This window comes from Thamnophis sirtalis, unplaced genomic scaffold (assembly GCF_051295495.1).
Source record: "Thamnophis sirtalis isolate CommonGarterSnake01/CBP01778 unplaced genomic scaffold, rThaSir2_p1.2 scaffold_4, whole genome shotgun sequence".
NCBI classification, from domain to species: Eukaryota; Metazoa; Chordata; class Lepidosauria; order Squamata; family Natricidae; genus Thamnophis; species Thamnophis sirtalis.
In genome coordinates, this window is record NW_028261384.1 from 94,876,492 (window position 1) to 95,009,053 (window position 132,562).

The 132,562-nt window shown below is 37.7% G+C and overlaps 3 protein-coding genes across 5 annotated transcripts in view; 2 read left to right on the plus strand and 1 right to left on the minus strand.

Annotated features, from left to right (window-relative positions):
- Positions 1-7,503, plus strand: part of PSMD3 (proteasome 26S subunit, non-ATPase 3) — a 10,300-nt gene extending 2,797 nt beyond the window's left edge. Inside the window, exons 4-12 of the mRNA XM_087713474.1 lie at positions 521-657; positions 759-949; positions 2,992-3,095; positions 3,194-3,308; positions 4,652-4,771; positions 5,049-5,152; positions 5,503-5,658; positions 6,156-6,206; positions 6,831-7,503. Of these exons, the coding sequence (XP_087569600.1) occupies positions 521-657; positions 759-949; positions 2,992-3,095; positions 3,194-3,308; positions 4,652-4,771; positions 5,049-5,152; positions 5,503-5,658; positions 6,156-6,206; positions 6,831-6,908 (1,056 nt within the window). The 3' untranslated portion in view covers positions 6,909-7,503. The remainder of the gene's footprint in view (positions 1-520; positions 658-758; positions 950-2,991; positions 3,096-3,193; positions 3,309-4,651; positions 4,772-5,048; positions 5,153-5,502; positions 5,659-6,155; positions 6,207-6,830) is intronic.
- An 18,305-nt stretch (positions 7,504-25,808) lies between these two features.
- Positions 25,809-34,986, plus strand: CSF3 (colony stimulating factor 3). Its single transcript, XM_014073750.2, has 5 exons — positions 25,809-25,824; positions 26,827-26,987; positions 29,997-30,104; positions 32,032-32,178; positions 33,507-34,986. The coding sequence occupies exons 1-5, from the start codon at positions 25,809-25,811 to the stop codon at positions 33,663-33,665; spliced, it is 591 nt and encodes a 196-aa protein (XP_013929225.2). The 3' UTR covers positions 33,666-34,986.
- Positions 34,987-59,410: 24,424 nt separating this feature from the next.
- Positions 59,411-120,983, minus strand: MED24 (mediator complex subunit 24). 3 transcript variants are annotated; one of them, XM_014074197.2, is made up of 26 exons: positions 120,907-120,983; positions 118,766-118,907; positions 107,088-107,170; positions 105,769-105,807; positions 103,164-103,237; positions 99,978-100,201; positions 99,199-99,310; positions 98,942-99,092; positions 97,648-97,761; positions 94,004-94,051; positions 93,137-93,219; positions 87,616-87,702; positions 86,832-86,943; positions 85,379-85,521; positions 80,299-80,336; positions 78,931-79,013; positions 77,337-77,515; positions 77,067-77,166; positions 73,904-74,079; positions 73,068-73,332; positions 72,133-72,314; positions 71,204-71,297; positions 65,903-66,002; positions 64,139-64,219; positions 62,311-62,459; positions 59,411-60,466 (listed from the first exon to the last, which is right to left on the minus strand). In XM_014074197.2, exons 2-26 carry the CDS (start codon positions 118,896-118,898, stop codon positions 60,350-60,352), a joined length of 2,967 nt encoding a protein of 988 aa, XP_013929672.2. In that variant the 5' UTR covers positions 118,899-118,907; positions 120,907-120,983; the 3' UTR covers positions 59,411-60,349. The 3 variants fall into 3 exon arrangements, with proteins under 3 accessions (XP_013929672.2, XP_013929664.2, XP_013929656.2); XM_014074189.2 differs by having other exon boundaries at positions 64,139-64,216; positions 65,888-66,002; XM_014074181.2 differs by having other exon boundaries at positions 65,888-66,002.
- Positions 120,984-132,562: the final 11,579 nt, after the last annotated feature.

The following is a 132,562-nucleotide window of genomic DNA, read 5'->3' on the forward strand; positions in this document are numbered from 1 at the left end:
TTAGAGGATGGAAGAAAGAGCAGGGAATTAAAACAGGAAAATTAGGAGTTATCTAATACTTTCCACACATACCCGGCTAGCGGTATATATAGGAGATAGTAAATGTATTAGCAAGAAACAAATGTATCCATTACAAGGATATTGCATCTTTTGAAGATTTGAACCCATAAAATTGGATCAGATTGTAATCAAATAACTAGTAATAATTTTGCAGAATTGTCTTTGATACTGGTCCTATCCCCTCTTCTTATTTGTTGGGTTTTACCACACTTCTTCATTCAACATGCAAACTGTTTTCCCCCAAAGCTAATGTGAATGAATTTTGCTTGCATATGTGCATAGGATTCTCATGTCCGAATGAATATATTATTATTTATTTATTTATTTTTACTAAAATGACTTATGAAAGATTTTAAAAATAATCTTTTGCATATCTGATAGAGCTGATCCATACTTAATGATATTATATAAAACTTCCTTTGGAACCTTACATGCTTTTTACATTATTTTCTTTCTTCAGGCCCAGAAAGTTTCAGATGATTTGATGCAGAAAATAAGTCCTCAAAATCGCCGTGCCCTTGATCTAGTGGTGGCCAAGTGTTATTATTACCATGCTCGTATCTATGAGTTCTTGAATAAGTTGGATGTGGTCAGGAGGTAAAATTGGAAGCATTTGGGTGTTACCATCATCTCCTCACCACCACTCCTTTGCACTTTCTTGGTGACATAACCTCTCTTCATTTCTTTTTCTTTTAAAGTTTCCTTCATGCTCGTTTAAGGACAGCAACACTCCGGCATGATGCAGATGGGCAGGCTACTCTGCTAAATTTGCTGCTCAGGAACTACCTTCATTATGACCTTTATGATCAGGCAGAAAAGCTGGTCTCCAAATCAGTATTCCCTGAGCAGGCAAACAATAATGAATGGGCCAGGTATCTCTACTATACTGGTAAGAGGAAACAGCTGGTCCTTTTTGATATAAAATATCATACTCTGTGCTTGATTATAGTTATTAAGGTTGTGCTTATAATTATTAAGGGTGTGCTTTTGACCATAAAAGCAAAACAGAACGAGTTAACATGTATTAATTTATCGTTAGTAAAAGCAAAATAAATTATGTAAACTAAGATTTTCTATACTCTTCTCCTTGAAGAATAGAATATCCTCCTTAATCGTCTATATATGCTCGCTCTTTTTTTTTTAAAGGTAAAAATTAGAAACATTTAAAAAGCTATCATTCTTATGATGTTTAATAGATTATAAGTGCCATACTTTTCTGCTACTGTCAGATGTCCACATTACTTTTGGATTTATTTCAAGCAATATTGGGCTTAAGAGTACGATAACTGGGAAGGGAACAATTATTTTGGAGTGTTTACTTTCCAATTTCTTTTAAGTTTTGTGAAGCCTATATTTATATTTGCTCAGTAGTTTCTCGACTACTTACTATAATGGTGTCATAAATTTATTTTAGTTAAACACATTCAATTATAAGAAACACATTTCCAAGGAGGTAATTTACCTTGAATGTAATAATAAAAATAAGCAACAAAGAAAAACTAAAAATTCTAATGTAAATATTTATGCTATGTAGAACTACACAGAGGTGCTTGTCTGTTCACGTAAAATACAGCTCATTTATTGGATTGAACATGAGTATTAAACAAAAACATGTCAGGTTAAGGTGGTCTTGAGCCCTGGATTATGTGATGCCATTAAAGCCTTTTTTAATGAAACATTCTAAAAACATTCAGAACACAGTGGCTAGAAAACTGGTGGCATGATTCCTTGCCATTTTGTAATGTAAAATACAGATAAATTATAGTATACATCCTAAAATAAAATTACAACCTACCTACCGTGGTCTCAAATCACTAAAACATTAAAAATAACTACAGGTAATCTTCAAGTTACGAATGTAATGGAACCTGCCAATTGCATTCGTAACCCAAGGATTCTTTGGAGTGAATCATATAAAATGAACATGAAAATTCCCTGCTTTTGCCCATTCAGTCAGTAATTGAATGCGTAGGTCATTAAGTGCACATGAGATATCTCAGGGTGGGGAAGGCCATCAGGGGCCTACTGATGGAACAGATCATCTACTTAAGATCACCCTTGACCTCTACCGACCCACTGAGATAATTCATGCTCTTCACAATTGCTTCCTCCCACCCATCCTACCACACTAGATCTCCACAGACACTGGGCCTGTGGAGACTCAACTTGCAAAGATCTAATGTACTGTCTCCTCTCCAGCCTCTCTGCCATGGTTTCATTGCCTGCTCCAAAGCAGAATGGTGAGAGCAGAGGGAGAGTGGGACGAGCATGCTCTGCTTGGCTTCTCTGATTCACCGAGGCTGTCCACCATTGCAGAAGTGGCAGGCAACCTCAGTGAATCTCCCCCAAAGACTTTCAGTCTTGGCATGGAAAAGTATTTGCATACTGACAAAAAGCTTTGGGGCAGCAAAATCGTATTGCTTCAAACCTCCTGTCCGCTTGCAAATACTTTTCGTGCAAAGATTGGAAGCTTCTGGGCACCATGATCTCACACGACTTCAGGCACCCATTCTCTGCAAAAGCAGATGATCACAGCCCCCAATGGCTTCTAGTCTCAATGCAGAAAAGTGTTTGCAAGCCAATGGGACGCTTTGAGACTGTGATTTCACCGTGATCTTGTGGGAAAATTCAGAGGTATAGCTATTGTCATGTATAATAACCACAGTGGCTTCATTTGCCTGACGCTATACTGGGATTAGATAATAGCAGGATTTACTGTGTTAAAATGTTCCCTAGACTATTACAGAAAAGCCCACATTTGATTGAATATTTTTCCTTGAGGAAATATTCTTGATTTCTATTTCTAGTTTAGTAAGACAATACAAATTCACACCACAAAGGGAAGCAGGGGGAAATCTAACATCTCAGAGTAGCTTTATTGTGAACATTTGCCCTAATCTTTCTTAGCACTAGTTTTTTTTTCCTTTCCAGGCCGTATCAAAGCCATCCAATTGGAATACTCTGAAGCTCGGAGAACTATGACAAATGCGCTGCGGAAAGCACCCCAGCATACAGCTGTTGGCTTCAAACAAACAGTGAGGGCTTATTCCTCCAGAAGTGCTGTGGCCTGGGGATGCATGCATTCTGTGGCTACTAACTGAACAACTGCTGTATTATTGTATCCCTGATTTAGGTTCATAAGTTGCTGATTGTGGTGGAATTGCTACTAGGGGAGATTCCAGACAGACTGCAGTTTCGGCAGCCATCTCTGAAAAGATCTCTCATGCCCTACTTCCTTTTGACACAGGGTAAATATTATTGAGGGTCATACCTAACAATTCTTTGAAAAGATGTGGCTCTTGACTTTTAGTTAAGTACTTTTTAAAAAATTGGAGTGTAAGCAGAAAAATATAAAACTCTTGAGTCCCTCGTGGAGGAATGCTCAGCAAGTGCAGGTAAACTTGCTCAGATGCTTGGGGAACCACGGAAATTCATGCTAGTCCTCATGTAGTCACAATTGTTTTAAGTAGTACATTTGCCTAGACTAATGTATTGATAGTGCCGATTTCTGGAGTTTAAGATTACTTGTTTTTCATTGTTGCTGGCAATGGGAAGCCAGCAGACTGCAGTAGCATCCAAAACAGAGAAAGTGTTGTTCCTGCTGCTGTAAACGATTCTACACACGTTATATGGAAAAATGATGAAGTATATGAGGGGCTGATTGCATATATACTTTGCTTTACTCTGATAGTGACTAAAAGTTGCCCAGGTATGTCAAAGAAACTGCAATTTTTAAAATAATGTCATGATTATGTCTGCTACAATGAAAAATATCTGATGATTAAGTTTCTCATAGTTATAACTATTCATTACATTGCTTACATGAAATAAAAGGTCAAGTATTAAAGCGCAGACTTTAATAAAGGAACCTCAAGAACAAGTGTACATAGATTGCAGGTGCCTAAATCCTTCACATAGTGTTGTTTGTTTGTTGTTTATTAGTTTTGTATGCCGCCCACACCCGAAGGACTTTGGGCGGCTCACAATAAACAGGGAAAGGGAAATAAATAAGACAATACAAAGAATTTAAAAATGCACAACATTCACAATTGAGGCGGGGCTGGATATTTCAACAGCGCCCAGCCTGTCGGAACAGCCAGGACTTGGTAGCTTTACGGAAGACCGGGAGGGTAGTAAGAGTCCGGATCTCCACGGGGAGCTCATTCCAGAGGGCCGATGCAGCAACAGAGAAGGCTCTCCCCCGGGAGGTTGCCAGCCGACATTGGCTGGCCGATGGAACCCGGAGAAGGCCAAGCCTGTGAGATCGAATCGGTCTTTGGGAGGTAATTGGCAGGAGGCGGTCTCTCAGGTACCCAGGTCCGATGCCATGCAGGGCTTTATAAGTAACGACTAGCACCCTGAAGCGTGTCCGGAGACAATGGGTAGCCAGTGCAGGTCGCGGAGGATAGGTGTAACGTGTACCCAGATGTAACCTGGGTGCACCCACAATCGCTTGCGCGGCTGCATTCTGGACTAGCTGAAGTTTCAAACACTTTTCAAGGGCAGCGCCATGTAGAGCGTGTTACAGTAATCCAGTCTTGAGTCTTCATACAGCTCTTCAACTTAACCCACTTTTGTATCCTTTTGACAGCTGTTCGAACAGGAAATCTAGCCAAGTTCAACCAGGTTCTCGATCAGTTTAGTGATAAGTTCCAAACAGATGGAACATACACCCTCATCATCCGGCTAAGACACAATGTGATTAAAACAGGTAAGAGACCCTTAATTCCTTGTCGTTTTCCTTCTGGTGGTAACATAGACTTTAAAATTCTATCTAGGAGAACCATCTCCTAGTGACAAGTTCTCATTTTTCTCTTTCTGAAGAGAAAAAGTTTGAACTAATTCCTGCTTTTATGAATGCCCCCTACAAATAGAAAGAAAAATCACAATTACTTGTCTTTGCTCTTCTTTTTTGACCTTTGTGCTGAGAGATAGAGATAGAAATATATATACAGAGACATTGGTTTTCTTTTACCCTTTCAATGCAGGTGTTCGCATGATCAGCCTTTCGTATTCACGCATCTCCTTAGCTGATATAGCTCAGAAGTTGCAATTAGATAGCCCAGAGGATGCTGAATTCATTGTTGCCAAGGTAAGGGACTGTACAATTTACAATCTTCCAGACATCCTAAGCAATTGGGTTGCACTTGAAATCCATTAGGTACCAATCTTTGTGATAAGAGAAATTGACTTTGGCTATTTGGAAAATTCCAAAACATAGTGTTCAAAATGCTGATTGCTTTAGTTTTTAATGCCTGGCATCACATGTTTTTGGCATTAATATCATAGAATTGAATAATATTCTTTCCTTTCCATTAGCAGATCACATAAATCTTATTTTCCCACACAAGCTGTGAAAAGCTTTCTCTGATACTTCTTTGCCTTGCTCTTCTAAGTTGCCATTGGAGGGCCACCTAACTATTGTTGTGCCTTGATTCCCAGGCTATTCGGGATGGTGTGATTGAAGCTAGCATCAACCATGAGAAAGGATATGTTCAGTCAAAGGAGATGACTGATATTTATTCCACCCGGGAGCCTCAACTTGCCTTCCACCAACGTATTTCCTTCTGCCTGGACATTCACAATATGTCTGTCAAGGTAAGGCAAGGATGGTCAATGTTTAAGGACCCACTTCAGCCTCCTAGTCGTCCAATGATGACGTCATTTAAAGGAGAAGCATACATTTTTCTCACACACTTTGTGGGTGGGCTTTTGGAGCATCAGGGATGGTGGTCTCTCAGAAGCTGACTGCCCCCACACCACAAAGATATTTAAAAAACCACAAAGTTTAAGATCTCTAAAGGTCTATGTAATATTAAGGCATTATTTTCAGATGTGGAGAGGCAGGGAACTCTCCAATTCTGGGAAGACATTATGGCAGACAATTCAGTTCCTGTCACTAAAGACAAAATAAGAAGATATATGTAGGATTTGGTTTCAAGTGGAGGGCTAGAACATTTCCCCTTTCAATTGTTCTTTTATGCCTTTGCCTCTGCTATTGAAGACGAATATGTGGAATCTTTCTGTGAGTTTTCTTTTTGAAATTTACCTTTAACTTATCAGTGTTTGCTCTTTTCATTTTCTCTCATTTCTAGGCTATGAGATTCCCCCCCAAATCTTATAACAAGGATTTGGAGTCTGCAGAGGTAGGTTTCCTGTTAATCACACAGAAAGCTCCTTAGTCAGGGTATTGTTTTGCATAAGATTAGGACTGGCAGTCTTATTGAGCTAGGTCCTATTGGGCATTAGATTACCGAATATTAAATTGCTGAAATTGTGTGAGATTTAAATACAGAATGGTTTGTTGTAATATCTTAAAACTTGAATTGTGAGATTTCAAACATTTTTTAAATTAATGTTTAATTTTGATACCATCTAGAGCAATGTTTCTCATCCTTGATCATTTTAAGATGTGTGGACCAATTTCTAGAATTTCCCAGCCTGCATGGCAGGCTGGCAATTTTTGGGAGTTGAAGACTCAGTTGGCAAAAATTGAGAAACAGTTATCTAGAAGAGAGATGGGGAGAGAGATGGAGTATGTGTGTGTATCAACCAATTCAGATCAAATATCTCAGAAATATTTAAATGCAGTTCTCTTGCAGTTTTCTCTCTCTGCAGTATGACAGCCATATGAGCAAATTTACAAGGGGTGAAATAATACCATCTTTTAAACCTTGTTAAAAGCTTATAGATATAATTTGCACTGAAATTCAGTTTTGATGTGTAGCAAATAAATGACACTAAATTGTACCGTGACCTTTATTTTCCAGGAGCGCCGGGAGCGTGAGCAGCAGGATCTAGAATTTGCCAAGGAAATGGCAGAGGATGATGATGATGGTTTTCCTTGATGCTCTGTAGGGATGGCATATTTGTTTGCAACCTTTTTTGTTTATTTTGTTTTTAAATGCAAAAATTTATTGTCTGAAAACCAGAACTTGCCTTCTTTCCATATTCTGCATGTTGGGGGCGGTACAATATATATATATATATCCTCTAGCTGCTGCAGGAAGAAGACCCAGGACCCCAGATTAAAGGGTTTGTCCTTGCTTCTGAACTAAAGATCACTGTGGTTTTCAGTCATAAATGTTTCCTATAATGGGCCAGGCTAATCCAATATTGTCTTTACTGGAGTTTTACTCCAACTGGCAAAGTAATTTCAGTGACAGATCTTTGTTAAATTTTGTTTAGGACTTTTAAATAAAAGTTTGAGGAAAATAAAATGCTTCTTAAATGGAACTCATGTTTACTCAGATCTAACTGGAGCACTGGCAATATAGGAATTCAAACTATTTTTTTTCCCTGATTGATATTGGAATGCCTAAAAATATCATCCTATTTGATAAGAAAAAATAAGTGTTACACGCAGAGGAATACAGTCTGAGCACCAATTAATGAAAGAAAACATGGTTTTTAAAATAAAAATAAATATAGAAATTAGATAATTTTTCTTGCATTTCTCTAGTTTTTGTTACCTTGAGTAATTGTTTCAATAGCAGTAGCACTTAGACTTATATAACGCTTCATAGTTCTTTACAGCTGTCTCTGAGCAGTTTACAGAGTCAGCATATTGCCCCCAACAATCTGGTTCCTCATTTTATCAACCTCGGAAGGATGGAAAGCTGAGGCAACCTTGAGCTGTTCAGAATCGAACTGGAGTGAGCAGTGAGTTACCCTGCAGTACTGCATTCTAACCACTGGACTACCATGGCTTGTAAAATTATTACAATATATTTTACTCAATGACAAATTAACCTCTTGCAGGAGGACTCTGACTGGCAGATTGCCCACTTAGTGAAATACATCATAAGCATGTGGCAGATAATAATCAAGAAATATATTAATATAATTATGGCAAGAAATCAAAAGATAGCTTGAAAGGTGGAGACATTTATAGCAGTCTTGGTAGGATCATCTGCAATTATCAAAATTCATTTGTTCATTCAAAATACATTACTCCAAATAAATGACTATTTTAAATGGTACCAATTCCAATATCAAAGAAAATATTACGATAGCAAAAAATTATCAATCCATTTATCTGGAGTGGAAAAAGACCATTTTTTTTTTAAATGCGAGGTTCAAAACACAGATCTTGATCTTCCAAATTTAAATTTTTATCATAGAGACAGTTACCTCATGATGAGTGTAGGGCAAGATTTAACAGGTGGAAGGTTATTAAAGAGATCCAGAATTAAGGAAAATACAATTACATGTGCAGATAGAGTTTATTCAAACTATGAATAGATTAAATTCTTCATTAAAAATGACAGCATTTGAAATGCTTATACAAAATCAATGGCATCGTTAGAGCATATATAAATTCCTATTCCAATATGACAATAAATAAAAAATTGATAAACTACACAACAGTGGGGGAAACTACATGAAACCTTTAAAATTCACTCCAATTTACAATCAAAGAAAATTTATATATAATATTTTATGAATGATATACAACTTAATTTTCAAGATAGATAAATCATTAAATAGGAAATAGTGTAAATGCTGTGAAGGAACATTTTACTATGTGGTAGATATGGTAGTCCTCAATGACCCATTGCTTAGCAACTTCTCAGAGCTATCTACAATTCAGTTCCAGAGTCCAATGGCTGCACACATGCCCCCCCCCCCACAATGATCACATTTTGGGCATTTAGCATCACATGCACAAAAGCCCTTTTGCAGTGTGTATACATATACACACACATACCTATAGAGAGTACTATCCAGATAATTTTAGAAATTAAACTTGAAATCATATTTTAGCTAGGTATAGTTCCAGCATATATGTATAAGAAATATAATTTACTGAGATACATGCTCACAGCTACAAAAATAAACATTGCCCAACACTGGTATCAGCGTGAACAAGATCCGATTAGAATCTTAATTTGAAAAATATGCAACAATTGTAAAACTAATAGTATTTATCCACAACAGAAGTTTTGTTTAAAACCAAAAATTCAAGCAAAAATGGTTTCTATCTAATCAATGCATCACACAGCAAGGCAAATAGAAATATTTACAATACGGGTTCTAAATATTGCAAATTTGCAAAAGTATAAACAAAGATAGAAAACGCATAACTGCTTTTTCAAGCAGTTCATTTTTTTCCTATCTTAATATGAATAATATATAACAATACAATGAAGACCTTAGTATTAAGTATGAAACTCAAAATTGTAAACATTATAAAATAATTGAATGTGTTTTGCTGTTGCCAATCAATGCCATCGTTAGCTCTATTTGTTCAATTCAAGTAACTACAGATGGGGCCAAAGTATTGGCACCCTGCACTTTTCCCAAAAGAATTGCAATTTGCTATAAAACAAATTGAAACAAATTGGAATCTATCATTGACTATTTCATAATCCATAGAGTAGACTTCTGTTGTATGACTCTTGTAAGTAACAAAACAAATTAAAATGGCATGAACAAAATAATTGGCAACTACAATCAACCACTTTCTGTAGCTCTGAAAAAGACTTCTAGACTCCTCAACTGGCAATTTGTCCTATTCTTGTTGGGCAAAGGTGTTTTAGGTTTGATGGATTCTCCCAACAGCAAGTTTTAGTTCTTTCCATAGTTGTATTATTAGGTACTCTTAGACCACTTCAGAGCAGTTGAATTTTCTGCCATTCTTGGATCCTCTTGGATGTATGTTTTGATTCATTATCCTGGTGAAGGACCTGTGACCTGCAATTGAAACAGAGCTTTCTAACACTGGGCATTATGTTTTACTCCCAGAATACCTTGATAATCTTATAATTTCATTATGCCCTGAACATATTCAAGGCACTGCTGCCAGAGACAGCAAAGCAACTTCATAAAATTATGGAATTGCTCCTGGTTTCACAATAGGGATGGTAAAAACACTTGTTCTGTGAATATAGAACTGCTGTGGCTCACTAAAAACCTCTTAATTTTATTTCATCTGTCCAAAGCACATTCGCCCAGAAGGACTGGTTTGTCATTGGTTTTAGCAAACTCCTGGGTTTTTTGTATGTCTTCCTGGATCCTTTCAGCGGGATAACAATATATGGTGTAAATTGATATTGTTGCATCTTGATCTTGAAGTTCAGCCCAAGTTTTGTTCTTTCTTTCTCCACCTTCAACTCTCCTTTTGTTCAATTTGGAAACAATTTTCCTTTTGAGACCACATTTAGAGAAGTTAACTACAATCCCATGGCTCTTAAACTTCTTGTTTGTTAGCAGTTATAGTCACAGGGACATGAAACTCTTTGGAGATGTAGTCTTTATCTTTAATATGCTTGATCATTAGCATTTTCCTTTTGTCTTGAGGCAACTTTTTGTTCATGTTCATGATGACACAGTGACAAATTGCTGAGTAGTTTTTCTCATTCAGCTATGCTGAGAGATTGATTATGAGATTGAAATGATACTAAATGATATTAAGTAAATAGTCCACTTGACATATCACATTTAATATCTTTTAACTTCTAAAGATATCAATAATTATCCATCCCAGTTTTATTTTTTAAAACTTATTATTTTTATGACTATGTCATCATACATTAAAATCTAAGTGTCAATAGATTATGGAATACTGAATTAGGTTTAGGTTAGGTTTATTAGATTTATATGCCGCCCTTCTCCCAAGGACTCAGGGCGGCGTACAACATTAAAAGAAACACAATACAAAAGTTTTTTAAAAATTAAATAGAATATCCCAAACCCAATTAAAATTGACAATGACATTTTTTTTAAAAAAGAAAATCAAAATTAACAGTGATCAATAATTTGTTTTGTTTTTGTTCAGGCCAGGCTGGCTTGCTGGAAAAGCCAACTTTTTAGGGCGCGTCGGAAGGACCAGAGGTCAGGGATTATACAAAGCTCCAGGGGCAGCTCATTTCAGAGGGAAGGCGCTCCCACAGAGAAGGGTCTCCTCCTGGCCGACATTGTCTGGCCGACGGCACCCTGAAGAGGCCAACTCTGTGGGATAGCACTGGACGATGGGAGGCTACCAGTGGCAGTAGGTGGTCTCGCAGGTACTAAGCCATGGAGCGCTTTAAAGGTCATAATTAGTACCTTGAATCGCACCCGGAAGACAACCGGCAACCAGTACAGGCCACCTAAAAGGGGTGTAACATGGAAGCACCTAGGTGCCCCCATGATAACCCACGCAGCCACAGTTGAAGCTTCCGGGTGCTCTTCAAGGGCAGCCCCATGTAGAGAGCGTTACAGTAGTCCAGGCAAGAAAGGACGAGAGCATGAGTGACTGTGCACAGAGTATCCCGATCCAGGAAGGGGCGCAACTGACGTACCAGGTGAACCTAGTAAAAGGCCCCCCTGGTCACGTCAGGTGTTCTTCTAACCCCCTATCATCAAAGATGGAACAAGATGCACAAATTGGGATGACAGAAACCACAGGTTGAGGGATTGAGCTTGAGCCTATTCCTCCCCATCCAGATCCGCACAGCCTCCAGGCATCGGGACATCACGTCAAGGGCATCGTTTGGGTGGTTTGGTGTAGAGATGAAAAGTTGGGTATCATCAGTATATTGATGATACCATACCCCAAAACCACAGATGATCTCACCCAGTGGTTTCATATATATGTTGAACAGGAGGGGTGAAAGAACTGACCCCCTGGGGCACCCCACAAGTGATGTGCCTCGGGGTCGATCCATCCCCTCCAGTCAACACAAACTGTAACCGATCCGACAGGTAGGAGGAGAACCACCATAAAACGGTGCCCCCACTCCCAACCCCTCGAGTCGTCGCAATAGGATACCATGGTCGATGGTATCGAAAGCCGCTGAGAGGTCAAATAGGACCAGGACAGAGGAGCAGCCCCTGTCCCGGGCCTGCCAGAGATCATCGACCAATGCCGTCTCTGTGCTGTATCCGGGCCTGAAACCCAACTGAAACGGATCCAGGTAGGCAGCTTCATCCAGGTACTGGGGAAGCTGATGTGCTACCACACTCTCGACAACCTTCACTACAAAACGAAGGTTGGAGACTGGATGATAGTTGGCTAAAGAAGCTGGGTCCAGGGAAGGCTTCTTAAGGAGGGGCCTCACCACCGCCTCCTTCAAGGCGGTGGGAAAGAACCCCTCAATGAAGCGTTGGTAATCGCCTGGAGCCAGCCTCATGTCACCTCCCGGGAAGCCAAGTCTAACCAAGAGGGACACGGGTCCAGCACACAAGTGGCAGCACTGAGTCTCCCCATAATCCTGTCCATGCCCTTGGGGGTCACAGGATCAAACTCATCCCAAATGGTCTCCACAAGATTCATCCCCGTCGACTCGCTCGAATCTACCCAGTCAGAGTCCAAGCCTGTCCGGATCTGAGCGATTTTATCCTGCAGATGCTGAACAAATTCTTCAGCCCTACCCTGCAAGGGGTCTTTCCCAGCTCCTTGGTTAAGTAAGGAGCGGGTCACCCTAAACAGGGCGGCTGGGCAGTTATCTGCGAACGCGATAAGAGCAGAAAAATGTTGCCGTTTTGCCGCTTTTATCACCACTAAGTAGGATTTAATATGAATTCTTACTAGTGTTCGATCAGATTCGGACCGGCTGGCCCTCCAACCACTCTCTAGGTGTCTTTTCCGGCGTTTCATCTCCCGGAGCTCCTCGGTAAACCAGGGAGCTACCCGGGATTGACACCGGATCAGAGGCTGCAAAGGCACAACACGATCCAAAGCCCCAGCGGCCGCCCTATCCCAGGCTTCCACTAGGGCTTCAGTCGAGTTGTGAGCAAGGGATTCAGGAAAAGTCCCAAGCTCCATCAGGAACCTTTCAGGGTCCATCAGGCGCCTGGGGCGGAACCATCTAGTTTGTTCCGCCTCCCTGCGGTGAGGGAAGTCAAGCCTGATGAGGAAATGATCCGACCATGACAAGGATTGGATAGAAATATCCCCTAAATCTAGATCATTCATCCACTGCCCAGAGACAAAAATCAGGTGGAGCGTGTATCTCTCATTATGGGTGGTGTCTTGAATTAACTGAGTTAGATCCATAGCCGTCATGGTAGCCATGAACTCCCGAGCTGACTCAGATGTCTCGCCAATGAAAGGCAGATTAAAATCCCCCAGGATCATAAGCCTGGGGAAATCAACCGCTAATCCAGCTAACATATGCAGCAGCTCTGGCAGGGCCGATGAAACATAGCAGGGAGACAGTACTAGCATCTGTGCGATGCTCCAGCTGCTCCTGGAGGATCGCGCAGGCGCTGTATGCGTCCTGTGCATGCGTGGAAGCGCAGAACTCGTCAAAACTGGGTAAGGAGCGTGGGCGGGCGCGTGGCCTCTTCGCCGTTCCTGGAAGTTACTTACTTCCGTGTTCGCTGACCAACCGGTTCGTAGGGACCGCCGCGAACCGGTTGAAACCCACCCCTGGTGGGCAGGGACTTGATTTTGGTAGGTGTAGAAAGAGAGTGCAGGGGAAATGTTGCCAGTAATTGAGGAAAATGTTGCAGGCAGATATCCAGAAGAGTCTAGAGATGTACTCTGTGCTGGTCCTCCTGAATAATGCTCAAGGAAACACCAACTTAGTATTATAGAGGCATTGTAAAGAATAGAGCGCCAATGACCTTAAGGCTAAGGCTTGAAAAATGGGTCTCCAATACACATACAGAAACATACATAAACTTGGGAACTTTTATCTGCATTTAACCTGGCAAACTAAAGTCATTGTCTAAATGGCTATGAGAGTCAATCTTGATTCCTTCTTTTTGTCGTCAACATTTTTATTGAATTATAAAGTATTATAAAATACAAAGTAAATAGAAAAGCCGGGGGTGGGTGGGAAAGACAAGTGAAGAAAGATAAGAAAGAAAAAGAATTGACTTCCACCACACACTGTTACAATAAAATAAGGCATTAACACCAAATCACAGCTTTTTGCTTTTTCATAATAAGTCATTTCTATAAAAATCTTATCAGTTTAATTGGTAAAACCCAAAGCCAGAGTTTCATTCTTTTCCACATCAAGCACGAAGTTCAGAAGCAGTCTCCATGTGGAAACAAAAGTAGCTATGTTCTTTTCTTTAATCAAAGTGGTCAGTTTTGCCATTTCAGCCAGCTCCATCAACTTCTGCAACCATTTGTCCATAATAGGAATCGAAGTTTCCTTCCATTTTTGTGCATACAATACTGTAGTCTTGCTGCTGTCAACATATTATATTCCGAATTTTCCAATTTTTTTTCTCTAGTTCTTTTTCCATTAAGCCCAAAAGGAAAAAGTTCTGGTTTCATTTTTTATCCCCATTTTCAAAATTTTCTGTATTAAAATATGCTTCATCACATGTTCACCATAGATGATAAAAGCACACTCTGCTTTTACACTTCCAACATTCATTTGATATACCTTTATACATCTTAGATAACTTATCTGGGTTTAAATACTAATGATACATCATAAAAAAATTATTTTAGATTATAATTTAATGTGAATTTTAAACCCTTTGTCCACATATTTTCCCATTGTTCAAGCATCACATTATATCCAAAGTTCTTTGCCCATTGAATCATACAATTTTTTACATGTTCATTTTCCAAATTCAATTTCAATAACATTTTATAGATCTTAGCAATAACACATTTATCATTGCCACATGATGAAATTTCCAATTCATTTTTAACAAAATCAAATCCATAACATTTTTTATCCAATATAAATCTTTCTTTCAATTGTTGATAGGTAAACCAATGGCAAACATAACCTTCTGATTCAAGTTCTTCCCTCGGCTTTAATATTGGGTCACCAGTTGAAAGTTAAAATTTCACCACATTTTCTTGACTCCTTCTATGAAGATGCGATAGCCCAGATTAACCCAATAGCTGAGCTTCCAATCACTCCCAGGCTTGGATAGAAGTACTTCTTCTTTAGCATGCCGTGCTGAACCGTGACAGCTCCTGGGTGGGGAGAGGGGCAAGCAGGGACAGTGACAGGGCAACTTGCTCCAGACAGTCATTGCCACAAGGCTCTTCCCATTGGAAGCATCTAGCCCAGAATGACTTCCGCTTAAGCTGTCATTCGCAGTGGGGGAGTGCTGGACAGTGGGTTCCACCACAAAACCGCGGATGACAAAATCGCGCTAGATGAAAGCGCATACGTGACGTCATCACAGTGCGACGAAAACATCGCGCTGTGATCGATAAATGTAAAAATAAAACGAAAACCTTACCCTAACCCCCCCAAACCTAACCCTAAACCTAACCCTTAACCTAACCCTAAATCTAACCCTAAACCTAACCCTTAATCTAACGCTAAACCTAACGCTAACCCTTAACCTAACGCTAAACGTAACCCTAACGCTCTAAACCTAACCCTAACGCTCTAAACCTAACCCTAACCCTTAACCTAACCCTAAACCTAAACCTAAATCTAACCCTTACCTTTATGTGAATCGGCTTGCTTTAATTTTATTTTTATTTAAATTTTTAATTTTTTCGTCGCGCTGTGATGACGTCAAATGCGCGCTTTCGTCGAGCGTGCTTTTGTGGACCGCGGTTTTGACGGGTCACGGGACAGTGAGGCAAAGAAGTGTATGCAAGAACTTTCACCTCCTTTTTGGAGCTTTGGAAACCAGAGCGAAAGGGCCCAGGTCTGGTTTAGTCACACAGACACCAGTGCAACCACAGCTGACAACTTCAGTGTAGCCAATTCCAATTGTCCCGGTTTCTGCCTAGGCAGGTTTTCCCCAGTCTCCCAAGTGGCATGGCTTTTCTTAGTGACCAGGGTCATGTGCTAATGATTTTAATAAAACTATGAAAGGAGGAAGAGGTGGATGGTTGCCCTAATATTAAGCAAGGAATGTGTCTAGGGGAGAGTTATCTCTCGAGTTGTGCCAGGTTGAATTACCCTACAGCAAGTTGTCCCAAGGTAAGTTGGCTGCATCAAGCTGTCTTAGACACCATTTGGAATTCTTCATCTGGTCACCATATTGCAAAAAAGATGCTGAGATGCTAGAAATAATGCAGAGAGGAGCAACAAAGACAAGGGGTCTGGAGGCTAAACTGTACAATGAACAGTTGTGGGAACTAGGCACATTTAATGAAGACAAGGACTATAGGTGACATAGCAATCCTCCAGTATCTGAGAGACTGTCACAGAGAAGAGAGGATCAACTATTCTGCAAAGCACTTGAGTGTAGGGCAAGATTTAACAGGTGGAAGGTTATTAAAGAGATCCAGAATTAAGGAAAAATTTCCTGATGGGAAAAACAACCAGTGGTCTGGCTTGCCTCCATATGTTGTGGGTGCTTCACCCCTTTTTGAGACAAGTTTGGCAACCATTTGTCTGGAATGGATAACATTGGCTCGGGCAGGGGTTGGACTAGAAGACCTCCAAAGTCCCTTCCAACCCTGTTATTCTATGCTCTATGTTAGAATTCCTTAGGAAAAAGTGAAGATAACAATACTTTTGGCCAAACCTGTATGTTTATCATTTTAGAAATATTTAACATTGTTAATAAACATTTTTTCTTTTTAATCTTTAGAAGTTTAACTAATGTGAATCATCATGACATTAACAATTTCTAGTTTACATATCTTACACAGATACTCCTCAACTATTTGCCTTCCGTTGTTTTTAATTCTACAAAAAAGAACTATCTTCTTATTTCATTATCATTTTTATTGTGGAAAATTTAATACAGGTTTTTCAAAAAGCATTTGGAAAGTCACACATAAAATATACTTAATATTCTTCATCATGCATAGATATCTGTTAAGCTTTTCTAAACATGCGCAAATTACAGTTTAAAAACAAAGCTTAACTATGCTGGCAATTCCTAAGCAGTAGTAGATGAAGATAGCAGATAAGGTAACTAGATGGTATCTAAAATGTTCTTGGAATGTTCTTAGAAATGCTAATGGATTATTACCAGACACAGGACATCAAGCATTGTATTTATCTTCTACACAGTTACTAGGGGTTAAGAGCAACTCAGTTAACTAACCATCATGTTGGTTTCTGTTTTGTAAAAGTAGTTTGCATTTATATATTTAGTACATTTATATGGCTCCCCAACACAAAGGACATGTCTCTCGCTGCATATAAAACCATTAAAATACAAACAAAAACTAGACATACCATTCAGGGGTAGGTTGCTACTGGAATTACTTCTGGTTCGGTGCACGTGCAATTTTGCGCATGCACATATGCAATTGCACAGAACAGGTCTGTGCATGCACAGAACATTAATAAATGAAAATATATATATACTGCACCGATGGGGGAACTAGTTCAGAGGCATGCAGGCCTGGGTTGCTGCCAGTTCCAGCAACCCAGGCCAGCAAATCACTACTGGTTCGACTGAACTGGTCCGAATCAATAGGAACCCACCTCTGATACTTTTGAAGCAAACTAAAATTATTAAAGAGCAATCAGGACTAAAATAAAACTCACTAACAGAGAACTCCACTCATCCTGGTCCACCCACCCAGGGGAATAGCCAGGACTTAACTGCCTTTCTAAAGGCCTTACAAGGTCAAGCCAACCATACATTGAAAAGGTTAGGCGCATGTTTCTTGGGTCTCATGATAATGCTTCGGGAAAAAAGACCTGGAGTATGACTTCTCTGTTGGAGCGTATATAATGGGATGGTACTCTTGGGTGGATAGGACCGTGACCCGTCAAAACTGCGGAGGACAAAATCGCGATCGATGAAAGCGCGCATGTGACGTCATCACAGCGCGAAGAAAAAAATTAAAAATTGAAATAAAATTAAAATTAAAGCAAGCCGATTCACATAAAGGTAAGGGTTAGGTTTAGGTTTAGGTTTAGGTTTAGGTTTAGGGTTAGGGTTAGGTTAAGGGTTAGGGTTAGGGTTAGAGCGTTAGCGTCACGTTTAGCGTTAGGTTAAGGATTAGCGTTAGGTTTAGCGTTACGTTAACGGTTAGGTTTAGGGTTAGATTTAGAGTTAGGTTAAGGGTTAGGTTTAGGGTTAGGTTTAGGGTTAGGTTTGGGGGGGTTAGGGTAAGGTTTTAGCTTTATTTTTACATTTTTCTATCACAGCGCAATGTTTTCGTCGCGCTGTGATGACGTCAAATGCGCGCTTTCGTCGAGCGCGATTTTGTACTCCGCAGTTTTGTGGTGGAACCGGATAGGACCCCTGTCCTATCGTAGATTATAACCAGCATCTTGAATTGTATTTGAATATCTACAGGAAGTCAGCGCAGATCCAGAATATAGGTGTCACATGGGCATAACGATGAACTTCCATAACTACCTGCTCTACTGCATTCTGAAATAACTGATGATTTTCAAGCCCTGTTGAATAGTGTCTTGCAATAATCCCATTGGGAAGTGGCTAAGGAGTAGTAATCATGATTAAGGCTGCCCAATTCAAAAATAGGCACACATGGTTCACAGGACGAAGTCGTGTAAAGTTTCCCTTCATAATTACAGGAACTACGAATCCAGGAAGATCCACATACTGTGTGCTGAATCTTGAGTGGCAGAGTGCAATTCTGATGAAATTTCTCCAGTTCCAGGACTCAAGAGGTGCAAAACTCACAGCGGGTCTTGATAGAATTTTGCTGAAGCCTTAGTTGTATGCTTACCTGGGGTTAATATCATATATTATTTAGATACATAAACCAATAATGCTGGAGAAGCGGAAATAGCCACTAATGACATCACAACTATTTTGTGACGTTGGAAGTTACCCTAATTTGTTAAGTAAAGATCTAGAAGTATAATTCTCCAAAATAGAATTCTCTGAACTAAGATCATATCTGAATTTTATAGATATTTTCTATTAGGTACTGGCTTCAACCAGTAGAGACCCTGCTTAAAGTTCAGTTAGCATTCCCCATTTGTTCTGAATTAGGAATTATGTTTAAATGGCATTTAATTAACATAACAAACCAGGATCACATATTGGTTTATTAATGTTAAAACCTTAATTAAAAATTAATGGAAACTATTTAGTTGTGAATGAAAGTATGTATGTGGCCAATTTGTATAGATTGTATTTTGGCTATACATACTTATTGGGTAAAAGGCTATTGCTTGACAACATAATGGCAATCCCCATCCTCCTAAAGTTTATCCAACATTCCCAAGTTTTGCTAATTCTGTACATTAGAAGGTTCCCTGTGACTTCACACACTTCCTTTCCCCTACATCCTGGCCAGGAAGGGAATTTGAGATTGTCCTCGATTTCCCAATCTGGACTGATTAGTTCAGGGAGTCAGTCATCTAAAAGGCTTTTTCTGATGACACTCTTCTGTGTAATAAATAGTGTTGCTGATACTAGACGTTTTATAACTGCCCTCAAGGTGGCGCTTCATTTTAGAAAATATTTAAATAGGGAGGAAGAGGTTGGTTTCTCTCATGCAATGTTGCACAATATGAAAAACATTATTCAACATGTAACTTAGGCATAGTAAAGTAATCAGCCAACTCTACATTTTCTATACCTTTGGGGAGGTGGGCACTGTTTTTATTTCAGGGGTTGCAAATTTTACAATCCGAGTTATTTCATTCTCTGCTCCCTGCTGAAATTGAGGCATTTCTGCCAAAAATATAAACACAACCATGAGATAAGTCTTCCTGTGTAAGAGTGTAAAGCAAATTCATATCAATGGAATTTATTCAATAAAAGCATTGCCTGGAAGAAGAAGAAACCCTATTTCCAAGGCATCTGACATCATCTGTTAAAGTGCAATATTAAACATTCTTTTAAACATAATCACCTATAAATGCTAATTATTTCTTCAAGAGCTTGCCTTGCCTTGTAGCAAATAATGGGATCATTATAGTTAAATAAAGGTGAAAGCATAAACTGATACCTGAACAGCAAGAGTTTTAAAAGGTGTGATGCCAGCTGTGGAATGAGTACGACATTTGAATTCTGCTTCAGGCAGCCAAATATTTTTGAAACTGCATTTTGTTTTAATGTGGAAGAGGAAGGAAAGGGTGAGAGCATTCTCCTTAAAAGCCACCCCATTCTGGCATCTTTCACATTATTGCAAAGTTGAAAATAGACCTCCAACCACATTGATCAGGGGTCCCTCTATCCACTAATTATCCTCTGCATAATTCCTCTGCTACTGTGCTATCTGCCATTCAAGCTTGCCATGGTAAAGAGAGAGAAAATTCTTCAAATACCAAGTGTAGGAAGCGAAACCAGTCCTTTCTGCTGTCAATGGGGAAAGTAATAATCCATGGTTACATAGCAGATCTCTCCAAAGAGAAATGGCACAAGGAGAGAATTGGTACTTTTATATTTTTCTTGTCACAAGCCGGTGGCAGTTGACAGCAAAGGAGCAACAGTGGGTAGGAATCCTCCCAAAAGATCTTGCTGAGGGATCTCTCAGCTCTCTAAACCTAGAGAGGACCTAAAGCCAGAATCTTTGGTTTTCTTCTAAGGAAATAGTTTTGAATGGGATAGTTACCTTTCCCCCCTGAACTTTCTGCTTGAAGGAAAATTCCATTCTAGGAAAGGAAACCTGATTCATTTAACTACTAACACTGCCAATTCTTTAAAAGTACAGTATTGCTTTAAGATGACTAACTCTAACCTACACAAACATTTTCTAAATGGGGCTGGGGGGGAGAAACCCAGATGTCAAATACTTTCACCTCTACAAATTTCATCATCTTGGCAATTCCTTCAAACTTAATTTCAAAATTTTGTTTAAAACACAAGGCTGCAAAACTGTCTCCCATGGGGGTCACAATATCATTGGATTCTCCTCCTTGAGGTTAAAAGAATATCCAGTTGGATTCCAAGTGCCATCTTTGAGACAATTATTGATAGAAGCTATCTCCCTCCCTAGTTCACTACATCTCCCAAAAATGTAAATCACACTGAAATAAGTAGGATGGAAATACTTATTTTTACAAACAAACCCAAGACACAAGTGTCAGTAGGCCAATTGGCTATGCTAATGCTTTAATTATCATTGGCATTTCTGTGCCCAAAAATGCTTGAAACAATTTTGGATAAGAACATATTGACTGCATTCACTTACCTCATTAAGCAGTAATTTTGGCTTAATAAACACACTGCACAATAAAACTGTATACAATACAGTATAGTACAATGCAATAAATAACAAAGAAACCAGATGATTTGGATTTGAATATAATAACCTGATCTGGTTCACACAACATATTAAGACAATAACTGTTTCTCAAGCCAGTTTATTCTAGTTGTTAAGGCACCAGGCTAGAAAGTGGGAGTTCAAGTCCTGCCTTAGCCATGAAAGTCAGCTGAATGACCTTGTGCCAGTCATTCTCTTTCAGCCTAACCCACCTCACAGGGCTGTTGCTTTTGGAGAAAATAGGAGAAGGAGGTATGTTCGATAAAGAGGAGGAAAGTGTATTTGATATGTTCACTGAGTTATTTATAAAAATAATGAAGGTGAGATATAAATAAATAAAAATCACGTAACCCTATTTTAACTAGGCTAGCGAGCTACAGGTAGTTCTCAACTTACAGCAATTTATTTAGCCGCTGAACAGTGCTGAAAACAGTGCTACAACAGTGCTGAAAAACATGACCAACAACTGGTCCTCACACTTCCAAATGTTGCAGCATCCCCAGAGACATGTGATCAAAATTTGAGTGCTTGACAATCAGCATGTATATATCCCAGTTATAGCATTCTATGGTTATATGATGACCATTTGCAATCTTTCCAGCAGGCAAAGTCAGTAGGGAAAGACAGATTCGTTGAACTATTTTGTGATTCACTTAACAACTTTAATGATTTCCTTAACAACTGCGGCAAAAAGGTCATTTTAAAAAAGCGACTCGCTTAACAAGCACCTTGCTTAGCAATACAAATTCTGTTCCCTATTATAGTCATAAGTTGCTGACTATCTGTATATGTCTCCAATCACTGAGAATAGAAAAGAAACAGTGTTAGGTTTGTTTTTTTAATTAAAGGGGTTCGTTATTTGTTAAATCATAAATATTCAAATATGTTTCAATATGTAGGCTGACATACAGTCAAGATCTAGCCTAAATCTTCCCATACATATTGGACACTATATACAATATAAAGTGGTATAGTAGGAGCACACCTTAGCCAAATATACAGAAAAAAATAAAGAATTGCTGTCCTGCAAACTGTGTTTAGCTTTAATCCACCATACATTTTTTAAGAAGAATCTTCATCAATTGGAATTAGTCCATGTTGCCTGCTAAATTGATCTGGTGCTGACTGGGGATATTATCCTGTTTTATTACATTTTAATCTATTCTAGAAAAAAAAATTCTCTGGGAAGATTATAAAGGTATATGGCGATCTATTACAAGAATACTACAGGAGAGAGAGAGAAACCCATTAATCTCTGTCCAGCTTAACTGATACTTTTACAGGTCCATCCAGTCAAGAAGGCACATTGGATGGATCAAAACCATTTTGAGACATTCTGGAGATGAAGTCTTCACATTTTAAGAATTGCCAAGATTGAGAAACATGGGTATAATTGTATTGTATTGTATTTGGTTTATTTGTATGCTGCCCTTCTCCAGGAGGGATTCAGGGCGGCGAACAACTCAGGGGGGAAAGGGAACATAAGCCACAATACACATAATTAAAATACACGAAAATCAAACAGCCATACCAGTCGAGAGGGGAGGGAAACTCATCAACCCCAGGCCTGCCGGCACAGCCAGGTTTTGATGGCTTTCTGGAAGGCCTGGAGAGAGGTGAGGGTCCGGATCTCCACGGAGAGTTCATTCCAAAGGGCCGGAGCTGCTACAGAGAAGGCCCTCCCCCGGGTAGTAGCCAGATGGCATTGGCTGGTGGACGGAACCCGGAGGAGGCCGACCCTGTGAGATCTAACGGGTCTTTGGGTATAAGCAACATTAAAGATTCAGTCTCTAAACAGAATGTCTGAATATGACCATCATGATAGCAGAAGAAACCAAGATCAATTTAAAGATTTTGTAAGATTAAAAATTAAACAGGAAGCTAATACATTAGAAAGCAAATGAGCACTGTTTATAAGAATGTCTCTTTGCCCAAATAGGCATTCTCGGGAAAGAAAACAATAACTGATAGCAATCCCAGAAAAACATTGGAGAACTTTTATAAAAGACTGAGCTGGAAAAAAACATTTAAAACTAAGGTTTATGACATTCATATTCACGACCATTGCATGCATGGTCATGACATCAGAATTCAGATGCTTGGCAACTGACTCATATTTATGATGGTTGCAGTGTCCTGGGGTCATGTGATCACATTTTGTGACCTTCTGACAAGTAAAGTCAATGGGGAAGCTAGGTTCACCCAATAATCATGTTACAAACTTTACAATTGCAGTGATTCATTTGACAACTGGCAAGAAAAATAATAAAATAGGGCAAAATTCACTTAACTTCGCAACAGGAATTTTGGGCTCAACTGTGATTTGAGGACTACCTGTGCTTTCAATCCAACTCTTTATCAGATGGTAAACTAAGTTTGGAAAAGTAATAAAGATTATGTGTGAATCTGCAGAGAATCATGGAGTTGAAAAGAATATTGGAGGTCTAGTCCAAACCTTTGTTCAATGCAGAATTCACCAGAGCATCTCTGACACATAAATATTTGGTCTCTGAACATCTTCAAAGGAGAAAACCTCACTTCAGGTAGCAGCCTGCTCTACTGCCTCACAATTTGTATATTCAGGAAGTTCTTCCTGCTTTCCAGTCTGAATATACTTCCTTGTAGCTTTAATTCACTATTTCTTATTCTGTTCTCTGAAGCAATAGAGAATTAATCCAATTCTTTTTCTGTTGGTAGTTATTGATTTATGATCATAATGGAGCCTACCAGTAATGGTTTTTTATTACCTTCACTACTGGTTCAGAACTGGGAGTGTGTATGCATGGGCGCTTTTCTCATGTGCGGAGCTTCTGTACATGCGCAGAGCATCCGTGATGACGTCTGGGTGGGTGGATGGAACCTCCCGCCATTACTGGTTCACCTGAACTGGGGCAAACTGGCAGAATACCACCTCTGGAGTCTACCCGTTACAGTCGTAAATCATAATGGTTATGCAGCAGGTCATACTGTATCCAATACAATTTTACAACCTTTACAAAAGTTGTCAATCAGTGCTATGGGCTCTAAGTGAACTCATTTACTATGTGGCATTTTTGCTAAAAATGTAAAGTAAACATTTGGTTTTTGGCAAAAATGATGTAACTTGCATTCAGATGCCTGTAGGATGCTGTAGACCATGGGTGTCAAACTCACCATATTACATTGTCATCATGTGACGTATCACAGCATTTTTCCCCCTTTGCGGAGCTGGGTGGGGTATGGCCTGCATGTGATTCATCCAGCCTAAAGGCCACCAGTTTGATACCCCTGCTATAGATGGTCACAAATTTGGGCTGTTTGCCAAGCATCTGAAATATGGTCATGTGATCATGGGGGAGGACAGCTGTCAGAACTTTGGAATAGCTTGTAAGTATCTTTGGGGGATCCATTGTGACTGATAGCTGAGCAACTAACTGTAAATTAAGGACTACCTATATATGCCAACTCTTCAGATATTTGTAAACTACTCTCTGACCTCCCCACAAATCATCTCTTTTGTGGATCAAACACATCCAGTTTCTTAAGCTATTCCTGATGGGATTTAAACACCTGACTCGTCACAAATCTAATAGCCTTTCTTTGAACTGGCTGAATTTGTCCATCTTTTTTTTAAAAAAAAAGTGATACCCAGAACATAACATTGTATTCCAAATCAAGTCTGATTAGGGCCCAGTAGAATGAAACAATTAATTCTCATGATATGGACTCAATGCTACACCATGGTAACATTTACCATTTTAAGTAACTGTAACAATCCTAGATGCTCTTATCAACCCTGGGGTTGATCAGACACCAGATCTGTTTCAGATGTATCAAGTTTCCCCATCTTAATCATGCCTTTTATTTGTACTAGGCAGATTCAGAATCTCATTTCTTCCTGTTAAATTTCATTTTAAGTCACTGCTTGAGCCTGACTAGATCTAGATTTTGCCATACATTGGGTAGGGCTATTAAGATTAATGAGTTTTTTGTTTGCCAAGCCCTATTCCCATAAGAGTGCTGTAATTCTGGAACCAATCCATGGCTCTAGAATAAATAAATAAGGGAAGGTGTAAAGGAATATATGAGGAAAGATGGGTCCAAGATCTGAGAAATAAAATGGCTCTGGAAGGTTGGGGAAATACACGATCTTGTAGTTATAACCTCTCTTTAAATTAAATCAAGAGAGAAAACTTTTTTAAAAAATAGAGTAGCATTTTGTTACTGTGTTTATTTTCCATAAAATAATACTTTACCTTCAAAAATGAAGTTTATACTCCTTGTTGGTTTTTTTTAAAAAAGAACAAAATCTTCAATAATTCCAATACAGTTTTAAAAGATCACAGATGTTGTTCCAATGTTGGAGCCAGCTGTGATTTCTTTAAAGCTTTAATGAAACAATCCCAGAATTACCTGGGAAACAATTTCACTCGTGGGAAATAGGCTCCTGTTGTAGACCCTCATCTCCCACCCTGTGACCCTGATCAAGGACATTCGGTGGATTTTGAATTTACCGTAATTAGCGCATAAACAAAAAAAAACCGTAAGAGTCATAGCCTAACACCACTCCTCTCAATTAGCCTCCAGTGCCCTCCCTCTTTTTCACCGTCCGGAGGAAGTTCCTGAATATTCTCTCTATAAATACCCCCAATGGAGAACAGTTTGATTCACAGCAATCCAGGCACCAGCTCGCCAGTGACCTCCCGCATCACAAGTGCGTCGTTTTCAAAGAAAAGGGCGGAGAAGGATGAGTTCGGCACGGAGTAAGTAGCATTCGGGGCAGGTCCTTCCTCGTCGCGGCCGGGCGGGGCTGGAGACGAGAGGGTAAGTTTCCTCGTGGTGGCACCTTGCTCAGGCGAAGGTAGCCTTTTTGGCGTCTCTCGGGGCGAGGGCTCTCCGGAGCGCTTTTCCGCCGCCTTTGGGACTATTGCCCACCTTTGCGGTTGAGGAAAGGAAGAAGGACGAGTCCCGGCTTATCTTCCCGACCGCTCGCTATTCCTTAGCACCGCCTTCAGGAATGTTTAACAAGTTTTGAAGTGGCCAGATTGCAGGTCCGGGTTTGATTGTAGGAGAATAAAACTCTTAACCGGTTAAATTGTTTTATTTCCAGAGGTCAGGACTGGCCTTTGTGCGTTTAAGAAGGAAGGAAATTATGGTATTTGCCTCGAAGTTCTCCCAAAAGTTCAGAGAAGACGCGGCTTCGTTTTCCAGCCTACTGACATTTTCACCTTTTTCAAACGAGCTGGGCAACCGGGTTTCGAAAAACCCGCCGTAGCTCTTGCGGGGACTCGCGTCAAGCGAAGCCAAAGATTGCCACGTGATAGAGACGCCCCCGACTTGGAAAGGTTGGGGAGATGAAAGCGGCAGGCTCGTATTTTAGGCTGAGTTCCACTGAATTTGCTGCACGTGCTAGAAGAATGATAGACTAATTCTGACGGAATCCGTCTTCCACCCTCTTGCGCTCATAGTTTCGTCTTGGCTCGAGCTATGAGGAGTTGAGCGGCGTCCCTTCAGATTGGAGCTGTGAAGCTCCAGCTCCACTTTTCCTTGTTTTAACAGAAAAGCGGCAGAGATGAGGCAGTAAGTGAAGACTGTGGGCTGGAGCTGATAAATGATAATTGATCATATTATAGCTATCTAATGGTTTCAATCTTTTATATATTAGTTATCAGCTAGATATTTTAGTGCAGTTCATAGAAGTGGTCCAGTTTGTTTTTTAAACGACCAGTCTCTCCTGACCATTGTATATTCTTTTATTTTCCCAGGTGGTCTTCTTCTTGTCAGTATTGCACTTTCTTGGTTAATGTGCTTAGCTGCACCTCATGCAGAATTTTCTGGAGATCCTGGTTTACATCAGTTTGTTTCGAAAAATAAGGAGTTTGCCATCCGGATAAAGGCTGATCTCCTTGCATTGAATAGGCTTGTGGTAAGTATATGCTGGGTAAAGAGATCTACAAAGAGATACATATAGTTTGTCAAACAAGTTTCTCAAAGTTATTTTAAAGAAGTTGGGGCTATGTTATCAGCATTTATGAATTGGCTTTTGAATCAATATGTATTAAATTGCTGTATACCAAGTTTCTTTCCAACAAAAAGTAAAGAATCTGTAGTGGGAGAGGGAAACAAGTAATCTATAGATTCCTTAGGATATGTTGATGAAAATATTTGCCAGCCATATTGGGTAAATTCTCTACTGCAATGATGCAAATAAAGTAGATATAAATCTTGGTAGTTTTAGTTTTTTCTTCCAGTATTGTTTTAACGATATTTTTAACCTGGAGATTTGCATTTGGGACTAGATTTCCAAGCCAGTATGATTATTTACTATGAAAGCCTAGACATTTATGAATTTGAGGTGTAATGTAGCTAGATGAAGTCCTATTTTTAAATTAATCTAAAATTTATAAACTCCCTATTATATTGAAATGATACAGCAGAATCTCAGACTAATGGAAAATGTTGAATAGTGGAAGGGGAACAAAGCTGCCAGATTAAATGTATTGAAGTAATAAACTTGAAGTCTTTTGATTTTCTTCCACTGAAATGTTACTTCATAGAATCCCAAAGCTAAAAAGACCCTTTAAATCACTACTTAAACCAATGCATAATTTTAAATAACAAGGAAGGATTTGGAGAAGAATCTGAGTAATATAAAAAAACTTATATGTGATAAGGTAGCACAAATGTGGCTTTAAACCATTACTAATTTTGATGGTGTGCTTTCAGTCTACACTTAGATGTACTAGTGTACTGCTTTACTACTGATATCTTCTGTAGAAGTTCTTCTTGCATTCTTGAACAAAGGAATTAAAATATTAATCAGTAGACCAGTTAGGATACCTGGTTATAACTATGACCATGCTACAGTAGAGAGTTTGCAGATGACATCTCTGTTAGTAGAAGATTCTTCATGTTATAAAACCACATGGGCCTCCAATGCAATTGTTGAATTTACCAACCCCATCCAAACTCTTGTGTGAGTGAAAAACTAGTAATCTTGCACGTGTCGAATTTCAACTTTTAGCAGCTGTAATGAAGAAAACCAGCAATTAAAGCCAGCAAACTACTGCAGATCATAGAGTTTAAATTTAGGAGTATGGAAAACTTGGCATGAAGAGTGTTACTTAGAAATACCTTGATGCCCATTGTGCCAATATACCTGCTCCTACCATAGTGACGTAATTGAGAAACATGATAGATTAAAGTAATTAGAGCATTATACATACATAAAACCAAATTCATAGTTGGCTGAAATTTTCCCATAAACTACCTGGAACATCATTCAGATATGGGTTCCTTTGCTAGTACTTCCCATAAATTACAGCTCAGTCTTCCAAAAAGCCTTAATCTTATGCATTTCCTAGCATAAAATTATCTACTAAAATTACACAAATGTTTCTGTCTGGTGCTTCCAGAATACATGTAAGATTGTGCCAATTCAGAGTGTCAAAACTCAAAGGAGAAAATTCTTTGCAAACAAGCCAGCAAAGTTTGGCATTCTTGATGCATTCTTCTTTGGGTGTTGGGAGGGAATATTTTGATTGAATCTGTCAAACAAATAAATATATTATAATTAAGATTTATTAAATACAAAGGGAGAAAATCCAACGGAGTGGAATTACCTGCTTGATGCTCCTTTGCAATTCTTTCAAATAGTTTTTTTCATTTGGATTGTGTGGATAGTGATTCATATAAGAGTAGCTTATGGTGAACGACTCTAAATTCAGAGGTAAAATTTAGTATTTATTTTAAGAATAATATCCTCATTGTAAATTGTGCCAAGTTATACTCAGTTTTAATGGGTTGAATCGAGGTTTCACTGTACTTAAGGTGAGTCTCAATGAATCCAATAGGATTTTTTGATAATTTCTCCACTGACTTCTGGTGTCTTCATAAAATCACTCAGATGTTATTGAAGTGATATTAAAGTTCTCATTACTGTTGTTTTGGTCCAGCAATGGCTGGATAACTCCAAAGGTGCTGTAAGCTATTAATGAAGAAATTACCTTAGTCACAGCTAACTTTAAGTTTGATTGGTTTTCACTATTTAGCTCTGTGGCTGATATGCATTCAACTTCCTATTTTTAGTAGAGCATAATTTGTTAATTATGAAGATGATGAATAGATTTGTTAATTATGAGGAAGATGAAAAGAACAGTCAAAATCTCTTAATTGCTGGAAGTCATATCCAACTGTACTCATTAGCTGCTGAGATTTCCATAGACATTACTCATGTACTTTAAAGCATTCTGCTTAAAGATTTAGAAACTTGGTGGGAAATTTCAAATAGTGAGTCTCAAGATAAGTATTTGCTGTGTCAGAATGCAGCAATATTCAGCCCTTTTCCATACTGCTATTTGCATATCAGCCACACAGAGCTAAATAGTGAAAACTAATCAAACTTAAAGTTAGATGTGACTAAGGTAATTTCTTCATTAATAACTTACAGCACCTTTTGAGTTATCCAGCCATTGATGGACCAAAACAACAGTAGTGAGAACTTTAATATCGCTTCAATAACACGTGAGCAATTTTAAGAAGACACCAGAAGATAGTGAAGAAATTATCAAAAAATCCTACTGGATTCATTGAAGCTCCCCTTAAGTATAGTACAGTGAATTCAACCCTTAAAATTGAGTGCAATTTGGCACAATTTACAATGAGGACAGGATTTAGGATTATTAAAATATTTATATTCATATAAGTACGTTAATATGCATTTTAATAAGTTCATGTCAGTATTAAACGTTATTCAGATTCTCTGAGCTTTGTTGGGTTTTGAAGTATAGTAAAAATAGGATTGTGGGAAGGGGAAGGATTTTGTAAAATAGTGCTTTTAGGGAGCAAAGATATAAAAGCACTCACATATGTTTGCTCTTTTTTTGGAATTCCAGAAATGTCTCTTCAGACAATATTTTCTTTTTTTCCCTTCCAGCGTAAAGCATTCAGCTTTGGCAGCAACAGAGAACTAATAACGATAGAGAAGCTTTTGGGCATTCAACAAGTTAATATCTCTCATTGCCAGCAGGATCCCTGTGACATGGTAAGTAACAACATCCATCTCATTGTAACTTAAAAGCATTTTCCCTCTCAATGGAAGAAGTACTAGGGTAGCAGCACATAATTTTGTAAGAAATCATGGCAATATTTGGGATTTTTAAGAACATTTGTGAGTGTACTCACAAAGAGCCTATGTGCTGTTTGTAAAATGGCTGCCTAGACTCAGCAAATTTAAGATATATGGATTTCAGCTCCTAGAATTCCCCAGCCTACATGACTGGCTAAGTGTCCTTCCTTATAAGTAAGCTGATAAGAATGTTTTTTAGTTACCTTTCTAATTTTTGGGGAGCCTTTTTTTACCCAGACTGGCTCTTTCTAGCTGCTGATAGTTTTGTCTGAGAAGACAGAGCATTTGATTCCAGCCACTAACTATTTTTAATTTCCTAAAAATGGTTTTGGAAACTATTTGGTTTTCAGAGGTGTACTTGTAAGCAAACTACTTTGCTTTATTATATTGCCATCTCTTTTTCCCCCCCTCTTTTGGCTGAAGGAAAATAAATGTCTTTAAAATTAGAATGAGGTAAGACAGGACCTGTGCTGGTGCACATTAACAATTTACATATGTACGAAGATACTCTCTGGGGCTATATTATCCATAATCATATATTATAAAGGAAACAAAGCAGAAATAAAGCAATATTGATTTTTAAGCCAGTAATGGGACTCACTCCTGCAAATGTCCACCTACCTTGTCTGTGCATAAACTCTCTTACTGATTCTATCTCATGTTTTTAATACATTCCCCATAACAATAATATGCACCCTTTGCTGTAGTTCCATGTAATATCAGTAATCATGTAAATCATTAGCTTGATTTCACTGGAGCTGAAATAATTGCATTGTCATTGGCCCATCTTTTTTCTAATCTTAATCTTAACCTTTTTAATGGGGCTTCCACTGACAATACACATGCATTAAGTGTAATATTTGACAACTTTATTATAAAGTGTGTAAGTACACAACTCCTTGATGGGTGCCTGCTTTAAATTTGGCCATTAGTTCTACTGGTGTCAAATTCATTTTGGCAATAATGGTTATTCCTTAAAAGGTGAACACTCAAACCCTAAACAGTAATGAAATAAGATACTTATTCTAATATTAATTTGCTTCTGCCATGCCCATGTCCTGGTTCTAAAAATGTGCTCTGGGCACATTTATTTTTATTTTTTTAAAGCAGACCTGTTTCAGAGTGTTCATATTTTACATATCTACCCAATATAATAATTTTGGGCTAGCCAACATCTCCAGAGAAGAATATTACAAAATAGGTTAATATCACTGATAACAGCATTAAGAGAAAATTCCCCTGTCTGTTTTCCCAATAAACATTTCTTAAGAGCTATAAATTCAAGTGTAGTGCATAGATCATCTACATCTATTTTATTGTTTAATTAAAATGTATGTTTATTCAAATCACATTTTTCTGGCTACCACTTTTTATAACTTTGTCAATTTTTCCACTATTAATCTATTAATTCCTAGTATATACTGGCTGGTCATTGCTTAAAATGGTAGAGAAATGGAGTCACTCTTTATGCTTTAGTTTATCCTTTATTGCTTAATTTAAAAACAGTAGAAATTGTCCATATTTATCCATATTAAGCCAATTCTAACATTTCATCCTGAAGAATGTCACTGTTTCCTTACCTTGTAATTAATATAGCTTTTAATTGTGGCACAGCAGAATCGGGTTTGTTTTCTGATTATGTATACATTTTATTGTGGAAATAACTTTTTCCATAATTTCAATAACCTTGTCTACTTTCTGGAGAACAGAGCTTGACTTGCCTCTCAATGCAGAAGTTGTACAATACCATTGAAATCAAAGAAATATTTTATTGAAATTTGTGTAAGAAAGGAATGCATAATAATTTTTGGTAATAATTTCCTATAACATTTATATCATGTAGGAAAGCTGCTTCAATCAGATACAGGCAGGCCTCCAAACCTACTCCGGCTATCTGTCATATATTCACCAAATCTTAACAACTTACGCTGACCAAGTACTTAATATTCAACTGGATATTTCCAACTTGTCCCGCAACATTCAACAACAGGTGAGGAGTTGCATAAATATTATTTAAGTCGGGAAAGGATCGAAGCCAGGTAGTGAGGGGAAACCACCCAGTTCTAAGGGGAATATAAGAAATGTTTAGTATATGTATGAATGTATGAATCTGCTATGATTTAGCAGGTCACCTACCTAGATATTAGCAATGTTCTCTTGGGGAATGTTGATGAACTATGAAGGTAAGTTTCTAAAAACTGCAGATATGGAGAGTACTTTAGATTCCATTTCCAAAGGATACATGGGCATGAATATAGCATCTGTTGCAACACTCGAGGGCTGTATCCTTTTCTGGGATCACACAATAGGTGTGAAAGGGGAAAGCCATTGGGATTTTCCTGCTATTGAACACAGGGGTTATTTTCATATTCCAGAGCACTTTTTTTAGTATCAAATCCAAAGTACTCTATGGCTTTAGTATTTGCAAGATGCATACTACTCAGTCCTCTTAGAGAAGCCATGTCCTTTATATGGATCTAAGAAGCAGACTGCTTCAGCACTCAAATACACCCCAAAGTGCTGTGCTTGCAGGAAGATTCTTTTAATTATTCCCCCACTTCATCTTTGGGAATAACCTCTGTTGCTATTACTTATTGTACAGTTGTATATTCTGAAGCTTTGCCTTTGTCATTTTGGAAGCATAAATTTCAAAGTAGTAAATACTTAGGCTTTTGCTCTTCACACTTTGAATAATCCCAGGGCCTGGTTTTTGCACACTTTTGTACTGTACTGAACTTTATTTTATATGATATGAGCATTTTTCCTGTTCATGCATTAATCCTAACACTTTTGTACTGTACTGAACTTTATTTTATATGATATGAGCATTTTTCCTGTTCATGCAATAATCCTAACATAGACAAACTGCTGCACTCTTTGAACTGAGGCAATCCTTCAAGCTTGCCTTATAAAATTGTTGCTGCAACTATGGTGGGACAGAGAATAGGATGCATGGGGAAGTGAATATATCTGAGTGCATTATCTTGCTTACACTCGCTCAGATATGTACTTATGAGCAAATCCCTTGACCCACTGCTCCTTGTGGAACAAAAAGTTTTCTCTCTGCTTTTCAGAAGGCTGGGACCATGTTTTTCCCTGCTGGGTTACATCCCATTGTCCCTTGCCATGACAAACACACAGTTTATTTATTAAAATAAGGTCATTGAAGAGCACTTGGGGATTTGAAAGTGACAGCATTGGCTGCAATAGGATTGATCCAAGAGTAACATGCAAGGCTGATTTAGATACTGTTGGACTTAATATGCAAATGTGAATTATTAATCTGAGATTCCTCAATTTCTTTAATCTTTGTTTTAGATGGAAGAAAGTAGTCTGACCAGTGTTGTCTATCCACCAGCAGAAAACGAGCCTAAATTTGTGGAAGTTCAAAGAGAAATTGGAAGCTACCTGGTTCTCTGCAAACTCCAGATATTTATGGATATGATTTTCCGGGCCCTGAGGCACTGTAGTACATAAAGGGAATCTATGGAGAATTCTCACTAAAGACTTGGAAGCTGAAATAGTTCTGTGGGGGAAAAAGGAAGTCCTAAGACTTGCTTTTGCCTGACAGGACTGCTTTGACGGGTATAATTCCAGCTTCTCTATCTTTGTTTTTAATTTATTTTAAATTTTTATACATCATTTTAATACACTGAAAGTAGGAGACAATAAAGTAATCCAGATAAATTTAGCTCTAAGAGAAATAAAAATATTAGCTGAGTTTGTACAACATGTTAGATTAGATTAAAGCGGAGCTGGGTTGCTAAAGATTCAGCATGTTGTGAAAAGCAAGCCATTGTCTTACATCGTGAACATTCCATTCTCTTAAGCCATTGTTTCTCAACCTCAGCAATTCTGGCTTTGAGGAAAATTGAAGTCTTAAGAATTTCTAAAGTTGAGAAACACTGGGTTAAGTTGTAATTTGTTTTAAAACAGACTGTAAATTTTTATAGATTAGCATTCACTTCAAATGATTATTGGTACGGTATTGAAAGAAGAGCATCTCACATGTATATAGTACGTGGAAATGGGGAAATTTGCCTTCAGATCTTTTACCATTTGAAAGGTTACTGCAGTTAAAACATCAGTTGTTTAAGACTGATAATAATTAACTTGTAAGAAAAAATGATTTTTTTTCAAATATCAAATATTTTGCAATGAAATGTATTCTTATGATGGCAAGTTCCCAGTTCACCCAGGCTCTTCTTTCCCTGTGGAAATATCACTGTAATCGGTTTTTAATAGTTTGTTATTATTTTAATTTATTAGCATATTTAATATTTATAGTGTCGGAATTGTTGAAACTTGAATTTGGACTTCAGTACTAGATATTTATTTATTATTTATACCAATGCTGTCAGATTAATGTAAAACAGTTGTTTAGATTTCAGCCATTCTTGAGTGCACAGTTCACAGGGCTATAGCCACGTGTGGCATATATGTTGAGGTACATACAACATTAAACTACTGTTTAATATTTAAACATAAGAGTACTAGCTGGTGGTAGCTAGCTGAAACTACAGGATGAAACATAAGAGAAGTTTGCAATTCCTGTCTTTACTAGTATTTGGGGCCTACGGTATAGTCTGTGGCCTTGCCATTTTTTTACCGAGGCTAAATAGACTGCAGGCAGACATGGTTTCTTTTTTAGAAGAGGTTCAGTTCATAACTTCCATCATCATCTATCATTAGCCACACTATTGTGCAGAAAATAATTGTGGTGTAAAAAGGTGAACAACTCCCAGACTGCTTAACCTTGCTTTATGTACAGTAATCCTGGTGCAAAATAAATTCCTGATTTAAGCAAACTAATAAACAGCACTCCCTCTGCCATTGTGTCAGATTATTTACCAGACAGTTTCTGATATCACCAAGCCACCTATGTTATGTCAACAGGTATCATCACCACCCTTTTAAGAGTCTAGTGATAGAAACAGACAGACTCATTCTAACAAGGTCAAGTGGTTAAGTTGATAGCATTTCAAGCTTTAAAAATTCATAAGTATAAAGTGTGTGTTCATTTGCTATAGAATTCTATGTAGAGGTATTATTTAATAATTATCTATGGATCTTATTTATGTTACAGTTGAATTAAGTTATTGTTTAAATGATTTGAACACAAAGGTAAAAAAGCCATTAGAGTTGCACTCAGTTCCTATCTACTTGAATACTATGTTTCTTTGTTTAAATGCAGTCCTTTGCCAAAATCGATTCTGATTTCTATGGAATCCCATTGGGTTCAAAATAGCTATTCATTTTGGGAGAACGTTATAGTAAATTTATGTGTGTGTTTACACATTTACGTTTACACATAATTCTTGTCATTCAATTTCTCCAGCTGCTAGTGTCTACTGTAACTGAATGAATTTGAAATGATATTGCTTGAGTATTGTACAGTGTCAGTATCTTGAATCTTGTTCAAAGGAGCAATTTTATCAACACCTTTGACAACTTTTATTTTCTAAATGCTGTTTTATATTTATATTTAATTGTGGTATAGCCATCACATTCCATTTGAGGTAAAATGTCAGTATTTCTATCTGTCAGTTCTTTGAAGAGATGAGAAATAAATTGTAAATGGTTAATCTAAGCTGTAACCACTTGTATGATCATGACACTAAGTATAATGTTACATTTTTATCTGTTTTAAATAAATTTTATATCATAGCAAACTCTAGTGCATTATTATTATTTTTCTAAGCTTTTTTTAAAAAATGAAATTGAATGAGGACCATATAAAGCTACAGTTGTAATTTTCAAAAATATGATTAATGTAATGGCTCCTGACACCTTGCCCCCTTCTGGATGAGATCTGTTCCCACTCTCCTGATCTTCTATAAGGCCCAGAAGATTTACTCTGCCAGGAGAAATTGGTTCACGCTGGAAGTGGTTGATGGATCAATAGCACCTTCCCCATGCTTCCTCCACCTCTCTTTTTACCATAATTTTAATAATTTATAGTTTTACTGATACTAGATGTATATAAAACCCAAGAGGCAGAATAAGGCCAGGATAGCCTAGTGTTTTTACTGATGTCAGTTTCTAATGAATAAATAATGCAATTGCACCTGGGCTTGGAGTAGTACAAAACCCAAGCATGGAGGTACTCTCAGTGCAAGTTAAATTCTTCAAAATACAAATACATGCCCATGCTCCATTCTAATTTAAATAAAGTTTTACTGCAATACAATGAAAACAAACCTCAAATCACTATTGAAAACCATGTAATAAGTGTCTATCATTTGCAAACCAAGTAGATTGTGAGATTATAATTTATCATATATGAATGATATATTGGAGCTCAAGAGCTCTCATGGAAGCTGCTAAAGACCAGATGATAGTAAACAAAATATGATCCTTCCAACACCCCCCACATCCTGTCACTAATTTTTTCATTGCCCCCATCATCCTGCCAGAACAGATAAAGCTTCCTCAAGGAAAAAACAGTCCAGTTGCCTTTTGAAAAAGCACCTTTGAGACAACTTTGACCTGCATAATTGAGAATTTCCATAAGCTTGCTACCCCAACACTTTCTCCAGTCACATAATTTAAAAAGTACAGTTAAGCAATATCTTGGATTCAATTTTGCTAAGGACTAGGGGAGGGGCTACGGGAGACACGATAGCAGTGTTCCAATATCTCAGGGGATGCCACAAAGAAGAGGGAGTCAAACTATTCTCCAAGGCACCTGGGGGCAGGACAAGAAACAATGGGTGGAAACTTATCAAGAAGAGAAGCAACTTAGAACTAAGGAAGTTAGAACAATCAATCAGTGGAACAGCTTGCCTCCAGAAGTTGTGAATGCTCCCACACTGGAAGTTTTTAAGAAGACGCTGGATAGCCATTTGTCTGAAGTGGTGTATGGTTTCCTGCCTAAGCAGGGGGTTGGACTAGAAGAACTCCAAGGTCCCTTCCAACTCTGTTATTCTATTGTATTCTAAATGTAAAAGATCTGTCTACCAATCGTAAAGAGAGAGAGAGAGAGAGAGAGAGAGAGAGAGAGAGAGAGAGAGAGAGAGAGAGAGAGAGAGAGAGAGAGAGAGAGAGAGAGAGACTATATTTTGTGTGTGTTTGTGTTTGTGTTTGTGTGTGCGTGTGATATTCTTACATGATTAATCATGTGACCAGAGTTATTTTGGAGCTAAGCCAGAGGTGAAAAGGTTGGGGAGAAGGAATCCAGTGGGCACTGTATTCACTGTATCCTGTCAGGACTGTCGTGAGAAAACATGACCCAATTTGTCCATTTGAGTTTACTAGGGTTAACTCTCTATGGCAGAGTTTCCTAGTTTCCATGTGCTCCTGAGCCTAGTGCAAGTCAAAGTTATGATACTATTGATTCTTTTCTTATTTTTTTATGGGGGAAGGGCTTGAGAAAGTTATTATGTACTATTTTATAAACCAGAAAAATCAAACCAGATACAGTATATCAGGATTATCAAAGTAATTCTAAAACTGGCTAGATTATTTTAGATGTGAAATTTAGTAGAAAATGGCATAGCAGAAAGAGGAAATTAAAGATTAAATGCTGATTGAAAACTTTGTCAACAGCAGATAAAAGTTTGGAATAAAAAACAAACAAAAAATCATATTAACAGTTTTTTGTCTTTTCTCTTGATGTGTAGGGCATGAATGGAAATGGTGGGTATGGGATCTGCTTCAAAATCTTCCACACATTTAACTATCAAAATACAAAGAGCAAGAGTGTTCTTAAAGACACGCACATGGCAATTTGAAGGTGCTCAGGATTTAACTGGATCCAAAAAATGAGGTGCCATATGTATTACCCACCCCTCTCTTAACCAACCAACTCCACTCTCAAGAATTAGGCTTCCCCTGACCCACTAAGAACTGGCAGACAATCAAAAGCATTTCTACTTACCGTATATACTCGAGTATAGGCCGACCCGAATATAAGCCGAGGCACCTAATTTTACCACAAAAAACTGGAAAAGTTATTGACTCGAGTATAAGCCTAGGGTGGGAAATGCAGCAGCTACCGATAAATTTCAAAAATAAAAATAGATACCAATAATGCCATTGCCCATTGAATAACATATACAGCCTGCCTGTGCCCATTAAATATACAGTAGCCATTGTAAAAATTTGCTCTGCATAACAAATTATTATCACACAATACCGGTGTATTCAATGAAATACTTCACTCACCTCATGATGCTGATGTCCCGCTGTGATGATGATGTCCCGCCTCCTATGACACACGGCACAGTGATTCCTATCATTGGATCACTGTACCAGAGGAGGTGGGACATCGCTATGTGGCTGCTTGCCATAACAAGGAGGAGGTGGGACATCGTTGCAGAGCGGCAGGAGGGGGAGGAAGGGGAATCGTAAGATAGCCCTGCATTACATTAGAACGTGAGGAGGGGGGATGGTGCAGTGCACGCTGCACGGCAAACTGACACAGAGGGAGGGGAAACTCAGGAGCGCTGGGCCATTCATGAGCGTCACCCAGCGGCATGGCCCCGCCCCTTTTTCTCCTCCATTTCGGGCAAATTTTTCATTGACTCGAGTATAAGCCAAGGCGGCTTTTTTCAGCTCAAAAAGTGGGCTGAAAAACTAGGCTTATACTTGAGTATATACAGTATATTAAAACATAGGCTGAAATCAGTGGTGGGTTTCAATTTTGTTTACTACCGGTTCGCTCGTGCACACATACACTTTCGTGCGCACAGTGCTTCTGCACATGCACAGAAGTGTCCAGGTGGGTGAGCAGAGCCTCCTGCCACCACCACTATGGCCCAGGATCTGGGCCAAACCAAGAGCAACCCACCACTGGCTGAAATTAACAAAGCACGTATCCCATTAAGAAACCGACAAACTCCCACTAACTTAAACATAACTAAAATAAGTCTTTGCAAATCATGGAAATCTTTTAGCCACACAAAGGCAATACCCAATGTCATCAAAAACCCAACATTCCAATACAAAAAAGATGAAGGATTAATATACCCTGAAGCAGGGGTTAAATTCAGCAGGTTCTGACAGGTTCTGGAGAACTGGGATTGATTTTTTTTATTAAGTTTGTATGCCGCCCTATTCCCGAGAGACTCAGGGCGGCTAACAATAAAAAGGGAGGGGATACAAAAAAATAAAATAAAATAACAACAATTTAAAATTCTACAACAGCCGTAACCTCAAATGGGGCTGGATAGTTCAACAGCCCCAGGCCTGCCAGAACAGCCAGGTCTTAACTGTTTTGCGGAAGGCCGGAAGGGTAGTAAGGGTCCAGATCTCCACGGGGAGATCGTTCCAGAGGGCCGGAGCAGCCACAGAGAAGGCCCTCCCCTGAGGAGTCGCCAGCCGACATTGGCCAGCAGATGGAATTCGGAGGAGGCCTAGTCTATGGGATCTAATAGGTCTTTGGGAGGTGATTGGCAGGAGGCGGTCTCTCAAGTACCCAGGTCCAATACCATGTAGGGCTTTAAGAGGAAATTTTGAGTAGTTCGGAGCCCCAGAGTGGGGTGGGAATGGATATTTTACAGTATCCTTCCCCTGCCATGCCCACCAAGCCACGCCCACAGAATCGGAAGTAAAAAAATTTGAATTTCATCACTGCCCTGCAGGATGAAAAAATGCATTTCTTCCCAGCAGCAACACCTCTGTAACCAAGTTCATAAACAAAGAACAAGTTTTTGTATAAATATTGCTGACTCTGCCATTCAATCTGTGACCACCTACAAGAGCAGTGCTCTTTGTTATGCTGCTGGATGAAAAGCATCCTCCATCTCAAGCATGTTGCCCAGTGTGTTTCTTCACAATTGGCTTGGAAACAGATCAAATAATTTTCCTCCAACAGTATAAAAAGGTAAAGGTTCCCCTTGCACATATATGCTAGTTATTCCTGACTCTAGGGAACGGTGTTCATCTCTGTTTCAAAGCCGAAGAGCCAGCCCTATCCGAAAATGTCTCCATGATCATGTGGCCGGCATGACTGAAGGTGCACAGAATGCTGTTACCTTCCACTAGAAGTGGTTCCTATTTTTTCTACTTGCATTTTTTACATGCTTTCAAACTGCTAGATTGGCAGAAGCTGGGATAAGTAACAGGAGCTCATTCTGTTACGTGGCACTAACGATTCAAAATGCTGAACTGCCGATCTTCTGATTGACAATCTCAGTGTCCTAGCCACCGAGACACCATGTCCCTTCTTCCAACTATAAACAAGTCTAATGAATCAAAGGAAGGAATAGAGAAAAAAAATTGGCATAATCTCTGCTGCCTTTCACTTTTTATGATTCTTAATAATTTAAATAGTCCTTTCATAAACAAAATATAATCTTCATACCAATTCATGCTCAATAAACATTCAGTTAAGAGCAACCAAAGGTTACAGTTAGGGTTTATACTAGGTTTATTTTTTAAAAGGCCTACCTCAAGTCCTGGATTTGGGCCAGCCTTAGAAAGACATTCTTTATCAAATTTGACATAACATAACCGCATTAGGCAACATGAATCATATAACCATGAGGAAGAAATCCTGAACAAATTCTGCCCCATACCCTTTATTCAGCTCCTTGTCATGCTGATAAGACTGTTTTCCCGAAAATAAAATCTATCCCAAAAATAAGACCTGGCATGTTTTCCATGTGCACCTAAGTCCTACCAGCCAAAATAAGCTCTACTTAAGAGCCTCTGCAGCCATCCAGCCAGCCACCCATTCTGTCTGGTTGCTCCCAGTGCTGCAGCCACAAGATGAAGTGGGTGCCTCACATGCTCCACATTGGCTTACCCCCGCAGCCAGGCCATCCATGCCCTGGAACCTGCCTTGGATGGCAGCATCAGGACTCATGTGCAGCAGGTGCCCACATGGCTGCGGGCCACTTCTGTTTGCTCATGGCAGGGCAGGAGGCCATGAAGTATGACAATGCCACTGATGCAAGGTGGGGGAGAAGAGATGCCCAATGTGCTACATACCGGCTTACCTCAGGGCCCCCGCAGCCAGACCATCCAAGCCCTGACATCTTCCTCATGGCAGCAGCACCAGCATCCATGTGCAACCGATGCCTTAATAAAATCATAAAACTCAAGCCAAGCATCAAAAGAAATCCAGTTGCTTATTAGGAGCTTCATATCAGCACAGACCAAGTGAGGCCAACTCTGACCTCACTTAATTTGTGCCTTGGCTCTGACCCTCTCTCCCTCTCTCCCCAAGGTGTGTCATCAGCCACATTCCCCAATAAAGCAATTTCACGGGTTGTAGAAGTCACTGCCTCTGGCCACTGTTGGTCTCTGTGGATATGACCTTGATGTTGCTGGCTGGAACGTGCTTTGTTTTGACTGAAATGCAAGTTCCTTGATGCAGTTGCGAGGCTCGATTCTCTATCCCTCTGCCTATGGCAACTCGAGAGCAGGTCAGGAATGCTTCACGAGTTGACAGTCACTACATGACCAGATCCAATTTTACAATTTTTTCAGCAGTTGTTAAGTGATTTTTTTTTTACTCATTGGCCGTTTTTCTCTGGAAACCCAAAATTAAATATCAGGAACCAGGGGGGGGGGGAATTAAATTGTGGTCACATGACATGAGATGCTGCAAACTGCCTTAAATCTAAACACTCAAACACTCAAAATGTGATCATGTGACTATGGGACCATAGGCAAATCATAACTTCAAAATTAAATCCCAATAAGCTTTCACGGGAGTCTGTTATAACTTTGATGATTGCTAAGCAACTGGTCATAAGTCAAAGATTACCTGTATAACAACAACAACCTATTTTAGAGAAGTGGGAAGGTAAAGAATGTGTCTACTACTTTCAGATGCGGACATATTCACATGCCCCTATGAAGAAAGAGGTTAGAATAATTCCCCCCTCCCCTTAGGGAATCTATGAAGACAGTAAGTTATGCTAAAGCAGGACTTTTTGTAGTCTTCCACAACAGTCTTTTTTAGCATAATTGCTGAAGATCGGTCAGTTGCTCACTATTCTGAGATTGTAAATACATAAAAATGACTAAGAGTAAAAACTGGTATTAATTTATGCCAAAATGAAGTGGAAAGTCAAACTGACATAATTAACATATTGTTAAAGTATCCTTGGAATCAAGAAATAGGCTGAATTATCCAAACCAGCTGCACAAAATTAGGACTTTGTTGGGGCTTGTTGATTCGTATCTATGGGTCCAGGTTCCCAGGTATCTTGCCATGACGTAGGAAGAAAACTTTATTCACAAACTTTCCCAAATTGCTACATTTCTTTGGGAAAACTTAATGTTTATTTTCTGGTAAACTTTGCAAGACCAAAAATGTAAGCCAAAAAGCTGTATTACATTTCTTTGGGGGAGTTTCATGTTTGTTTTGTTTCAGATTTACCAGAACAAAGATATAAACAAAAGGAGAGGTTTCTTTCATCAAAAAGCTGCTCTTGTGACAAGATTAGCCTACAGAAAGAGAAGGGGTAAAATGCAAAAATCGGATTGGAACAGATATCCTTTTCTAACCTGTTTTCTTTAAAAATGCAACAGTTTGTGTAATACTGGAAAAAAATGCAAGGCAAATTGCTTCATATTTCAGTGTTAAGTAACTGGAAACTGTGCTCACCACTTAATAACATATCCATCAAATATGTGTGTGTGTGTGTGTGTGTATGCGTGTGTGTATACATATACATATACATACACACACACACACACACACACACACACATATATATATGTATGTTGTATTTGTGCTGATGTATATATACATATACATATACATATACAATATACATATACATTTGTATATGTATATGTATATGTATATGTATATGTCTATGTCTATGTCTATGTCTATGTATATGTATATGTATGTGTATGTGTATGTGTATGTGTATATGTATGTATATGTATATATGTATATGTATATGTATATGTGTGTATGTACGTATACATATGCATGTATATGTATGTATATATGTATATGTGTGTATGTACATATACATATGTATATTTATATGTGTGTATGTATGTATGTTGTATTTGTGCTGATAAATAAATAAAGGGAGACTAGTATAGATCTATTTCAAGCTATTTAGCTCTCATCAGCTAGCCATACCCTTACTGGGATTGAACCTGTGCTATATTACATCTTAGGCAGACGTCTTAGCCATTAAGCCACAGGTCCTCCTCCTTATCAGCTGAAGCCAGGGAGGAAGGTATATATTTAGTGTCACAACCCATAGTAAGCCCCAATTATGGGAGGAAGCTAACAGCTTCCATTATCTGTCAATCGGCTCGTCACAAGAGTCCATCACGACAGAAACCCAATATTTTTACTGTTGCCTTTGTTATATTTGTATATAACAAAGGCAATATAACAAATATATTTGTATATTGTATATGTATATGTATATGTATGTGTATGTGTGTGTGTGTGTGTGTGTGTGTGTGTGTATGTATATATATATATATATATATATATATATATATATATATATATATATATATATATATATATATATATATATATATATATATATATATATATATATATATATATATATATATATATATATATATATATATATATATATATATATATATATATATATATATATATATATAATATAAGTGAATATCTATATATGTAAAGTCACAACCCCTGGCATGCCCAAATATATACACACATAGAAATAAGGTCTTTGTGCCCTGGTGGTGAACCTGTGGCATGTGTGCCAGAGGTGACACGCAGAACCTTCTCTGTAGGCACATGCTCTGTCATGCCAGCCCAGCTCCATTGCGTTTCTCTGTCGTATTTCTCACCATCATTTGCAGGGAAACAAAAGTTTGAGAGACTAAAAAAAAAATGTGAAACAGCATTTCAACTTAGGTGCAGTACATTTGCTGTGGCTGCCCCCATGGCCTGCCCCTACTCTTACAGCACCTTGTGCAGCACACTGAAATTTAGTGTGGAGGCCCAATGAATTTTGCCCGGCTGGGCAAAATGAAGCAACTGACATCCAGTCAGTTGCTTTTCCTGCAGAGCTGCCTGTGTTGGGATGCCCCGTCTCCCAGCTGGTCTTCGCCATGCTGCTTCTCAGTTTGTTGGCCAGAGGTCAGATTCCCACCACCCAGCAGCAGTTCAGGAGTTCCTCCCCCCCCCCCAGGAAGGAGGGAGAAAGAGGTAAAGAGAGAGAGGAAGAGAGAGAGGGAGGGAAAGAGAGGGAGAGGCAGAGAGAGTTGGGGAAAGAGAGAGAAAGAGGGAGGGAGGAAAATAGGGGGAAAGAGAGAGGGAGGGAAAGAGAGAGAGAGAGAGAAAGGAAAGGAGGGGGGAAAAGAGAAAGAGGGAGGGAAAGAGAGAGGGAGGGAAAGAGAGAGAGAAACAGAGAGAGACAGAGGAAGGGAAAGAGAGAGAGAAAGAGAGGGGGAAGAGAGAGGAGGAGGAAAAGAGAAATGATATTACAAAAGTTTTTCTTTATTTATTGTTGCTAAACATAGTATTTCAAAAAAGCAGAAAAAAATAAAGGGGCATAAAAGTGCATTTATCATGTTTTTCTTAGAACAATTAGCAGAACTCTGTCTTGTTTATCATTATTTTAGGTAGTAAAACCTCATTAATCAGGTTAAATTGCCATGTAGGCATTTTGCGATAAATAAGTGGGTTTGGGGCACTCGGTCTTTCACCATCACTGTTCTAGGGGGTTGTGCAGTGTAATGAGCTTTGTGTGTTTTGGTATTTCAATGATGGTGGATAAATCCTATTATGTCCTAAAGGCAGTGGTGGGATTCAGCCAGTCCGCACCACTTCGGGAGAACCGGTTGTTAACTTTCTGAGCAGTTTGTTGAACTGGTTATTGGAAGAAATCATTAGGGCAGAGAACTGGTTGTTAAATTATTTGAATGCCACCACTGCCTAAAGGTCATGTCCTGTCCTTCTTAAACCCATCAGCTGAATTGAAGGTGTTTTGTTAATGAATAGATTGGCTCAGCCTTTCTTAATGAGCACAAAATATCCATCTCTAAAGATTTGAGGCTGATAAGAAAGACAGAGGTGGCTTTCTGCCTTTAAGAACATGTTTTCTCTATTTTTTCCCCTATTTGCCTCTTTTAATATTAATATTAAGAATAGAGAATATTTTAATCTGGGGAGGGGGGCTTCCTACACTATTTTAAAAACTATGTATGCCCAGAAAGCAGTTGTTTTGTATTTTGCAACTCCCTAAAGGACAGCTTTCCCAGTTTATCTCTTGAAGTAATAACTGTGGAAAAGAATATGTAAGTAAAAGAACGAATACTAGAAGTAGTGCCTAGATCAGTGTTTTCAACCTTGGCAATTTAAAGATCTAGAGACTTAAATTCCCTGAATTCCCCAGTCAGCAGAAGTCCAAACAACTTAAAATTGCCAAGATTGTAAAACACAAGCCTAGATGAAAGACAGCAGCAATTGGACCTCCCTTGGAAATGTTAAGAGCATATGGCAGGTGCCAGGGTGGGATCCAACTAATTTAACAACCGGTTCATCCTAAAGATTGGGTGGGCATGGCTGGATGGGGGGGGGATGTCATGTGATTGAATGGAGGTGGCCATCTCAATGTCACTCATGGCAAGGCGGGACATTGCAGGCAGGCCAAAGTGGAGATGGCAGGAGCCTTAGACTTACCTTTGTGCAGCAACAGTGACTCTCCAACACCTCATCTCTTGCTGGGTTTCATTGCCTGACAGTCAGAATTTTAAAAAAAGTTTTTGCAGCAGGAAACGGCGGGTGGCTACTTCCGGCCTTTGTTGGTGCAGCTGGTCACACAACCCCAGCCCGAGACACTGGCCTGCAGCCATTGCCTCTTTTTCTATGCGAGAAGCCTGCAGCCCTTGGTCTTTTTCAGCACAGCCATTTAGTAATATGCAAATGATGTTCTTTAGCATCTCTGTGGCATGGGCTGGGCCCAGCAGTGTTGGTGGAAATATATACAGCTCTATACAGTACTATGTTTGTTTCATAGTACTGTATACCAGGTTCCTCTCTGATTATTATATATACCGGACAACTCATAATCTCTTGTCATTTCCTTACCAGATTCCTCAATGCCTTCAACTATGCCTTCTAATGTACTTGAAAAGTTCTTAAAAATTCAGGGAGATATTCAGAGTTGTACCTGCTTTGAAAAAAGTTTGTGCTGAACTGTATAGTGTGCCAAACATCAGCACAGAATGATTTTAAGACTTTGCATTGTGTCATAAATGGTTTTATGATAATTTTTATGAGATAAAATGTTCTATGCAAATTGCCAAATTTTAATTCCATATAAATTGTGGGGCCCCGACTTTGGACACCTTTTGTAATTTAGCACATTTGAAGCACCTTATTGTCCTAAAATACACCATTTTGCTCAGTTAAAGGGTACAAGAAAAGAGAATTTTAGTAATATACATATGTGTGTGCATGTGCATCAGAGGTAGTATTCAGCCAGTTCTCTCCAGTCCGGGTGAACCGGTAGCAGCAACTGCGGGAGGCTCCGCCCACTCCCCTGACATAATGCATGAGCATTGTGCATGCGCAGAAGGTAGTGTGCATGTACAGATACAGCAGGTCAAAACGAAACGCACATGCGCTCACATTTGCAAACTGGTAGGAAAGGTAAGTGAATCCCATCATTGATGTGCATATACACATACGGTATATACAGATGTCTGCACACACACACACACACACACACACACACACACACACACCTCTTAGGTCAAGAAGACATATCTCTTCTGCCTCCTATCCCCCTTCTAAAAAAAGACGTTTGTGAGACTGAAGTGGGTTATAAGTGACTGGCTTAAACTAACTTGCCCAGTGAGCTTAAATCACCTTGCTTCCCACCCTCTTCTTTTTCAATAAGAATTCGCAGTGATGTCTTCACTTTTTGTGACGTGAGCTTGTCTGTCCACAAATAACCTTCTTGGGTTTTCCCACTCTATTTTTCTTCTTTCTTCTTATGGAGGGGAAAAAAAGATAAGAACACCCCTCTGAAATCCTTATCATAGCAGTTCTTAAACACTGGGGTACCAGCAACTCCAAAAACATAAATGGGTTTATTCAAACCAGGGCTGGGTTTAGTCTAAGGCCAAATACAAGGATACTATATCACAGGGGTCAGCAACCCATGGCTCTGGAGATGCATGTGGCTCTTTCATCCCTTTACTGCAGCTCCCTGTCGCCAGTCAGCTCCACAACTGATAGGGTTAGGACAGGTAGAGGAAAAAGGAGGAGGCACTAAGAGGTAACTCTATGATGGGGGAACTGGACTTCCAGTTGCTCCAGAATTAAATGGGGGGCTTCCAGTTAGGACCTTTGTGGTTCTGTGAATGTTTAAGGTTGCCTAAATGTTTATAGCCTAAAGTATAGTCTAAAACAGTGGTTCTCAGCCTATGGGACTCTTTCACAGGGGTCGCCTAAGACCATCGGAAAACACATATTTTCCAAAAAATATGGAAAACATAAAATAATTTTATGGTTGGGGGTCACCACAACATGAGGAACTGTATTAAAGGGTCGCAGCAGTAGGAAGGTTGAGACCCACTAGTCTAAAGAATAGCCTTAAAAGCCTGGTGTCCTGAATGTAGTAAGGGCCATATTTCCCAGCTATATTGCCAGGAGGCCAACTATGCATTTATTTTTGATGTTTCTATTGTTTTTATTATTTTAAAATATTTTAGTAATATATTTTTTAATTGTAAGCTGCCTGTAGTCATTAACTAAGATAGCTATAAAAATTGGATGAATGAATGAGCACTAGCTAACAAAGTTTCCCAATTCTTCTAAAAATGCAAACCTTTGCATAGACAGGAGATGGCGCCAACAGTTAGTGTGACCCAGGGGTGCCATATACCCTTAGGTCAGCATTGGCACAGCCCTGTACCCCCACCAATAAAACTAATGATTTCACTGAGAATCAAATTGGATTAAAAAAAGAATGTACTTCTTAGCTTGAATAGCTACATTTGAATTTATATACCCCAGGACTTCTCAACTATATGAGGCTGCAGCTGCTTGTTGCAAACCTATATAGGAAAAAAGTAAGAGCAAAATTGATGGGTTTTCTCAAGCAATTACACATGTATTTAAGCAAGCCTGATTAAATTTTTAAAAGTTGTGACTGTCTCTAAATTGATAGTGATTCACAAAGGGTTAGTGAATCACAAAGCCCTGCTTTGTGAAATAAGGCATAATGTGACAAATATTTCTGTGGATGAAATTAAATGCTGGGAAATAATTTCAATATTCTGTTTACTGCTGCCATGTGTGTGAAATCCAGATGATACCTAAATGGCAACAAAGAGTTAGGGAATTCAGAACCTGTGCTGTCATGTAATATATAAATATAATATAATATAATACAATACTATAATATTATATTAATTATTATTGCATTATATTATATTTATTATATTATCATATATCATATATTACCTTATCTTACACTCTTATATTATCATATATCATATATTATTCTATTATATACAATTTACACACACATACTGAGGATAATATACATTATATGTATATATTCATATATTCATATATTCTTTTGAGGCTTTTAACGTAGTTGCATTTTTCCTTTTCTTGCATCCAAATCAATGATTTACCAAATTTTATTTTTAATATGCTTTACAAAGGAGTGAAAATAGATTTACATTCAGAATTTTTTTTATTTTTAAAAACTGGACTTTTTAAAAAGCTGACTTTTCATACAGCTCTTTAAAATACATTTACTATTTGTTTTTTTAACTTTTGCTCTTTCCTGGATCAAATGAATTGGCTAACTATAATACCTCCATCTCCACTTCAATTAGGAATTTCATCAAGAGATTCCATTGTGTCATTTTCATCACTTTTTAAAAATGCATTATGTTTATATGCTTGTGATGTAATGAAATATATAGCATTGACAAGAAATAACAGATGGGATTTTTTCCATATTATTCAAATTGATTATTAATTTTACTGTTTATACTCTCCACTGGGCCCAAAGGCAATAGGGACATCAATTTTATCCTTGGAATAATTACGCAGTAATTTAAACTGAAAAAGAAATGACCCATAAACATGCAAACAACTTTGTGGCTAAGTTTGGGTTTAAGTCAAGGTGGCAATAGTTAGCTGACCTTGGCTAAACTAGCAATAGCTAAACAGGGTTAAAACTTGGATAGGGGACCACTAGGGAACAGATAGATATGATGGGAATTGTAATCTACTGCATCTGGAGAATCCCAAATTGGTAGTGCTAGATTAGACACAGTAGAGAACTGAGTATTATATCATACTGGTTATCTCCATTGATCTCAGCTTGTTACTTCTATAACTTACTGTATTGCCGTAAAATGAATCATTGTAAAAGCCATTGGTTTCTTGGAATTATTTTCACTTCCTTGTTTGGTGCTGACATGGTTTTGTAGGTTAATTCTTCGATGTTTTCCTCATTTCCCCCTTTTTTGCACTCTCTGATGAGCCCTGCAGAAGCCTCACTTCCTAACTGAACTTGTTTTCACAAGACAGGGTAGGGTGGGGGTGCACATGAGCCAACTCATGACACGTTGAGACTGGAAGTCAGAAGAACTATCACTAAGATAATAATTGCATCATCTAAAAGTTTGCTCACAACTGCAAAAGCAGTGAATCCATTCAAACTAGGGTTATGGATGGGGGATAAGAACAGAGAAGTTAATAGAGATGCATTGGGAGTTTTCTCGAATGCTTTTTGCTCACCTATTGGCTTCTGCATGAACACTACATTTTGCTTTGTTTTGTTTGATAGATGTAATAAGTTCTGAGCAACTTATTTCCAACATTCTATTGGACTGGAAAGAGCAATAACAAGATAAGAAAACAATAAAATGACTTCTTGAACTCTTTCCAATCATTTATAAACATTAGCCATAAGAAGTGTTTCCATGTCTTTATTACAGTGAAGAAAATGTGAACATTTCTTATGGCCATGGTTTATAAATGGTTGAAAAGAGATCAAGTAGTGTATTGTGCCTGTGAGAAGGATCTAAGGCGAATGGATGTTGTATGTATATGTTTCTTCTCTCCCCCCTTTTTCTCAGCAAGTTACTGTACATCTGGCATGCGTGTATACATATATCTGAAATACATGTGAAAAACAAATGTCCTGATGAAATGCATTTTAGAATATTGGAGGAACTGGCTGAAGAGTATTAGTTAACTCTGAGGAATCCTGAGGAATCCTGGGGTAGTGTCAACGTAGAGTAAAGGTAGCATTTTCAAGAGGCTCCTGTAATGTTAGTCCAGTAAGCCTAACCTTCCCAGAAAGATGTTAGAGCAGGAAATAAAGCAGACCATTTGTAAGTATGTTGAAGGCAATGCTGAGATTCGTAAAAACCAATATGACTCTGTCAAAAATAGATTGCATGAGACAAAATCTCATCTCTTTTAACAATTTAACAATTGGTGAATCCAATGCTGTTGGTTACCTCTCTTCTGATTTTAGCAAAGCATTTGACAAAATTCCATATGGCATTTTGATTTGGATGGCTCTGTGGTAAAATAGGTCTATAACAGACGGGCTTACCACAATTAAAGAAGTAGAGTAATTAAGTAGCATTAATTACTTTACTTTGGCTTGGAAATCAATAATTAGTGGGGTCTTCAGGAATCTGTATTCTGATCAGTATTGTTCAATATTTTTTTATTAAAGTCTTGGATGATAGGATTGAAGGATGCTTGTATTTTGGCCCTTATCAAGATGACAGAATACAATTTCAGTCTAACCTGGATGGTTTGGAAGATGTGGCTGAGATGAATAATATGCCCTTTAATATCATATTAGCAAAATGTGAGATAGATTTAAAAAAAAATGATAGGGAAATCATGACTTAGAAACTGTATCTGAGAACAGCTTGAATGTGGACATTGATCAGTGACCACAATGATCAGGTAAACATTGATACCCCACAGTCACACGATCAAGATCCAGACACTTTGCAATTGGCTCACACTTACAATGGTTGCAGCATCCCATGGTTGTAAGTTGCTCCCGCTGCTGCTGCTTTTTCTCCCAAGGAGCCTAGTTATGGAGCATGCAATCCTGGAGATCTCATACTCCATAGTGTGTACCCATCTGCATTCCATAGCAGATATACACCTGCCTGGCTGCTTCATGCAACAGCATGGTGGCAATAACACGTCATTCTTCACACAGCAGTTACTACCCCCAGCTGGTCCATACTGGCTGGGGAATTCTAGAAACCAAAGACTGCATATCTTAAAGTTGACAAAGTTGAAAAATACTACCTTACAATATTAAAGATGAACTTTCTGTAGTATACAAATATTTTCTGGTTAATAACAGTAACTGAGACCAGAATTTTCATCACTAGGCCATGCAGTCATAAAACACTATGGCTGCATCACTTAGAAATGGCAATCTCAGTATTCCTGACAGTCATTGTTAAGCAAGGACTACATATCCTTAAGTAAGTCCCAGGTGGTTTACAAGGAGGACAGCAGGCAGGGAGGCGCAATGCAAGACATTGTGCACAAACACAGTGGGGTGGGGTTGCTAGGAGGGGAAGGGTGTGAGTGACATCAGAGCAATTAGCTCTGGTGGTTCCTTGGTGGTTTCTCCATTGACTTTGCTTGTGAAAAGCTGTAGAGGGAAGGTTACAAATGGTGACTGTGGAATGCTGCAACCATCAGGTGTCCAGATTGTAATCACAGGTCTGCTGGGATGGCTGGAAATCATAACTATTACTTACTAAGAGCCATGGCAGCACAGTGGCTAGAATGCAGTACTGCAGTCTACTTCTGCTGATTGATGACTGCCTGCAATTTGGCAGTCTGAATCTCACCAGGTTCAAGGTTGACTCAGCCTTCCATCCTTCTGAACGCCTCCAGATTGTTGGGGGCAATATGACGACTCCGTAAAACTGCTTAGAGACGGCTGTAAAGCACTGGGAAGCGGTATATCACCCCACTGTAACTCTGAATGGTTGCTAAAATAGTAGTAATTAAACAAGGTCTACTTGTATATCTACCTGTAGTCTTCGACGTATAAACATTTGTTTACCAACCATTTCAAGTTACAATGGCATAGTAACACTATGGTCATATGGTACATTTTTGGGCACTTGGCAGCCAGAATATATTGTTGCAGTGCTCTGGGTTCACATGATCACTATTTGCAATCTTCCCAGCTGACTTCAATGGGGGAAGCCAGATTTGCTTAAGAACTGCAGAGATTTGCTTAACTGTGGCAAAACTAAGTTATAAAATCAGGCATGACTCACTTAACAACCAACTTGCTTTGCAGTGGAAATTCTGGCCTCAATTGTGATTGTAAGTCGAGGACTACCTGTAATGTTTATGTTGAGGGCAACCATTAGGCCTCAAATATATTTCCACCTTTTTTTGTAAGCCTAAACTGAAAAGTTATAGATCAGTGGCAACTTGAAATTTCAGGCTACAAGACACATTTGTTCAAAATGTTAAATAAACAGTAGCACAGAACATCAAATCAGGCAGTTTGCTATATGAACTTCCATTTACCTTTCTAAATGAACTTCCCATTTATCTTTCCAAAAGAGCTAGTTCTTTTTCTTACTACAGTGGTGAAATTCAAAAATTTTCCCTAGAGATTCTGTGGGTGTGGCTTGGTGGTCATATGACCGGATGGATGTGGTTTGGTGGTGATGTGACCGGGTAGTCATGGCTGCACAATTGACTCATACACAATGTAAAAGCAGCTAGATTTCACACAAAGTGGCCCCTGCAACAAGCAGAAACCTCACAGACACAACTGATTGTCACATAGCTAACTGTCGGAACTTTAAAAAAAACCTTTTTAAGCATTTTTTTTAAACTACCAGTTCAGGCGAACACACCTGAACCTATAGCATTTCACCCAGTGGTGGGTTCCGAATCCCGTTGCAACCATACTGGTTGCAACGGGGCTTGGCGTCCACTAAATGAACGTGTGCAGTGCACACGCATGCATCCTTCCCTCTTGCGACGCCTCCGCAATGCTCCAGCTGCTTGGCAGAGTGTTGAGCAGGTGCTGTGAGCTCTGTGCGCGGAAATGCCGAAGAGCTCAAATATAGGTAAGGAGCTCAGGCGGGCAGGTGGGCCCTCCGGAGCACCGTACTGTAATGGTACCCGGTACTCCGGGCATGCACCGGTATGCCCGTACCGGGGCGTACCACCTGCAACCCATCACTGATTTCACCCCTGGTTTGAAAACCAACAAATAGATGCCAGTTCCTAAATTAATTGGTAGAAGACATATTGGGAAATAAAGAGGCTGGCTTTATTTCAATGTAGCTAATAAGACCCTCACTTCTGAACAAGGGGTTCCACTGCTGTTTCCATTGAAGTGTTTTTCCAATAATTAATTTAAATCTGCCTTCCTGTAACTAAAATCCATTATTTATATCAAGGACTCTGAAACATGAAAGAACAGGTCTTAATTTCTTATACATGACTTCCTGGTATTAAAAGAGTGCTATTATATTTTCCCAACATTTTTTCTTAATGAAATCAAGGCTTTGTTCATTCAATCTCAATTTCTTAGTACCTGGTTGACCTTATTACCCCTCCCAGAATCTCTTCCAATTTCCAAACCTTCTTAATATGAAATGCTCAGAATCGAACAGAAGGTTTGAGGGTGGTCTGACCTAAGTAGAATAATTACTTCTCATTATGTGAAAACCATTCTTCTGCTGAGGCACCGGAGAATTGCATTTGCTTTTAGAGACATGATGAAGAATTTAAAATGAAAATAAATTGGAGATTGGTTGAAATGAAGAAAGAGAGACAGAAAGATGATACTTTTAGAACAACTACATTAAAAGTAGATTCTTTACTCGTAATTCTTACTCATTTCGTGTATTTGTCTAGGTAGCTTTCTTGGTTAAAGGAAGTGCCACTGCATTTTTCTAGGTTTTTTTCACAATTTCTCAATTTAATCTGTGGCCCAGGAATTCCCCAATGAATTCTTGCTGAGCAGGCCTGACCTTGCTTGACTTTGAAACTTGAACACTACTAAAATACAAGCAGAAAACTATTTGAAAGGTCACCAGTTAGTATAAGAAACATTAAAAACAACAACACATAGTATACAGAATGGAAGAAATAGAGAGGAAAAAAAGAGACGAAAAAGGTGGGAACACAATGCATTTTAAGCTTGTACTTTTTCTTAGCAATTAAATGTGTTTTTATTTTCCATTTTCATACAGTCACATATATACTGTGCATAACCGGGGCCATATAACATTAAACAATAAACACAGCCATTCCTCTTGTCAACAATACCCCCCAAAATAGAAACCCAATGTACCTCTTCGACCCTCCATACACCCTTTCTTTCACCCCCCTCCAACTTTCCATCTTCCCTTCAACATTCCCCTCTACCCTACTTCCCCTCCCCTTCTACCACTCCTCTCTCCCAGTACACTCCCTCCCTTCCTTCTCACCCTCCCTCCCATCCTCTCTCCCACCCTCTCTACCCCTCTTTCTTCTATCCTTCTACTCCACCCTTCGGTGTATTTCTACTATCTATTAATATATTCAGCTTGTCCTATTTTTACAGTGAAATTAAAGAGCAACAGTATACAAGTGCAGTCACGTTACTTTAAAACCTAACACATACTATATATCCCCCCTCCCCCCTCCCACCCCACCTCCCTTCCCCCCCCCGACTTCCCAGAGCCCGTACACAGTATAGGTTTTTAACAAATACAGTCTAAAATATATTAAGACAAAAGAAATAAAAAAAGAAGTTAATAACATCTCTGCATTAAACTCAGCTTCTTCCTGTTGCACTAACTTTAAGCAGTTTAGATTATTCCTAATCTTAAACATAGGCTATCTGTAATTTCTTAGTCCCATATTTGTTTTGTATATAGTCAATCCATTTTTTCCAATCTCGTTTATATCTCTCATTTGAATGGTCTTTAAGATATGCCGATATTTTAGCCATCTCGGCTAGGTTTGTAACTTTCAGTCCATTCTTGAGTTGTAGGTAAGTCTTCCTTCTTCCAGTATTGCGCCACCAACAGTCTTGCTGCCGTTATTAAGTGCAGAACCAAATTAGTCTCTACCGCTGTAAATTCAGTACATATACCTAGTAAAAATAACTGAGGAGTACTTTATGCTTCTTTTAAAAATATTTTGCATAATCCACCACATTTTTATCCAAAATGCCTTAACCTTTTGACAAGTCCACCATATATGAAAATATGTAGCATCGAGAGAACCACATCTCCAACATTTAGGCTGTACATTTGGGTACATAGAAGCCAGCTTTTTAGGATCTAAATGCCATCTATAAAACATCTTATAAAAATTTTCTCTCAGGTTTTGTGCTTGTGTGAATTTCACATTTCTTACCCATATTCTTTCCCATGTGTCCAACATTATTGGTTCTTCAATATTTTGAGCCCACTTTATCATACAATCTTTAACTAGTTCTGTTTCCTAATCCATCTGTATTAGTACATTATATATCCTCTTTATATGCATTAAACTTTGATCTCTTATTTGTTTAAACAAATTATCCTCAACTTGGATAAAACCAGTTTTTTGGTCTATTTTCCACCTGGCCTGTAATTGGCCATACTGGAACCATGTTTGAACTACCTTCTCCTCTTTCAATACCTCTAAAGATTTTAGTTGTAGAACCCCCCTTTCCAAAGGGAGAAGTTGTCTGTAGGTGGTTCTATCCTGTTTTTGTGCTATATTCATATTTTCAATTGCATGTCTAGGAATTGCCCACATGGGTAATTTGTCATTTAGTTTATATTGATATTTTTTCCAAACCCGCAGTAAAGCATTTCTTAAGATATGACTTTTAAAATTCTTATCCAATTTTTTGTTGAATAACAAGTAAGCATGACAATCATATCCTGGGCGAAGCTTGTACTTTTTCTTAGGAAAGGGTTACTAAATATTTCACAACTTTTATACAATATTATTAATTTCTGAGAATGAATATGAGAAACTGTGAGCATTAAAAAAGCACTCTTACTGAAATTAATTTTTTTCATTACTGTTATTCCTACCTAGCTGCTTTACTTTGCTTTTTTTGCCCGCTATTAAGGTTTTGATTGCTTCATTGTGCAATTTAAGTACATTAAATGAAATATTGCAGCATTTTAATTCAGCGAATAAATTAAGGTCATTGTTCATTCAATATTTAGGAAGAATTTTCTTCAATTCCCCATTAAGATCCAACTTCACCCAATTACCCTTCAACCATGAACAGTAATATTGCTCTCTTTAGCAATCAAAGCTTTTAAATTTCTGGTTGGGCTGTCAGTTTGTGCATGTGTGCGTGCATGTGTGCACATGTATCATTTTTATGGATTTATGTTGTACTTTGTTTTAATCTAAATTATGGAGATGGGAATTGTATGTCACTTGGTCTATTCTGGTTAGTTTATTAGCTTTGTACGATTAATCAATGCAAGCATTCGAGGTTATTGCAGGTGGTAGCCTTCTTCGCCAATCCTTTGTCACTTAATGGAGGCAGAATTCTTCTATCGAGAATGCTACTATATAGGAAAGAGGAAAACATTGGAAGTTTGGTGACTATTTATATGTATCAAGTCTTAAAAGAGTGGCTCTGCAAATGTGGCCTCAATTATCCCAACACAACTCTCAATCAACTGTTGCATTTCTAGTTGCAGTACTGCTTAATAGTGGCAAAAAAATAAGTTACACAATTCTTCCATACATCTTTCAAAAGTCATCAACTCCAGGAAGTTGCATTGGCCAAGTATTAGACCAGTCATCTAATTTTTAAACATTTCATTCACAAGAAATCTGAAGAAAGATGCTAGTAAGCATTTTTGATTACAGTATCACTGCTGTCTTGTGTCAGCCTGAGTATATTCCCTAAAGTGTCATTGATGTTCTGCAGGCTTTCAAGCTCAACCACTGCTTCCTTCTGCAGCTAAACAGGAAGGAAACACAACTCATGGTCCAAGAGCAGCATGTTCTTCCTAGACTCAAAGCTAACCAGGTCAAAGGAGATCCCTTACATCAAGTTCAAACCGCAATTCTTGTTAAATTTCCTCATTTGGATTGGATCAGCAGTATTCCTCTTCTGGGATTGGCCAACTTTTTCATGTGATTAGACCACTGCCTAGTTGTCTCCTGCCAGCCTGCTTGCTGAGGCAAATATGATGATGACTTCATGCACCAATCAAATTGTGTACAATCTGACTGGAAACCCTTACGTAATACTTATGTAAGAAAAGTATTCCATTCACGTCTTAGGAACTGAACTGCAGTGGGGTTGCGGGTCGTAGGACTACATTCAGGAGAAATGATGACACCCATAATGTTCTTGAACAAACATACGTAGAAAATAAAATTGGACAATACTATTATAATAATCATATCTCATTTGTGGAAATATTACTAAGATTTTTATACTAAGAGGTACGAGAATAGAAAGCACAAGCCACAGGTTTAATTATAGGACCAACAAAAATATCTTGTGGGTATACAAGTGCATGTATGCACAGGATTAGAAATGCACTAGAATTCTATAGTACATCAGACTAGTGGTAGAAAAAACGCCAGAGATAAAGCAGAGAAGTAAGAAGAACAAACACTTAAGTCAGGTATTATGACTACTGGACCTACTGTATATTTTAAAGTCAGCTTAAAAATGGAAATTGGAACTTAATGCAATCATCACTAGGAAGATGTTAAAGTTGCCTGATTATACCTAATTTTCCGCAGAAAAAAAAGGAAAAGGAACAATTGAGCATCAACTCATTCTGCAAACACAAAGATTGGCTGCTATCTCAGATTATCATCGGAGGAAGCAGACAGGCTCCAGGCAGACAGCAGAAGTGAAAAGAACATGGCATGTACAATATTTGCAAAGATGAAGAGTCTTTTTAGATGGTGTACTTGGCCACAAAAGTCCATTAAAAAAAAAACCAATACATGTTATCTATAGTTATCACAGCTGCAAAATGACAACTTATAACTATGGGGGAATAAAACAGAATAAGGTCCTAGATAGAATGGGACATTTGCCACGGGACAACTCACCACAAAATTGCAGTGGGGGGGAGGGGGAGCTTGTCTTGCTTTAGGCTTGAATCTTTTCAAGTGAGAAGTCTCTGTGGCTCAGGTGAGCCAGAGCATGGGGTCCACGTGGACAGAAGGGCTGCTGAGATTCTATGTTCTGGCTCACCCCTGCCACGAGGACTTCTAACTTGAGAAAGTTCAAACCCAAAGCAAGTCAAGGCCCACTGCAATTCTCTTCCAGCAAGTTGTCCTAGACCCAGGCCTACGTACTTTGTGCACTGTGTCACATAACAGACTATACTTGACAGCAGGAGGGGCTATGATTCAATATGAATAACCCTGCATACTTTCACTAGTAGCCTGCCTGTTTTGTGACAGAATTCTTAAGACGATATGTTGAATAGACACTTCTTATTGGATCAACTCTATAAGACAATCACTTTTTGAGATGCAATGTCTTACTAGTAAATAATTACTTTAGCCAGTGTAGTATAATATTCCTCCCCTGCCAAAGAAAGAAAAAAAAATACATGAGGTGTATTGTGTTGCTCATATTTAAAATGAATTTTCAGAAATTCTGAAATTTCCAAATTGTATTGGAATTTGAGATTTTTTTTCAAGCCAGACCAAAAATCCAAAACTGTAATAAAATTTAATTTTGAAGTACATTATGCAAGTTTGGTACTATTTTAAATCAGAAAAGTTCTGTTGATATGTGAGTTCTACAAAAGGAAATAAATTTGACAACACTGGGAATTGTGCTATTTCAATACATGCTCTTATTTTGAATAAAGTATTCTGTTTAGTAAATCTTATGAGAGGGCATGGAGTTGTGTTATTCGTTCAATATATATGGTTTAGATTCAGGTTTATATGGACTTATATATATTGAAGGCTTGAACAAAACACACAATTCCATGCCCTCTCATAAGATTTACCAAACAGAATACTTATTCAAAATAAGAGCATGTATGTATGTATGTATGTATGTATGTATGTATGTCCAAGGTGGCGCAGTGGTTAAATGCAGCACTGCAGGCTACTGCTAGATCAGCAGTTCAGCGGTTCAAATCTCACCGGCTCAGGGTTGACTCAGCCTTCCATCCTTCCGAGGTGGGTAAAATGAGGACCCAGATTGTTGGGGGCAATATGCTGACTCTCTGTAAACCGCTTAGAGAGGCCTGAAAGGCCTATGAAGCGGTATATAAGTCTACTGCTACTACTGCTACTGTCTGTCTGTCTGTCTGTCAATCAGCAAATCCGGAAGCCTTGTGCTTTGAACATAATTCTACAATAGTCCTCAACTTGCGACCAAGTCCAACATTTCTATTAATAAATGAGAGTTGTTGAGAGAGTTTTGCCTCAATTTATGACCTTTCTTGCTAAGTGAGGTGTTAAGTGAATTACTGCATCTGTTAAGTTTGTCACACAGTTAAGTGACTTTATTGACTTCCCCACTGAATTTGCATGTCACAAAGTTGCAAAAAGTGATCACTTACCTCCTGCAACCACCTTGAGTCAATTGCCAAGCATCTGAATTTGGATCACGTGATTATAGAAAATTACAATGGTCAGTGTAAAAAACAGTTGTAAGTCACTTTTTTCAGTTCTGTTGTAAATTCAAACAGACACTAAAAGGACCTGTTGCAAGTCAAGGACTATTTATATTTAAGAAAAAGCAGAAAGGACAATTTTTGATAAAGTTCTATGCAATTTTTAAAAAATGCAACTGTTTTTTGAAACCAATGATAATTTGTCAACTAAAAAATTTATATCAACAACATCTGATTCCAGTGACATTGACCAAGAATGCAGCTCCTTTTGGGCATTTGATAATAAACAGGAGGAAAATGTTGCTTATAATATAAGGCAAATCAAAATTTTTTTATTTTATTCTACAAATATCAAGGAACAGCTTACGAGAGGTGTCACTGGCACTGTGGACGATGCTATTTGAAAGCAAAAAAAAAAGTTCAATACTTGGTATAGCAATCGTGGCAAGTCCCTGTTGGGGAGTTCTGGACTGCACTGGAAGCCAACTTGGTTATGTACTTCATCAGTATCTCCCAGAGGTGCAGCTGCTGCTTCTGTGGAACAGCTTTGAAAAGAGTTTTCTCCACTGTTTCCTGTCTCTTGTGATTTTGCCTCTGGCCCTTGTAAGGTAATGGGAAGATCATAAGGCAGAAATGGCTTGGGCAGCCACTCGACGACCCAGAGGCAAGCTGAGGTCTGTGATGGCCAGTACGATTTTAGGGCTGGACATATTTGATGCTTTCACCAATTCCGAGACCTGGCCAGGAATAACAAATAAATCAATTGACCAAAAGCATACAATAGCAAAAAGCCTCCTCCAAGTAGCCCACATCTCTCTGAAGAATCAATCTGTAAAAATTAAAGCTCTTATCTATAAGTAATGTTGAACTCCTTATGGCAAGCTCTAGAAATGTATGTATATACCGTGTTTTCCCGAAAATAAGACAGGATCTTATTTTCTTTTTACCCCCAAAATAAGTGTTTGGTCTTATTTTCAGAGAGGTCTTATTATTTTTGAGGTGCAGGAGGCAGCGAGCATGGTTACCTCATGTCTGCTGCTATGTTGCAATATTTTGGAGGAGGGTTTATTTTCAAGGGAGGTCTTATTTTAGCGCATGCGCTCAAAACCCCCGATTGAGCTTATTATCCGGGGAGGTCTTATTTCAAGGAAACAAGGTATATATGTACAGTTCATTAATGCATATGTACATCTTTATTATCTTGGAACAGTATCACAGAAATATGAATATTAATAATTAAAATAAGATATTACTTATTGAAAATATTAAAGAAAAGTATGTGTGAATTTAAAAAAGAAAATGGTATGAATTTCCTGATCTGGGTTTCTTCCGTTTTCTTGCTTTTTGGTTAGTCTTAGTTTTATATGCACCATACTGCATATTATTCAGAGTTTTATGGCTGGTAAAGAGGAAGATAAAAATTATAGATGTGAGTGAGAGTAAAGAAGAGCCTATGTGAGTTAGTTTTACTAGTGAAACTTATTTTAATCAAGGAGATTATGAGAGCACATTTCTTGCAAAGCTCCTTATCCTGACAATTAGTAATAGCTAGGATCCATCTCAATATTTATTTATTTATTTATTTATTTATTTTTGGGGGGGGGGGAGAAAGTTAGATTTGCATCCTCAGTGTGTAGGAGCATATCTTATAGGGCAAGAGTATGCTGGGGTGCAAGATAATCTCAGATTTTAGTTTGCATAGAAGAACATAATCTCCCATAGGATAAAAGTGGGATTTGGCTCTGTGTATGAAGCATTTTTCCTCAAAATAAAGAATGAATTGTATTGTTCCCTTAATAGATTTTATACAAATATGGAGATACTGTATTTGATTTGAGCTTTTTAAAAAAATGGTTGGATTCAAGAAATACGTATAAATATTTATAGTTTTTATAATATTTCCATACATTAGTAATAACAAAACATTTATACAGATAAAATATGCCATTCTTTTATTTTCTTGCATTTTTAACATCTACAAAATTAATATATTTCATTTTCTAACATCTAAAGATTATGTATTTTATTCTGCAAACCACTGCATGTTTATCCCAAAAATGATACTCTGCAATAGGCCTAGTTTCAGATAACACAAAATGATCCCCACTTAATACATTCCAATTGCTTTCAATACTATTATTTTTTGCCAACTGATTCCCTCTAGTGTCAGAAAAATCAAACAACATATAAAGGAGACATTCTTACATTTTGCAAAATGCTGAAAATTTGCAAATCAGAGATGGCTGGTGCTTTAGCAGCCCACATCCCCAATAACAATGACATCCAGAAGAAATCACTTTGGAAGTGATACTTTAAGCTAGGATTCAAAAATGCAAAAATCTATTATGCAAATGTAGAAAGTAACTCTGCTTGGGGAAAAAACCACCCCATCCTCACCAGAAGATTGCGGTCTGGATGGAAGTAGCAGAGAATCTGATAATTATTGGGGGGTGGGGGGATCTAATGGGAGGCTATTTAAAAAGGGCATACTACAGGGGGCGCCGTTAAGAAGACACACTTAAAAGGAAAGTTTGAAGAACAATGGGCATCTTGCCTAATAAAAAAAATGGAACTGGCTTACCATGGTGAAAGGCATAAACTGTAGGATGCTGCCACGGCTTCCTTGTTCCAAGCAATCCACACATTCCTCCATGAACCACTGCACAAACTGGGTATGTGTTCCAGCTGTTTTGGCTCCCAAGATGGAAGAGATCAGCAAGAAGAGGTTGGCTGGGGAGTATAATGCATATGGGAAAATAAATAATAATTGTCCTTGGGTGGCATACACAGCAGCAGATAATCCTACGAGGCATTGAAGTCAGGATAAATGTTCAACTTTTCTTGAGCCAAGCTTGCTTTTTTGTAACTACAAATACTCACATTTGTGGTTTGCCACTGACTTCTAGTTCTAGGTATTTCTAGTTCTGCATAGCTTTTTTAAGACCAGCTAAGGGGCCTAGGAGTTGCCGCCTACTGTACTGGTAGTTCCATGTTGATTTCAAAAAAGTACAGCTAGTGTAAGGCCACAACAATGAATTTGGTGCAGAATTTAGATTTTAAAACAGCTTGCTTGGATCATAGTTTTATCTTACAAAGTATAAACTCATGCACAGAGATTCAGAAACAAGTCAGTGAAACGTATTTCTTAACAATTCTGCTTGCAAACATACTTAACATCTATTACATTGAAGAGTTTCTTTTATTTATTTATTTATTCTTTCTTTGCATGACATCATTCATTCTATGTTAAGACACCACTTCAAAATGTTAGGTGCTAGGGTTTTTCAATTCAGAAGCAAGGTTTTACATATTTTTCAGAAGTAATAGCTTGCAAAGAAAAGATGTTAATAAAATCCATCTTAGTTCATTATGGTAAAACAGCCATCTCCCATTTTTTTTAGTTTGGAGGATGGGAGACTGAACAATGACTCTTAATTTTTTATTGGTAAAAGCAAAGCTGCAGTGATTATTCTTTCTAAGTACCATACACTTGAATTTCTAAAAATGCCATTCTGGTGAATCTAAAGCTAAAAATTTATTAAATTAAGAGTTTCATTCTTTACCCCATTTTAGTTTTGTCCTCTCCAAATAGTGATTGGTTTGTATTATTGTTTTTTAAATATCTTGTGATGTTTAAGACTATAAAATATTTTTCTTTCACTATTCAAAAGTATGATCTAACTCAGTATAAATCGTTTATTGAACTTTTGAGACACCAGCTTTTCTCATTGATTCCAGAATTCAGAAAAACATATGAACAAAAAACATGCCTGCATTTCAAACTCAGAGGCTTGGTAATAGTTAAATTTTAATTCCATTGTCATAACAAAAAAGCAGTATCAGCTCTACATTTCTGCATAGAGGGCTATAAAACTGAGTGGTTAGGGTAAGTGGATAATTTTTGTTAACACCCCAAAGCTCACTTAAAGAACTCAGCATACAGTATAGGAATCCCTTGTCTTTGACTTCTAGCCACAAAAAATTATGCTGACCAGCACAGCTTGCCATGTGATTTGGAAAACTATGTACGGTATTGATTCTCACCTCAGTAATTATGAAAAAGATACCTCAAAAGTCTTTTCTGCACTTTTGTCATGGAATAACTAGGTTATTGTTCTAGAAACTATTTCTTTGTTTAATTCCAGACCGAAATGGCACCTTTCAAACTCTTCTTTATACAATTGGCATTTAGATGTCTCACAGATTTTTGCTGTTGTGCATGTGATGCTATCTTTCTGTTTTTCTGATCTTGGACTTAAATAAAATATTTGAGATCTCTTCAACAAGGGTCCTATTTATCCTTTTGTTTGGGAAGCTCTTGCACAATATGGACTGCTGGCCAAAGTAATCTTTTAGCCTCCTTGGGGAATTTTGCTCCTGGCGCTTTTAGTAAAAGCTGAAGAACTTACCAAGAACTCTGTTAAGGGGATCGCGCATGCTGACTGTGTGGAGTTGCGAGGCAGAAAGCGAGGTGCTCATTGTGCGGTCTGCTGAAAAAAAGAGAAACAAACCATTTCCATAACTAGAAACTTACCTATGAAGATGCAGACTAAATGAGGAAGACTTTTTCCAACCTGAATTTTGTTAGATGCTTTTGTGTTTATGTGCGTGTATTAGCATCAAATGTAATCTTTATAAATAAAATATCTAATCCTCATTAAGGCTCATAAGCACTTTAAAAAAATGGGAGGGCTGCAGCCCAATATTTTGCTTATAAACACCCACAAAAAAATAAAAATCACAGTGGTCAAGAGCATACTAGATAGAATAATATCTGACAGGAACTCCTTTCCCAAATTTGTCTTCTAATGAGTAGGTTTTTGTAAACTGCAAAAGGCAACCATTTTGTGATAGGGCCTACTGCATTCTTTCTAAAGTCTATATGTGCCTATCAATCAAGGAGATTTGCTTAAACAGAACTTCCCGACACTTTCCCTTTTGTGGCAATCAGTCACAGAGCTTTCAGTGACCAAAATAGGTTGCTGCTGGATTTCTGTTTTATCATTATTAAACAAATCAAATTAATGAAGTAGACTGTCGTTCTCAATGTTTGATAGTATTATTCAACTCAGTTTTAACAGTAGTATTAAAATATTTCAGAGTGTTCCACTGGAATCTTCAGGTATACTTCACAGCAGGCTTCGTAACAATGGAGATAACAACACTGATAAATATTTAGGGATTGTCATAAGAATTACAAAGGAGGTGGTATGTGAAACAATTTAAACAGGTATTATATGATTCAGTCTTTGCCAAATGGTTGTCCAGATTACAATTCCCAAGACCAGCAGATGGCTATGAATTATGAGAATTATAGCCCAGCAGTTTTGGAGAGCACTAGCTTGGGAAAGACCAATATAAATGCAAAATATTATCATGATCATTGTTATGGCTGCTTTATGTTATCAAATGAGTCTAGACAAGACTATAACTGCCTTTTCTGCTACTCCCGTCTGTCGTCTCATCTTGGAGGAAAACATCTGTTTCTGATCGCAGATTAATTTTGAAATGGTTCACAATTAAACTAAAGTGAACTATTACCACTTAGGCCATTTGCTTGATTGATCAGCTTCAGGAGTCTTTATAACCAAGAATAGACCTATGCGAATAAATAGAGCAAACCTATATACTCTGCACCCTATAACCAAGAGGGAAAAGGGGGGGGGGGGATGGCAGAATTTGAATTAGAAAAGGAGGTTATAATTCCAATTCTGTCATGACTCCCACACACCCACACATTTACTCTTGGTTAAACTATTGACTTTTGTTTTTCCTATTAAGCTCCTGTAACTATTACAGCAGAAAGAAGGAGAACTCTTAAACTTCAATGAAAGGAAGAATCAGCACATTAAAAACTCCCAAATTGCAAAGTTATAGAGGAAAAAGTGAAATCATAAGAAAGCTTAATGAAATAAGAGGAAACCGCAAATACTATGACAACAAACGTTGGGCAAGAGTCCAAGGTGATGAACAATCATATTCTTCATTTCTATGAAGCTCTGACTAATGCTGTAAATGCCTTGCTGTCACAGTCATTTTTCATTTGATAGTCTTTTCCTGGTTTTCTTTTTCTGTAGTGTTCTCTCTAAACATTTTTTTTGGGGGGGAGGGGGGGGGAAATGAGCTGAATAAGGCAAGTTCCAGAAAAGATTCCTCACCGTGATTCCACTTACTGGGGCTAGACAGAACGCTGGTGTCTTCTTCGTTGGAGCTGAGCAGGCGCATGAGTTTTGATGGCTGAGTATCATCCAATGGAAAAAGACTGATATAATCCTGGAAGAGGATGAACCCCCAAGACCAAATTGCAGTTACTGTTAACAAAACACAAACTAAAGCAGGCATTCTGGGCCTCATCCTCCCATTCAAGTATAAGCTTGTAGTACAATCTCAGATTCCATGTCAAGCAGGCTAATTAAGGATGATTCACACACTGTATTTTGATACTTCCTTCTTTTGCAATGTATGAAGAGAAGTGAGTAGAAAGCCAGTAAACGTATAAGACAGCAAGAAACGTATGATAGTTAAGAACCGGAGTTGTGGCGCATAAATCTCTGATTCAAAGACCACTGCTGCCCTAACACTCCTTCTGCAAAAGTATGAATATAATACCGACTTACCTTGCAGGACAGAGATAAGTGAAAATTGACCTAATGTATAATGGTAACTCCTAGTTGCCACTAAACTATCATTCATAATAGGCCTAGTCAGGATAGTTAATGAAGGGAGATATTGGGGATGTAGTTCAACAATATCTGAAAAGCTATAATTTTAAGAGGTAATTGTCAATTTACCATGATTCATTTAATGACTGTTTGAAGTTAATAGGATCTTGGAAAGAGCAATGTGTGGCCTGTAAAAACTTTTGGCTGTCATAAAATATTGCATTTTACCGGCAATATATCCCTGCATTTTTGGCACTTGGCAACTGGCTTGCATTTAGAACCGACTGCAGCGTCTCTCAGTCATGTGATGAGATTGGCAACATGTTTTTCTACTTTGATTTGGTTATTTACTGTGTGAATCTCTTAAAGACCCTAGGATTTGGGTTTACAACCACAATTCACTTAGCGAGTATTGTAAAAGCAGTAAAAACAATACACAGTGCCTCAACTTACAACTGCAATGACTTATGATCAAAATTCCAGTCACAATTGTGGTTGTAAGTCGAAGACTACCTACATAATAGGAACAAGGATTCTAACACTATAATTACAAGGGCTCTACAATAGTTGGGTTTGATTCTATGCTGAGGGAGACGATATCTGTGCTCTCTGCAGTCATGGAGACTTTCACGGACCCAAACCCAGTCAAATTCACTCTCTAGTCACTTTGGGAAATGTTCAATGTAACTATTTTATCAGATATTAGAGAACTTCTTAAGGCAAGCTTAATTTCACACCTGGTGAGAACTAATTTACACTTCCCTGCTGCTTTTACATATGAACTCTGCTACAACATATAATATTGCCAGGTTCTACAGAATAGCATTCAAAATATGTCAGATGATCTGTGCCAGAAACCAGTTTTAAACACCTAGCTCTTTATTATAGAGTATTTGTTATATTTTTATTATTAAATAATTATAAATTAAATTGTTAATTTTAATTTAATTTCTAAATTTGATTTAAGTTGTCAATTGAAGATTATTGGATTTCCTATTTAATCTTTTTTAACTTTTGTCATGTGTGTTTTTATGTTGTACGCCGCCCTGAGTCCTTTGGGAGAAGGGTAGCATATAAGTCCAATAAAACCAAACCATATGCATTATGCTTTTTGATTCTTTGTACCCCACACTTTTTATGCCAGACTTTGATCATAATAAAGGCTTTATTTGATTTGATAAATAGTCTCAAAAATTTAAAATATTATTCAATTGGCCAAAAGCAGAAAAAATATTTTGATTTAAGAAAGTTTTAAATTGAACAGGAGGTTAGATTTGGAATTGGTTACTTTTGATATAATAAAATAGCACATAGTAATTGCACTTACACTTATATACTGCTTCATAGTGCTTCACAGCCCTCTCTAAGCGTTTTACATTGTCAGCATATTGCCCTCAACAATCTGGGTTCTCATTTTACCATCCTTGGAAGGTTGAAAGGCTGAGTCAACCTTGAGCTGGTCAGAATTGAACTCCTGGAGTGAGCAGTGAGTTAGCCTTGCAGTATTGCATTCTAACCACTGTGCCACCATGGCTCTTAACACTTGGAGAAACATATATATATATAATCAATATACTGCTGGGAAACAACTGAAATGGAACTAAGCCCTTATTAGAAACTGACGCTTGATGAATGGATAGTGAGAAGAAGAAATTCTGCAGGGTGCCTCTTTATTGGAAGAAACAAATCTGGATATCGAATGGTTCCAAGAAGTAATCCTCTAATGATGTTACTTTGTGCAATTTGCAAAGTGAGTGGTGAAAACTTTGAAGACTTCTTTTAAATATTGAAGTGTTGAAAGATCAAATCCTATGATGCCATATAAAGGTGTATAAAGTTGGACTATTTGAACATGGATAAGCTATTTGATATTTTTGGTGGCTTCCAGCAGACTTTTTGAGGAACCTGGACTGAAAAGATGATGATTTTTGGATTGAGAATAGAAAAAGCTAGGTTATAGGGAGAAAAAAATATATCTGTAACTTTACAAGGTGAAGAGGTAATATAATAACCTAGTGAGATGAAGCCATTTATTTTTTTTGTTATTGTTTCTTTTCTCTTCTATTTCCTCCCTCCCTTCCCCATCCACGCAGTTTATGACCGTGATGGCACGCGGAGCAATTTCTGAGGGAATACAAGGTATTGCCCTGTTAGCTCCAGTGTGCGCCAGCTAATTTTGGGGCATTTTTCACCCTCCAGAGGCTTTCCTGGAACCTCTGGAGGGAGAAAAATGGCCCAATGGGCAACGCAGAAGTTCGTTCCCAAACTTCCAGTTTGCATTTTGGGCCATTTTTCGCCCTCCCCAGGCTCCTAAAAAGCCTCTGGAGCCTGGGGAGGGTGAAAAACAGACCTACCAAGCTCACTGGAAGTTGGAAAACAGGCCGTTTCCAACCCAGGCTCCAAGAAAGCTGTACACACATGCACGGGGCAGCAGGGGAAGGGGGCACATGCACATGCGCAAGGGCACAGGCCAGGGGGGGGGCATTAAATTAGGGGGGTAGTACACGAGCAAGCATGATAGCGGGTAAGCTTTTGGCACCCGAGACAAAAAAGGTTCGCCATCGTTGGTCTATGATGACTTGTTCCTGCTTAGCTTGGGGCAGCCAGCAGGGGGCAACCTTTTCAGCACCATTAACTCAGTGCCGTCATTTCTTTGCAGGATATCTCAACACCGGAAAGTCACTGTGGGGATAATTTGCTGCCGGTGCTGGATGGAGAGCCAGATGAGCAAGCAGGTTGTCAGAGGGCAGCAGAGGTAGGTTGGCTCCACCACAAATGCAGTTTGGCTGCAGCAGGAGATAGGTGAAGGGTGGGAAGGCAGTGGCAGATGGGGGCTTCCTATTTTGATACTCCCCGCTGTTGCCTCTGAGCCTTGCCAAGCTTTGGTCTCTGCCACTCCACAAGCCCTGTGGCTTTAAAAGAAACCTTGCAGAGCCTTGGTACTTAAAAAAACAACAACCTTGCAGAGCCTTGTGGCTTTAAATAAACTTTAAATCAAGTCTTGGCACTTGCTCCCGCCTGCCGCTGCCTCCCCACCCTCTACCTCATCCCCTGCTGCAGCCAAATTGCCAGTTCGGTTTGGGGCAGAGCCAACCTACCTCCGCCGCCCTCTGGCAGCCTGCTTGCTTGTCTCATTCTCTATCCAGCATCCACAGCAATTTAACCCTGCAGTGACTTTCCAGTATTGAGATATCCTGCAAAGAAATGGCAGCACTGAATTGATAATGAAAAGACTGCCCCCTGCTGGCTTCTAAGCAGGAATGGATCATCATAGACCCTGCCGAAAGTACAGAAAAAACAGGGGGGAAGTAGATAGAATTCTTTATTGGCCTAGTGGATCCTTTTGGATTTTTTTTAAGGTACTAAGCTTCTAGCTTACATGGCTTGAGAAGAAAAAAATAAGACCTCATTTCCATGATTAGAATTAATAACAACCAACCTTCAACTTAACAAAAACTATTTTTTAAAGTCAAGATATATTCATGTCTTAAGAGCTCAGAGTGAGCCACTTGGTGCAATTTCAAAAGTCCCATACTCCTATCTAACATTATGAAGATACAGAATATTGCCAGAGTTGGAAGGGACTTGGCGGTCTTATAGTCCAGCCTTCTGTTGAAGCAGGAGACCCTATGGCATTCCAGACAAATGGCTGTCAAATCTCTTCTTAAAGGCCTCCAATGATGAGCACCCACCCGCAATCCATTCCACCGGTGAATTGTTCTGTTAGGAAATTTCTCCTTAGATCTAGGTTGGATCACTCTTTGATAACTTTCTTCTTGTTCTGCCCTCAGGTGCTTTGAAAAATATGTTGATCCCTCCTTTGGTGTGACGGCCCCCACAAATATTGGAAAATTGTTATGTCACTCTTAGTCCTCATTGGATTAGTTAGTTTTCATTGGATTAGATATATCTAATTCCTGCAACTATTTTTCAAATATTTTAGCCTCCAACTCAGAAGTTATATTCAGCAGGTTCTGACCAGTTTTGGAGAACTGGCAGCGGAAATTTTGAGTAGTTCAGAGAACTGGTAAATAGCACCTCTGACTGGCCCCACCCCTATCTATTCTCTGCCTCCTGAGTCCCAGCTGATAGGGAGGAAATGGGGATTTTGCAGTATCTTTCCCCTGGAGTGGGGAGGGTATGGAGATTTTACAGTATCTTTCCTCTGTCATGCCCATCAAGCCATGCCCATGGAACCAGTAGTAAAAAAAATTGAATCCCACCACTGTGCCAACCCGCTAATCATCTTTGTTGTTCTTCTCTGAACCCTTTCTAGAATCTTAACATCTTTTTCGTATTGTGGATTTTTATTTAAAAAAAACATTAGATATTTAGATATTATAGCTAAAAATGCTTGCAACGTTATTAATCACAAGAATACTGTGTTCTTTTCAAAACTTTCTTGCCCTTATTCTCAAACATTCATTCTTACATTTTTAAGTCCACCAACTTCATTCTCTCTGGTCAATCTCCAGCCATTTTTTATTTTTTCCCAACATCTTAAAGCAGTGGTCCCCAACTTTGCAGCTTGGTAGTTTGGGGGAGAGGGGAACCAGTGGGCTGGTGTGCATGCACATGCAACTCAACTCATATGAGCAGTGGACCAGCACGCACATGTATTCACATGCAGCTTGATTACAAGTGGAGCTGCACATGCATGGATGTATGTGGCCTGCCATTCACATGAGTTGAGTTATGCACATGTGCACGCCAAGCCACCTCTCACATGGGCCAGTTCTGAATAGGCTGCGGCCTAGTACTGGCTGCAGCCCGGGGATTGGGAACCCTTGTCTTACAGTAATTCCAGTGTACCTCTATGTCTTCTCGGTGTCTCTTTCGCTGCCAGGGAGATACCTGCCCCTTATTGTGGGAGGAATAAGAACTTGAAGCACACCATACAGATAATCTGATTGGGGATAAAAAGAAAGTCAACTTCAAGGCTGGGTTATATTAACTTCTGCTTTTTACAAGATCTAGGAAATGGATTGACAATCTCAAATTGTATTAGAAAATCACAGAATCTTATACCATATTTAGAATCTATCTATCAATAAATAAATAGGCTTCAATCCTGTACTGGACCCAAACCCAAACATTCACTGCTACCCCGGAAAAAAAAAACTGTGATACTAACCAACAGAAATGTCTGTGTATTAGGGGAAAAAATTCTAGTAATGGTTCACTCAAACAATGGTGAAGCAGTTTTCCTCTATCTGGTGTTCTCCAAATGTATTGGGACTTGCAGATCGGTGAAGACTGAGTAGGTATTAAGAGACTCAATAAACTGAAATGAGTTTACTAATGTCACCCTTTTCACCGCAATATTTTTTTTCGTTGTTAGTGTTTCTGAAAAAAAGATGGTGTCCTGTGATCCCAAGACATCATAGCACCTTTTCTAACAGGGTCGAGCAGTTAGATTAAGGAATAACAAGTCCTTAAGGAAGGACTAAAGGTTCTAGTTTTGCATTTAAAAATATACAATCCTTAACAGTATATACTTTAAAAGCTTCATTATTTTGATGGAGTAACAAGACTTTAATGTAGATTAAAGTCTTGTTACTCCATCAAAATAATGAAGCTTTTGATTATCATTATTTCACATCTTTTTACCCTCAATGGAATGCACTCATTTGTAATCATAACATAAAAAAGCTGACTATGAAATCACAAAGCCCCTATATTAAGTTTCAGCTTGCAGGAATCTAGTTTTTTGGTGTAGTTTATTGAGATCTGTCTCTTACTTGGCAAGGGCCTTGCCTGGTGGATCCATTAGCATATGCCATTTGGAAGAGTCCGTAAGCAAATTGGGCAAGATATGTCCCAAGAGGGTGAGTGTGAGCTGCTGCATGTCCAAACAAAAAATAGAATAGAGCAACTCCACAGCTCTCATTGCATGCTCTTTCCGTGTCTCTTTCAGGAGTTCCTGAAAAAAGAAGAGGCAGCAAAAATAATGCAAAGGAAAAATAGGAGTAAACTTTGCCCTTATTTTCCACTTAATTACAACAATCAGTGTAGATTTTAACCTACCACAATCTGAAAATCCTAATCTGGTTTACACAGTTCATGCATTCAATATGCTAAGATTCATACTTTGGTAAGAAAGAAGCACTGTGATGATCAGACCAAAGACCTATAATCCAGTACTCAGTTCCCACAATGCCCAAAACCTCAGAGAAACCCATACCTATCAGGTTTCTCTTCATTTGCTTTAATAAATCAAATGTCACAGATGGGCTTTGGAGAATACAGATTTGTGGTAAGTTTACTGCAAGAACTAATGAAGCTATTCCAATGACTGCTGTGTATTAAATGCAAGCTGTATTTATGATGAAATAAAAGTTCAAAATCATGCAGCTTTTTCTCCTGCAACACAATAAGCTTGAGGCATGCCTGTTTTGAACAAAAATAACTACTTCCTTGTTCTAGAAAGAGAATATTCTTGGTTTCAAGGTATTTGCTTCTGAACTTGCCAGAACTAATTCTTACAACAGCCTAACAACAGCCTCCCACTAATGTTTCCAAGCAACTAATCCTGAAATAAGTATGGCCTCTGACACTAGAACTGATACATAGCCATATTGTAACTACCAATATCCTGATACTCCGATAATTTAGTACATCTTTTTTTCAATCCTCCAAATTGTTGATCTTCACTTATATTTCTTGTTTTCCATACCTTGACAAGATTGTTGCAGAACCAATAGACACCACCCATGTGTAATAGTGTATCAAAGATATGAATAGAATGGCTGTCCACCCAGCCTTTTTCCAGGACTTTGGAGAAGATGCTCATCAGCACTTTTTTAATAGGTTTTTTGGCAGGAAGAAGATTCCAATAGGGCATTGTGTCAACTCCTGTAGCCGGGAATTTGATCTGTGCAGCTGTCTGCTGAACAACATCAGCACACATGTGCTCAAGGATTGAACTCATGATCACCACTCTGGATAGGGAAGGAAGAGGATAAATATTCAGTCCTTACATTTGTTTTCTTTTATGGTTTGCTTGGATGTGGCTATGTCATTAATGTTCTAAAACAATCCTTTCCAAAAGGAAGTGGATTTATTTTTTAAAAAAACTATAGCTTAGAATTGGGGCAATCGTATCAGATGTAGCTGGGGGAATGGAATATCGAAAAAAATGCCATTGCTTAACTCTTTATAGACTACCCTATTCTACAGACTAGTTTTCATACTTCAAACAACGCAATATATAAATAATGGAGTAAAATTTGAGATTCAGACTTCAATTATATATAAAATACTTTATTACACTGAAATGATAAACTTGCCAATAAGGAGAAGATGTAGATTGGTACAAAGTAGAACAGTAAACAAAATCTTGTAGCCTTCACCCTATATTTTAAAGTGCTGTAAAGTGCCTCTAATTCTTAGTCACAGGCCATGCTGAGTGGGAATCATGAGGACTGTGATCCAAAACAATGTTGGGAAAGCCTGATTTAAATACAGTATACAATGTTTTTTTCCTTAAAGAGAGCAAGATCTGCTGTTTACCTTTCACTGTAGAATTGCAGGGTGTTCTCACCATATAGGGGATTGCCCAGTTGTCGAATCATCTGCAGTGATTTTTCTCGTTCATCTAAGCCCAGCATTCGGACATGAGCCACAAGCCAAGCCACAGCACATACTGCCATGCTGCATACCTTTCCCTTGATATTATCTGTGATTTTCTGGGATGGGAAAAGAAGGAGTCATGAACATAGCTGAGAATTTTAATACAGAGGAGAAATCTATGGAACAGAGAGAAGAAGACTTAAACTGGGACAGATATTTCAGGGGTATTCTTTAGTGTAGACTCATGTATCTGAGACAGGCAACCAAATACACTGAATAAATAAATAAAATAAATTTGGGTGTAGTGAAATAAGGAAGACCTTGGATTCTAGTTTCCAGAATAATTTTGTTAGAAATGTGGCAGCTTATAGTCGGATAATGAATATCAAATTAAGTGATCAGGATTAAGGGTATGCACACCTTTTTTTCACATTTTATATGGAACTGTTCGTAATATTATTTTGTTTAGTGTATCCACAAGGAAATTATAAGCACATTTGGTTGAATATGCTTACATACCTATTTATATATGTAACTTTTATTGAAGCTTTTAATTACAGTAGTAAAGCAAATACAACTAAATTCAGAGAGAAGAGAAACAGAAAGAAAGAATATAAAGATCTGGCCCCCGTAAACTCCATTTTGGCCTGTGATGGGCTGTGGGAGGCCCAAGGAGGGCCAGACGTGGCCTGCAGAGGTTCCATTTCGACCTGTGATGGGCCAGGGAAGGCCCACAGAGGACCAAACGGAGCCTCAGACGACCGGATTTGCCCCTCAGAAGGTCCATTTTGGCCGGCAAAACGAGGCCTGTGAAGGCCCAAAGTGCTCGCCGGAGAGGCATACATGGCTGAGAGGCTGGAGAAGAGATTGCTTGCTAGATCTTCTCAAAGTAAGTGACCTGGCATGGCATGTTGGGTGCGGAAGCAATTGTGGGGAGCATGAAATATTTCAGTGAGTTGGGGAGGCTTTGGGTGATTTTAGGCAGGTGGTCTGTTCCATGGCTTTCCCCATCTTGAAATACCTCATGTGCACTTAACAAGCCTTGCATTCGATTGGCGAATGCATAGGTGAAAGGAGGGAGTGATCCTGTGTAAGATATGAGATTCACTCCCCGATTTATGGGTTACAAATGGAATGGGCAAGTTACGTACATTCCCAACTCAAGGACTACCTGTATATCTACTAAAAAGTCATTATCTAAGCCAATGCTTATTATACATATTTCCACTTTGATTCTCAAAGCTTTAACCAAGGTCTGTCTGTCTGTCTGTCTGTCTTTCTTTCTTTCTTTCTTTCTTTTCTTTTCTTTCTTTCTTTTTTTGGGGTGGGTGGGTAAATCCAGTAGAAAGTCTTCATCCGGGCCATTCTGTTGACTTGTTTGTGTTTTCCATTTTGGCTGCTTTGTTTGTCTTATAATCATCATTATTTTACCATTATCATCATCATCATCATCTGATATTTCTGCATCAGGCAAAATTTGTTTCATATCTCTGTTCCTTCTTTAACATCTTTTGGACATAGTCTATCCATAAAAGCAGACATCACATCATTGCTGGCATTACTGACATTGCAATTACTAATTTCTAGCCCCATTCTTTCAAAATCTTTTGGGGTATATAACCTTTTGAGCCATTTTGAAATCCCTATGCTAACCAAAAATCCTCATTTTTCCTCTTCTGCCTAATCTTTAGTCCCCTCTATTACCCAATTTCTAAAATCAAAAAATCTCAAATCTTTGCTAGAACTTGCAACCAGCCTAGAACCTATGGCTGTTGCAACATCCCAGTGGTCATGTGAATGCGATCTAGGAAAACCTCATCTGATCACCTTCCCTATTGACCATTCCAAAAAGCCAGCCTGATTGTCCTAAAGGTGTTTTTTTCAAGAGGGAGGCAACTGGACTTTCTAGTTTTTCTTTGAAGATGTTTGGTTCTCATCCAAGCTGAAGAAGCTTCTTTGATTAGTAATGAAACATCTTCAAAGCAAAACCAGAAAGTCCAGTTGCCTCTTGAAAAAGCACCTTTGGACAGCTGTGACCTGGATGACTGAGAATCTCCATAGACATCAACCTGGTTGGTTTCTGACTTAAATTGGTCCATCCTGAAATCCAACCTTGGATCTTAAAGTGGACCTTGTGCAGCCAGCCTTCCTGAAAACAAAAAAAACTGCTTGTTGGGAGAGATTTCATCCTGCAAAGGTTCTTCAAAGTAGTATTTCTGTCCTCTAAGCAGTTGCTTAGAAGTTTGTTGGCTAAGACATTCCTTCCGAGGAACTCTTTTCAGCCAGCCACCTTGAGAACAAGAAACATTACTTGCCAGAGAGATTCTTCCACCTGGGGTAGTCTCTTCAACAGGCAGGAGGAGAACTGCCGTGTTGTGCCAGACAAAAAGCCAGGATCACAAAGTTTCATAGTTTTTCCTCTACATCCACTTAAAGACTGCATCTAGGAAAGCCAAGATGCAGTCATAAAGTCAAGTCAGATCACATGATGGCCTGCTTTACAATTGCCACAACTTACACCCATGGCAATTCCAGGAATCAACTACCCTCAACAACTGTAGAGTACTACCAATATTTTCCAATTCATTAAATTGTTAAACTTATTAATTTTTACTTTGTTCAGGAATAACGATAAATTCACTAGGGGGCTTTTCAAACATTATTCCAAAGATCTCTAATACCATTAGATAGATAAATACAGTAGGCAATTTGCAAAAGTAATTAGAAAGTAAAGGTAGCAAACCCAGTATCTTTTTAAAGTTTCCATTATGGTTGAAAGCATGATGGCTGGATCCCTTTGTCTCCTAGCCTACACGCCAATTCTTTAATCTTTGCCACAATTTGTCTTCTCTCTTTTGGAGATATCCTTAGTTCCACATGCCTCCCCCTAAAGTCCCTGAATATGCTTTCTTGAACTTCACATTCTCCAGACTACCCAATCCTATTGTGGAAGATAATGCTGAATTTTCCAATTAAAGATTAGCCCAATTCTAGAACCCGAGGCGCTTAAACCCAGTGTTTCCCTTCCTTTCTTTTTTTAAAAGCTCTAGAGTCTAGATTGTCATATATGTGTGTTGATACAATCCCGGGGTAAGAAAGATACCTGGACGGATTCAAAGGTGAGAACCCCATTCTCCCAGGCATTCAGGATCTCCAAGATGGCAGCAGAGATGCTTAGACATGCTTCTTGCCATTTCATCTGCCTTCTCAGTAGTAATGATATATAGGAGGCAAAAAAGCAAAATGAGTATAAGAACGTATCCAAGGCATTATTCTCCCTTACCCAGCTCCCCAATTACCCTTATTTTGTTTTATGTTATTTAATTTTCAACCTGTTTTTTCAAAGCCTAGGGGCTCCTCACTAAATACTTACACCAACTTCATTTCAGAAGAATTATTCAGCAAAGCAACCAGAGTTTCCACTTTGGTGGAATCAGGTCGGAAGCAAGGGTGGTCAGGGTTGAGAATTTTCCCTTCTTCTGGCATGCAGGTCTGCATCCAGGTCTCAAAGAAAGGGACTTCCCCTGGAGGGCTAGCTTCTGATAGGATCACCTGAAAAAAGCCAACCAAGAAATAATATAGCATGAAATTCTTAAATAAGGATAATAGCACCCTCTAGTGGCTAGTTGGACAACCATAGGATAATTCTGGAAATACTTTCACAGTATGCTACTTACTGCATTGTACAAATACAAGGGAGTAAAAGAAAATTTTATTTCACTCCAGAAATAAAAGGAAGAGGCTTGAAGACCCATACATAAAAGAATTCCCCAAATTAACATAATTTGTGAGAGCAATTTAGAGTTAACCACATGCAGTAATTAAACTATGTCTATGTCTATAACATTTTATTGCTATGGACTCCATTTCCCTTTAATGGCTTTTACATTTACAATTGCTTTTATTAGTATGCATAATAAATTTCCTTCATCAGTCTATTTGGAAATGTGACTCACTAACCGCAAACAAGAAATATTTAATTTTTAGTAAATAAAATACATGAAATGCTCAGTGAAAAAATTAGTCCAGTTTCTAACAATTGAACTTTATATTGTTGCCTGACACAAGGTCCCACTACAGATAAAGAATTTTGGGATGAAAATAGTTTGGAAGAGGGAGGCAGAGAAGGCATTATAATCTGCTTCCCTATTTTGTTTGTTTGAGGGTCAGTCTCAATGTCAGAGGTAAGTGACCATTGTAATTTTTGCTTTATTATTTCCTTTGCAATTTTATGGACAAGAAGAGAATCCCAGAGATAATTTCATGCCCTAAGTCTAGAGGACAGCAGAGAGGACAACCAAACCTCTGATACAAGAATACTTTGATTACACCATTTTGCAGTACAAAGAAAGATGTAACTTCTAGGTAATGCTTCGTTTTGCAGTTTTAAATAAAGTTATCTTCCAATTTTCTAGCCCAGCAGATCATTTGTGTCAGGGACCTTGATAGTTTGTAAAAATGTTCTCTTTGAAATGCTCATACATGCTGCTATGAACCTCAATTTTAACCCAAATGACAGAATTATGAATACTGTATCTAAAGTGCTCGAGGTCAGCAGGTGGTTCTTTATGATTTGCTGAACAATTTTATATTTCTCTCTTGGAATAATTTTGATGACATGACCGTTTTGGAGAAGATTCACTACTGTCTGTTCTTCAATTTAATGCTGTCTGAATATGGATTGGTAGAACTCCAGAATTTTAGAAATTATTTCATGTTTTTCTAAACTGATGGGCACCAACACTATGCTCTAATTCTTATTCTTTAAAAAAAAATACGTCAGCCTTCCTAAATCTGGTACTATCCAGAGGTTTGGGAATATAAACCCCAAAATCTCAGCCAGCATGTAGGGAAGAATGGCAAATAAAAGACGTTCTGTCCAGTACATGTTCAAGGATAAATATCTGAGCTGATTCTTCTCACTATTTTCTCTATGTGATGTAATACGAAAGTCAGAATGTTCCTACCTCAGAGCCATAGGTCTGGGCAACATGACACAGCATAAGAAATGAGATGTCGAAGAGAAGTGCTCGGACTGATGCTCCCTTAGCTGGATTTCAGATGGAGAAGGAAGAGATAAAAATCAGAACAATTGACATATGTAAATCAAAATGTTGATGTATGATAGGTAAGACGTGCTTTGTAGCCACCATCACACTAAAGTACCATTAATGGAATATGCCAACTCATTCATTTTTATTTATTTAAATAAATCTACAATGGTCCTTCAAGTAAATGGAAATTTGATTTCCAAAAACTTTAGCCATCACAGTCCATACTCTGAATATAACTTCATTAATTTATTCATCTATAACAAAACATTGACGTTTTGTATCTAATTCTGCCAAAGGAAAAAGGATTCTAAAGCATAGGGCACCAAACATATGAAAAAACCAGTTAAACACTTCCATCCATCCCTTCCCCAGATTTCAAATAATTTTTTAATGAGACATATAAATAATAAAAAAGTTTGTGTCTTTTGCTCTAATTTGTCCCAAAACAAGTATTAAATTATATCATTATGCTAAGTGACAAATGAAAGAGATGCTATTAAAAGACATGGAAACTTCTATTTTTCTGGTTTCTGAAATTTTATCAAATCCCCCCTCCCCGGGGAATGGTTTATGATGAAATTATACAACTTTTAAAATAGCCTTCCCCAAACTGTGTTGGATTTCCACTTCGGTAATACTTGGCTAGAGGATTATAGGAACTGAAATCCAATTTATCTTGAGGATAAATCTAGCTTGAGTAGAACTGCAACATTCACACAAATGAAAACAAAATAACTCTTTCAACAACTGCAAACTCCTTCCTGATTTGTCCAGTGGAAAGTCAGAGAGCTTTTGCGTGTGTAGTCACATGCAAACATATTCAGATTCCTTATCTTGGGATGAGTGGGATTCAAACATCACTCCATCCAAAGGACGACATGGGTGCACAAAGCTTAAGATTGGGGGGTGAGGGGGTTGGAGGGAAGGAAGCAGACACACAGCTGCAAATTAACCCTTTTTCTTCAGGGTTGAGCACCCCACCCAAAGCACACAAAGTCACTATTCTTGGGATTGGAGGAAAGGCTGGTGCACGTGGTAGCCAAAAAGACAAAGAGACCCCAGTCATAACTTGAATGTCCCCCTTGTTGCATTAGGAATGCTGAGCTGGGCCAGCCTACGCTGCCAGGCACCATGCTCACTTTCAACTCTTCCCTGACCCAGGCCCCCTTCCCTGGCAGATTTTTATGGTTAACCCATGAAAGCCTGCATTACCAGGGTTAGCTACGCAGACACTTGATGGCCGGGGGGGGGGGGGAGAGATAGAAGAAAAGAGGGACTTACAGCTTTCTCCACTGATATGTTTGGTAAATTCATTGAGCCTGAAATGTGTAAAGAACGATAAAACGAAAATTTCACTTTAACTGTTCTTCAACAATTTTTTTTTAAAAAGCTGATAGCTTTAATGTGCAAAATAATCTTAAAAAAAATCAGGTGGATCACAATTATTCCCACTTTCCAAATGAGGCAAAAGCAAAGTCAGAATACAGGAATTCTGTATCTTCAGACTTTGGTAGGCCATTATTACCTGTACCCTCTACCCTGTAACAATTATACTGAAGTAAAATCTTCCCAATCCTGGTCCATTCTCTAGTAAATTGCAATGTCACAGTTTGTTCAGAAATCTCTTGACTTTTTTTTTCTAAAGTTTGGAAAATCCTGGCTGGTAAAAAAAAAGTCCTTCATTAGAAGATCATTATTTGGCCTCTTCCTGAAACTAGTCTTCACCAATATTGTAGATTACTAAAGAGACAAGCGGTGGCAAGATTATAGCTGCGCTCAATCCAATAATTCCCCAGACCTTTAATGTACTCTACACAGGATAAATAATGTATAGGGCTGGCATAAAAAATACTTATTCCTAAAATGAAGGGAAGAGAAAATAGATTAGCTGACTATAATTAGCTCTTAAACTGCTTTGAAAAAGGACAGCAGAATACATGCCATGAAATAGAGAAAGAAATTTGACTGAGGCACTTTTCTTATGGATTCTTTATGAATGTTCTCTCTGGTTTCTTCAAAATGTCACTTCTTTAATTACTATTCAGTATATTCTTTTCTGATTATATTACATTGAATACAGTATCAATGTATTATTTTCTGATTGTATTAGCATTATATTTTTGGTTGTACTTTATCGTATCATCTGGTAATTATAAATCACCAGTACATTTTTTTTTAAAAAAGCATCTCTAAGGCAAAAAGACAGCAAATAATCTGGTAATAAAAGTTATTCAAGAGTTGACTGCTGTTGCAGTTATTTGATTACAGCCAATTAGCACAAGTGCGCCAGACAGGAGGTCTGGTGCTTACTGGACAAAAATCTCTAGAAAGTGATCTAAAAAAGCTAAATCAGTTGCTACGATTTAGCCTTTTTAAAAAAATGCTTTGGGCCTGGATGATTTGAGTCTTCATTTTCATATCTCTCTACTAAGGGATTATTAGGTGTTGAAACAATATCTGAATTCACGTTTGCCTTGTTGCTATTCAAATCGTCCCATTCTTACAGAATTTTCCCAGAATCTTTCTAACAGTTGCCATTAAATTATAATTTTTAATCAGAGAGGAAAAGGATAAAAAAATCAGATGATAAATTACCAATTGTATTTCACTGACTGACTGAATATTAATACTTTTAAATAAATAAAAACCACATTTTTAAATAATTCTGGGTGTGTTTTTTTTTCATTTGAGTATTGCTCCCTGCACATGTCCTTTACTCTAGAAATTAAGGACACTCCTGGCTTGGAAACTATTCCTATCTCAAACCAACTACACCAGAAGTTGACCATAATTCATTCCATAACTTTGGTCGCAACCGATTTGGTTGTGACCCAAACAAAGTTTTGGAAATTTGGGCCTTACAAAAAAAATGGCATGGAAGGGGAAATTGGCCATGAAAAAAAAATTGTGAAATTTTTGGAACCTGATTTGGTTGTGGTCAGAGGTTTGTGACCAGATATTCTACTGTACCTTAAGAGACCCTGTAAACTTTGACCACCAATTAGTATCCCCCCATAGAAGAGAATATTGTAGCTCAGGGTTGAACTGTGGGGTCCTTGATGCTCCCTAAACTTGGTTGTTTTCTTACAGACATAATTACCATATTTTTCACATTATAAGCCACACCTTTTCCCCCCAAAAGTGGGTGGAAATGTATGTGCGTCTTAATAGAGCAAATATTGCAGTGGGAGGGAGGGGGACCGGGGAATGCTGGAGCCTTTCTGCCAAGCAGCTGATTGGCAGTTGGATCGGCCTCCCAGAATACCACTGATCAGCTGTTCTAGGTGGCGGGGATCGCTGCTGCCTATCGCCGCCACCCATTCAGTGCCTATTGCCACCGATTGGCGGCAGCAAACAGGCAGCGGCAATCAGCAGCGAACAGGAATACCGCTGATCCTGCAATACTGCCGATCCAACCGCCAATTAGTTGCTCAGCAGCGAAGGCTCCAGCGTTCCTGGCAGAGATAGCAGACAAACAGCAGGCAGCTGTTTGCTCAAGGACACTAGCCAGATGAATACCGGATGGATGCTAAGATGCAGAGGCAGATTTTTTTTCTTGTTTTCCTCCTCTAAAACTAATTTGTGTCTTATAGTATGGAGTGTCTTATAGTGCGAAAAATATGGTAGGTAACATCACCTGTGCTATTAAGAAATGGAGTTTGTTCTCAATTTATATTCTAGTGGTTTGCTCTGTCAGTGTTGGTAGGAATGGTCTGCCAATCCATCATTACTAGTCTGTATAAATTATTTCTACAGAGCGATCACTCCCAGCAACACTGATCAGGGCAAAACACTACTATATAAAATGAGAGCAAATTCTATTCTCAATTAGCACTGATGATGTTACCTAGTTAGGTGATTAAATGTCTGCAAGAAAACAACCAAGCTCAGAGAATATCAAGGACCCCATTATTCTCTCAGTTTGACTTCTGAACTGTGTTTAATTATTCAACTTGGTTTTTTTGCTTGTGTCATGAATGAAAAACTGGAATTGTTAGCTGACTATAATTTGCTCTTAAATTGCTTTGATACATGCTATTAGGCTAGTTTTCAGCATAATATCAAAGAATACAGGGCAGAGTTATTCTATCTTCTTTAGCAGAAATGGGAGAAGCAAATAAACTCTGCATTTATTTAGTGATTTCTGTATTATTCATCTGGTAAAAGAATATTTGTGAATCTCTTTGAAGCTTCTGTAAGCCTGGAACAGTATGACCTACAGTGTTATCTGAGTTTCATCTATGACCTATTAGTAGATAAAAAGACTTCGTTAAATAGATGACACACGACAGAATGTCATTTCTCTATGGAATATATTAAGCCAAAATTCACTGACTTCTTGGAAAACATATGGGACATTCTAGATTTATTAACTTGTAGCACTAACAGCAATCGCTTTAAGCAAGCATTTCTAATACCTTTTGATCATATCAAATTGGAAGTATTTTGGCCCACTGCTCTTTACAAAACTGCTTCAACTCATTGATGTTTGGCTATCTTGCATAAGCTGCCCTTCTCATATATTATTGAACATTTCTAATCAGTAATATTCAGAACTTTGATTCAGCCATTCCAAAATATTACATTGCTTCTGCTTCAGCTATTTGGTTATAGATTTCTTTTTGTGGGCTACATGACCTACATTCATTTAAACTTCAGCTCACAGATGAATTCAATACCCTGATAGAATTTGCTGTTTCAATCTAGAATCTATTATTCACTCAATTCACCGCAAGGCTGTAAAGCAGCCCCAAACCATGATATCCCCATGCTTCACGGCTGAGATGAGGATCTTGTTGGAATTACAGCATCTTTATTTCCCCCAACATAACTTTTTTCAAAAGTTCAACTTCTCTATCATCAACCAGATGATATTTGTCAAACCTGAGGCAGGCAGCAATCTTCTTTCTGGAGAATAGGGGTTCCCTTTTTGTTTTCTGTTTTCTTCTGTTCAATTATGTCTGATTCTCAGTGACTCTCAAGGAGACTGCCTGGGAAAGTCTTGGTAAGATTTTTCAGAAATAGCTTACCAATGTCTCTTCCCTAGGGCTGAGAGAAAGTTACTAGCTCAAGATCACCAGGTAGCTTTGTGTCTAAGGTGAAATTAGAACCCATGGTCTCATGGTTTCTAGCCTGGTGCCTTGACCACAATGTCAAACTGGCTTTTTTGGTAGACCCTCCTATATATGTAGATTGCTCTTATTCAATGTTTTACTTATTGTGAATGAAAGAAAGGACTGCAGAAGCTTTGCTACTTAGCCTGGAGTTGTTCTCAGTCTCCCATAGTATTGTACACTTTGATCTTGGGGTAATTTTTATAGTATGGTGTGACCATTCATAGAAAGAATATCAATGATGCATTTCTTTATTTGTATGATGATGGACTGATGAAGGCCAAATGCTCTAGTAACAGTTCTGAAACTATCCATAATATTGAGCACTGACATCCTTTTTCCAAAAATCTACAGAGATCTCTTCTGGGGCATTGATGACTCCCAAAAACATACCTTATGAAAAAGACTCTGATGATGATATTTTTTTTTTAATATGGAAAGTTCCCTCATATTCAGATCTGATGGTCATCTCATTGATTGGAAATCTAATTTAGCTTACTCTCTTAAGAGAGCTGATTATTTAAGGCTTTGCATAAGCACAGTTAATGTCGGCTGGAATACATTCAATAAAGGTCAGAACACAGTAACCTGTTCCAGCTGTTGTTTATTTAACTAGAATCTCTTTATTTATTAATAGAACTTAAGATAAAATTCTGATCACAGTGTAGGTCGCAGTGTAATCTTTGAGGATGATACAGAGCCCTATAGGTTTTTTTGCTCACAACTTTATAGCCTTCAAGGCAGGAATGAGCAAGAAGCAACCTCATTTTTGTAGTTTCCAAATATTCTGTATCTTTGAATAACAATGGGTTTTTTTATCTCTATAATTTGCAGGGGGGGGGATTCTTAGGTAAAGTACAATCTTAACTTTCTAATAATTAAATCAATTTTAGTTAAACACCTCATTAAAAAGGGGAGGGGGGAGTAAGGAGTAAACAGAAAATTCTGTCCTCTTTCCATTCAGTAATGATATTGTTTAATCAGTATGGCCCTTACAGCAGCAGTAACTGTAGTTGCTCTCACAAATAATTTTTGAAAGTGCAATCCTGAGTCCCAGAAAGGTTGCCACTTGCTCCCTGTATCAATTTACTCAGGCAAAATGAAATTGTTGCATTGCAATTTCCATAGGCAACTCCATAGCCAGGAGCAAACAACCTCACCAAATGATGGTATTACATCACACTCTTTAGTTTATCGAAGGAAAGTCAGGCAACCCTGACTTTCAACAATTCATCATATATACTCACTTGATGAATTTCCGAGCAAAGGATTTCAGTTTTCCTGTAGCAGCTGCAGCTGCCAATAGTAGGTCCAAACTCTTTCCTGAAAGCATATGACCCAAGACTCCAAGTAGTCCTTCTGGGGATTTTGAGTGATCTGAATCCATTGTCTGGTATAAAAATAAATAAAATAAAGATGGTGGATCTAGATGCATAAAGCATAGAGATTTGACTAAAAGAAAAATCAGCTTCCAAATTTTTAATTAAATGACCCTAGCTATGTGTAACCATACAGGAAGCATGCACTGGAAGATGGTATCCAGCCCAGACTCCATTCTTGCTTAAAATATTGTAACTTGATATTGTTAAATCTGGGGACCAATTTTACCTTATATTTGCCTACTCTTGCAATGATATGAATTTAGAATTTAGTTTTTCTCCCCTTATATTTAAATTTGGCAGCTACATTTGGAGGCATTTGGCTAAAAGGACATTTAAATCTGTAGCAGCATATAGTCTAATCTTGTAATTTATCACAAACAATTCCTATTCTTAATTCTGAATTAAGTAAAGGGATATTAAGTTATATATGGTGGTTAGACAGAATTATTAAAGTTTTCTCTAAAATAGGAACAGAATTAGAATAGAATTTGATTCTGCCTTCATTTATATCATCACATTCAGGAATTTGAACTTTGTTTGTCTAAAGTGCTCACAGTGCTGAGCCATAATGTGCTATAATTTTGGTTTAATCCTATGGGAGAACCAAGCCGCTATGGCTTTTCTAACAAGTACCAGTCCTATCTTGGTATTATTGTAAACTGACTAACCAGAATTATAAGCTACAGTTTCAGACTGTCTTATAATCTACAGGTGATCTGTGCCAAATAGACTTTAGCATGTTTGTTGAATGGATAAAATGAATCAATGCTTCATTCCCAGAAATTGCTAAAATGTTTGTGTGTCTCGAATTAACTTTACAATTAATACACAATCAAAAGGAACCCTTAAATATCAATTTTGGAGAAAAAAAATCATGAACTGAGAAAAGAGATTCCTCACATTAATTGAAACAAATAAACATTTAATGTAAATTTACATAATTTTATAAACCATCTAGTATTATAAAATTATAATTTTATAATTAATCAATCACTTTGCAGTGATATATACTAAACCTCAATATAACCCTATTATACCAAAAACTGCTGACTTTTTTTTAAAGAGAAACAGTGTCCCAGGATAGCTGAAACAATTTATTTAGTTGGAAAACTTTGGTTCAGACTCCTTTTAAGTTATTAGGCCTACTGCTAATCATAACCACACAACAATCCAAAAATAACCCTTTAAAAATTGTGTTAAGCTTCTTGAAATACAGCCAAAGAATTACATGTCCTAGCTATGTTTACTCATGTCTGTGCTGAAAATACTTTTAATCCATGGAAAACATGCATAGGATCAGCACCAAAACAGGACCTACTTTTAAGATATTGGTAACAGTGGGCTCTGCTCTCAAGATAAGGCCGGGGTTGGGCTGAATGTTAGCATTTTCTGCAGATTTTAAACATGGTGCATGTTCTCGATCAGCAGCCCTGGTTGGGAAAGGAGGAAAGGCATACAAGGTTTTATAAGGGTGGTGCATTTGACACTTTTCAGTAAAACTCAACAGACATACTGGTTCATAGTAATGCTATTCTAAATTTAATACCTTTGTGGCTAGCCTTAATCATGTTTCTATATTTTTATTAAATGAAACAAAAATCATATGACAGATTTAGAATGAGATTTTTACACAGAAAGATATTTTATTTGAACTTGCACTTTCATATAATAAATGCCTTCATAATCTCAAAAACATAAAGAAAAATGCTACTGGATTAAAACAAAGCAATCTGCTTTCAAGATTTTTCCCCCTAAGGAGAAATATTCAAAAGAAGAGATTGCTTTCAAACACTAATATTGCTGTGATTACATGGTCAATAATATGCAAACACACTAATATTCTTGTATGTATATGCATATGCAAAATTTCTTACTTCAGTTTAAATAGTTGAAAATATTTCCTCTTGGAAATTAATAAATTAGGGGAAAATATATGATTCCTGAAAGGCTGAGGAATGGCCTTGGGCTCTGGCAACTCAGACCCAAACTTACTCTCTACTTCTACTCCAATTCATGATGGAAACCTAATACATTTTTAATGGCCTAATACATTTGAATTTGGCTCTTGTTCTTTTCATGAAAAGTTTTTCAAACAACCATACCTTTTTGCTATGAGATTATTCATATTGATTTCAGACAGCAGACCTTGCTTGCTACATTCCTGGAGGAGGAAGTTTGTGCAATCACAGCTAGAACAACACAAGAAACACATGTATAAATTTCTGAAGGAACATGGCAAAAGACAGGTAAATGTCATCTGGTTTAACTGCCACCTATATGGTCAGTTTTCTACATCCTTATGAATTTTTTAAAGAAAGTAGCTCAACTTGTTTTAAACAAGGTTATAAGAATGTGTAACTTGCACCTTCAATCAAGATTTAAAAGCTATTTACAAACTATTCTAGATTGTTGGTAAGACTTAACTATACTTTTACCAGTAGCCTTTCTTTTGAGGAGGGGAAGTGGGCAGGGAGTGCTGGAAGGGAGTTGAGAGAATAACAGATCCATCCATGTTCAAGTTCTAGCTTCACACTTGCCAGGCAAACTTATCAGTTATTTATTTGGAAATGCAATTCTTAACAGAAAATAAGCTGCCTATCCAAGTCTAAAGGACCAGGATGTTGTTACGGTTTGTAGACTTACTTTCTTAATATATCTGTAGAATATGAATTTCTGCCTTATCTGGCATTAAATATATATTCATAAGCCTCTCACTCTGATATATAGGTTTGGACTCCAAGTTTCCCTTAGTTCAGTCCTTTCATCAAGACCTCTAATGGTGAACCTGTGGCATGCGGCTCTCTCTCTGTGGGCACGTGAGCCGTTGCCCCAGTTCAGCTCCGCTGTGCATGCGTGCGCGTCTCCTGCCGGACAACTGGTCTTCAGGTCTCTGCCGCGCTTGCGCGGGATGTGTGAGGGTGCTGCACACGCATACATGAGGGCGGGGCACGTGTGAAGCATGCACACCTACATAGGGGGCACATGTGGGGGGCATGCATGGGAAGGGAGTGGAGCATGTGGGGGTTGTGCATATGTGTGGCGGGGCACTGCAGAGGGGCCATGCATTCACATGCGCTTTGGGTATTCCATCTGGAAAAGGGTAGCTATTACTGACCTAGCCAAATCCCTTTCTCCTTAGTTGCACCTTCCTCCAGAATATCAACCGAGAGGACATATTGTGATTGATATTTAATACCCAATCACATACCATTATGCACAGTTTGATACTGCAGTACCCTACCCTAAGCATCACTCTCAGGGAGTCTGAATTGCAATATATTATAAAGTTTCCATGGCATTTGCCTGCTCAGGTAAATGCTGTAGCAACTTCACAATATATTACTTCAAAGACTATCTCAAAATGGCTTCTCTAGAGAGCAGCTGGTCAGGACTGAGTGGGTATACACTTCTTCTAGGGGAAAAAAGGAGAAAGAAGGGTACATCTGGAGGAGTAGCAAATCCCCCTCTGATCTCAGGCAGCTGTTGATATCATTTCTCTTCTAAAATGTATAATACACAATATTGACTTTTCAGATGTTAAATAGCAGCACAAAATTCTACTATGTTATTATCTCATTAGCAACTGAAATGATTTTAATCATTCTTGTTCTATGTCCAATCACAATCCAGTGTTGGGATAAAAAAATGTAGAGGTTTGGGGATACAACATAAAACATGCCCTTTTAAGGAATTATGTACACCATCTTTAAGAGCTATCTGTGAAAGGCCTTTATCTGAACGCAATATTTTCAGACTATAATTAAAATTTTCAAGGTTTGGGGAAATGCTGAAACCCAAACAAAAGATATAATATGAAAGCTGTGTCACTTCAACCTTCACAACGGGGGAGTATCCCAAAGAGACAGGAAACATCAACAACAAATAGCCTTGGATTGAGAAAGGCAAGCTTTGCACAAGGAATCTGCCAGGACAAAACAACCTCCCTAAATATAAAAATACAAAAACTAGGAGAAAGTTGAACTGCGCAAAAATATCTATTTTTTATGCTCTTAAAGTTAGCCACCTCAGGCAAATCAATTATTCTAAGCATGAAAAACAAACAGAATATATTATAAATTAAATAATTTTCCAAAATTACAAAATTATTTTGCAAAATATTTCCAAAATTATTGTAAGGAGCTTACAGTTGTTATTCAATAATGATATTGGCAATAAGGTCTTGTTAAAGTCAAATTGTCTCCCTCCTTAGTTACTGAAGCTAAATTACCCTTTATGCTGTTTTCTGACTTTTTCCCCCTCTCTAAAATAGAATTCATTGTATTTTGTAAAGATTGTAAAAGTTCATCCTCCTAGCATTTCTGGTAAGAAGTCAGTAGCCTAGGCATCTTTCCTGTTTTAGTCTTTTTTATATAGGTTTGCAAACTTCTGTTATTGTTATGAATTCATTCTTTTCTGTTTCTTTTATCTATGACCCTGCCCTCTTATAGGCTTTTCACAATGTGTCCCAACTACCATATTTTTCGGAGTATAAGATGCACTGGAGTATAAGATGCACCAAGATTTTGAAGAGACAAAAAAAGTTTTTGCACTCTACAGACCTCCCAAAAATGGCCTATTTTTCACAAAAACAGGTCCAATTTTTTTTCAAAAAAAGAGCATGAATATCCTTTAGGAGGCTTATAGAGTGCTCCTGGAGGGCGGGCCAAAAATGAGCAAAAAAGACCTGTTTTTTTGTGAAACAGGCCTGTTTTTTAGCCTTTAAGTGGCTTATAGAGTGCTCCTGGAGGCTGGCAGAGGCAAAACTGAGCAAAAAAGGGCCCGTTTGTTGCTCATTTCTGCCCTCCCCAGCACCCAGGAGCACTTTGAAAGCTTTCTAAAGGCTATGCAGGCCATTTTGATGAAAGGGATGGGGTTTCAGGAGGCAAAAAATGCTGTATTCAGTGTATAAGACACACCCAGATTTTCATCCTCTTTTTTGAGGGAAAAGGTACATCTTATACTCCGAAAAATACGGTACCTGAAAAGAAGTGGCAAATGATAATAGAAATTTTTCTGTGGAAATGCTTTCTTTAAGAGCCAGGGATAGAAAGTTGCTATTAATCCATTTTAGTAACAGGAAAAGACTTACCTTATTTTCCATGGCCTTTCGACTATGAAAATATTTCATGCAGTAAATAGTGCTGCACTGTTCTACTTGTTGCTTCACATTTTTATTTATATTTTAATCTTTTTCTGATATGAAGGACCAGATATAAAATTGGTTCTTTCCAGCCCGTTCATTGTTAACAACAATAAACCCACATAGGATTTCAAAGGCAGCTTCCAGCACTTGGTGGATATGGAGTCATCCAAAGTTTAAATTGACTTTATGCTTCCTGTCCTTCCAGGTGGCTCATCCAGAGATAATGTCAAAGTAACCTCCCAAAATGCCTTGGGCAGGAAGGTTGAGATATGATGATACAGCTAAGCTAATTCAGTCAGTTTTCTGACTCACGGAGAAGGACAAATAGTTCTTGCCTGTCCAATCTTCCAAATGCTAAGCTTATGTCCAATTTTCATCATTCCTAATGCTTTCTAAAAGTATATACTGCAAAATCTGTCATTGGATACCGAATTACCAGTCTGTGACTGTTATATTATATAAAGAATGTACATTTGTATTGTCTGCTTGCTTTAGATATAGTAGTCCTTACTTAATGGCTGCCTTGTTTAATGACTATATAAAGACTATATATAATGATGGTGTTACAAAAGACAGCTTTGCAACCAATCCTCACAATTTTGACCACGAGTGTCTCTCAAAGTGCCTGAATAGGATCACATTCAGGCACTTTGCAAATGGCATGCATTTACAACTGTCGTAACACCCCACAGTCACATCTTTGTGTGCTTTTGGAACAAACAGAATGGAGAACATAGAAATAAAACCATCAGTTTCAGTCACATGATATCAGTCAGCAAATGCTTAACAACAGAATGGGAAGTAATGCTATAAGTCTGTTGTGATCATGTGATTTTCTACTTAGCAATCAAATTGCCAGTACCAATTTATGGCAGCTAAGTCAGGACTACCTGTATTCTATCATTAGACAATGAATCAGAAATGGAATTGATTGAGAAATGGAACGCCTCAACTCACAATAGGTTACTTCTCTTCCTATGTAAACAGAATACATATTGGTAAGTAAACATATGTCACTAGTTAAATATCCTCAGAGTTTGATCTGAAACCTATCCATATTTTCAATTATTCAGACCCTGTCAGATAACAACATATTTAAGAGGCTAATTTTCAGAATTTAGCCCAATATAGAATTTATGCCAAATATATTGCCTGCTTTCCCCATTATCAGTCCTCCTCTCAACTACCATGTTTAAATATTATCCTCATCTTAATTCTTGCATTTTTCCCCTCCTATCTGGCTATCTCTTTTCTCAGTAAACTAATGGGTATTCACTTACTCTTACAAATGAAAGCCAAGATGAATGTATGGCCAACATTTTGCAGGTGACTTATAGTAATAGAGACAGAAATTCTAAGTACAGGTAGTCCTCTAGTTATGAATGTAATGGAGCCTACCCATTCCATTCGTACCTCAAGGATTCATGAGAGTGAATCTCGTATCAAGAATGAGATCACTTCCTGCTTTCATCCATGAAGTCACTAATTTAATGTGTTGGCAAATACATGGTTTGTTAAGTACACGAGGCATCTCAGGGTGAGGAAGGCCATGGGGGGGGGGCTAGTGAGGGAGCAGGCCCCCAAGGCCTCCCCAACCCACTAAGATACCTGATGTTTCCCCCTCCCTCCCACACCAGACTCACCTTGCAAAGATCTGTCTCCTCTCTGCCATGGTTTCTTTCCCTTTGAGGGAGTCTCGAGTCGATGGAAGATCCTGTGCACAAAAAGTGTTTGGGGCGCCTGTCTCCTACTCTTCCTACTCTCCCTTAACTCCTTTCCGCCACCACCTGGACATTTTTTGCCCAGACAGAGACTTGCCAGAGAATGGAAGCTTCATCTGCATGCAAATGAGGCCTTTGAAAATGAAGGGATTTGCTCCATTTTCCAAGGGTTCATAGGCATTTATGGTGCATTTCAAAACGGAGCAAATTCCTCCATTTTTAAAGGCCCCATTTGCACACAGATGAAGCTTCCAGTCTCTGCCAGGTCTCCATCTGGCCAAAAGGTGTCCTGGTGGTGGCAGAAAGGAGTTGGGGGGGGGGGGAGGAAGAGCAGGAGACAGGCACAGCAAACACTTGTCATGCAGAGAATGAAAGTTTCTGGGATCCGTGATCTTGCGAGAGTTCAGGCACCGAGTCTCTGCAAAATGGGATGGGTGCCTGAACTCACACGACATTACAGCACCCAGGAGGTTTCATCAATTCTTTTCTCCCTCAAAAGCAAAGAAATTGTGGCAAAGAGGCGGCAGATCTTCTAAGATGAGTCCAGTGTGGCAGGATGGGAGAGGGAAGCAGTTTGGGGAGTGGGAGCAGGGATAATAGGTTGAATGTTGTGATGCTGCAACATTCATAATTTTGGGACTTGCTTATAAACACTTGGGGTGCTTATCTCATAACTTCGAATGAATGCTTGTAACCCGGGGATTAGCTGTAGAAAGTTCTACATCTTCTATTTGTGATGTTACTACGAAAGGCACCTACTTGCACCGTTGATCAGCTTTATCCAGGAGTGGTGTCAGCTTCAGTAGGAATTCAAAGGCACAATTCACATCTTCTGTGAAATCCTGCAACAGCAGAACAGTACAGTATATTCTCCCTTAGATCTTTAAAAATCTAGGAATTGAGCCTTGGTAACTCTACCCCTAATTTGTTATAAATTTTAAGATGAGACAGTACATTTCAATAAGATATACCACTGAATATTTTAGAATAACTGGAATATGCATTTTTAATGTTTAATGAGGTTAAAAAATAATTATTTCACATTTGATATCCTGATAATTTTTCTGTTTCTGTTTGTAGTGTGCAAAGTGAAATTTTATAAAGTGGTTGCTTCTTTTTCCATACCTTTATACGTGGTAAGCTGTTATCTATACTTTATGCAATTACCTTGGATTAAAAAAATGATTGCTGCTTTGGGAAAGACACTCCTTAATTGTTTCCAGCTTTTAGTTGAATTTAATTATGAAGGGTAGGCTGGGTTTGTGTCTGCATTAAGGAGGAGGAGGAGGAGCAGAAGTAGCAGCCAATCATAATGATTTCCAATTTCAAAAGGGAGAATTTTGAGAAGTCAAATAAAAGCTGTTAATGAGCATTTAATTTTCTTAAAACAAAATTTTTCAAAATTATACTGCACGTCAATATAGGGACTTCACTCTTCATAGTCACTGATATGGCAAAGTCACAGTTTATATAATCACCACTCCCCTAATCAATAATTTTCTGTTTGTTTCTGTTTCCCATAATTTGTTGGTTCTTTTCTGTTTCCCATATTTTAAAAACCAAATATAGGAAACAAAACAGAGCATTTAAATAATGCTCAAATGTCACTCTGGTATATTTTTTTACCTTTTCTCCTGGAGAATACTTTTTCAATTTCACCAAAACTTGTGGTATCTAAAAAAAGAAAGAATAAAATTAATCATTTAGGAATCATTGTTCCTAGTCTTTTCTCCTCTGTCCTAACAATACCAAGATCTTCATGTCCATCTTAACATTGTTTCTTCCATATAAATCTATCCCTAATCCTCCCATAAACTTTGGTTCATTTTTCAAGATGATCCTCATATCAATTTTATTAAAAAACCGCAATTAAAAAGATAAAAACTAATACAAATTAGAAAGAATTAAAAAAAATAGAAAATATGGGAAACAAAAACAGAAAGCAAAACAAAAAAACAAAGAAAAAATAATATAGTAAGGAATTTCATAATTTATCTCTGGCCAAATTACCTTTGATTATTGTTTGTTAACTGCTATTGATAACAGCTATTAGGAAGCCCTCAGTCCAGGGATGGGTTGCTGCTGGCATTACTGCCGGTTTGGTGCGCCCACAAGTTTGTGTACGCGCTTGTTGGCTTGCATGCACATTTGACCATAAATGAAAAATAATAGTTCTGCGCATGGACAGAAGCAAAAAACAACATGGGAGAACCAGTTTGGGGGCGTGGCAAACTTGGGTCGCTGCCAGTTCCAGCGACTCAGGCTGCCAAACTACTACCAGTTCGGCCAAACCGGCCTGAACCAGTAGAAACCCACCACTGCCTCAGTTAACAGGTTTTATGGCACTGGGTCAATTTCCTTCAATACTCAGGGAAAGACGTTTTAAATACAAGTTTAAAGACTTACAAAATATTTTGGAATAAAAGATTATTAGAATTTTGATTTGGAAATCAAATGGACTAAAGATCCAAATGGATTTCAAATAAGATTTTGGAATTAATTGGAATATTCCTTCCTTTGGGAAAATACTTATGTTTTGAACTATCTTAAAAAAACATAATAGAATGAACTTTGAAGGTTCTACATTAAAGGGAATCAAAAGGCATTAAAGATTACAAATAAATAAATATTTAAATTTGACTTACTAATACAGAAGGATGCAAAATATTTTAATATTGGATATTCTGAATGACAATTTTTGAACAATGAGGTCATAAATTAATTTTAATAATGTCTGCCTCTATAGAGAGACTATGTTTAAAAGATGTCATGAAAGAGGGCATGTTATATATCACAAGATAAAGCCACCTGATGCTTTAGTAATTAAAAGGGATATACAAATAATAGACCAAAACCTGGATTATTTTCCTATATTGGATTTGCAAAAGAGGTTTGTCAAAGCTCCTTCTGTGGGAAGGACAAAGAAAAAATGAAAATAAATCAAATTTTAGGAGATTATTTGAAGGGATTAAAGATCAAGACTGTTAGCAGTGAAAAAAAGAAATATAAAATGCATTTATATGATCAAGGTTAAAACAGATACGTCGTTCTCTCTAGTAACCCTTAATGGACTTTTGCTGATCAAGACTAAAATAAAAAAATTCCTTTTATTCTTCATCAAATGTATATGCTGCCTGACTCACAGCAACTCTGGGTGATGTACAAATTATTTAAAAACATTTAAAAGAAGAAAACATCAACAACAAATGAAGAAAGATGGCAAAATGACAAAATCAGATGTGGAACAAAGAAAACAGTGCACATAATCTAAAGAGAGCTTCGGCCACTCACCAAAGGCCTGGGCAAAATAACAATATTTGTGAACATTTTGTGACATTAAAGTAGCTCAGCTAATGCCTTAGGAGAGTTTCAACCAGAGCTCTCTATTATATGCCATGCAATTGTAAATGTCTATATTCTTGGAAGAAATCTGAAGTTCTTCTGATATGATGGAGGTAGAAAAGGCAGATTTAATATCTCTGCTTAGCTATGACATTGGCTGAATATGAATAAGCATTTGAAGACACAGCAGTGACATTGTGGAGAAGATCCAAAAAAATAAAGGAAAGCTTTGATGTTTTTAATCCGATTTTCATGCTGTTTCACAAGTTAACTGTCCTATCTTTTATTCCATAATATTCCAATTTGTCCACAGGCTGTGCCTGTGTATATCTGTTTGTCTTTTTCATGCTTAATGTATTCATCTCTGCATGGACAATTGGATACATGATGTCCTTGAGCTGCAGTAGTGATTTATTGAACAAGCCGGGAATGTTAAGTTGCAATTTGTTGAGTCTCTTTTGGGGAATCTAGTAGCGTCATGGTGTGTTTACCAAGAAAGCCAGGAAGAAGAAAGACATAGCCATCTGGCTTATGTTTATATTACAAAAAATATTATGCAGCTAAATGCAGACTTCTCCATACTCTACAAAAAGACACCAGCTTAGAAGAAAGAACAAAGAATAACCTGGGCTTCGGGTCGCTAATATGGCAATGAATGTCACCAGATACACAGAGAAAGAATAGATCTGAAAATATATATTTATGCAGAGTCGAAATCAAGAATTAACATGGCTGCAGTTTTCTGCCACAATTTATGCCAAAATATCTGAAGAAATGGATCTGATAGGTCTGTAAATATCCTTATACTTTAAAAAGAACATCTAATCTTTGGTATATTGCCCCAGAAATAGTTTGACTTGGAGTTGCCAAGAGAAGTAAATGATTCCCCTTATGTTGGGGAATTCATACCATCAATGAATAGAGTCCCAGCCAAAATAAGTAAGATAATCCCATGTTCTTTCTCTCTTTATATCATCTTCTTTTTCCCTCATCTTTCTGCTCTCCCATACTACTCCTTACCGGGGAACAAAAATGTATATCCTTTGTCAGACACCTGAACAGATTACTTGCGGTGAATTTTTAAATTCCTGCTGAAGGCCATAGAAAATCAAAGTAAGGACTCTTGTCGTTTAGAAGCTAGCACTTCTAGCTAATACATGGTCATGTACTTGAGCCATTCTCCATTTTAATTCTTTAATTCTCTAAAAGTAACTTTTTTTCAATTGCAGAAAAAGCAAAAAACAAACTTACAAATACATCCATAGTTCATACAGAAAGCTAAAGAGCTATCTGAATCCACTCCTGACACTATCATTCTACAATGAATTTCTTCTACACACTGCAATGAAGAAGAAAAACAATCCACAAAAGTAACTAACCAAAGAAAAGATGTACTGAATGAGCATGAATTGGTTGAAATGCAAATAAAACCAGATTCCTTGGATATTTAATCAGGTTTGTGCAATGCCAGAGAATGTAAAAGAGTTCGCAGAAGATGTAGAAAACGCAAACAACATTGAAACCATATTTGTAAAGAAATAGTACAGATTTTAGAAAGAGTTCATATCAAATTCCTTCCATTCACCTAAATCACACCATTGGAATACACAAAGATAAGTGACTAAACAATTTTCTCTATTAGGAGTGAAAGAAACTGCTTTGTATCACTTCAGACAATTGGTCTATCCAATTTGGATTTGCCTGTAATAATTACAGACTCCATAAATAGGTTTTTGCAGCTGCGTGTGTGGAAATATCAGGAATTGAACCAAGGACGTTGCACATAGTCTCCTGCTGACATATTGTCTTCTCTGACCTTTTTTGAAAGCCAGATGATTATCATGAACACTCTTTCATGACAGCCTTCTGGTCAGAATCCTACTGAAAGCAGCTAAGCCCAGCTGTCTTTCCCTGACATTTAGGCTTACCTTGAGGAAAGTGAAGGCTGTCCATTTCAGCTCTTCTGTCCCCTCAGGAGATTCAATCAATCCCACAAAGCAAGCTTTCCAAATCTCCAGAATAAAGAGTGGGGATGGGATACGCTAACCAAGAACAGAGGGAAAAAAATAACAGAAAACTTCAGGTCTGATCAAAAGGAAATTACTTATAATACAAAATGATCTAGGGTTCACCATAAGCTAAATATGTAAATGTATAGTCTAATCATAGGTTTTCTAGAAATTCCATTTCACCCCAACCTCAACCAAACAGTGTAAATTCCTGCTCTCTCAAAATGTTTCCTGCTGCCAAGAATCCAAAAATTACTTGGTAGCCAATAATATGTAACAGAGTTTCTGAAAAGAGCAGCATTTTTTTTACTAAGCCAATTATGCATATTTAATTCCACGGAAAACGGAAAGGGAAAACTTTCAGTCAGGTCTCCAATCTCTGTGGGCTGATGGGCATGTTTGAAATGTTAGGATGTCATCAACGCTATGCTTGCAAAAAAGGTAAAGAAAAGCTTTGCCATTTTAAAAAAAGAGCTGAAATGGTAAAATGGCAAAAGTTCCATATCACCACTACTCCCAAAAAGAGAACATGGAACCCCCAAGAGAATCAACAGTATGTAGTAGGCCAAGGGTCTCATACCAAGAATCTTAATTTGCTGGAAGGAAGATGACTTCAAAAAAATGGAAGAGCAAGGTCAAGTAACTAATATCTCTCCATTTCTGGAAAGGAGATTGGTTGTCTGAGATACCAGATATGGAGACATAAAGAGATACATGATTGTAACATGGTCTTATTTACCAGCCTACCCACCAAGAAATTCCTTAAATAATTCATTGTATGTCATTGTATCCCCATTCAAAAAGGTGGGTTACTCTAGTCTAGATAGTTATTATATAGTAAAATAATATTGGGCTGTACCAGTTCAGAATGAATACTAGTGAAATGTTCTAACTTGATATTCCAATTATATGTTCTGCATATAAAAGACTATGGCTAGATCATATATCTGGCTATTCACAGATTTAGCTGCTGTATATTGTTGAACAAAATGAAACAATAGGCTCACACCTGATGATAAGCCATTTGGTTGAGTTCAACATATACTACATCAGGTCTGTCAAACTGGTGGCCTGTGGGCTGGATATGGCCCATGCAGGCCATGCTCATCCGGGCTCAGCAAAGGCAAAAAAACATCAAATATTTTCTCTATAGAAGGCCAAACAGAAAGACAAGTACAGAGATACTGAGAATTCCACTACGATCCATCCATACCTGCATCCTTTTCACCATCATCAATTGTTCGACTAAAGGCTGTGGTTCTCCAGTCAGATTCATGGTTCCTTCTAACAGCACCACAGCATGTATGGTGGGGAAGCCTGTTTTGTTTAACTGTTCTGAATGAATTGAGAGCATGGTAGGGATACTGTACAGAGAATTGTGACACAAAGAAAGAAGAGATTGGTTTAACTTTACTTGCATAAGGAGAAGAAAACTGTTTATTCCTTAACCTGTGGCTGTTGTTTGCTCACCTTTTGACAAGATTAATGCACTCTTCCAACTGAATCCGCAACTGATTATTGTTAATATGTCCCACATTGTCTCCCAATTTGGCAAGGGACTGTTCAATTGCATTCCAGGAAGCTAAACAAAACACCATAAAGGTTACATTTAATCACATAGTTTGTCCAACAACCCAAAATATATCTCATATCTCATTTATTTTTCTTCTAGAAGATTCTATCTATCTATCTATCTATCTATCTATCTATCTATCTATCTATCTATCTATCTATCTATCTATCTATCTATCTATCTATCTTCAGAGACAAGGTTAAGACTTCTAGTCTTTCTGGTTTAACTAATAACCTCACCAATTTGCAGGCATATACAATTTTGCTGGATGTAAAAGAAGCCTATAAAGTTCTGTTTTATATCAATTCAGTCTACTCATCTGCAGTTGCTATCCAAAGTCCTAACTTCATTTTAATCTAACCAAGCATGTGTACCTAGATTACTGTAAGTGTGCTATTGCTTCCTTGAGTTTCAGGGAAGGGTTGGAAATAATTGTTAAGTTTATAAGGTTTTGTGGATCCACCACAAAAAACAACAAAAAATAAGAATCACTAAGAAACTGATTCAAGCCTTATAAAGAATCTCAATAAAATACTTCTATCATCAACTTAATTCAAGTGAGCGCACTAGTGAGTCTGAAGCCTGGAGACTAAATGTTTTGTATTAAAATCTGCAGTATGTTGCTCTTTTCATAATGTTAAAAAATATCTCTTCCATATGAACACTGGCTACATACATGTATCTTCCAGCTTGGCAATATGAATCAGGGCCCGATTTTTGGTGCTCCCCAGGATTTTCACCAGACGCTCCAAGCACATGTTGAGCTGGTTCTCTGCAGCCCCCTGTTCCATCAGTTCTTTCAGTTTTTCTGTATAGAAGGCAGCACACCGCAGCATCCAAATTAGAACACTCATCAGGGCACGACAGAGGCCAATACATTCTTCTGCCTTACCGTGGCAGCTGCAAGTGGAGTAAGAAAGGTACAAAATAAGTCATATCTAGCAAAAAAGACTATCTTGCTTGGCATGCAAACATATGCTGCAGAATTTCTATGGTCTTCAGAAACACAAATGTAATAATCCTAGCTCCTTTAGAAGGGTGTGGGAGAAATGCAAAATCTCACAAAAAGTATCAGAGAAAGACTTCCCCTACTAGAACATGGGCTATGATGCAAAGAAAGTAAAAAGATATGAGACAATAGGAAGAGGAACCTGAAAGAAAGCTCTGGTTTTCATCATCATTCAGTTGTCATGGTGGCCAGATAAATCTCAACTGTGAGATTTACAGAAAAGATAGATGATCTTATTTCTGAAAGCTTCAATGATTTCTGTAAACTTCTTTCCACTTGCCTGCCTACCACTGAAATCCCAGTTTCATAGCCATTGCCCATTCTTGAAAGGCCGTATTGTTGCATTATGCTACTGGGTCCAATCAAGTTTAGTCATGGACATACTTTCCTGTAGCTACATCTCAGTTGAATTTAGCGAGAGTAAACTCTGTTTATGGAAATGATGAGCTCAATAGTAAAAGCAGTAGAGCAAAATGGTGCAAGAGTACATGCCGGAACACTATGTTCAACACAGTAGTTTAAGCCACAAAGACCTATAAGTACCCTACTATGAGAATAACTTGCCAATTACAAAATGCCCATTTCACATCTTAATTATGTGGTAAAATTGCATGAGTGCTTAATCTTAGCCTGCCATCTGTAATGTTAGCATAGAACTGCTACAGCATACATGTAATCTGAATACCCCAAAATATAATATAATGCAAAATGTTATTACTTTGATTTTTCTAACCAACTTCCTGTCTGTTGCTTTCTTTTGGGGATTTCTCAGGAAAGAGTAAAATATCAGGGGATTTGTATTATCAACCAGGGGTATCAAAGTAATGACATCAAACATCTTGCATAATGTGGCACCACAGGGCAGGTTGTCGCTTTCATTACAATTCATGTCTTTATTTAAACAAATTAAAAAGGGAAAATATTCAATCATTCAGTGATTAACATAACTGGGCCCAAAAAGCAGATGGGGGCTGAGAGAAAAATCTTGTTGATGGGACAAGTACTTTTTCAACAAGGAACAATAATCTCGGAGCTGAAGGGTTCTGATCAAATTAAAAAGCAGAACATTGAATTAAGCAGAGAGAGGATTAAGTATTGGGCTTTGTATCTGGCTGTAACAGGTGTTTATCAGTGTTCTGGTAACAATTTAATATTCATTGTTTCTATTTTCTTATAGGAAGAGAAAGTTTCTGTTTTCTCACATTTCAATCCACTCCAGCACCCTCCCCTGTTATCTCTATATAACACATTTAATCTGAATTTAAAAAGGTAAGATCTTTACAGAGTTTTAATTTTTTTGAAATAAAAGATGAAGTAAAGTAAAAAAAAAAGCCTTATCTAACAATTGTGGTTCTCTCAGGAATATTGAAAATGAGATAGGAGAAATTAGCGTACATGATAATTCTATATATATTCAGTTGCTAATTTTAAAAATCCAAATGCTTCTCTTCACACACACAGCATAGTAAAATATTTTTATTCCTCCTGTTCTTTTTTGTATTCTTTATGTTTTTTTTAATCTAGCTCACTACCTTAATCGTTTTTATATATATATATATATATATATATATATATATATATATATATATATATATATATATATATATATATATATATATATATGTTATATTTGTGCTGATAAATAAATAAAGGGAGACTAGTATAGATCTATTTCAAGCTATTTAGCTCTCATCAGCTAGCCATGGCTAGTTGATGAGAGCTAAATAGCTTGAAATAGATCTATACTAGTTTCTATTTATTTATCAGCACAAATATAACAAATGTAACAAAAAGGCAACAGTAAAAAATATTGGGTTTCTGTCTGGATGGTCAGTTATCAAAGGTAGTTTAGTGGCTTCATAATGCTTGAAGATTGGACCTGATTAGCTATGTAGCTTCCTTCTATTCAGATATGCTATCACAATATCTCAGACTGATGAAGAATGTGCTTGAGCAAAGTTATGGATAAAGTGAGTCTCACTGTATGTTCTGAGATATACCTTAATAGTCAGTACATGTTATTTTGGGATTCATGTGTTAGAAGTACATGATTTTTAGAGTTGTGAATTCCATTTATTTGTATTGGAATTTCAATGGTCTATCAAAGAATTTTTGAAACGTTACAAGAATATATGACTGCATGTAATTAAAGCATTATTAATAGGATTTGAGTGATCTGAAATATATGGCTTTATTTCAAAACGTAAGAAATCTCTTGCTCAGATTATGGCAACTAAGCAGAAATTACATTGTTTACTTACATGCAATTCATTTACCAGGATACTAAATGTATCGCTAATAAAGGAGAATACTTGTAACTCAGGGTTGACATGAGGGGGTCTTTGGTGCTCTCTGAATTTGCTTGTTTTTTTGCAGACATTTCATTACCCAAACTAGGTAACATCATCAATGATCCTAGTACCTCCACTAAATGTATCATTTTATCTCAGTGTGCTTATTCATAAAATCCATTTTCAGTTTTCACAGTGTTTCAATCTTCTTCTTTTGTTCTCTCTCTCTCTTTTTTTAAAGGAACTTTGGCTCTTTTTGTTAACAATGATTCTTTCTCTAAGAATCACTTGGCTTCAAAGATTGCAAAAAGAATTTTGCTTTTGAGACAGTGAGTTTTATCAAGAGCTTACACTGTGAATAGAAAGGACTAAAGAGACCACACCATCTGGGAACTGAAGTCAGTGCAAATACTCATACATAAATACATTTTGTGACTGTAATAGCATAATTAAAAGACTGATCTTAGCAACCAGCAGGCATTAGATTAGCCACTGCCTGATAATACCAGTGTCTCATCTATGTTCAACACATATGCACCTAAACATACAATTCATTCCCTACCTTAGACGGTCACAGAACATGTCCATAATTTCGAGTAATGACTGGACACAGAGATCTCGGGAGAAGTCATCAAACTAAATTAGGGACCACAAAAACATTACAACTGGTCTTAAGTAATACAAAAATTAAGGCAGACATGGTCTTGAATCTTGTAAGGTTAATGTTTCCTACCATTTTTTTCTTCTTTTTCACTTCACTGTTTTAAGAGTCTTATACCAACATTATTAATAGATAATTCTGTTCCCATTATGTTTTATAAAAATGTGTCATACTTTATATTTTACAATTAAGTCTCAAATGGAAATATGTTTATGATTTAACAAAATATCACCAAGTATTGCCTTCTTAAATGGAGATGCAGTCCAGTCTAAAATTGGAAGATAATTACCATCTACTGAATCTTTACCTTTTTTTAATTCACTCTACCCGGCGTAGCTTTTAAAACTTCAGCCACATCTGATTTTAAATCTTCCTTGAAAATGGATGATCCCAGGCAAGAGGAGAGGAGACTTGTCATTTTAACCAAGTCTTGAATCCAGCTTTCAGTGCAAAATTTTGAATTAGGTGCTAATTAGCAAATTAGAAATTCTGAAAATAAATCCTGGAGAAAATATAGAGGCAGTCCTCTATAACTGAGTCCAAAATTTTCATTGCTAAGCAAGGCTGTTGTTAAGTCAATCATGTCCCATTTTACAAGCTTTTTGCTATTGTTATTAAATGAATCACTTGGTTAAGTAAATCATGCAGTTGTTAAGGGAATCTGCGCCCCCATTGACTTTATTTGTCAGAAACCTCCTGGAAAGGTTGCAAGTGATAATCCCAGGATTTTGGGATACTACAACCTGTCAACCCTGAAGATGCCCTAACTGTGGCCATTTTCTTTTCTGGAGCTTTCCTCTAAGGAGGTTTCTTTTCACATTGCTTCAGGGCTGACACAGCCTGGAGCTAAGGGGCCAGGAAAGAGGGTGTAGAGATAGCTGGGGTGTTGCAGCCAAAATAAAATTCTTTCCCCTGGGAATCAAGAGCGTTCGTCCAGGTGTTAGAAAGATGGGGACTGAGATCACCTAGCAACTGGACTACATGTTGATTGGACTGGAGACTCTGGGGGGAAGTGACAAAGTTTTACTTTTAATTCAATGTAAATACAGCAGAAACTTAGAGCTGGTTTTCCACCAATTTGAGAGCCAATTTGATATGACCCAATAAATGTTCTTTAAGGAATATGCCTGCCCCGGAGTTCTCATTGAAGGGCACGTATTACTTGGAACCTTGACACAGCCATTATACATACATGCCAGTTGCCAAGCACCTGAAGTCTGATCACATGACTGTGGGAATGATACAATGGACATAAGTGTGAGAACTGGTCATAAGTCATCTTTCTCAGTATCATTGTACCTTTGAATAGTCATTAAATAAATGGTTGTAAATTGAGGATTATCTACATTACACTCTTTATATTTTTATTTTGACAGCCAACTGCTAGTCAGTTACACTTAGGATAAATTCCCCCATTTTGTTATATCATTGTGTAGGTAATGTTACTATGCTTTACCAACTCAAAATTAACTGGGTCTACACCACATGCTAAACCATATATTGTACTGTATCTTGAAAACTACAATGGCTGAGTCTATACAATAATACAAGCCAAACTGTATAAACTGTATCAGGGTCAGGATTAGCCATGAAAGCCAACTGGGTAAGCCCTGTGACTCACCTCATAAGGTTGTTGTTGTGGGGAAAATAGGAGGAAGAAGGTGTGTTGGATATGTTCACCCCCTTGAGTTATTTGTAAGAATAATAAAGGTAGCACACAAATCAATAAATAAATAAACTTGCCAGAGTGAATGAATGCAGCCTTAAAACATAATTAAATACATGATTCTAGATTTAAAATTCAAAGTTTAATTCTGGGAAATGGCAAATAAGGGATTTGCCCAGGGTAAGCCGACCAGAATTACTGGGAGTTGGGCAGTGTATGCATTGTATAATTATTTCTCAGGAAAGGGAGAGGAAAAACTATAATGATTGTGGACTCTGAGGCCTCTATTATCACATACCAGTTTGAAAGGGTTCCAAGACTATGACATTTCAGGCTAATGAAATATATCTGCACATATTTTATGAATTTTTTTAGTGAAATGCATATTTACACTATTTGTTTCTTTGTTAAATGGATGAGGAAAGAAAAATTTGTTGAAGACAGGTCTACAAAAGCAAGCAGATGATAATTAGGCAATGCTGCCAAGTGAATAAGATTTTATAACTTTAAATCTTCCTCTTTTTCTTGTTTTACAAAACTTGCTAAAGTACACATATAGAATCAACATTCATGGTACTATATTTTCAAGCATGAATTATAGAAGAAATGGTAAAATGTTGCACTCAGTCATATGGGCTAGAATTTGCAATAAAGCTCTAAGGGGAAACTAACACTTCTCCCTGGCTCACAAAATCTGCTAAATTGCACACCTGATGTCATATCTGAACAGGTTTATGGGGGTTCTGAATATACATTGGTGCCCTCTATAATGAGCCAAGCCTGCAAAGGGCAGAATGACAAAATTCAGAGGAGGAACATAGATAAATGTTTGAATACTACCTTGCTGATGGCCATCAGAACAGTAGAATACGACACCATCTGTAAACACGAGAAAGGGGGAGATGGTTACAAGCTAAAGCTAATATTTAATCAAACCCACAAACAAGGTCTGCCATTTCAACTGCTGTGTAAAAGGGTGAGGGACAGCAAGGTCACCTATCAGCAATATAGCTTTGCTGAAGCACTGACCTGGCACAAATTTAAACAGACATTTTTAGGCAATGGCATAGTTTCACATCAACATTAGAGTGAGCAGCCCAAGAAAAAAAAGAAGTTTTAAGTGAAACAAAACAGCTTCTCTTATGGCAATTTTTACCAAGAATCTCACAGCAATGGGGCAATTCATAGCAATGGAAAAACAATAAAAACAGTCACCTCTTTCATTTTGAGAATAATGATAAGAAAACACACCACCATTACCATCATCATAAAATTTGTACAAGGTTGTACAACTACAAGTACAAATTTGTACTAACACCCTTTTGAAGAATAACAGATGTATCCATTGTACAGGGGGGGGAGACACCCCCATGTTAGCCTAAAATGAGTTTATTAGCACCTTTTAAGACAATTTCTATTTTAAGGCATAGGCTTTCACAACAGTTTTTATTCTTTGGGCCATATAAGATTTTTTTTAAAAAATGGCTACAAAAGCATGAATTAAATATTCATATTTAATCCATTCAAATAATTGAACCCACTCCCCACAATAAAGTTAAAGATTTGCAATAGTTCTGCAGATCAGCATGAAAGCAAAGAACAATGAAATTAATTGATTTCACTAAAAGAAACATTAATCTCAAAATTTAAAGTGGACATGTGAATAAAATCAGGGGTAAATGTCTATGGAGATTCTCAGTCACCCAGGTCATGATCAAAATATGTTTTTTCAAGAGGCAAATGGACTTTCTGGTTTTTCTTTGAAGACGTTTCGCTTCTCATCTGAGAAGCTTCTTCAGCTCTGTTCTGACCTCAGAGCTGAAGAAACTTCTTGGATGAGAAGCGAAACGTCTTCAAAGAAAAACCAGAAAGTCCCGTTGCCTCTTTAAAAAACATCTTTGGGAAAATCAGGGATAGCATTTCAGTGACCTACACAAACCTTTCTTACAATTCAGCAAAATGAAAATAATTTACACAAACTGAAAAAGATTAAAATTGCACAATTATTTAAAAATTGCTCCATGAGCTACTTAAAACTGGATTAGCCCAGATTTTTTTCAATTTTTTTCAAAGATTGTCCTATAGCTAAAATAATATTTAACCCATTAACATTAATTTACATCCTCTGAAATTGAAAGGATTTATGATGGGGTTATTACCTGAGAACTGATGGCATATTTCAGATAGGACAGGAGTAATGGATTTGGCGATGGGCCAATCATGGCCTGTTCAAGAAGTGCTTCTGTAATTTAAAACAAAGGAAATTCTTTCTAGAAAAGTACAATCATTTTCACAAAGAATAACAACAGCCATAATTTGGCCTATTAAAATCACTCATGAAATTGGATCACTTTCAAGAATCACCAAACTCCTATACTTTTGCAGTGTTTTGCAGAGTAACAGAAGCAAATAATTCAAGGGAGAAAAAGAATTTATGGTATCCTTTGTTCAATTAAGCCACCACTCTCTCCTCACATGCTAGATACACTGCAAAGGACATGACCCTATATAAGTTCTACAGCCTCAGAACTGTGGAAGAATCTCTGTCAAGTGTCTCCTTTACACTCTGTGTTTCTTAGGAATGAGACAGAAAGAAGTTTAAGAACTGAACCAAAAAATATCACAAAGCATACTGTTGGCATGAACTTCCCAATGGCAGTCACTGGATTTTGTAAAAATAATCATGATATGGTTTTGTGATCACTTCATATCTTTTTGGGGAAATGTTTAAATGTTAAATAATACTTTATGAAGCTGAACTATATACCAAGGCTTTGCAATCTGAGTGTTTATTAAGATTTTTGGTTGTATCAAGCTGTGTAGTGGTAAAAATGATACTAAAAAATTATAAATGTATTTGGTTTATAATTTTGATTGTTAAGAATGGTTGTTCAAAATTTGTGATTTATCTGTTTTGTAAAAGGCAACACTGTCTACTAATCAAAGGATGCAGGAGGATGATAGAGATGTTGTGGTATTTAACAACACTATATTATAATATTGCATTTAGTAAACCAGTGAATATCGATAAATGTAAAATGAGAGAGATTTTTATTTTCTTTTTTTCATTGATTATATTCTTTGATTTGAAATTTTTCTAATTTTTTTAGATGTAAAGGTATTTGTTAATTGCACATGTTAAGTATGTTAAATAAAAAATAAAATAAATAATTTTAAAATAATTTATTAAAAAATATTAAAACTTTTTTCTATAAAGACAAATACAGAAGTATATAAAGAAAAGAAAGAAAGAAAAAGAAAAGTGCAAATAAGAATATAGCTGAAGAAATTTAAAAAGATAGTTAAGAAATGACTTTTGTCCTTCTTTCCAGTAGTTACAAACTCATTTCAGATAACCCTCAACTTACGACTACCGTTGGGGCTGGAATTTCTTTTGTACAGTGAATCATTGCAGTTGTAAGTCAAGTTGGACTCAATTTTGCAACAATTTTTATGGCAGTTGTTAAGTGAATCTCCACAGTCTTTAAGTGATGCTGCAACCAGTTGTGTATGTAAGCCCGGTTGCCAAGAGACCAAATGTGATTATGAGATTGGTGTGACAGTTGTAAATGCAAGTATAGGTCATAAGTCACTTCTTCTAAGGCCATCATCACTTTGAACCATCCTTTAATTAATAGTCATAAGTTGAGGACTACTTGTGCCCCCGCTCCTTAAAATTACAATAATGTCTTCAGCCCTTTATTCACTGTTTTTTCAATCATCAAATCTAGGAATCACCACATCACTTTTTCCATTTATAGCAAAGTCTATAAAAGATTTCCAGGCTTTTATAAAAGTACTTACTGTTTCATCTCTGACCAAACAGGTCGGTTTTGATATTTCTGCTACTTCTGCCTTATTCACAATGCATTCCTTCATTTTAAGTACTTCGTTTTTTCTCCTCTTTTTTTTGAGTATACAATTTATGTTGTTAAGTGAGAAATTTGCTAAGTGAATTTTGCCCCATTTTATGACTTTTCTCACCACATTTGTTATGTAAATCATTACAGTTCTTAAATTACTAACATGGTTGTTAACTGAATCTAGTTTCCCCATTAACTTTGCTTGTCAGAAGGACACAAAAGGGATTGTATGACTCTGGGATATTGCAACGGTCAGAAATGTGAGTCAGTTGTCGAGCATCTAAATGTAAATCACATAACTATGGTGATGCTGCAACAGTTATACTAGTAAATGTGAAAAATTATCATAAATCACTTTTTCAGTGCCATTGTAACTTTGAATGGTCATTAAATAAACTCTTGTAAATGGAGGACTACCTGTAGTAATCTTGCTGCAGTTACCATATATAAATCTGTATTCCATAAGTTTTTTCTAACAAACTTCCCTTAGGTCCCAAATAAAAAGAATTCTGATTTCATCTCAATATTAATCTTCAGAATCCTTTGTATCCTCATATATTCTCCAATTTCTTTTTCTTTTTTTTCACAGGTCAACAATGCATAGTAAAATATTCCTTCATGTCTTTCAGATTTCCATCACTGACTTGAAATACCTTTATACAACTTAGATAATTTTCCTGATGTTCTATTCTACCAATACATCATTTTCTAAAATATCCCTTAAAAACACATGAATTTCAATCTCTCTATCCACATTCTCTCCCATTGATCCACCTGTATATTGTAACCAATACTCTCTGCCCATTTTCTCACACAATCTTTAATTTGTTCCTCTTCTGTTTCAAATTCCAACAGTTTATTTTCTTTTGGAATTATATGTTCATCATTTGTACACAATTCATTTCAAATTTTGTTTTAGGTTGTTTAATCCTCATTATCTTTTAATCTACATTAAACCTTTATCTTAATTGTGCATATAAAAACCACTGAAAACTAAATCTCTCTGCAGTTAGTTAATTGTTCTCTTAAGTTCATCTTCCTGTGTTAATAAGTTTTGATATATTAACAATTTCTCTTTGCCTGTTGTTTCTCATCTATAAAATACTTCCTCTGCTGAGGAAATGTTTAATTATAAAGCACTATAAAATACTTTCTCTGAAAAGTTTTAATTAATTATTTGAACAACTACAGATGAACATAAAAGGGCACAGGGAGAATCTTCAACACATAGTTATGGTTTTATGGTTTTCCTTAAGTTTGTTTTGATTAAGTTGTCTCTTATCCTCAAAATTCCATTTATTCTCCCATTTCTAATCAAGCCACAATTCTTTGTTTTGGAAACATCAGCCTTTCCCATGAACATTAATCACAATCTCATAGATTAGCAATCTTAAAACTATTTGCAAAGCATCTAACAATTTCTGAAAAATTAACTATTAAAATTTATTTTAAATTTACATGCTTTAGCCAGTGGACCTGGGTGGGAGACAGTGTCTGTCTCAAGAATCCTTGAAATCAAAATCAAAATTATTTGATGCTGAAAAATAATATAATATTAAAATCTCATCAAACAATCATGAAAAGTGGTAATGATAGTGAGTACATCAATTTTAATTTTCAATATGCAAAATACTGATAAATATAATCACCACGAATAAAAGTTCATTTATAGCCTTCTATAATATTTAAAAATGGGAAGGGGATCTGAGAGAAAAACATTTAAGAAACATTGCCCTAAAATACCAATAGGCAGAAGAAAAGTAAGTGTTCTTTCTTCCAACTGTTTAAATATAGCACTACCGTATTTTTCAGAGTATAAGACGCACCGGAGTATAAGACACACCAGAGAATAAGAGGCAGCAAAGTTTTGAAGAGGAAATTTTTTTAAAAAAGTTTTTGCACAATGCAAACCTCCAAAAACAGCCTGTTTTTCATGAAAATGGCCCCGGTTTGTTTTTTTTAAGGGCATGAATAGCCCTTAGGAGGCCTGTAGAGTGCTCCGGGGGTGTGTGTGCAAAAACGAGCAAAAAATGGCCTGTAGAATGCTGCTGGGGGTGGCCAAAAATAGCCCTCTAAAAGCCATGCACGGCCATTTTGGCGAAGGGGCGGAGTTTTGGGAGGCAAAAAATGCTGTTTTCAGTGTATAAGATGCACCCAGATTTTCAGCCTCTTTTTTGAGCAAAAAAGGTGCTTCTTATACTCCGAAAAATACAGTAATTTATCTTCATATCTCCCAGCAAAATACATGAATTTCTGAAATTAAGAAATCTGGAGTGAAGAATAATTTTAAACCAGGAAATGTCTACCAGAAATCTAGCTGCCAGATTTGGGGCCAATTAAAATTTCCATAACTTCTTAAAGTCAGTTTCTTGAAGATCTAATTCTAATGGTTTAATCAGGAATTTATGATTATATGGGTAAATGTGGCTAAATCATTCACAACCAAAAAGGGTCCAGTTATCTTATGCGGATGACAATATTATATTAATCACTGCATTAACTTATGCAGTGACATCATGTCTCAGATCACCCCCAAATTGTGGACCAGATATTTAAGAGGGAAAATGCTCCCTTTGGAGATAGAAAGTATTCCCTCAAATTGATTAACGCCCTTTCTCCTACCATCAAAGCTTCAGGCTTGTCTGGATTTAATTTTAATATTACAACTCATGCTGTCTGTAGCACAGTCTTGGCAGGAGACAACCAGAAACCAAGCAAATCTGACAAAAATTGAAAAGGAAGGTGTATAAAAGTGCCACTTTTTACAAGCTTTCCCAGCAGTCTCATAAAAATAAAAATAGTAACTAACCTGAGGAATAGAACTAAGTCCTGTAATAGTTATACTTAAAAAAAAAGAGTGAAGTGAAAGTCCCCTAGTACTACTGTGTTAAGCCTACTCTTAACTTGGGAGCAGGGCCACAACAAAGCCACCTTATAACTCCCAAGTCTCAAGGTAGTTCAGAAGTTAACGTCAGAGACTATTAAGGCATTCACAAGAAGAGACAAGTTGTCCTTATCAGGCTCTGTTAATAAATAATCCATCAGGACAACCCATACCATATCTATGGCATTGCCTGCCCTAAAATAGATTTAGATAATTGATTTCACTCAAAGAACTTGAAGTTGTTCCACCATCATCCTCTCAAAAAATGGGAAATTCAAAGATGGCCTGAAATAATTAAAAAGCAAACAATCTATTATTGGTTTTGTAACAGGTGGCATACCACTGGTACTTCCCCAACATAAGGATAATTACGGATCAGTATTTCCCTGATTAATCTCTCAAGGATATGTGGTTGCACAGATTCATCAAAACACCATCTTCATAGACTGAAACTGATCCAACAAGCCAGGACAAATCAATGCAACATCATTCAATGATGTTATGAATATAAACTAAATTGCTTATATACATGGTCAACGGTAAATATGGCCAAGAATATAAGCAACTTCATCTATAAATGAAGTCTATAAAGATATCATGCTTTGCTACCAAAGATTCAAGGAGGACTTCATTCTTCTAAAAGGGCCACATTAGTCACAAAATCACTTGAAAAATTAACATCAATCCCAAATCATATAAATACTATAATTTAGAAGTAACTAAATTCCATTAAACTTTTCTTCGTATCATATAAATTTAAAGTTTTGTGGTAAGTCCCATCCATAATCCATATTCTTCACAAATGAGCTGCTTTCCTTCCTATGTACACTCTTTTCGACTACACAATGGAAACCCACAAGTATGTTATTATAGCCTATGTACTTTTTTCTACTTCTTCCACTTAACATGTTTCTTACAAGTCATGCATCCACACTGCATGACTTTTCCAGCCTCCTACTTCTGTTTTCCTGTAAATACTGGACCTTGCCTTTTCTTCTGCTGACACATTCTTTTACCACATATGCCACCATTAGTACTGTATATTCCAATGTGGTTTTAATATCTATTCCATTGTTCTTTCCACTACTCACACACATATACCAAGAATGTGTATGCCTTTCCCATCAATCTTTTAAGGAGAACACCAACATATGTTAACATTTTTCAGGACAAAGCATGGATAAAAAGAAGTTACTAGACTTCCAAACAACCCTAACACCCAAGTATCTTTCCTTTTTATACGTACATCTTGTGCATTACAGTTTTAGTTATTGGAATTTGGGGTTCTAAGAAGGGAAAAAGTAGCACGCAGAAAGCTTTCTGTGTTCTACAAATAATAACTCACTAGAAAGAACCTCTGCACATGAGAACTGATATTTCAAACTCTACATCTTTCTAAGAATTAGTGATTCTTCTAACAATTGTTCCGATGGATTGTTCCATGCATCTACTGTCATTATTCCAAATGCAACTGTTAAAAATTTCAATTTTTCAGTAATCAATAGGTCTTGCCAGGGGTGCTATATTTAGCAGCCGTTCAGCTCAAATAACCCCACTTCTCATACCCTATATTCTGGGTTTACCTCTAAAGCAATTTTAGAAAAGCCATACTTGCTGCAAATTCTGGAAGCGCTAATAAAGTTTTACTGTTTTATATTTATATTAATTGTTTTTATGCACATTCTTTCTATGTAAATTAGATATATTTGCACAATGTTATTTGTAGTAGGAAAATTTATGGTGCAGGGTCCTTGATGCTCTCTGAGCCTTCTTGTTTTCTTGAAGACATTTCATTACTCTAAATAGGTAACATCATCAGTGCTAGTAAGGAGTGCTATTTGCTGCCAGTTTATATTTTTGTGTCTTGCCTGTTTGTGTGGGTGGCAGCGGTCTTAGAGATTCTTTGGTTGAGCTATTTACTGATGGCTGTTTGGCAGTTTCTTGATTGAGATATAGCTTACTTGATTGTTGGTCTGAAGTTGACCTTGGAGTGAATCTATGCTGATCTGAGTGCTGATTATTGATGGAGAGGTGCTGTAGTCTTTTTCTCTTCTGGATTGGTTGATTGTCTCTTTTGTATAATCTATACATGTTGTTAATGTTTATGTGTCTATTGATGGCTGATTTGTCAGAGTGCCAGGCTTCTGGAAATTCCCTTGTATTTTTGGACTTGGCCTGGTCTAGGATTGTCAAATTTTCCCAATTGAAACTATGGTATGTATGTATGTATGTATGTATGTATGTATGTATGTATGTATGTATGTATGTATGTATGGATGGATGGATGGATGGATGGATGGATGGATGGATGGATGGATGGATGGATGGATGTATGGATGTATGGATGTATGGATGTATGGATGTATGGATGTATGGATGTATGGATGTATGGATGTATGGATGTATGGATGTATGGATGTATGGATGTATGGATGGATGGATGGATGGATGGATAGATAGATAGATAGATAGATAGATAGATAGATAGATAGATAGATAGATAGATAGATAGATAGATAGATAGATGATATAGATAGATATAGATATTCATCATGTCTTCTGGCTGCCAATTGGTGTTAATGGATGTGTTCTACCAATTTATTGTGCAAGTTGAAAATTGGCATGGGCTAATGATTTTATAGGCAATGTCTTGGAAAATACACATAATTTATCTTAATATTTTTAGAAGGCAATCAATCAGGAGAAAGGAAACAGATTTTGACAACCTCAGTACTGCTCTCTGATTACCAGAAAACATACCTGTGATATCCATTCATTTACTTAATCTCCCATTTCTACAAATTCACACTTTTGATAATTACCCATGATTTTTACAGGATGGTTTGTTTGCATAATTATGCAGAAAAAAGTATTCTGTCTAAACAAAGAGCTAAAATTAATAATGTTTGTTTAGATTTCAATATTAATCCAAATATGTTGTAAAATTAAACTGAAGAGTACAGAGCTTTAAAAGTTTTATAGCCTTAAAAATGTTGAGCAGACTTTGAATTCCCAAGCTTGCACCATACAAGAAATTATACTAGGATTATTATAAAAAGGACATCTTTTAAAAAAATATTAAGAGAAATATAAAAAGAATGCAAAAAGTGAGAAAACTCAGAAATCTATAGTGATAACACATTTAATTAATTAATGCAAAGTTCCAGATAGATATTCTACCTACTCCTACAGAACTACAGGTAGTCCTCAACTTACAACCATTCGTTCAGTGACCCTTCAAAGTTACAACTTTGGAAAAAGTGACTTATGACCATTTTTCATACTTACGACCATTGCAGCAATACTTGGCAAATGGTATGATCCCTAGTTGCAATGTCCAGGGCTCAAGTTATCACCATTTGCAATCTTTTAACAAGCAAAGTCAATGGGGAAGGCAGATTCAGTAACAATTGAGTTACTAACTTAACAAATACTGTGAATCATTTAGCAACTATCCAAGAAAAGTCATAATCTGGGGCAAAAATCACTTAATTGTTTTGCCTAGCAATAGAAATTTTGGGGTCAATTGTGGTTGAGCACTACCTGAAATTTCCAATAATTTTATGAAGACTTATGAAGTCTTCTAAAGAAGACTTCATAAGTCTTGAGGCAATGAGTAACAAGAAGGAATACCTTCATTGAAAAATTAAACCAAGGTGAGACCAGCTTAATTTTCTTTGAAATGGCATTTTTCATTGTATAAATGAGTCATGGTGAGCCTTTGACTTATATATTTTCCTTTTCCCAATTTTCTATATGGAGATTTTTTTAAGTATTGTAATTCCATTTTTAAATAAGCACTGTTTTATTTATCCAAAGGAATAAACCACAATGAGTCTTAACTATGATGAGACAAAAATCTATTTTATTAATTATCATTAATTCAAATAATCATTAATTATATTACTTGTTTCTCTAATACCACTTTGAGATAGTCATATTTTGTCTTTAGATTAATCTAAAATTCAGTAAACAGAAGTAAAAGCTTTTAATATATTTCGAGTACAAGAAATTAAGAAAAAATTTGGAAGCTACAAGCTCTGACTGTATCTCCTAAAAATCTCTCAAGAACTACAATTTTATGAGAATTCTGCTTAACTGCCTATTTATTCCAAGATCTCTTATCTTTTACTGCTAAAGCTAGAACAATTTAAGGGCGGGAAATTGTGTGTGTCAATCCAAAAAAAAAGCAGAACAGATTGAGGACTTGTAAGGGGTGTGAAAGATAGAAAGACATACTGAGAACCTATCTATACTACAAAAATGAACTTGTTCCAAATCAATTCTGTAGATTAGGCAATTTCCATTAATGTAGTAAGTCATATTGGCTTTCTCTAAATGAGAGAACAAAGCTCTGCATAAACTATAATTTATCTCCAAACTAGAGTGCTTTTATGCTAAATCTGAATAAAAGATTGGAGCAAAGCCAGAAAATGTTTATAGTTGGGCAGCCAGGCTACAAGCCAGATTTTGCACACATATTCAGCAAAGCAGTAAGAAATTTCTCTCTTTGGGCATCTCAGATTGGCAGCTGAGCTGTTTTCAATCACAAAGACATACATTCTTATGTGTTTCCTGGCAAATTGTCCCCTTTTTCAAACCCAAGTAGGCAATTGCAATATCAGTAGCATCTTATATGGCTTCTGAGTACAAAAAAGATGCTATAATAATTCCAAAGTAAGAAAATGTCACCAGATGTAGGTGAGGTGTTGGTCAAGACATTTCTAGCCTCCCTTTCTCAAAGGAAACCCAAAGCCAGAAATAACTGCAGAAAAAGTTGATTGATAATATCCAATCAAGAGTAAAAATTAGTCCATTTCCTATACTGACTATTATTTAAGAAATATATTTTTATATTTCTGTTAAACAGTTCCTTCAGTGGCAAAAATAAATAGAAATTACACATTCTGTTGTTTTGAAGTGTTTAATTTTAGATTAATTGGATGTGTGCATATGGGGTGTTAGTGAAAAAAATATGGTTTTAGTGCAGTAAATTACAGAATAACAGAATAGTGCTATGGACAACACTCTGCAGATGCTATTAGGGCAGAGAAATAATGTTGTTTTGCTGCTCTTATTGCCATGACATAGGCCTTAACAATGGCTCTAAATCGTGTCCTATCAAAGTCATCCTTTTGACCTCTGTAGAGAACATACGCTAAATAATAAATTTTAAAAGTCATCCTTTGTTTTCATCCAGTGTCATCTAGGCATCTTTTAAACTGTTTCAAAACCCACAGTTCCTCCATGAACCATGGGGAACGACGGGAGTAATAGATTAAGAGAGCTCCATAGATACAAACCTGTCCAGAGCTTCAACAGCCTTTCATTCCAGGTTATTACTAAGGCTTTGGCAGGGCTGTGCAGCAAAGCCTTTGAAGTATCCTCCAGTTCCCTCTGGAACCCATTTGGGTCCATAGGCCTCTGGGAGCAGATCATACAAATGAGTCCAGTTTCTCTACAGAGTGGAGAGATTTAAGAAAGCCTCAAGAACCCAAGCGCATGATCTGACAGTGACAGAGGGATAATGCTAGATTCCTCACCAGATCACACTGATATTACTCCAATTCTAAGAAGAATATCAGGTCTGGCTTGTGTTCCAAGTCAGACCAGTGATAATCTGGAATAGTCCATGGCTGTCATGAACTCTTGAACCGCTTCTGAGGCCAATCCAGGAAGGCAGATTGAAGTCACTGAGAACCATAAGTCTGGGGAACTTCACCGACAACCTTGCAATGGCCTCTAGCAAATTGCCTATAAGTGAGCTATATCTGCAATGAAATACATCAGAGCAGCTGCCAGTCTCTTTTTGAGAACAAACACATCAACTCTGAATCTGTCCTCCTGTGTCCTGCATTCCTCCTTGTTATCTGAACCTTGATTCTTTGATCTGACTGGCAGGCTGGCTGACATTCTGGATTCTCTCAGAATTTCAGTCTTTGAACCTGTACTCCACTGGCTCTGTACTAACCATTCAGATCTCTGGCAAGACCTGACCCTCCTACCTATATTTCTTGCAACTTTCTATCTGCTTTGTGTGTAATTACTTGCTACTCTATTTGTAGCTATACTTGTTACATATAATTTAGTGTGCATACATTCAGCCTGAAATAAGATACCATACTTTCTTCAAGCTACTGAGCAACCAGAATTTGACACATTTACTCTTCTTGAAGGTGTTTCACTATGCCAATCTTCAGAAATGCAGTTCTATTAACTGTTTCACACATTTCCCATTCCAAGAAAGCTACGTCATGGAAGATGAGGTAAAAAACACTGGCTGAGTGCTTCAGCCAGCATGGAATCCATTTATACACACAATATGAAAATGAAAAGCAGTGTTTCCTATTATGCCTGATACAGACCAAAGCCCCTAGCGTGGTGCTTTAGTATTATGCATGGATAAAAGCCTTAGTGAAACGTTTAAATCTCCAAATGTAAAATAGTAAAATAATTAGTAAGTACAGAATATTCATTTGCATAACACAGTTACAAGTTCAACTGTGTTTTTTTCTTTTTGACATCTGTAATCCCTTAATTTGGAGTAGTTTTTATAAAGTTAAAAATGTTTGACTATATTTAATAATCCAAAGGAATATTTGCAGTGTTCATCTTTCTTATTAGCCTGATAAATCAAAATATCTTTATTTCATCACATACCATGAGGGAAAAGACAAGCATTTTAAACAACTGCAACCCTCATTTTTTAATTGATCTGCTTCATAATTCATAGAAATCTACTTACCAAAGACTCTAGGTAATAGACATAAGGAGATTATAGGACAAAGATTTCTTTTCCAAAGGAAAATAATAGCTACTTTGAATACTTGGCACCACCTGCATAATTTCTAACACAACCTCCTTGTCTTAAAGTAACTAAGCTTGATTTAGCACTGCACTTACTAGGCTCTGGAATTCACTGTAAGGCTTGGGTTGTCTGAAGTACCAGAGTGGCCAAATACAAATGCATGTGCTGCTAAACAAGAAATAATTTGTCATTCACAGCAAACTTGTTTTTCACTGAAGACCACAACATTTAGGATCAACCCACAGTTTAACATTTATGATGTACAAAAGGGATGAACCACACCTGCTAAGTTCAGGATGTCCCAGGTAGTCCCCTTGGGGAAAAATTTCTTCATATTTATGGCCCACTGATAATCACTCCACCTTTCCTTCCAAGCCTGGAGGATGGCCTGTTTGAGATTGACTACTTTCATCATCTTCCTTTCCTGGAAGAAATAGAGAAAATGTTTACAGTATGCATGTCCAACCCATGGACCGTAGTGGCCTATGGTCACTATTAGCTGGCCCTACGTAGTGGGCAGCTAATAAAGCTGGCCCACAAGATTGTAAACTTGCCAAACTCCCAAATTTTGACATTGATCATGGGGATGCTGCTGAGATCATGTGTAAAAACCAGTCAAGTGTCAGCTTTTTCAGTGCTTTGTAACCACTAAACAAATGGTGTAAGTTGAGGACCTCCTGTACATATTTTAAACTGTAAGCTTCTGGGGCAGAGACTCATTCTATGTAAAATATATTGGATCAGTGATACAGTTGCTCAAAATATGTCCCCACTTGTTTTGCTTTACTTTTCAAAATGTATGTTATGTTTTGAGGATGCGGTGGCTCAGTGGCTAAGATGCTGAACTTGTCAATCAGAAAGATCAGCAGTTCAGTTCAGTGGTTTGAATCCCTAGTGCCACGTAATGGTGTGAGCTCACATTACTTGTCCAAGCTTCTGCCAACCTAGAAAGCATGTAAAAATGCAAGTAGAAAAATAGGGACCACTGGTGGGAAGGTAACAGTGTTCCATGTGCATTCAGTGTTTAGTCATGCCGGCCACATGACCACTGTGATATATTTGGACAGCGCTGGCTCTTTGGTTTTGAAATGGAGATGAGCATCGCCCCCTAGAGTTGGGAACAACTAGCATATATGTATGAAGGGAACCTTTACCTTTACCTTAACATCCATTGACAGTTTATATTACACATTAGTTTAAAAAGTTTTGTTAATACCACTATTTTGTGTGTGCAATCATACATGCATACATATATACACACAAAATAATATATAAAGCTTTTTAATCATGTACTGTGGCTTACCATGTTATCAAACCATCTGCCCTTTTGATTTCCAAAAGTTGAGGTATGCAGTCTACAAAAAAACTTAGATACAAGACCCAATCCTCCACAGTAGCTAGTTCCATATTGAGCAAATTAGAGAGGTGCAGTTTTGTTAAAAAGCAATGCATAAAGGAGAATAAAAAACAGTAGTGGGAAGTATATGCCTGTTCATACTCCTCACCTTAGAACATCATGAGAACACTTCTTACACTGCTTAAGTATTATAGGAATGAAACCTTTATTTATATAAAAAATGGAACATAAGTGCTATGGTATGTATGAAATCATACCAAATTATTGCAATTTAACTGAAATCAGAAAAAAATATTTTCTGTTCACTTTTTAAAAACTACTATCAATAACCATTTATGTTTTCATGATGAAGCAACTGGGAAGTACAAAACCTTGATTACAAGCATGTTAGGATCATTACACAATTAAACTTAAATTCAGAGATCAGAAAAAGTACCTTTTGCTCACTTCCTATTAACAAGCAAGTTAAGATCCTTACACTTTTATTTAATTACAAATATTAGATTCTTTACACTTCATGAATTTTAACATAATCTCTAATAAGGTCCTTAAATCTCCTCAAATTTTTCATATGCATACTAATGTATAATCTGCATAGCAGATTATTATGTACTGGAATTGTCAAAACATAAACCATTTATATTACGATAGACATTGATTTTAATCAAAAAGGCATCGTTAGGTTCTTAAGCACATTCACTTTAAGTATGAGTGATAATCATGGTAATTTTAAATGGTAATTTAAAAAAGATTCGTTTGAAGTAATTTAGGGTACTTACTGCCAAGCAGTTACACATATCACTAAAAACTCCCATTTTACGGATGCCCTGGAATCCCTTAATAACACTATGATATTAAATTTCAAGCAGATGAGCCAACTACGGAAACAGATTAATAAAGTAGCTTATACCAGAACTGAAATACATTGTTATTCCTTAGTTTCTGTTACCGGTTTGGGGACACGAAACGTGATGGACTAAAGCGGAAAAATTAAACAGCGAGAGACACTCTACAGCTCATTTATGATAGCGAAAAGAGAAGGATGAACATCCTATATTAGACTTACCAGCTCTCATTCACTTATAAAGGAAACACACAGCCTTTACCTCCTGGAATCCGCCATCTTTGTACCTTAGAAAGAGCCTTTCCCAGATTGGCTAGAACAACCTTCTGCCCTGCAAAGGCTCTTGGGAGTTGTAGTTCAAAAGTGACAATTGTTTAACACACGTGTTAAGCTCAAATTAGCAAGAGAAAATGGAATTTATTTCTGAATATACATACATATGACACTATGACAAAGAAGATGACTAAACACTAATTTCATAGCCTGACATTACACCTTTTTTCAGAAGTTAGGGAAGCATTTTTATGAGTGTACTTAATTATATTTAATCTTGTTTCTCAGAATTTTATTGCATTCTTTAGTGCCTCATTTTTACTACTGAAGTTAAAATCCAGGAGCCAAAACAGACGTTCAAATGGAGAAAATTCTGTTGTCAGTAATATATTCAGATATTGTAAAACAGATTTCTTAAATGAAGTGCCCTTCTCACCTATTGTGATTATTATATAACCTAGTCAACAGGCCAACTGGAAATATTTAAAAAACGTTTTATAAAAATTAAAAACAGCACTCTGACTGTGGAAAAAAATAGTTCAAAATTCAAATATGCTCCCCGCGCTTTAAAAATGTAAGGCTAAAATAAATAGAGATGCATTTAAAGATGTCAGAGAAAAAAACTGGCAGATATTTAATCCAGTTTTTATTTTAACAAAAGCTTTATACAATAGGGGGAAGAAAGTCACAGTCTTTCTTTTTTTGACTCCTTTCATTAACAAAACCATGGAGAAAATGTATGTGGCATTAAGAATCTACAATGGTTTGGTGGCATGTAATCATTATCTAGCGGACCTGGTAGCTCAGTGACTGAGTCACTGAGCTTGTCGATCAGAAGGTCAGCAGTTCAGTGGTTCAAATCCCTAGAGTTGTGTAACAGAGTGAGCTCCCATTACTTGTCCCAGCTTCTGCCAACCTAGCAGTTCAAAAGCATGTAAACATGCAAGTAGAAAAATAGGGACAACTTTGGTGAAAAGGTAACAGCGTTTCGTGCGCTTTCGCCATTAGTTATGCCAGCCACATGATCACGGAGATATCTTCGGAAGTAATGGCTCTTTGGTTTTGAAACAGAGATGCGTACCATCCCCTAGAGTCAGGAACGACTAGCACATATGTGCGAGGGGAACCTTTACTTTTACTTTTAATCATTATCTATCACCAACAAATAATACATTCAAATAAATCGTGGAGTTGCAGAGCACACCCCAAACATTATTCTAAATAAATGTTTCAGACCTCACATTAACCCTTCTATGCTATTCACTACAAAGCTCAAATGTTTTCACACTCATGCAGAAGGCTAAAAAAAAGCCCAAAAACTAGTGTGATGATAATTGTACTCACAAATTTTTCATACTCATGGCCACATGAAATTTAAAGAACAGCAAACATCACTAGATGAGACTGGAGTTCCCACTACAGAAAAACAACTAGACAGAAGTTTTACAGAGCTGCAGCACTTCAAAAGAAAATACTAGATTTGCAGTGACTTGAAATAACCACAGAGATGCCAATAATAAATTGATTCGGAGCCCAGATTCTGCCAACTTTGTGAGACTGTGCAGGGTTGGAACTGTTGTAAAGAACTTATGTGGATTTGGCGTGCACAACTCTTAAACTCTTGACTACATTTGCATGATGAATTAACAATGATTCACTGATTTTGCAGACCATCATCATCAGTTAAGCCTAATATGTTGAATTAACCCAAAGTGGCGCAGTGGTTAAATGCAGCACTGCAGGCTACTTCAGCTGACCGCAGTTCTGCAGTTCGGCTGTTCAAATCTCACCGGCTCAGGGTTGACTCAGCCTTCCATCCTTCCGAGGTGGGTAAAATGTTGTTGGGGGCAATATGCTGACTCTGTAAACCGCTTAGAGAGGGCTGAAAGCCCTATGAAGGGGTATATAAGTCTAACTGCTATATGGCTTTGTATGTCATGTGATCTAGATCTGTTATTTATATTTCTAGAAAAAAATGGATCCCTTGTGTTCTGTGTTTTTACTTAGCCTGCTATTCAGGCTCTAGCTACTGAGAGGTAACTTCAAGTTATTTGCTCTCCGTTTTCGGAATTATTTAATCTACTTTATTGTGGAGTAGAAGTATAATTGTTGTTTATAGTTTATAGTTTATTAACATTTATAGGCCGCCCTTTTCCCTGAGGGGACTCAGGGCGGCTCACATAAAATCAGGAAGGGGAATACAAACAATAACGTAGACACACATAAGTAAAAATAATAGGCAACATTCATTCATCATTCGGGAGGGGCGGCTATCTTTGTCCCCAGGCCTGACGGGCTAGCCAGGTCTTAAGGGCTATGCGGAAGGCCTGGACGGTGGTGAGAGTACGAATCTCCACGGGGAGCTCGTTCCAAAGGGTCGGAGCTACTACTGAAAAGGCCCTCCTCCTTGTAGTTGCCAGCTGGCACTGGCTGGCAGATGGAATTCGGAGGAGGCCTAATCTATGAGATCTAATTGGTCGCAGGGAGGTAATTGGCAGAAGGCGGTCTCTCAAGTACGCAGATCCACTACCATGAAGGGCTTTATGGGTGACTAATAGCACCTTGAAGCGCACCCGGAGATCGACAGGTAGCCAGCGCAGCTCGCGGAGGATAGGTGTTATGTGGGTGAACCGAGGTGCACCCACAACCACTCGTGCGGCCGCGTTCTGGACTAGCTGAAGTCGCCGGATGCTCTTCAAGGGCAGCCCCATGTAGAGCACATTGCAGTATTCCAGCCTAGAGGTCACAAGGGCCCGGGTGACTGTTGTGAGAGCCTCCCGATTCAGGTAGGGTCGCAACTGGCGCACCAGGTGAACCTGGGCAAATGCCCCCCTGGTCACAGCCGTCAGGTGGTGGTCAAAGGATAGCTGTGGATCCAGGAGGACTCCCAAGTTGCGAACCCTCTCTGAGGGGTGTAAAATTTGACCCCCTAGCCTGAGTGATGGAATATTGGTCGAATCTTTGGGAGGGAAGCACAACAGCCACTCGGTCTTTTCTGGGTTGAGTACAAGCTTGTTAGCCCTCATCCAGTCCATAACGGCCTCAAGGCCTCGGTTCATCACGTCTGCCGCTTCATTGAGTTGGCACGGGGCGGACAGATACAACTGTGTATCGTCCGCATATTGATGGTATCTTATCCCGTGCCTGCGGATGATCTCTCCCAGCGGTTTCATGTAGATGTTGAATAGTAGGGGGGATAAGACCGAACCCTGAGGCACCCCATATGTTAGGGGCCTAGGGGTCGATCTCTGCCCCCCCACTAACACCGACTTGTGACTAGACTATCCAAAAAAGGCTACAGTTGTATCAACAGCCACAACCAGCAGAGATCATTTGTTCTCTTCCTGTCAAAACCTGATCAGTTAAAACAGTACTTTCAAACTGCTAATTTGAATATTCAAATAAATTGCCGTACCAAGCTATTGAAAGACAAAGCATGCCATAAAAACCTTGTTCCCAAGTTTATTTACTTTGTCCTGAGTTTCTGCTTTTATCCAGGTTGGGAAAAAAGTTGAGGTTATTCCTCTCTTCATTGAGTCGGGAGATCAGGGTAATATCTCTAGGCCCATTATTTCTATTTCTTTTTTATTGCTACTGATGGAAGTATGGGAAGATGAATCAGGAACACAAATGGTTTGGGGCTCCAATTCTGATCTGGTCATAACAGCAATATCCAATAGCACTTATATACCATCTTTAAAGGTAAAGGTTTCCCTTGCACATATGTGCTAGTCATTCCTGAATCTCCATTTCAAAGCCGAAGAGTCAGCATTGTCTGAAGACATCTCCGTGATCATATAGCATGACTAAACGGCAAAGGCACACGGAACGCTGTTACCTTCCCACCAAAGGTTGTCCTTATTTTTCTACTTGCATTTTTACATGCTTTTGAACTCCTAGAATGGCAGAAGCTGGGATAAGTAATGGGATCTCACTCAGTTACATGGTGCTAGTGATTTGAACTGCCGAACTGCCAACCTTTCTGACTGACAAGCTCAGTGTCTTAGCCACTGAGCCACCCCATCCCTATACTATTTTTACATTGGCAAATATTTTAAAAAAATACATCACATAATGAGCACTGTAAGAATACCTGATATGTTATTAAAGAAAGCTATTCTAGGTTTGATCAAGGCAGTTATGGATTTCTTGATCATCTGACATTGGATGAAGAAGAAAGTAGCAGCTGGTTCACACCAGACTGACTGAAAAGTGCTATGCAAACATGTGCAAATATAATATTATCCTATGCTAGTTGAAAATCACCTCCTTCATTTCAGTTAAAAATGAATGTTCATCTTATCAAGACTGAGCTTCAACTGCTGTTCTCATTCACACAATTACCACCCAGCAGTTAGTTAAAGCAGTTTCAGGTCTAAAAGGGGGTCAAAATGGAGAGTACGGTATATAACTCCAGTAAATATGCTCTTAAACTTGTTTACTGAAAAGGCCAGGGTGAGGAGAAAGGCCTTGGTTCTTTTCCTTAGAGCAAATAGATAAGTATAATTCCTCTGGAAGTATATACCAAAGCTTGAGAATCCTCGCAGAAAATCATGAAGCACATGGACCTTAGAAAGTACAACTTCTTTTGAAGGATCCTTGCCCCCCCACCAACCCCCAGGGATCTTGATGTGCAGACAGGCGCTCAGTTGAAATGTTTTCTATCCATCAGTGAGTTGAGAGACCGCCTACTGCCAATTACCTCCACCCGACCAATTAGATCCCATAGATTAGGCCTCCTCCGAGTCCCATCTGCCGGTCAATGTCGACTGGCAACTACGCGGAGGAGAGCCTTCTCGGTGGCAGCTCCGACCCTATGGAACGATCTCCCCGTGGAGATTCGTACCCTCACCACCCTCCAGACCTTCCGCACAGCCCTTAAAATCTGGCTATCCCGTCAGGCCTGGGGTTAAAGACTGTAACCCACCCGAATAGTATGAATGTTGTGCTTTTAATGATGTACTGTCTTATGTGTTAATTGTTTGTTTCCCCCCCCCCTTTTCTAGTTGTAAGCCGCCCTGAGTCCCCCCAGGGAAAAGGGTGGCATATAAATAAATTACTCTAAACTCTAAACTCTAGTTGTAGGGGAAACCAAAAACCCACCCCAGTTATTGCTGTGTAATGATTAAGGCATTGGACTAGGAAACAGGAGACTTGGATTCTACTTCATCTTCAGCCATGAAAATTCATTGCACAACATTGGGCCAATCACTCTCACTTAGTCCAACCCTCTTCTCAGTGTTCCTCTTTTAGGAAAAATAGAAGCAGAGAGCACTGTGTAAAGCACCTTGAGGTTCTATACAAAAGATAGGATATGCATATAATGAATAAATAAAACTATACCAGCATGGCTCTGCTATCCCCATTGCCAGTCCCTTTCTTCCTCAACAGATGGACCTTGAATTATAACCATTTGTTTAGTGACCATTTGAAATTATGATAGCACTGAAAAGGGGGACTTAGGACTGGAGTTAAGATCTCAGTTGATTGACAACCACAAGCACATCTATAATGGTCACAGTGTTCTATAGTCGCATGATAGCATTTGAAACCTTCTTGGCTGGATTGAGACAAGCAAAGTCAAAAAAGAAGCTGCCAGGGAAGGTCACAAGTTGTGCTCACATGATATTTTGTTTAACAACTGCACCACTGAAAATAAATCTTCTGATCCTTATTGTGTTCATATGTCAAGGAATACCTGTAATGTATTTGTTCCTACTCACTCCTCAATCTCTGAATTCCCTCTAGGGCATTGCTTTCCAAACCTGGATAAATTACCGTGTTCCAAATTGGATAAAAGTGTTTTTTCTTTGGGTAACAACACAAAAACCAATCATAATAGGAGCATTTAAATTGACTTAGTGTTTTATCTACATGGGATAAAAAAGGTTTTCTTATAAGTGGTTTTCAGAAATAAAGGAACGTTTGCTCCAGGGTGTCTAGGGTAGTGGGTGACAAAGTCTAACACTGCATTTTTGGAGGGTGTTGCTGAATAATATCAAAATAATGGGGAGCACATACATAGTTATAAAGAGCTACAAGAATAATCTGGAGAGACAGGAGGAAGAGCCACAGCCAAGGCATCAGTCTGATAATAGAATGAGTCCAAAACAGAAATGGGAGGTGGAAAAAATGTCTCAGAACTGACCTTTCCTATTGTTCTGAAACTTAAAGGCAGGGCAGAGGAAAAATACTTTTGGATTCCAAGGTTCTGCTATTGCAACCTTACAATAAAAGTATTTTTATTCTCGTTTTCTGATCTGGACTACCTTGTATATCTAGTTTGATATGTAGAAAATAAATTGATTGATGGTTCTCCAGTTGCTTCCTTCCTTATTGACGGGGGGGGGGGAATCCATCTCCCGTCGTAAGCTGCCTTTAATCATATTCAAAGCACAAAAACAAAGGTCAAATATTGCACTTTCAAATCAGGTTGTCCAACCTTGGCAACTTTAATACCTTTGGACTTCCACCCTCAAAATTCCTCAGCCACTCCTATTTTAAATAATATTAATGACAATGAAGACTAAAATAGACAGATGTCAGTGATCACGTCACAGCAATTCTATAGAATGTGAAATTGAAAGCAAAGGCAAGAAAGCAGATTGAAGCCAGGTGAGCATTCCAGAAAAGCCACACAAAGCAGTCATGCAAGAAGATATACTGGTAGGAAATAAAACAACAGCTTGCTCCTTGTCAATTCAGATAGTTGCTCAAATCTAAATTAGTTGCAATGCTAAATGCACGACAGTCTCTCAAAGCTCACTTCCCAGAACTAGCCAAGCTAAAGATAATTAGCACCACTCTGGTAATCTCCTTTTTAGATTGGAGCACAGACTGGCTAAATTTGTAAATTACAATACCATATTCTGTAGACACAACCTGTTTGTTGTTTTTGCTGCAAAAAAAAAAACAAAAAAAAAAAAAACCACACAGCAACAAAGCTCTCCTCTGGAAGCTTTTAAATTAGCAGATTAGAACTCCTCCACTGTTAGGAAAAGATAGTAGTGGCTAAATTCACATGATTAGTGTGGGGCTAGCATTGAAATAGGCACCCTCCAACTTGAAAGCCTCATGTCTTGATCGCCAGGCCCATTTTTGTAGGTGCCCCCCAATGTCCCACCAATATCACACCACCATGATTTTCATGATCTCTATGTTTTGTTTTGTATTTGTTTATTTTGGCAAATTAGGTAAAGGTAAAGGTTCTCTTTGCACATATGTGCTAGTCGTTCCTGACTCTAGGGGGTAGTGTTCAGCTCCGTTTCAAAGCTGAAGAGCCAGCACTGTCCGAAGAGGTCTCCGCCGGCATGACTAAACACCAAAGGTGCATGAAACGCTGTTATCTTCCCACTGAAGGTGCTTCCTATTTTTTTACTTGCATTTTTACATGCTTTCGAACTGCTAGGTTGGCAGAAGCTGATACAAGTAACAGGAGCTCACTCAGTTATGCGGCGCTAGGGATTCGAACGGCCGATCTTTCTGATCAACAAGCTCAGCGTCTTAGCCATTGAGCCACCGCGTCCCATAGTAATTTGGCAAATTACTATGCTCCAAAAGAGATAGCTGAAGTTTCTGGAAGTCATTAGAATTAAACAGGGGTAGATTTGATTAGTAGTTGGATAAAACCTCACCAGAAAATACAAAGGTTTCAAACTACACAACTAATCTTTATCTCTTCCAATACTTGGCTAGGCATCCAATGAAATCAACAGTCTAGGTTGAATTCTAATGTTTTCCCTTCTTTCTTCCCCCTCGACAGCTCCAAATGTTAAAAATATATTGAGCAGCAGAGATTCCATAACAGCCATGAATTACTAGGTAGGAGAAAACAATATTTTAGAGACCAGTCCACGGCTCTCCTTTCACTGAAACTAAAGGAAAATGTTTACTCAGTTACAAAATCATAATAGGAATCAAGAAAAACATGACAAACAAAAGGAGGGAGGTTTTTCTATGTTCCAGAAAAAAAAACTGCAGGGAGACTTCTGTTTTTAATAGACTGAGGATGGAACATTCATTGTCATATGGAAATATCTTCCAAGGATAATGGTGATGGGAGGGGTTATGTACGGATAACTGGATGAAATGGAGAACAAGCAGGGGTTTAAATCATAATATAAAAGCACAGAACAGATCCAAAAGAAAACTCAATTTAGTCCCCAATTCATGGGTATAATGCATGTTTTGCAGTCATTAAAACTCCATAGTCATCCCCCAGCTTTTCCAGTTTAAAAATATCACAGTTAGGCCTAGAAAAGCTTTGAGTGTCTCAGGCAAGGAGAATAGGCAAGTTTAGAGAGCTAAATTGTTCCAATGACTTTGAAAGAAAAGAGCTTTAAATGTTAATTAAATGCAGCAACCCTAAACACACACCCAGAATTTAACTGATACATATTTTGCAGACCCAGAAATAAATAAGCTGTATCTGTTAATTTGTTATATATCAGAAGATATTAAAACCACAGGAACTAGGCAATCCCATCTTTAAACTTACCTGCTTCCAGGAAAGTTAGGCTCATTCCTACCCTCTGTAAAACAGATGGAACAGAGGCTGAAAAAATAAAACTAAACAGACAACCATATTATATTGTGACTCAACTGTGTGAATCAGTTTACTTTAATGAATTCCTTTTAAAGGAAAGATTGATACCAGGAGAACGTTGAATTATAATGAATTTTTCCCAGTATCCTCTATCAGAAATATGTTTGCTTGATGTATTAATCCACAGTTCACGTGGCCTGGTTTACTCAATTAATCCAATTTTCTTAGTTTAATGAACCTGAAACATAACCCAGCAATATGCTTTAAATTTGCATGTTAGACTAAATACAGTTGGTTGTTTTTGTGATTCATTCTGTCCACCAAATGCAGCCAAGGGGAGATGTTTGTAAACAAATCTAAATGTATTTATTTATTTTGTTCCTCAGGAAGTTTTCTATGACTCTAAAACAACAAAATAGTCAGATATTCAACAGGAAAAAAATTAATTGTCATCCCAGAAAAAGTTCAGGTGCTGGTTTGTAATTACTATGCAATTATTTTAAAAATGAAGACTGTTTGCAAAGAGTAAAACTGGCAAAGATCATCCACAAGCATAAAAAAATGAGTCTGGAAAAAACATAAATTTTGCTCCAGGTGAGCTGATGGAATCCAGGCCAGGAATTCTGGAGGCTTTACTTTAGCAGGTATGGGCAGGGGTGGGGAAATGAGAGAATCTAATCAGCAGGAATGTGAGTTAGAGACCCCACCCAATACCTTGAGGCCTCATATTCTTCAATTTGTTGGAAAAAAGCCAAAGAGGTTGGTTTGGACAGGGTGGGAGGTTAGCAGATGAGATAAAGAAGGCAGGGTGCAAAGAAGTTTACAGCATTGAACATTTCTGAAAACACCATAGTCCCAATATCTAAGGAATAAAAATGTCACACCGTTGTCTCCCCCTCTTCCCACTTCTGCTGTGCCTCAAGTGTTTTCCTCTGAATAAACATTTTGCCATTACATAAAAAGCAAAATGTGTACAGTAGCACTATAGCAATATAAATGGTATGTAGACGAAGAACTTGTATTTTACAAGGATTCCTAGCAGGTTAAGGCTAGCCACCAAATTTCAGCAGGGAAGTGATTGTATTTTGGCAATGTCTAATTCTTAAAAAAAAAAAGATTAAATCTGGTTTAACACATTGTGTTATTCCAGGGGTGCAAAACCTATGGCCTGCCCATGCTTCTAACCCTTAGTGCTCAACTAACATCTTCCATAATTCAACTTTATAACTCTGAATGGTTGTGAAGATCCCAGCCATAAATCAAAGAATGCCTGTATTGAATTTCTTTCTTGGCCCATGTGTCATCCTTCTGACAGTGAGAACAATTAACTAGTAAAATGGCTTGCCTTCAAATGTTGTGGGTGCTCCATCACTGGAGGTTTTTAAGAAGATATTGGACAGCCAGTCTACTTGTGCAGGGTGTTGGACTGGAAGACCTCCAAGGTCCCTCCCAACTCTTCTATTATTCTGTTATTCACCATTTTGGTACTTCACAAATATCAAGTACTGTATGCTATATTACTCACAAAAGTTTTTGCCTCAAATGGTCAAGAACTTTGCACTATAAGCACTTGTAGAAAGAGCATCAGATTGGTGAAGACTATTATAAATATTGGACAACCTTAGCTCTCCAAGGATATCTTTGACCCCAACTGTTGAAACCAATGGCATAATTAGTTTTTAACTGGTCCCACTCACTGTATTCCAGTGTTTTTCAAACTTGACAATTTAAAGATGTGTGGACTTCAATTCCAGAATTCTCCAGCCAACATGTTGGCTGGGGAATTTTAGATGTTGAGTTCCAATACAGCTTGAAATTGCCAAGCTTGAAAAACATTGATTTAAAATATTCAAATTTGGTTTTGGCCATCAAAGGATTCCCATTCTTCTTATACAAGATTGTAGAGTTTCAGAAGAGAGATAGCTATAAGTTACATCTATGTTTTAGCCAAGGCTTGCCAATGGGCTTCAGCAAATTTCTAATTTAGTTAAATGGGCTTCAGCAAATTACTAATTTAGTCACAGTCCCCTCAATAATTTTAGTGATTGTTTAAGCTGCTTTGGTTCTGGATGCATAGCTGATAAAGGATTTATCCTGCCTTGCTAACCTGGGCAAAATATGCTCTGCTAACCTTCTGACTCAGTCTCCATCGCATCTCCAGCCCACTGCAGATTCAGCTTACATTAGTTCTTTGCTATTCCATTTTGAACTCGTTTTTTTCCTGTTCTCCCAAAATAACACTTTTTGTTCAACATTCTGTGATGTCAATGAGAAAATTAGAAGATTGTGGCCTGGGATCTTCTCAGCCACTGGACACCTGAGGATGCTATGATATGCAACTCCCATTCCCTTGCTCTGATAGTTGGCTTATGGTTTTCTCAGATGCTTTGGAGCGATCAGACATCTAGCTCTTGCAATGGCTTCTGCCTGTCTAGTGCCTGAACAACACTTCATAGTGCCATTTAAGCATTGCACAGGTTTTCTTTTAGGTACATAGAACTAGCATCTTCTGGGAAGAATGTCAGACCAATTTTAAAAAGGGGTTTTAACCATGTTTTGAAAAAGAAGCAGCAGCAGCAGACCCGTGTTTATAGCACAGAACTAATATTTTCTGCCTCCTTTGATTTTACTGTGTCTATCCCAAATGATATACAGCTAGTCCTCAACTTACAACCACAAGGGAGCCCAACCTTTCTGTTGCTAAGCAAGGCAATTGTTAACTGAGTTTTGGCCCATTTTAGAACGTTTTTGCCACATTTAAGTAAATCACTGCAGTTGTTAAGTTAGTAACATGGTTATTAAGTGGACCTGGCTTCCTCATTGAGTTTGCTTGTCAGAAGGTTGCAAAAGGTGATCTCATGACTCTAAGAGACTGCAACCGTCATAATACGGGACAGTTGCCAAGCACCTGAATTTTGATCACATGACCATGGGGATCTGCAACAGTTGCAAGTTTAAAAAATGGTCATAGGTCACTTTTTCCAATGCTATTTTAACTGAAAAGTCACTAAATAATGGTTATAAGTTGAGGACCACCTATTATAGTTTCTGTTTATACTA

Bases quoted from the DNA above. Each gene is read 5' to 3' on its own strand.
- MED24 (XM_014074181.2), bottom strand. From the start codon at position 118,898: ATGATGAAAGTAGTCAATCTCAAACAGGCCATCCTCCAGGCTTGGAAG. The intron at 103,238-105,768 runs GTAGTATTCAAA...TCCCTAATTTAG, and splicing joins TTCTGATGGCCATCAGCAAG to TTTGATGACTTCTCCCGAGA. The intron at 71,298-72,132 runs GTAAGAGACAGA...ATCCCCAATCAG, and splicing joins CCAGGCAAGGCCCTTGCCAA to ATTATCTGTATGGTGTGCTT.
- CSF3 (XM_014073750.2), top strand. The intron at 26,988-29,996 runs GTAAGTATATGC...TTTCCCTTCCAG, and splicing joins TTGCATTGAATAGGCTTGTG to CGTAAAGCATTCAGCTTTGG. The intron at 32,179-33,506 runs GTGAGGAGTTGC...TCTTTGTTTTAG, and splicing joins CCCGCAACATTCAACAACAG to ATGGAAGAAAGTAGTCTGAC.